Source organism: Anas platyrhynchos, chromosome 3, assembly GCF_047663525.1.
Source record: "Anas platyrhynchos isolate ZD024472 breed Pekin duck chromosome 3, IASCAAS_PekinDuck_T2T, whole genome shotgun sequence".
Classification (NCBI taxonomy): domain Eukaryota; kingdom Metazoa; phylum Chordata; class Aves; order Anseriformes; family Anatidae; genus Anas; species Anas platyrhynchos.
In genome coordinates, this window is record NC_092589.1 from 107,534,669 (window position 1) to 107,678,847 (window position 144,179).

Here is a 144,179-nt window from a genome sequence, read left to right on the forward strand (position 1 = left end):
AAAATGTGGAGTGACAAGAGACAAGTAATGTTATTTTGAAATACATGCATAAATTGTGTTTTGTTTTGTTTTGTTTTTTCTTGTTTGCTTGTTGTTGTTTGTTGTTGTTGTTGTTTTTAATTTTTAGGGCAGTACACCCTACCTGAGTGATGTAAGTAGCATATCTCTTCCTTCAACTCTATATTAATGTTATTCAGCCACTGGGGTTTGACACTGACCTTAAATTGACTTGTTTCTAGCAAGGTAAGAAATTCTTTTGGAATCACATACAGCTTATTTCTGCTGCCCTTTAAATCATTGGTAATTTTCTACTCAACATCAGCATAAAGAGCTTTTCCACTGTTGCTATGGCAATGTCATGTTTCTCTCCATTATGCGATCCCCCACATACACTGACTTACATGCATCCCTCAGCAATGCATTTGTACTTTTTTCGTGTACACAGTCATGACAACATGCGTACTGTAAAGAAAAGCATAAAATACATGCTGCATGTCAAAATGCTAAATCAGTTCAAGCAAGGCAATTGGAACTGTAAAAGATTCACTGAAAAGATTTTTCCTATGTCAAGACAACCAATCCTGCAGTCATGTAGAAATTAAGAAGAATCTGAAAACAAATCTCTTAAAGTAGTGGAAAATGGTGGAGTGTCACAGAGCCTTCTGACAAAGATCACTTCTTGTCATCCTTCAGAGATCACCAGGTTTTACTCATACTTTTTGGGGGTTTTAATCCCTCTAGATTGTTCTTCAGCTCCTCCTTTTGATCCTCTTAGACTATACAGTAAAAGGAGTCTTTCTACATTGCCAATCAGTCCAAACACATTTTCAGCTAATAAAATTGATATCTTATTGATATAATATTCAGCAAACTTTACAAAAATTATTGATTAACCTTCCAAAAACACCTTGAGACACATTAGAATTTCCCATCAATTTTAGTGTTGGGAAAATCATTGGTTAAATGTCTCACCCTAGGTCTGGGAGTAGGTCAGTGTCAGGAACATAAGATTACAGCTCCAGTCCTGAGCTCATAATGCTTGGCAATTTTGTTTCATGTATGCCATTAATTGTACCATCTATAAAGGGCTTTGGAGACAAGTGATAAAAATAAGCCACAATACATTGGAGTGCAAAGACTCTAGACACTTACAAATGTAAAGTGTTTTATAGCAGGCAAATCAAACTTAAAAGCTGCCACTTATAGTCACATTCATTTAGGTTTTAAGAATCATCCTTCCCTACTGATGCTGCTTAAAAAGTAACTGTTTCCATTACTCTCCCATGCAGCTATAATCATGTCATTGCTTTGTATGGCTGTCTCACTCCCAGAGGCTTTCCTAACCACCCTTAAATGATTTGGATACAGTTTCTCACACATTAATATTAATACTTAATTGTGAACATCAAACTCTTTAATTGCTTTCATAGTGAATACTTGATGTGTCTGAGTAAGCATTCCTTACTTAAAGTTGTAGCTCCATTAGTAATTGTAATTATTGTATATGCCACAAATAAAAGACTGAATTTAGTGTACTTAAAGAGTGCAAGATATGAGTAATATATTACCTGACACAGAAAGTAAGGAGAAACACAGGGAGAAAATGTGAATATACAGAAATGTACTGGGAAATAGCTGGTCTGTAAAATGCAAGTTCTTTTTAGAGGTCAGAGTACACATTACCTTTTTAAAATTTACATTTTCCTCTTACTTTTCTTTGGTTTCAAATCTCTCTAGCATGATTTTTGGGAAATAGCCAGAATTTTCTCTCAAATGCAAGCCTAACCGAAATCCATTTTTTTTATCATTTTCCATTAGAGTAGTTTTATTTCTTTTATGGCTTTCCAAACTCTGCACTGCAAGCTATACAGGCTTGCAAAACCATTGCACCTTCAGATGATGCCTCCCTTTTAAAGGCACCACCGTCATTTTTTTCTTTTTCAGAAGTAAATTCATAGAGAGGATCCAGGAATAATCTACATCTTTTCTAACTCTACTTTGCACAGTGTATGAATTGCTGTGTCATATGCTGGGGAGTACAGAAGCATCTCTTCTGGCTCATCCCTACTGTGGCAGCCTTCTACTCCACTGCTTTCTTATTACTGAAATTAATTTATGCAGATTTTCTGTGCACACTTGGTCTAACTGGTCTTATATCCAATAAATCCCAAATCCAAACAGAAAAATTGTGTAGAAACACAACTGTGAAAGAATTGTTTAAGTAGGTAAGAATAGCAGAGATACCAAGATACAGGACGACATGAAAGTAGAAAGTATTGCTAACTGTTCATCTGCCTTCACCACAAATGGTTATAACCACATGGCTATAAAAACATTAATTTCAGTAGCAAGGTAGTGAGATAATAGGGTATGAATTCAGCCTAGTAAAAGGAAGAAATGATTAGAAATTTATTTACCAAACTCGTATTTTTCTACAAAACTAGCTAAAAGAACTCTGATTTGATGGCGTACTTTGAGCACTACTAAATGATGTCTGATACTCTGGAAGACTGGAAAAAACAAATATGGTGCCCATCAAAAGAGAAATGAAGCATTATAGACCAGTTGGCTTGTGCTTAGAGAAAAATACTGTAAAACGTAATCAAACTATTCATAAATACCTTGAAGATAACACAGATATAAGTAATAATCTTCATAGACTTTCAAGAACAACTTGCAGTTACTGCTGCAAAGTGGTAACTTGTCTTGCGAAGATGGGATAAAAAGAGTGTCTATCATTTATCTTGACTGTGAAATGATGTCTTGCTAATGTCTCAGATGACCTTCTCATAAGCAGTTCAACCAAATAAATAAAGCTGAGGAGAAACACTAACATTTGTAAAGAACGGTAAAGAGAGAGAGAAAAAAAAAAAAAAAAAACTTATGCCAAGCACAAAGTTTGATGACAAAATTAGGGTTCAGACTGATCTTGACAAAGTGAAGGTATACTGATGTAGAAATAGGGTGCTATTCAACTGGGTAGGTACAAGATACAGTTTTTTAGGAATAAGCGTGGGCAGAAATGTAGAACAGATAGCTGGTGATTAGAGAGCAGCATCACAGGGTCTTGGAATCACTAGCATCATAAGGTGAACCTGAGTCAGAAAGGTTATAAAGTTGCAAGGAAGAAGATATGCCCACATGAACAAAGACTGCACCGTGTAGAATACGTCTACTCTACTCAGTACTGGTTACGCCTAGATTACACTACCTTGTACAATTTTTGAGAATCAAAATTCAAGAAATATGTCACCTACTGGAACAGACTTTGGAGAGAATTGAGAGACCATCATAACCCAACAATAATTTTATTAATGTGAAGCATTTAACTGGATATGTTCTATACTGGTTTTGCCATATGTTTATATTTTTTTATTAATTTCACCATTTTTTTCTAAGTCCAATATTCTTTTTATATGATTATATACAGCTCTTTCCACTATTGCACAAAGACAGAACTAGACTGAAGATGATGCAGAAGCATGCAGAGTAGGAGACTTAGTTATACAGCCCTGCATCATTCACTACAGAAGTTGGAAATATGTAGTACTTGGAGAAAGAAAAGCAGCGTTTTTTATGAAAAAGGAAGATAAATATTGCTTTGGGGAATTCAGTTCTGTCAATGTAATGGAAAAGTCACTCTATTCAGGCATTTCACAAGTGATCATTAATTGTATGTTCCTCATTTCCAGTATTTTAATTAAAGGCTATGATTTTTCATTTGAATGCTTTCAGCTGCAGTTGAAATCATAGGAGCTGTGCTATATTTAAATACAAAGCACTATATAATGCAGCATATTCTGAGATAAATCAGGTCGAGATATTTAATACTGGCATTCAAAAACGATAGATGTTTCTGTATGTCACATCTCTCTGACCATGTTCCCTCTATGTTAGATAAGAATAACAATTATTCATATCATGAAACTGCAGTATATATATAAGACTAGTGTTTGTGAAGCATTTGCACATCATAGTAAAGACTGCTATAGAAAACCCGTGGGGAACATTATCCCTTTTGTCTCCAGGGTAGTAAAGATAGAATGCAACCACATCAACATCCATTCATTAGCTGTGAAATAAATGGGACTGAGCCCTGGAGGAAGGTTATGCTCTAATGTACACACAAAGGTCCAAAAGTACAAGCAAGCTTCACAATAACATTTCATGACATCATATTCCACAGTCAAAATCTCTCAAGCTTTTAATATGGCTTATTAAATTTAGTAAATTTCTATATAAATACGAAGTACCAAGGAGGATTATGGAAATTATAGTATTATGTAAATACTAATGATTCTGTAATGTATATGTATATAAACCAGAAAGATCGTATATTGCATACAAGTGTATTTCTGCCTTTTTGGCATGCCAGTGGGTTATCTGAGAGTAATACTTTGCGTATCTATGAGGTTATTCCTGTCAGTGAAGTAAACACAGCTAAGCTCCAGAGATTTAAATCTAAACCTGAAGAAAACTGAGACTGGGATAAGCTGTGGGCAATTCACAGCACTATTCAGTCTGAACCTGTTGCTCCCAATTTTGGAGAGAATGCCCTAAGGGGAAACAAAATATTCAAGGAAAGTGATCTTGGTTGTCACGCACTAAAGAATGCAAGAATGACATGAGAATAAGAGCAAATGTGGAGGAACTTGATGCTGTTGCTTATTGTTTAAACCCACCAGTAAAAGAGTCCCGAGAATCTAGTTTCTTTTCCACTGGCTGCTTAAAAACATCACGTTGTAAAACTGTGGTACAGAAATGTTCACAGACTTGGTCAGAAGGACACTTGGATACAACAGCCCAAACAACCAAAACAGATAGGTGTTTACATGTTCAGTCTATCCAGTACAATGGTGGTTCTGGGCATGATTCAAATTGTATTAGGTACTTCAATGTGTTCAGCAGTGGAGAAAAGGGTTTTATAAATCACTTCTTTAGTTTCAGTTATCTAAATCCTGCTGATCAAGCAGCCTCATCTCAGCTACTTGGTCATGCTAGTCTTCTTCAAAGTACTGTCATGGGCATCATGTCTCATTATTTCCTCAGGTACATTTTTTTAAATGTACCTGTATTTATATAAACACAGCTCTGTATTCCAACACCCTGTATTCTAACATGTCCAACATGATCCTGCACTCGTAATTCAACCAGAATACCATTCTATTTTTATCATAGAAAGAAAACATAAAATTTAGCCAAAAGCATTTTTGTGTCATAGACTATGACATCAGAAAATTTGTCAGTCTGCTTTTACTGCTTCCTAAGAATTTAAAATCCTGTTTGCCTAAATGATACAATTTTATGCCTTCAAAATCTTCTGTGTGTATTGGGTCTGTCTGGGATGGAGTCACTTTTTCCTGCAGCAGCCCACACAGTGCTGTGCTCTACACTTGTAGCTGGAAAAGCACTGATATCACTCCATGTTGTGTCTATTGCTGTGTAGTGCTGGCACAGCACCAGGACACCTTCCAAGCCCCTAAGGCTGGGGGTGAGCAAGTGATGGGGAGGGGACATCACCAGGGCAGCTGACCTAAACCAACCATATATTCCATAACACCTGATGTCACACTCAGCAATAAAAAGGGGGGCTCTTGTGGGGGAGGGGGCTGTTCCTCCTGAACAACCACTACACGTTTTGAGGCCCTGCTTCCCAGGACATGGCCAAACATCGCTCATTGATGGGAAGTAGAGAATAATATTTTTTTTCCTTCCCTCTGTGTTTCCACACGGCCTTACTGTTTCTTTTGCTTCTTTTTTCTCCCCAGTCCCTTTCCCTTTAATTAAACCATTCTCCTCTCAAACCTCAAGCTCTTTGTGTTGTATTTTCTCCCCCTTCCTCTCTGAGGAGAGGGGGAGTGAAAAAGCGGTTGTGGTGGAGCTTGGCTGCCCACCCGACTAAAATCACCACATCTGTGTCAGCTGATTTAGGTTTTTATTTTATGTATTTTTCTATATTTTATTTTATCTATTTTATATTTATATGACTAATACTGCTATTAATACAATGTTAATAATAATGTGAATAATAATATAATTAATATTGTTTATATTTATTTTTTTTCTATGGTATAGTTACAATATTTATTTTATTTTATTTTATTTTATTTTATTTTATTTTATTTTATTTTATTTTATTTTATTTTATTATTTTATAGTCAGTAAAACAAACTGTGTCTAAATGTGAAAGACAGTGTATTTCTGGTTAATATTCATATATATTCATATATCAGACATTATGTCCTAGGCACTTTGAGGTGTTCTGATGTTTTATCTTGAACCTCTTCCACAATGATGCCCTTAATTTAAGTTCAGTGATCATATATACTGTCATACTGAATAAGTATCTTGTTATATGTCTATATGTTTTTTAAGTATTAACTTTATTTCTATATGTTTTTAAAGTATCAAAAAGTTTCTTTTTAATTCATAGAAAAATCCAGTCTTATGTAGACTAAAAGACCAAATAATTAAAGTACCGACTTATTGTAGACACCATTAAGTAAAAATGTCTTTTAAGTCTCACAGTAGTGTAACTTTGAGTTGAAAGAGACGAAAGAATAAAATGAGATCATTAATAAATTGTCAATGTTCTCTTTCTAAAGTGCCCTATTTTCCATTATAGCTTTCTGTTAGTCTCACCCTGTATATGATAAGATATACAATTGATTTCACATTCATTTACATTAATTAAAGCAGTATTATTTGGGTTTGGAACTGACAAGATGCTCAAAATACTTTTGATGCACTTCAGTGATCTATTATTAAAAATTATTTAATAGGATAATTGTAGTTTCTATTGGTTTGTTAGTTTTCTGATTCTCATCATGCATGAAAAATTTACTCTGCCAACAATATGCAATTTTGGCATAGAACAGGAAAATTGTATCCCCTGGTCTTTGAACTCTAGCACCTTGTCTGTCAATCACAGAGATTTCATCTCTCCTCTAAATCAAACACAATGTACTAGCCACAGCCATACACAGGCATGATATCAAAGAGAACTAATTAGCTAAAACCACTCCAAGTTGTTAAGAAGCTTAGCTCAAAATGAAGGAACTCGTGGTTTCTTATTCAAAATAACATTATCTTAGGTTGTTTTTTCTGCATTCACACCACTCTTAACATCTTAGTTTTCCACCAGTTCCCCACTCGGGGGGAGGAGGTAGAAGAGAATGGATGAGGAGAAGCTGTTTTCAGCTTGGTTTTTTTTTGTTTTGTTTTTGTTTTGTTTTGTTTTGTTTATTTCTCACTTCTCTAGCTTGTTAATGATACGCAATAAATTTTACTAATCTCCCTATGCTGACTGGTTTTTGCCTGTCACAATAATTGTTGAGTGATCTCCATGTCCTTATCTCAACTCTGGAGCACTTTTCACCATATTTTCTCCCCCTTTCCCTTTAAGGAGGGGGAGTGAGAGATCAGTTGTGGTGGATCTCTGCTGCCCACCTGAATAAAACCAACTACAACTTAATATCCAATTCGTGTCAGTTAAACAGAATTTGTAGACCAGGAAAATACTTTATTAAGAATGGCGAGGAAATATGAAAATGGCTTAGGAAGTACAGGGCTCTCACAGTACAGGTACTGTAGAGAATTTAGAGAATTTATTTCTACACATTATACCACAGTAATGTACTCTGAGTAAAACGGGATTTCAAGCTTGGGAAAACAGAGATGGAAGGCTGAGGGATGAAGGTGTGAAACACGTAGCAGGACAACAAAGGGGAAAAAAAGAGAAAAGAGATTAATTTAAGAAGCAGAGGAGTTGAATCTGACCCTCATCTCTCAGTTGAAATTGGACTGTATCTATGTGGTAGAGTTGAATTTCAATTTAAGAAAAATAATATTGATAAATATATTGAATAAAATGTAGGGTATTTCTTCAGTTGCTCATTAACATCTATTGCAATTTAAGTAACAGATGCATCTTGCCTTTGTGTGTAAAGAAGTTTTCATGGACCTAGTATGTAAGATATAAGTGCCATAGGAAGCCTGAATACTTCTGGATCATCAGATAAAAGCCTTACGTAAGATTTTGGTGGTGCACCTTAAATGGTACTAGATGTCTATGGAAGGACAATTAGCTGTATCTTAAATGTTGACTTTAAACTGAGTTCAAGCTTTTAGATTTATGTTGTTCACTACGGAGCCTGAAACATCTGCCAGTTTTGTAAACATTTGCATGTGGACACCTATTACTCAATTCAGTGAACCCTTTGCAATATCACCAGATCCCCAAATAACCCATATGGGTCTGGCAGATACTTGAGAACTGATCTTTCCAATAACAGCAGAACATCAGAAGGCACATCCATCCATATGTCAAACAGCGCTGGACACCTGGTTCAAAAACTGAATCAAGCCCCTGCTATTTAGCAGATTCTCATTTGGTTTCAGTGGGATTACCATGTGACTTTGTTATGCTGTCCTAAAGAAATTTCCATGATCCCATTTGTTGCAGCTATGGTTTAGAGGATTTATAAATACTTCTGTGAGGTTTCATTATTCAGTTTTTCTAGAGAAAAGGATATTGATGAGCAAACAATTTTTGGACAAGTAACCATTAATCTTGAATCTATCAGTCTTTCAGCATTTAAAAAAAAAAAAAAATCTGTTTATTATCCAAATTATCCAAAAAGGTTTAAAATGAATACCAGGCCATGGCTCAGAACAAATTATTAAAAAAAAAAAAAAAAAAAATACACAAAAATACTGTTTTGTTATTGGAGGCTTTGGGATTTTTTCATTCTCTTTGATCAGTTTTCAATTTATAATTAAATGCAAACTTGAAAGCCTGGAAAATTAGAAAAAAAAATGCATTTTTAACATTCAGATGAAATGGGAAAGAGGTGAATCATTGATTAGTGTTAAAAAGGACTACCAAAATGTATTATTATAATCAAAAAACAAAACTGATTCACCTACTTCATCTGAATCTCTCGGGTTCAGATAAATGTGAAGCTTTCATCTTTTAATATTGCATTAACAGCAGGACTCCTTTTATTGGGAAAATACCAAAAATGATGTAGTTTCTGATTTCAAATGTCAATTACTGTTGTTACAAAAATAATATTTACAGTATGGAAAATATTGCACCATGTTCAATTTCATGGTTGAAAATGACTCACATTAGCATATTTTAAGAAACTATGATTAATTATAGCATTTCAGTTGAAAAGATAAAAATTTGCATTTGAGAAGCAGTATCATCTATGCAAAGGCTGATAAGTTCTTAAAAGTCACTTTCAGTTGTGTGGAAGTGCCTTAATATTTAAAACATGGACAAATTAGATTGTTGAATGCCTAGTTAGGTAAATGAAAGCAACATTCTAAAAAAATAGCCATTTTAAATAAAAAGTGCAAATATTTTCCCCAAATCTACCATATATGAAAGAAAACTTCCCTAATAAGCAGCTTTTGTTGTTATTGTTTTCCTTAAGAAGATATCTAGCCAAAAAGTAGAAATTCACCCCCTCTGCTGAATGAAAAGGAAAGACACGTTGCAGAGTGGGGAGCTGAGTAAGACAGATTTGATCAGCTCTCTGAGTAACAACCAGTACAACTAAGAAAAGGCAACGGGTTATAGCAGCAGAAGACTCTCTTCTGAGAGGTACAGAGGCACTTATTTGCCAACCTGATCCTCTCTTCAGAGAAGTCTGCAGCTTACAAGAGGCTTATATTGAGGATGTCACCCAGAAACTGCCATGCCTCATACAGTTTAACAACTGTTATCCACTGCTGTTGTTTCACGTGGGCACTAGTGACACAGCCAGGAGCAGACTGAGGAGTATGAAGGAGTACAGAGCCCTGGGAGCAGCAGCAAAGGACCCAGGAGTGAAGGTAATTTTTTCATCAGTCCTTCTGGTCAAAGGGAAGGGGATTGAAAGCAACAGTCAAATCAGGCAAACCAACATATGGTTACAGGATGTGTGCCACAGATGGGATCTGCATATCTCCACGCTGCAGCCCATGGAGGAGCCCCCACAGGAGCAGGCCCCAGGCCAGAGCTGCAGCCCATGGAGAGGAGCCCACGCAGAAGCATGGGGCCTGAGGGGAGCTGCTGCCCGTGGGCGACCTGTGCTGGAGCAGTTTGCTCCTGGGGGATGGATGGACCCTCTGGTATGGAGCCATGTGGGAGCAGTTCTTGAAGAGCTGCTGCCTGTGGGCAGTCCCCTCAGGATCAGTTCGGGAAGGCTGGCATCCCGTGGGAGGGACCCCACATGGAGCAGGGGCAGAGAGTGACCATGAAGGTGCAGCAGGGACAAAATGTTAGGGACTAGTCACAGCCCCCACTCCCCATTCCCCTACGCTGCCTGGGGGGGCGGAATTGGAAGAGGGTGGATGGGGGGGGGGGCAGGGGAGGTGTTTTTAGTTTTTCTTTGTTTCTCGCTCCTCTAGCTGTTAGTAATAGGTAATATTTTTTTTCTAATCTCCCTATGCTGAGTCTGTTTTGTCTGTGACAATAATTGCTGAGTGATCTCCCTGTTCTTATCTCAACCCTTGAGCCCTTTTCATTGTATTTTCTCCCACTTTCCATTTGAGGGGGTGGAGTGAGAGAGCATTTGTGGTGGAGCTCAGCTGCCCAGCAGGGTAAAACCAAACTTGTTACTGTATGAGTACTTCTGTTTCCACAAACAACTCTGCATTTTCCAGTAAGAAACTAAAATCAAATTTACCAATCCTGGATGTGTTCTGTATTTCAAAGGAAAATGAGAGTAGGTTTATTATTATAATTTATTTTGAGAGTCTGTGAAGGTAAGAGCTACCTAACTCAAAGGTTTTTGTTTTCTAAATGTGATGTGTATTTGTAGTCCTATTAGCATAGCACTTTCCACAAAATTGCACCATGCAGTCATAATCCAAGCTGGTATGTCTACAGAGCCTTGGGCAAATGGGTATGGGGAAAGTATCAGATGGGTTTTGTTTGTGATAAACTATGTTTGAGAATAGTGCAAATAGTGTCATGCACTTCACATAGTTTTCTGTTCAGGATCACGTTATAAATCAGTGTGTGAGTGAGGAATAGATAGCACGGGGCAGATCTTTTTATTTATGTGGCTTGTAGCTGCTTTATTATGTGAAGACCAGGTTAGGAACTCTGTAGGCTATTGATATACATGTATGATGACAGAAATTCTTAGGTGATTTTTCTGGGTGATATGAAATCCCTTATGCCTCCTGTTGTCCTGATGTTGAGGGATATCTGTGATACAATGATTATAATAAGATTATGACTTTCCTCATTTCTTGTTATCTTTGTATATATATATATGTATTTATTATTATTTGGTATGTACTGAACAGGAATAAATGAGGCTTTTTAAATTTTTTCACTTGTTTAAATTTTCTTCTGTTTTTTCCCCCAGTAATTATGAACTTTCTGCAGCAACTAAACTGATGTGTAATAGTGCAACAGAGATGTACAAATATATTTTGAGTGATAAATGACTGAAAGGCAATTATAATGCAGGACTGCTGTTATGCTTACTTCACTATGTTTTGATTTTATTTCTTTTTTAATCTAATCGCTCTCAGAATTCTACTTCACAGAGAGGGGGAACATATTACATATTAAAAGATGCCTTTTTTCATTTCATTTTTCACCTCTCATGTTCACAATTGTGTAAATTCATAAGCTGGAAAGGAGATATGTGTTGGTTTTGATGTCCTTGAGCAGTCAGTCATGATTTCTGCTTACAAATCTGCACTGATGTTTACCCCAGCAAATTGACCATGCAGTTTCTCAGTTTCATTAGATTAATATGATGACTCTTCATACCTTAGAGTTTAGGGCATTAGAAATCCCAGAACACTTTTTTTTTTTGTTTATTTGTTTCAAAATGATATGACTTAGTCACAGGGTCTGAACTTGGGTAGACCTGTGCGGTGTCAAGAGTTGGACTTGATGATCCTTAAGGGTCCCTTCCAACTCAGGATATTCTATGATTCTATGATTCTTTTCTTTTTTTTTTTTTTCCTTTGTTTACCCAGTGTTTCATTGCTATCTACTCTCATATTCATTACTATCTGCTGCTTCTTTTCTTCTGTGGTGTTACCTAGTGCTTCACTTTGCCAGCACAGACATAAATTCCAGCTTGCCTTTCACCACATACCATATTCCTCTCCTGTCACTCTCATGGCTCATCTATCCAATGAACACAATGAAATGAAGTAAAAGGTGCAAGTTGTCACATCTCTATTCTCTTAATACAGCTATTATTATGAATTATACAGGCACCTAAATATAAATTGTGCTTGGAGGTCATTGATCAATTGATCATCTGCATCCAGACAGAATCAACAATGCCTAAACCTTTCCTATCAGATAGTAGGTCTAGCCTACTTTAATATAATAAAAGAAAAAAAAAAATAAACAATGATCTTGCTAGCTGCTGCACTGGCAATCTACTCCTTGCACAGGTATCTACTCCTTGCACACCCCTGAAACAGCTGATCTAAGTCCCTTTTGTTTCAATTACGCTCACCATTTTGGGAGAATCAATGAAGTGAAATACACATTTAGGTGCAGTTAGTATACATGGGTATTTGAATTGTTTTGAGCCCTTCTAAAATCCAAACAGAAACATACAGTGTGGATCTTTCATGTACAGGAAAATTTTCATCATTTTATTCAGTTTATGAATAAAGGAACCATTGATAGGATTGCCCTCTACTTCTGATTCATAACTTAGTAGATATTACAGTTTCTTATCTTCTAAAATTGTCTCTTTTTTTTTTCCTTTTTTTTTTTTTTTTTTTCTTCCCTGTCTTCAGACCTCTGTTTGCTGTTACTGGACCTTCCCAGATTGCATAAAATAGTTCCTCTCTATTCATGGCATATGCATATAACTGAGGAAGTCTCTTGGCCAAAGCATACATATTTAGTCCCTTGTTCTTTAATTCAATTTCCTAAGCAAAGTTGATATTCTCTAAGAACTTCAGCTAACAATAAGTGACAAACTTCAACCTCCAAAAACATTTACTTTTTTTTTTTTTTAATTTCATGCCATCAATCCAGATTAAGAATTTCAGAAACTGAAGACTACTGATCTGCCAAGAAGTTAATTTGGAGGATAATAGTATATAAAGTCCAAAATTGTATTATATTGTTTTGCACCATCTGAAGGGTTTCTTTACCACTCTAATATATATATCAAGTTTCATGGCTGCTACATACCAGTTGTTGTGAATATTGTTCACTAGGCTATTATTTGTATGAAGTAGTGAGTAGAATAGGAAAAATGTTACAGAAACACTAGATATTGTTTTAGCCACCAAAGTAAGACATCTTGACATCATCATGTTATCTCTACTGCTTTTTAACCCCCCTTTTGAAAAATGGGAGGCTCAATAGCACACTGCACATCCCATTGAGAGCCATCCATTTCTATTAGTCCAACCTTTTGCTAAAAAATTAGTACACAGTGTTACAGAGATGAAAGAGTAATTTTTTTCCTAGTATTAGTTTTTGCCCAGAGGCTAAACAGATCCTGTGTGAATTTCAAAACATTTCTCAAACGTGTAAGTTGACATTATTTTTAAAAACTCATTTTTCTTTCTTTTGCCCTTTTTTTTTTTTCAAACTTTTATAGTATAGGCAGAGATGTTAAGGTTGACTGACATTTTCTATCATAACACTTTGTTTTCAATGGCTTTTAATTTTGACAAAGTATAACCATAGGGACTAAAAATGTACTTGCCGAATGACTGCACAAGGTTGATTTCCTACTTACTTGCTTCAAACAAATCAATTCATGCATTTCCTAAGAAAGGGACATAGAGAAATATTGTTTCCATATACTAAAAAAAAATATTGAAAATGTTTTTTGAAGAAGGCCTAAAACCTTCTTTCTCAGAAGAGGAAATTGAAATTTAGGAAGAGTTGCTTTTCTGTGAAAAAAAAAAAAAGTGATTTATCATTTTTATGAGAAACCTCTAAATGGGATCAAGCCTACAAAACTTAATGAAAGAGTAAACAATTCTTCCTTGTATGCTCAGTAAAGAAGGTTTTAAAAATTTATATCTAAATTTGCTACTCAAATCCATCTAAACCTAACCATCCAGAAGAAAATGTTGAAGCAATGAACTGTGAGTTGGATGAACACTCAGCTATCATAAGTAACTAATGTCTATGCTAAATTCTGCTTCAGAGATCTGGGTATTAGATCACCTAATATCATGAGGAATCATTTAGAATAATTGTTTTTGAAAATCCAGATAACTGACTAAAACTAAATAAAGACACAGCTTTATATTAATTTCTCTTTTTTCCCTCCATTCAGTAAAATAGGTGCTTTAGTGTTAGGGAATTCAGAGTTTCTTAGGGAAACAAAGATCAAAGGGAAACAAAATCAAGTATCTTATCCTTCTAGGAAATATTTTGGAAAAGGATCTGTGAAGCTGTGTTCAGTGAATAACATCTACTAGCCACAGTTGCCTTAAGACTTTTCTTCTACCTGCAATGCAAGAGGTGCTGGAGCTCCCATTTCCTCCACTGAGCATAAAAGAACTCCAGCTCCAGGTTCCTGGTTCCTGAAACTTGTTTTTATATGCTCTGCTGGGGCTGTTTTATAGAGAAAGGGAAGGTAGAGCAGCAGTGAATTAAAGTTTCATGGTGAGCTTTGTCACTGTCCTATGAATCTATGCTGATGTGGAATTGAATGGAGAATGATCACTTTAGTGAAGTTCACTGACACTAAAAGAATTTCATCTTGATATGGAAGACCAAACCAGAGGGCTACACTTTTAAAGTAAACAGTCAGAGCATCAATTCAGGCATTTTTTTTATAATTATTGTAGCTGATAAATTGTTAACACATCCTCTAGAACTGTTTTTGCCTAAGTTAGAAAGCACTCCCTAGAAAATTCCCAAGCATAGGGAATTATCATTAGCCACAGAACTGCCCCAAAGTACAGTATGGATGCAAAGAGTGTTTAACTGTGTGGATGAAAGCTGCACTGTCATCTTGCCTGAGGGCTAAAAGTGCTCCCCAGAAAATATTGTTTTCTAGTATAGTAATAGCCTTTAAATCACATTTACACAATGTCTTGATCTGAGAGAACAGCAGAGGCCCGGAAATATTTAAATGAATGTGGCATAATATTATAGCTTTCTATAATCCGAGAATATACACTCCTGGTGTGCATACCCATCTCTCAGAGATTAAGAACATTAAGAACTACCAGGCCTGTAAAACACTGATGGATATGAGCACAGACTTGGCTGTCATCATAGAAAACACCATAGTCAGTGGAAAAGCCACTTAGAAAATTCTTGCCCTCCTTTCATATGCCACTTTTTCTGTCTTTATTCTTCAATTTAGTGTCCCTGCCACCGTGTCTATATGGTTGTCTGTAAAGTCATATTGTAAATCGTTCCATTGAGCCAATCTGGATCAAAAGTGACAGGATTTACTTTAGGGGATTATTTTCATCAGAGTTCTTTCTTTGTCATTCAGTTTTGGACAGATAGTGCTCAGCTCTGACTTTCAGTTGACGTTTTAAACTTCCCTATGTTTTGAGTTAAATGAGGCATTCCTTCACAATGCAGCATGACTGTAGGTTACTGAGGAGTGTCACGGCAGAGATGATTGCATCCCAGTGGCAGATATGATTTGTGACATTGATGTCTTTGGAGAGCTGAATGGTGAATATTAGATGGTTATTAATAGATGTCATCAATAAAGACAGCAATGCAGTTTCTCTTTTTTTCTAAAGAAACGGTGAATAAAATTAAGACATTAAATCAAGATAAAAACTCTCAAAGATCAACAGAGAATCAATTTTGTAATTAGTATATGGATGTTATTTCCATGATTATGGTTTATCTTATTCTCTCTTTTAAATTATGTTAAGCTGACATGGAATTCAGAAATCTGAAGATATAGACAGCATATTTACAGGTATTTTGAAAGTTACGCATCTTTGAAAAATAACCCTATATATGGTATATTTGTATTGCTCACTCCTAATGCATAATGAATATGAGACAGTTTACAACTGTTTCATGTATACATTACCTAAAATGTATTATATAGAAAGAACATTGGCTCAGGTCTTATCATAAACTAACAGAAACAGAAACTGGCAATCATAAATATTGAAGTCTAGTAATACTCTAGCTCCTCCAAAGGTAGCTAACAAATGTAACATTAGCCAGCCATCAGTGGTGTATCCAATGCTGTTTTTGGGGGGCAGAAGCCAACCAAACCCTCCGCTGCACTATCTATTAACACTTCCTAAACACATTGTCTGTAGCACTTCATTTTTTACAAGAAAATTTTCCAAACTGTTCTGGGAAAGATTTTTTTATGAGCAGCAGGAGGGAATCAGCTTGCTCCTAGAAACACATCAGCACAACCTGGTGTGAACAGCAGGAGACTGGAAATTCTTATTTACACAACTCCATCCATTCAGCCCTTTTGAGCAAATGGTGATTTGTAGTAAAAGCTTGTGTCACAGACTCAGCAAGCTCTCTGCTGTGCCTCAACTCATCTGTGGAGCCAGAATAGAAGAAGGCAAATATTATAATAATGAAGATAATTATGATATCTCTTAGAAATAAAATATGGAACAGCTGGACTATGTAGACAGTTTACTGAAAAGGTTGATGTACTTCACCAGTTTCCTCTGGTACACTGGATACAGCCCATATCCTATGAACTGGCACAGCAAACTACTGCAGCTCTTTGTTTCCTAAGTGGATATCACAATCTGAGACACACAAGTTATTCTGGCATTAGTAGCATTTGTTTTTATGACCCCAAAGCTATACCTTGACAGCTTTGCCAGCATGAATAAAAAAATATTTCAGCACTACATTTTCTTTCTTTGTACACAGACATATCATGTGTAATGATGCTACTGAAATCTCTATGTTCTTTTAAGAACATATTATTAAATGACATTATTAGATAAGCAGCTTGAACATGAGGGGATATGGCCTATAACTTTTTTAGCTGAAATATGACCCTACTGCAATTAGTCACATTACATGTTACTCTGATGTATCATTCTGGTATTTTTTCTAATCAAGATCTCAAAATGTATTTTGGGGTTAACCACTCTAATCATCAGTTTTATCTATCCTCCCTCTCCCTGCTTTACAAAAGGAAGTATACATACTTCCTTTTTACTTTTTACTTTATACATACAGTATAAATAGACACTTCATAAGATATTGTACATGGAATCGCATTTTGGAACAGACTTAGGTAACAGTAAATTATCCTGGTACTCTCTGGATTACTGGATTCATACTCTGGCAGTAAATCAGCTCTCTGACAAAATCTGTGGGGTGACACAGAACTCAGATATGTGGCAGTAAGAAAACACTACTCTGAAGTTCAGCATTAACTTATTTAAAGAAAGAAATGCTTTCTGAGCATAAGCTTTGAGTAAAAAATCCTGTTTATTTTTGTTATTCTCCAGTTTTACAAATATCTTTCAAGGAATTTATATAGTTATTTTCTTCTCTGGTATGAGTGCAGCTTCATGTACACTTCCTGCTTGAACTGGTGGACATTGCAAGGTTAGCACAGGACAAGCAACATGCACCTTTCAACAGAGATGGTCAAGAGTGCTGCTTCACACAATGGACACAGCTGTGTGGGAGGAATATCATTAACCTGGCTTGCTCACTCCTCTCAGGTAGGTCTCTGTTGGGCAAAAGTCTCTTTTCAGAGATCATACACTAGTGCTATTCTGCAAGAAAATTCTTGCCCCTGCATTGAATGTGTGTGTGTGCTAAGAAATACAGAGACACTGTGTGGTTTTATTCTCTGCTGCTAAAGGTATGAGGGAAATGCCTGATCTGATATCAATATAGAGGAGAAGTAAACACCCATTGATTTCAGGGTTAAAAAAAAAAAAAAGGAAAATGCTCATCAGACTGCTGTCTGTTACTTCTGCATGCTTGTTTAAGTAAGGGCCAGCAGTACTAGAAAAGTGATGAGGCCTGCAGATATATTATTAATTTTAAATTTTCAGAATACAGTGAAGGTTGTTCTTCCTTGTCACAGCCTTTCCACTGATGTTTTTGAAAACTGATACTGTGGCAGGCACAATGGCAAGCAGTTTACTTTTGGTCTTTACCCTGACCTGTTAAAACTTATTTGTCATTACAGAGCCCACACAGGGTAGCATCAGATGATCATAATCAAACCTGTTGAAACAGAGTTATACGGTATTGCTGTGATATCTATGTCCAGTTTTATGGCTGAAGAGAGTACTATTCAAGACTGAAGTAGCATGCACTAATATGTGAAGGATATTCAAGGAAAACAGATAAATCCTGAACATTATGGAAGAACTCTATTTACAACAAATCTGTGTGAAAAAATAAATAATTCATTACAATTAGATACTTACAGACATTATTGCCCAATATGTATTGCCCATAGCATTCTAACCCAGGGCCCTGCTATTTAAGACACTGTCTTCTGTGCTTTAATTTTAGAGAACTGCAGAATGGTTGAGGATGGTAGGGACTTCTAGGGACTTCTCTAGTCTAACCCCCTGCTCAAAATAGGGTCAGCCAGATCAGGTTGCACAATCAAGTTTTGAATATCACCAGGGATGGGAACTCCACAATCCGTTTGAGCAACCTGTTCCAATGTTTGACCACCTTCACAGTATTTTATTATTATCATTAAATGGAATTTATTATTATCATTAAATGGAATTTCCAGTATTTCTATTTGAGCTCATTGCTTCTTGTATTTGCAATGGGCACCACTGAAAAGAGCCTGGTGTTGTCTTCCTTACTCCCCCTATCAACTTGTTTTTCTAATTCCCCCATGGATAAGACCCTTGTTTTCTCTTTGATGAGCAGTCCCATTACTTCATACATGGCATCACAAATTCAGAACTGAGGGGAATTCCTTGACCTTCCTTGACCTGCTGGTACTGTTTCTCCTCACACAGCCCAGGGTGCTTTTGATCTCCTTTGCTTCAAATTTGCATTGCTGTTTCATGGTCAACTTTTGGCAGCCCTCAAACCCGAAACCAGATAATTTTACAGAATTACTTGGAATTAAATATCTACTGAATGTCACTTTTCTTCATCTTTCCTTAGGCAGACATCCTGGATATGTCTCCAGTTAAGAATTATTTATAGAATGTGTTTTATTTATTTATTTATTTATAGTAGCTTCATGAGGATAACTTGAGATTTATTATAGCGTGTAGCTTTTTGATAGTCTGTGATATGGGCATTAGGACCTGCTGAACTATAAGAAAGCAGATTTCTTAACTTTGAAATGAATTTGTTGACTTGAAATCCCATAGAAAATGTTTGTTTGCTTGTTTGTTTTCCCAGCCGGAAAACTCTTGTTTTCAACTATCTTTTTATTGAAGATGTATTCAGATGCTGTGTTTTGATAAAGCCTATCTCTTTGGGAGACAAGTGAAATTAAGATTTTGACAGTTATATACACACCTATAAGCAGGAAATATTTGACATAACTTTTTTCTGAAGGCTAAATATCTAGGGTTTTCAGAAATGTAAAAGATCAAAGAGGCACCATGGGAAGTCTCAGCAACTTTTCATTACCTAAATATGAATTATTTTGTTGTAATACTCTAAAACTGAACAAATAAATAACAATAATAAACACTTGTTAAGGTTTGTGTATGTGTGTATATATACATATATTTGGTCAAATTATTTATAATTTCATAGAATCATTGAATATCCTGAGTTAGAAAGGACCCACAAGAATCATCTAGTCCAGCTCCCAGCTCCACACAGAGCCACATACACACACATAGAGACACACACACAGAGACACACACACACACACACACACACAAAGTATATATATGTTGGAGGAAGAACGGCCGAAAACATGACAGACACTAGTATGGTCAGATCATGCAACCCTTTATTACCCGAATAGCCTGACTTTTACAGTAAACTTAACAGGGGCGGATAGTGTCTCACACAAGATTATTGGTCAAAAGCACTCAGACAAACAACTGCATGAAAACAACCCCACCTGCAAGAAAACAACCCCCTTGTGATTAGCAGTCACGTAGATCCCGTCCTTTTAGCCAGCTGCTGGCAACAATATTTTTCTAAATTCCTCAACTGGTGTGATAAATTAGTAGGGGGTTGTTCATTGTCCTTGAGAATTTAAAGAATCTACTGAGGAGATAAGGTTTCACAACTCACGGCATTGTAACATGGGGACAAATGGGGAAGGGGGGTTGGGTAAACATCCTTGTTAAAACAAAGATTCTGTAAGATACCACCCATCCACCGCAAGACATCTTGTTTTGCCCCCACCTGAACACAAGCACAACGCGTGATCACCGGAGGAAGAATAACAACCCCCAACAACAGACTGCACAGCCTCAGAACAAGTCTTGACAAGTCGACAAGGCGACAGGTCTCGACAAGGCGACTTGTCTCGACAAGTCGACAGGTCCCGACAAGTCGACAGGTCTCGACAGATCAACAAGTCTCGACAAGCCGGAACTTCAATGCTATAAAACAGCAACACTGGAAAGGGGAAGTTGTGTGTCGTGGTGGAGCGGAGGCTCCCCGGCCGCCCAGCGCTGTTTTGCTTGTGTCTGCTTACTTGATTAATAAAATAATTTCAATAGACCAGTAAATTGTGTGGTCTAACTTATAACAACTGGGCAATGTGGGAACTTTTCATGGCGTCCTGGTAGCTTGGTTTGCTCAGCTGCAGCAAGCCATGGGATCTTTGCTGTTTCAAAAATCCCTCAACATATATCTAAGAGCATTGTCCAAATGCTTCTTGAGCTCCAGCAGGCTCAGTGCCATGACCATTTACCTGGGGAGCTTTTTCAAGTGCCCAGCCACCCTCTCAGTGAAGAACCTTTTCCTAATATCCAACCTGAACTTCCCCTGATGCAGCTTCATGTTGTTCCCTCAGGTCCTGTTGCTGGTCAACAGAGAGAAGATTTAATGCTGCTGGTGTTGATTGCTTCACTTTTGAACTAGTCTGTGTTTGTAGTGATTCTAAGAAGAAACTGATCTGTTCAAGTACAGGCAGGTATGTGTTGGTGATTTATTTCATACCGTCTCCGCTCTTTGGATTTGAAATAAGTATCAATGAACTCCTTCTAATTCTACTCTAAGCGTAGGTCAGGGCTTTACTGTTCTACAGCCTACTCATCACACATGGTATGGGGTGATTATGTGATATAGCTTGCTGCCCAGAAAGAACAATAGGGACAATATTCACATTTTATTTTTGATTCTCAGGCTAAATTTAAATTGTATACAAGGAAAGTTCCTCCTGGTATGATTCTTAATGATTATAATAGCTTCTGGAATTCATGCCAGAGTACTTAAATGTGGTAAAACTGATTACATTATAAATATCTCCTTAGCATGTTCATTGCTCCTGCTACTTAAATACACTTCTGTTTTCACAGAAAACAATGTTTATGGTTAGTGTTCTGTAGTACTCCTGAGGTATGTTTTGTCATTTTCTTTCAGTGGTGTACTTGCATGGCATGTACAACCCAGAAAAATTAGAAGATGCGGAAAAAGGGATGTTGAAAATCCAAACAAATATGTCAAGGTCCATGGAATGATTTTGTTGTTGTTGTTGCCCATTACTATTTTATTTTAAGAACAGAAGAGTAGAAAGGCATCTGCAATCTTCACATTGTTAAAGCGAGCATCCCTGGAAAGTACCATTCATATGCAAGACTCACAATGAGACTACACTGTGAATGCTTATGCTGCCCATCTCTTAACTTGCCTCTATGGAAGCCATGTTATATACACAGTGTGTAGAGGTTAGGGGAAGGTTAAGGATGCCAGCCATCTCACGCTTTATGCCTACAGGTTCTTATGTCATTGTTAGATATGTCAGCCTTGTAGCCTGCAGAGGTCTGCGTGTACCAAGGTTCCCCATTGTACTGTCTCAGCAGTTCTATGTTTGATGGCTGAATACATAAGTAGGACCTTGATTTGTCTGTCACTTCCAGAGACTTCCAGCTTTCGTAGTGTCTGTTGTGCCAGCCTCTGTTGCTATGACACTGAACTACATTTAGTCTTGATTGTCAGCTCAGTAGTTTCATTCCTTGCTACTTAAACAACAACAAAACATTGAGCCACACTTGCTGAAGAATGCTTTTCTGGTTGGCTTGAATGGGAGATTGTTTTTCTCCTGTAGAGTTCTTTGTTCTTTATTTTACTTCTCTATAAGGAAATCAGACTCTGAAGAACACATTCTGAGAAATGGACTTTTTTTAGTCCATGTTCCCTGAGCATTGTTTTCCTTCCACCTAAGGCTATGGAACAACATAGTATTTTAAAAGGGAGAAGTGGCTAGCGTTAAGTTCTCTGTGTTCTTCCCCACCATGTCCTCAGGGACTATCCAGATACGTATCAAATTGCAAAAGCCTTCTCCCCAAGGCCTTTTCATCCTCTCCAAATCTGTTGCTCACTTTATCTTCCCAATGACTCCACAACTGATTCACACTTTTACTTTTCTTAACATTAGTTTTCATCTAGATAGCCTTTCCTTTAAAGAATATAATGATTTATCCAGGCAGCAGCAGGTGTCCTTCATTATTCAGGAAGCAGAAGGGACTTTGTACTTGCATGTCACTCATTGGAAAGGGTGTATATAAAAGAAAGGCTATGACTAAAATCAAAGGTGCTCCAGAAGTACAGTGAATTATGAGTCATTTTGTCAAATGCTTTTTTTTTTTTTTTTTTTTTTTTACTAAATTTTCACAAAAGTAGTGGTTTTAAGATATGTGACATATGAGTGGGCCAAAAATAAAGCTCAAAATAATGCTCAGGGCTTTTTTGACCTTATGTTCCTCAAAGATCTCGTGTTTCTATCCAGATTCTTACAGACTCTTTCCCTTGCTTCCAAAAGGTCTTATTTAAACTAGCCTGAGCATTCTTAGTCTGTTTCAGTCAAAAGTGGATGGGCAAGTCTTGAAGGGATCTGACAAGGTGATTGTTGAAGACAGTCATATCAAGGAAACCTCTCCAATAAAGAAATGTATTTTTTATGCAAAAACATTTTTTTTCAGTCATTCTAAACATGCTTATCATTATTTCACAACATTTCAAATTTTCTGAGAAGAAAGTAAAATTCACAGTTGTGCAAACACTCCTGTCTGTTTCACTAAAACCAATTTATATTCCAGCTTCTCAATGACATTTTCATTAGTTGTGAGATTAAGGATCATATTTAGGATATGTGTAAGTGCATATAGATGCATGGAATTTTGGATATTTCTATCCAAAAACTGTGCAACTTACAGCTGGATAGACTGTGAGATGGAATGTGATCAAAACATTTCCCAAGCACCAAGTAATAAGACAAAGGGAAATGCCTCAAGTTGCACCAAGCGAGGTTTAGGTTGGATATTAGGAGAAAATTCTTCTCTGAAAGGGTTGTACAACACTGGTACAGTCTGCCCACGGAAGTGGTTGAGTCACCATCCATGGAGGTCTTCAATAAACGTGTTGATGTAGAACGCAGTAGCATGGTTTAGCGGTGAATTTCAGCATTAAGTTAAAGGTTGAACTTAGATCATCTGTTCTATGATAATCTATGATGATCTTAGATAATCTTAGATGAACCTGAATGATTCTGTGATTCTATTTTATATAAAAAGAGACAATACAAAAGTCCTGGTAAGCTACAAAAGCTTGAAGGTAGCTGAAGGTAGTTTTATAAGGAGGTTTCATGAAGATTTGACAGATTAAAAGCTAACAGTACTACTGTCACAGTCTCAATGGAAATCCATCTTGATCTTATTAACAATAAAGAGCAAGAGACACAAGAAGAACAATGAACAGAAATGATTCAGAATGCAATGGAAACTATTATTTAGATTCCAGGTCTTCTCCTATATGCACAGGTCACAGGCAGACACAGAACAGGAGAAAAAGCTGCTAGAATGTAAAAGATGAATGACTTAATGTAAGTCAGAGCTAAGCCTTTCTTGTTTGAAGTGTTAAGAAGCAGACTTCTGCAGTAAATCTGTATCTACAAGGGAGTTTGTGTCATAATAAACTGTATCAAAATCATGAGAATAAAATCACAGAAGACAAGATGATTCAATTTAAAGTGTTTTCAAATTTTAAATCATTTCCACTCCTGTCCATCCAGCTCAGGCTCAAAGTGAATGCATTTTAAACTTATTGGTCGGTATAGGTGAGATAACTTCTTAATAAGCCAATCATTTGAAATAGATATATATTTGAAAAAAGAATATAGTCTTTTAGATAATTATGCATGATGTAAACTGTAAATCTTAACCAGTTAATTTGAAAGCAACTCTGTAACCGTGTGCTGATGCTTCACATTTTAATTTAATAATCATTTTATGCTTTAAGAAGAAAAACATTACTAAAGAGTGATTCAAATTTCTTATTTTTTTTGTCTTGTGTCTGTGTGTGTGTTGTCTAATGTATCTTTGTGTTTTGTTTTGTTGTTTTTGTTTTGTTTTGTTTTGTTTTTCCTGAGATCATAATTTTTGTGATTATTAGGTTTTATTTCATTTACCAGTCCTAAATTGAGATTTTATGAGACAAATCAGAATCCAGTATGTGCTAAACATTATTTGAGACATGCAGCTTTAATGATGGCAACTGGTTGTCTCATTTTGTCACCAAGAAACATAAATGCTAAAATAATGATCCTAAGTAAAAGAGTTTCATGTAAAAATTAGAGACTGAAAGCTGAACTAGAGATCACAGTGACTTCTAGCATTTTAATGGTAAATAATCTTCCTTTTGTGATGCTTTATGATATCATGTGGATTTTCACCATTGCATTATGAAAATTTATAGTTTAAATAATAGCAATAGAAGATTTTATTCTGTTCATAAAATGTTTTTTTTTCTGATTTCATAGAGCAGCTCATTAAGCTTCTTAGCTGATTTTATTATTTTCTGTGTTTTTTTTTAAATCTTCATAGCTGTGCTCTTCCTGATGCAGTAAGATCATTGTCTCTTATCCTGATTAGTCCTGTGATTTTTTTTTACACTAACAAGCGTGTATATATTTTATTACAGTACTTGAATAGAACCTTTTCATCCTTTTTATTTTTTTTTCTCTACTGACTGGGTACTCTTATTACACAAAGAAAAATGATGTGGAAAATGTATAGATAGCTCTTCCTAGCACACCTATATGGCTTTTCCAGTTATATTGCACCAGATTGCTATGGTTCCATTTGTTTGCCTAAACAAAGGTGTGTAGTGTCAACTGGGAATCCATACCAGTGGTCTGGTAGCAATGGCAAGAGACCTATGAATGACCCATTGAGTGGACAGAAAAATGAATGAAGGCATTTGAAACTGTACTAGATGCAAACTTTTTGTCAGCTTGACAGCACTAGGCACCTGAATTCCTAGTACCTTTCATGGAACATGGTATTTTTCGATCTGTTTACACAAGATAGCTGAATTGCTATATTCATTGTTCTAATTCTAATGGATCCTAATTATTTGTTATTAGAATAAATCATAAAATAAATGGAGTTTTTATTCCCCAATCCAAAAGAAATTATATGTTGTTAAAGATCTCTATTTTAACAGTGAGATTTCAGGTCCAACAAGAGGGACCAATTGTATTCCATACCTGGGATGACAAGCTGTTGCTTCAGGCTTTTTAAATGAAGTTATACATTTTTACCTTACAGCATGTTTTATTGTGGGTGCATACATAAGGTAAGGAGAGGGTTGCCACTGGTGGTTTCACTCTGATGAGCACCTAAATTCCACCAACACTGCTCTCATGCTCTCCCAGCTGCTGTTGTGCAACAGTTTTTTTGTTTGTTGTTGGTGTTTTTTTTTGTTTGCTTGTTTTGTTTCGTTATTGTTTATTTTCCCTTTCTTCATTTCTGCACTCCCAGAGGCCCAATCAGCGTTGTTTACTGGCTCAGCTCTGGCCAGCGGCTGGTCCCTTTTGGAGCCAGCCAGCTAGAGCTGGCTCTGATCTGACATGGGGCAGCTGCTGGCCTCTGCTCACAAAGGCCACCCCTGCAGCCCCCCTTCTACCAAACCCTTGCCACATAAACCCAAAACAACGGGATCTTATAATAAGGATTAGTTTTAAATAGTTTAGGAATAGTTTAAAATAGGCAAGTCCTTCATGAAGATCATAGAGATCTACACAGAGGAAATTATCCCAGAGATTTGCACTGCCAATATTTTTGGTGTTCAACGTGCTGCTGCCCAATTTATCTGTGTGGGAGTTATTGATGACCTCATTTAGGTCTCCTGTATTTGCAAATGAAACCTTTCCAATATTTTTGAAACCCCTGTGGGCCAGAGTGGAAGATTCATGGGCTCCACAGTCTGACACAGAAGCGGTTTATATCATTACAGTGGGTGCATGATGCGTTCAACAGAGCATGACATGAAGTCAAGGTGTCATGTATGTATGCAGTCTAATAAACCAGTGTTGAAGAATAACACTGGTTAAAAGAAGCTAACTTTAACATTATTTCCTCTATACTATTTGTAGAGGTTAGACCCTAAAGAAATCTATTTCTTCAGATGCTGTTAAGGTTCCTTTATGGAGTGAAATAGTGTCTCCCAAAAGAAACCTGGAAATTGACTCATTGAGTGTAGGTGTAAATGGATTATAAACGAGTACCAGGTAGAGAAACAATTAACAGACCTATGTTTCTTAGCTTATGTAAACAAGCAACCCAACCGTGGCTCCCTATTCAGCTTCTGTGACATGTAAAACTAGAGTGAATAAAAGACTAGGAAAGAGGATATCTGTAATAAGAACAATGACATAATGTAGCACTAGATATGCAAGTATCTGCAAATCTTTACTGAATGTCAAAGCTTTTCAGTACCATCACCAGTAGGACAAAAATCCAAAAAGATAAGTTCTTCATTTCTTTAGCCATAATTTCTGTAATGACTTTAGGTCAACTCTAAAAATAAAATATATCTTCAATCTACCCAGGATTCCATTTTAATTGAGTTCAAACAACATTGGCAGAGATGGAAGAGATCAGATGGCACTGACCTCCTGTGGACCAATCAGGACCACTACAGCAGTTGGTTGAGCTAGTGTCAGCAGTGAGATAAGAGATCAGCTCACTATGAATCTTTAGCTCAAGTTATAAAGAAAATTTTCAAAGTACCTTTTAGTAAGAGCTGTCCTTTGTACACTAACCACAACAATACACACCAACATGCAAGACAATGATGCATTAATTAACCTCCAGTGGTAAGTTTTCTAGAATTAGCAGTGTGTGATAAACACTGAATCATAAACTGTTTCTAATGTTTTTGGTAAGTCTGATGTAATTGCTAGTCCAAATGTGTATTTTCTGAGTTATTTGTGCTGTATTGCAGAAATGTCATTGTGAATAGATATGAAAGGGGAACTGAATTTACAGCATATATTAAGGATTAGCACTCAACTTTACAAGTTTCCCTTATTCTGCATTAGCACTTATACATATGACCATGTTGCAGTTATAATTTAAAAGAATATTTTAAGGTACACTGCATTTTTTATTTTCAGTTGCTAAATTAAAATGTTAAGGGTCACCAACCTGCTAGTTTGCCTCTTGCTGCAACACAGTAGAATTTGCAATGCAAATGTGACAGGAAATTTGAAAATGGGAAAATCCTTTCTGTTAATGCGGAACACTGAAAAATGTCCATATCCTCTTTATGGACATATATATATATATTTAAACTTAGAGTATATAGACAGATAGATTGTGAAATATTCATAGATTCACACTGTCTGTGATATATAAAAAGCACCAGTTCTTGTTGGATATTGTTAGATATTGACTTTCCACTACATTTTTGAGAATATATTCCTTTTCAAAATACTTCAAGTCATATTTTCAATTACACCATGGTATTCCTTTATTATTATTGTCGTTTTTATTATTTGCTAATCGCAACAGAATATTAAAAGTACTTATTATATGGAAAGACAGCTTATCCCACAAGATTTGGCATGTTTTTTTTCATGCTCTTTAGAGTTTGCATAAGATTTGCCCTTTTGTGAGACCAAACCACCACACATTACTAGGGAAGACTCCACAGGGATTTGTTAGATACAGTCTGTCTTGGGACACTTTAAGTTAAAGCTGAAGTTTAATTGGGATACAAGTAGTCAGTTTCCCAGTCGGCAATACAAAATTTTGGATTCTAATTTCTTAGACCAAATTTTGATTCCAGCCTTCATGAACCATGTATTCATAATTATATGGATGCAGTTTTTCATATACAACTTACAGTACATGTAGGCACAATTTCCCGTCCATTAGGTTTTTGGAAGCCTTTCAGCCCTTGCACATTTATCTGTTAAATCTCAACTACTGGGAAAATTTCACAGCTTTAACCTGAGATCTTAACTTCCATGTATTTCAGTACACAATTCTAGTTCAATTTCTGGATCAAATTTTGACTAGGTTAGAAAAGGCTCAACATATGCTGAAAAAAAAAAAAAAAAAAAAAAAAAGATACTCCAAAAAAAAAATAGAATTATTGAAACAAACTGCAAGATTATTTCTTTTAGATCAGTTTAAATTAATCAATGAAAGATCCTATAAACATTTCAGGCTATATTGAATTATTAACATAATTCCATACAATTGCTTATAGGCTTGAAGTTGAGCATTCCTTTATGTGCATGCATGATCAAGTACTAAATGTTCTGAATTCATCCCATAAATTTAAAGGCAAGGCTAGTGTACAGAACTTGAAAAGTCAGTCCACCTAGCAATAATAGAAATGTATGTGCTGTATGCTTGTTTTTCTTCCTTATGTATGTGTGTATGAAACTCTCCCTTGTTACTAGTTACTTCACAGTATGAAATGTTTTTAATTTGTCAAAATAATAAAAAAATATAAATCAGAAGTACTGCAGGTGGTGATGAGCATTTGGGGAGTGGGAAAAGTCAAGAAAATGACAATCAATATTTCATCAACATATCTCAAAAGGTTTCTAAAAACCCATTTACAAAATATGAAATATTTTAAGACAGAAAAATGTTGCATATAAAGGGCTTTAAAAAGTGAGCATTTGCCAATTTTATTAAGAAAAAATATAGTATATATTTTCTGCTAAATAGCTGTATATTTTAATAATTTATTACACCCTCAGCACACAGAAGTAGTGGCTACTTTCCCTATTTTATCTTTGGCATGGAGATGTAGAAGAAAGGAAAAAAAAAAAAAAAAAAAAAAAACATGAAAAACATCCCTGGAAGACTCGATAGTCTACCAATGTGATACCAATAATCTGACAGCACTTTGTTGCCCATAGAAAAGTCAGAAGACAGAGTCAATATATCTACTTATACCACGGAGCTTGGCTTAACTGCCTTTGGTTATTTTTTTTCTGAAAGATGTAGTAAGTAAATTTCTCAGTGTGGGGTGAAGCTGAGAAGATGATGGATAAACTCTGGTCAACTGATGCTACTCTACCAAGTTTATTTTATACATATCACATAGTTCCTTATGTGCACATGTGAATTTTGGGTAACCTAAGAATGGCTTCTGTGTGTTCAAAGGTGGATGCTGCTTGTGTTGTCCTCTGTGTGGCTGTAGGAGAGTGATGATAATGCAGAAAAATGTTTTCATACAATTAACTAGATAGTTGTAAAATGCTTTTTCACCGGGGGGATCTGTAGCTGACTAATTGTGGTATCTTCTAGCTACATCTTTCAAAACAAAAATTGTGCTGGAGTCTGTTCTCTGCTTTTGATGCCAGCTAGCATAGTTTGGCTGCATCTTTACAAATAAAATATTTTAGAACTCAGGACAGGGTAACCACATCCAAACTGCTTACTGGGAATGGTATCTGTTCTAGACTTATTAAATCATTGCCAGAAATAGTTTGGGAAATCTTGTCTGCGATTCTAAAAACCTAATGATTCAGGTATTTATATTTCTATTATGGCAAGTATACTTGTGCATTGCATAATTTTCTAGTACATATGCATCCTTAAAAGGGAATTTCCCTCATCTGTTTTAGCAGCGAGATACAGCTTTGTATTAGAATGCCTAAATTAGTATGTTGATATATAAACATCCATGGAGTGCTGGTTGTCTACACTCCAATTATGGAGGGAAAAAATCAACTCAGTAGAGTTACTGGAGCTTATTCATCTTTTAGTGAAGGGTGATTCATAGTCATTGACCACAGAACAGGGACAATCAGTGCATTTTTGAATCATAGTGTACATAAGAAATCCAAATGGGCATGACAGGTATGAAAGGGCCTATATAGGGTGCTTGTGCCTTTGTGGAACAAGAGCTGGAGACTAGATAGGGTATTTTGAACAACACTAGGTGCCCTTGTTTAGGCAGCTGAACCTGACTTGGTCACTTTGAGAATACAGTTCATGCAAGATGCTTTACATTCCCATTTGAAGGTGGGATATATAAGTCCCTGGAAACTCTTAATTCTCTCCATAACTTTAAATAGAATCTGGCATGGTTCTACCATTATTGCCTGCTGGGTGACTGCAGGATCTACAAAAGTAGGTTTGATCGAATATTTGCCCATATATTTGAAGCTCACTACTATATTGAAAAGAAATATGTAGTTTAACAATATTTTGTTTTTTGTGTTGTTTTTTTTTTTTTTTCTAGAAAGAAATGAAAGATTCTCTGTAATGATTCTGCTTTCATTCTAACATATCAGTAGAGGAGATATGCTCTGATATGCAGGAGATGATGGGAAAATCAGGCCTGAACACACACAAAGGTAAGAATTCACTTATGATGTTTAACAATAGTATCAGCTTATACAATGTTCCTTGCAAAGATCTCCTATGTTATCATCAAAGGAAGATCTGAGCTTCTCTTATCACTGTTTATGAGAATATGAAAGCAAGACTTCTTAGCAGTATGGGAATGACTGCCTAGCTGATTAAATTCTATTCTCTTTATGTTTTGTGGTTAGTGGTGGTGGTTGTTTTTTGTTTTGTTCTGTTGTTGTTGTTGTTTTTTAATGGATTCACTGCTGAATCCAAATTAGAGGAACTATTTGAATGCAAATTATAGATTTTTTTTTCCTGTTTCATTTGTCTTCTGTATTGCATGTAGTTAGCAGCTGGAGTGCTGCAGAGTTGGCCTCTGTGAGAATATATCAGGGACTGCCCTGTGACGAACAGAGACATTTCTAGATGGTTCCAGCCAGCTCTGCTGTGGACCCAGCAGTTAGTGTCACCTCTGTAAAAACATAACTTAGAAAAGGCAAAAAGCAATGGACAGGCAGGAGGAAGGAAGCAAAAAGAATGAAAAACAGTTGCAGGAATATCAAGCTGAGAAGAGGAGAAGCAAGAGGAGGAGGAGGAGGAGAAGAAGGCGGTGGAGCACAAGGATGAAGAGGCACTCAGTGGTGCTGGAGCAGATATCCACTGCTGCTCATGCAATCATAGAATCATAGAAACATAGAATAGTTTGGGTTGGAAGGGAACTTAAATATCATCTAGTTCCAACTCCCCTGCAGGGACACGTCCCACTAGATCAAGTTGCTCAAAACCCTGTCCAACCTGGCCTTGAACATTTCCAGGGACTGGGCATCCACAACTTCTCTGGGCAACCTGTTCCAGTGTCTCACCACCTTCTGAGTAAATAATTTCCTCTTTATATCTATTCTAAACCTACCCTCTTTCAGTTTAATGCCATTATACTTTGTTCTATCACTACATTGTCTGACAAAGAGTCCCACCAATTTTCCTGTAAGACACTGGAAGGCCTCTATAAGGTCTCCCTGGGGTCTTCTCTTCTCCAGGCTGAACAACCTGAATTTCCTTGGTCTGCCCTTGTAGGAGAGGTGCTTTGGCCCCTTGATTGTCTTCATAGCCTTCCTCTGGACTTGTTCTAGTACTTCCACGTCCTTCTTGTGCTGGGAACCCCAGAGCTGAACACAGTACTCCAGACGGGGTCTCATGAGAGCAGAGCAGACAGGAAGAATCACCTTCCTCGACCTGCTGGCCACAATTCTGTTGATACAGCATAGGACGTGGTTGGTTTACTGGGCTGCAAGCATACATTGCCAGAGCATGTTGAGTTTCTTGTCAACCAACACCCCCAGGTACTTCTCATCATGGCTGCTTTCATAGAATCATAGAATATCATGAGTTGGAAGGGACCCGTAAGGATTATCAAGTCCAACTTTCAATCCATTCTCTGCTCAATCTGTGTCTGTGATTAGGATTGCCCCAACCCTGATGCAGGACCTTGCACTTGGCCTTGATGAATCTGATGAGGTTCACACAGGCACACCTCTCAAGCCTGTCCAGGTCCCTCTGGATGACATCCCTTCCCTCCAGCAAGTCGACTGCACCACACAGCTTGGTATCATCAGCAAACTTGCTGAGGGTGCACTCAATTTCACTGTCCATGTCACTGACAAAGATGTTAAACAATATCAGCACTGACCCTTGAAGAACACAACTCGTTACTGATCTCCACCTGGATATTGAGCCATTGACTGCAACTCCTTGTGTACAATCATCCAGCCAATTCCTTACCTACCAAGTGGTCTGGCCATCTACCACGGTAGAGCAGGTGAATATTTCCTGAAGGGGCTGTGGCCTATGGAGAGCCCACATTAGAGCAGTTTTACTGAGAGGTCTACAGCCCATGGGAGTACAGTACTGCTGGTAGAGCAGGGGAAAGTGTGAGAGAATAAGTGGGAGAGAGGGACTATTATGCAATGGCCACAATCTTCCAACCCACTTCCCCCCTGCACCATTTGGGACAGAGAGTAGAGGAGCTGGGAGTGAAGGAGTGAAATTGAGCCTGGGAGAGGGGGAAGGAAAGGTGTTGCAAAGGTTGTCGTAAAACAAACCCAATTTGTTTTATTTGGCAATAAATTAATTTTCCAAGCGGTTTTGCCTGTGACAGCTACTTGTAAGCAATCTTCCTGTCTTTATCTCACCCGCCAAGCCTTCTCATCCTACTTTTTCCCCCTGCCCCTCTCTCTTGGAGGAATGAATGAGCAGCTGGCTGGGTGTTTGGCTGTTTGCCAAGGCTAAACCAACACAGCTTCAAATACAGTTGAGATTAGCATATAATGCTAATGTAATGCATAGCCTTTACTAATGATTTTTAAGAAAACAACCTTAAAAAAATTAATTAGGAACTGAGTTTTTTTGTGATATTGTAACTAACATGTGTAGCATACATTTTTAATTAAGTTGCCTAAACTGGGGCTAAAGCAGAGGAACAGACACTAAGGGCTTGACTCATTTGCCAGTACACAAGAATCTTATGCCATATGAAGTAACCTGGGAGATAGCTGGCACTTCAGGACTTCCTGTAGGTCTTAGGTCTTTTCTGAGGATTGCATGTACATATTTTTCTTATGACATCTGAAGTTACACTAGATGCTAACAGCTAGTTATCTCTTTAGAGATAACCATATGTCTCTTTAGACTCTGCTAACTGAACAGACTACATTTCTTCAGACTAATGTAGCAAATCTGTAAACACCTAAGTATGGATACTTCCATTTAAGTGACAATGTCAAACTGAATTTTACCCTTCATAAACATTTTATTTATTTAATTTTTTTTTATTTAATTTTGTTTTATTTTATTTTTTATGGTTACTATTTGCAGATGTGAGATACGAGGTCTGCTCTTTCTTTAGCTTGACAATTAAATATTTCATCTCCACATTCACATGAGGTGCTTCCATACCAGGTTCCATTTATTGTGGTAACTGAAGAAATATATTTACAATTTGGATGAATCTGTATCTATTGGACAATCCAGAAAAAATAAATAAATACATAAAATTCTACATTAAAATAGATTCTGTCAAATTTGCTCCACCTTAAGCAGAATACTATGTACACAGAGGCCCTTTGTAGTTTTAAAGTTTGAGAAATATGCTATAAGTAAATTAAAACTAATCATCTTTCATTTAGGCTGTAGGTCTTCTCAGAATGACTCATACCCTCATCATTATCTTACCCTTCCAGCATTACTAAAATGGTACTGTAATTAAGATCAGTATCTTACAGAATTTATCCTGAGGAAGTTTACAACAGAAAAAGAGTATGTTTTAATTTTTGACAGTATGAGACATAACCTCCCTTTATGTTCATAAAATTGACAGTATATGACTCCACTATATGGTAAAGAAATCTTCTATATGATTAATGTATTTAAATACACTGCTTATGATTGCAGAATACCAAATAGGTAAAACTAATCTACCACTCTATTAGGAATAAAGTGACTTCAACAATCAGAATTAAAATGCTTAATAGAGTTGCTCCAATGTTCAGCTCTATTTTCAGTCATTTCAAGTATACATGATAAGCAAGGAACATTACCTGAATCAGTATTTTCAAAGACATAAAATACAGATAGAAGGATAGAGAAGTATGTACAAAGACACAAAAATTAAACAGTCTTTCCCCCAGGTTTTACAGAAATATTTAAGTATTGATATAATATATTAAATAATTCAGGTAAATATATGCATGAAATATTCTCTGTTAAAGACCTTTCTTAAAACAAAAAAATACAAATAAATAAACAAACAAGCATACAAAGTCCACAATCAACTTCAGAGGCAAAAAGCAATCATTTTTATCCAACTTCACGAAAAGTGTTCAACTTCATTATGTTAAGCAAGTTTTAAATCAACACCTGTGGACAGCTATGTAATCAACAGTGTGACCAGTTTGTTTTAACAGCTCAAGAGCAGAATTTTTACATTAAGATCTTCATTGTGATTGTAGTAGTGTACACATGGTGGGATTAGTGAAGATGATAAGAAAAGTTATGATTAGTTGTTTGGTTTTTTTGTGGCTGTTTTGTGTTTTTTGTCCACACTTAGGAGGTACTTTTATGGACCATGCTAAAGACTCAAGTACCTCAATCATCTCTATTACGCACACAAATAAAAAATATGAATTTAATTTATGATCCCTATTATTATGTCAGTTTATTTTGCAAGTAGACATTTATTAAGTAAATATGATTAGGAGTAACCTAATATAATAATAACTCTAATATTAGGAGTATTACAGTGTAAAAGTTACCCTCTGATGTTTGTGTTTTTATACCTAACCTATCATGCAGAGAATAAGGCAGACCAGGAACTGCTAGGTGAAAAAAAAAAAAATAGACTAAAAATTAATAAAATAAAAGCTAAAAGTCAAGTAGAAATTTCTGGTTTTAGAAAACCTTGTGTGTTTTACAGTTAATATTAAGGATATTCCTGACACTGTCTTCTTACAAATTTGTATGAGAAACATAACATCTTGACATCAACAGTCTAAAATACAGTAACTATCTTTGCTTCCCAGCATTTTATTTTTATATTACTTCATAGATAATTTCATATTACATGAGGGATCTAGAACTAAAAACACAGCTATTTTTATGACAGTTGGCACTTTTTATCCTATCCTGTCAGAAATGTCAAAGCAAGAAAATTTAAGAAATGCGTCTGTCCTGTAAAGATATTTGCAGTGTTTTAGTGGACTTTTAATCATTTTTAAATAAGCTAACTTCAGTTCTTGAAGTAACCTAGCAACAGAAATAGAGATTCATATGAGTTTCTTTGCTTCAGACTTGCTATCCTGATTTCAAAGAGATCCAAAGGACCAAATAGATGAAATTATATGAATAGATCAATTCAGGAAAAATTATTATTATTGTTGTTGCTGTTTTTATTATTATTATCATTATTATTATTATTATTATTATTATTATTATTATTATTATTATTATTATTATTATTATTATTATTATCTTTATTACAGGCCCTGATTTCCCACATAGAAAATTAGAAAAATAGTCCCTTAACATTTCACTTATAGAAAATTAGAGGAGGAGGAATACTCTTAACTCTAGGGATGCATATGAATAAAAGCATCTCATTACCTCTTTGGAAATGTGATTGAAAAATATCTTCATTGAAGACAATGAAATGGAACTGCATGTACCAATTTCACTGACTTTGCTATTCTGTGAAAGGACCTTGCTCTGTTCATCATTTCTTGGGGCCTTCTTAACTGTATGAAACTTTTAAATCATTCAGCTCTGCTGGTCGGTGTGATAGTAGATTACAGAGGCAGCACTTCAAAGCTGCAGGAGCATGATCCATTTTCACTTTCTTTTGAAGAGACATGCCAGAGTTATTCCAGCCAGTTCAAAAGGCAGGGAAACAGGGAAATCAAAGCGATAATAGAAAGTACAAACAAAGCCTAATGTCTGCTGGGCCTGATTCCCATACTTCAGCCCTTCCAAGCACAGAAGGTTGACACTTCTTGTCCTTTACATTTAAAGGCCAGTTCATCCTCCCCTGTAGATAACAGACAAAGGAGTCAGTAGCATACAAGCATCTTCTCTTTCTTCTTTATTTCTTCTTTCCTGAGTTGGTCCTACCTTTGTGTGCTAATAGATATCATTTACTTTTGTGTTGTCTATCATACTTTTATTTTTTAACTACATATATTATCTGCAGCCCTTTTCTGAAATAGAAACTGACCCCTCTGGCTGCTATTCCTTTTTAACTGGGCTGCAGTCCTCTATGCCAGCTACTGCTAATTGGTCCCTTAGTTGCAGCTAGAGAAATAATTGGTTTATATTGGTTTCTTTGAACCATGATAGTATCTTTATATCTTATTCACAATACTCCTGAATACCCATCATGCTGAAAGATTCAGAAGTTCAGAGCTTTAAAAATTCTAATACATTTAGTATTAAAAACTAGTTCTCAGAGTGTGTCTTTGGATTTAAGTAAAGTTGCCAGTCTTAAACCATATATTCTGGGGTAATTATAGATGGAGATTGTGCACAGAGTCATTCGTGGGGGTTCAGCAATCAAAGAATCTGCTGCTGTCTGACCTAGTAGAATACAGTTAACTTGTTTCCCCATAGAAATACATGTACACCCTTCACTGAAATCCTGCCAAATGAGGTAACATACATCTTTATAGTGGGCTGCAACCATACCAAGAGAATACTTAAAGGTCACAGTCAGAGCTCTAAAAGACACTGATAGATTATGATGCAGAGCGGTGACAGGATATATTATTTGCTGAAAAAGGTAACAGTGGCAACATGCCCACTTCCCCAGCTCCTGGAGCACAGCCAGGTACTGGCTATGGTATGGTATTATGACATAAATGAGTTTGTAAAGCACATTTAATGGTGTATCAACTTGTTTCATTTACCTGATAACAGCTTTTTATCATTCTTAAGAGTTTGCAATTTATTCTGTTTGCTTTTCATTTTTCTTTGCAGTGCATAAGCCATCCAATAAATTTTTGGCATGAATTTCAATGCTGTTTACATTATTAGACCAGCAAATGTGAGGTTATTGCACTTTATGGGATCATTTTGATTTGTTGTTTGTTCAGCTTCTCTTTTCATCAGTGTCCAGCAACAGTATTCTCTAATTGTTCCATTTATTTTGTTGAAATAGTAATCAACCGTGTATTGGAAGTAATCAGCTTTAGGAAAATGAATACTTTTTGATTATTTTTACCTATATACTCTTGTTGCAACTTCCAAGATGTGACTTTAAAGATGTTTAGTGCAATTTTTGGCATACTTCCACTAAAATTTTGTAACTCCATTTTAAATGAAAAAATATTTTGTTAAAGTGAAAGATTGGAATTCAGGTTAAGTGGTTTATTTCCTGAGTTCTCTTACAGCTCTCTGAGTACTTTGGATTCTGTGATTAGATGGGACAAAGTCACTTTGGACTCACATGTCAGTGTTTCTCATGCACCTTTAAATTTAAACGAGTAAAGCACAAGCACCCAAACAGTAGGTAGCTGGATTATTGAAGGCAGAACTTTATAATGAGATTTGTCTGAGTGCTTCATGAAACAGCATATTAGCTACAACAAACTGTAATGAGCTTTAAAGACTCATCTACCTATTCTTTCACAGCTACTGAAAGATCACGTCCCTGGAGAATTTACTATAAACGCAGGAATGCTACAATCAATTTTATAGTACAAGTGTATGAATAGGGATATGTGCACCTTCTATTAAGGTTTTGTCCACTTCTATTTTTGAAGTATAAAGATTTTAGGATTCACTGGCTTGCTATATATTAATGTTTTAACCTTGCATTGAGGATATTGATCTTAAATGTAAATTGCAGCATCTGCACTCTTCAGGTCCTAAGTTATCAACAAGTCAGATTGACCTGCACATATTATAGAGGTTATTGTGAAGCTTATTTCAATTGATTCATTTTATTCAGCAAATGAGTTAGAAAAGGATAGAATTTTAGATTTCGTGACCTGAAACTATGTGTACTGAATACTAAGGTCTCTGAGGTTGATTGAATATATTTTTAAATTGATTTTGTTTGTTTGCTTTTTATCTGTTGTGTAGAACTTCATTCTGTTAAATTACAAAACAATAATTACTGATACCCTAAAGGAGAAGTTGGAAACATTAGTGCAAGAACACTATTTCAAGATGTCTTTAAATTCAGTGCAGCAGAACAACATAGTCAATAGGCAAAGCAACCACCCTAAGTTGAATTGAAATCTGAGAACTCTCATGCAACAAATTAAATTAACCATTTAACACATAATAGCACAACCATGAATAAAGATGGTTACAAAGAAAAAATGATTGCAAACACTCAGATAGTACCTGTTTTATTGATCTATAATAATAATAATTTATGTCAGATGGAGCCATTATTGGAGAATGAGGTGTTTTAGATGTTAATTCCAAGGAACTTAAAATGAATAAAATAAAAGTTTAACATGCAAAAAATATTTTTAGTGGGAAAATGTTTTATCATTCATGCACACATACTTTCATGCTCTTTGAACAGAATTTCAGAAGGAAGATAATCTGTACCATATCTTTAAAAACACCTGAACAATTTAATTCAATTTCTTCAGTGCTGAGATATATTTAAAACAATTTCTCTTTAACCTACACAAGGGTTGCATGTTTTTCCTTTGTTTCCAACAGTTGAGTTATCTGGGTTATCCTGGGATGTGTCACCCAGTATACCTGCGTGGAAGATAGGCATTTTAGGATTGCAATGAATCATGTGCATGTAGGGTGTTCAAATTAAGTGAAGCCTATGGAATTTAGCTAAGTGCAGATTCAGCTCAAACAGATACAATTAGCATTGAAATAACATTTAATTATAATTTATAAGTTTATAAGTTTAACATATATAAACAACTTTTTTTTTTTACTTTGTGGTTAATTATTCTCCTATGTGATCTTAGCAATTATATTTTGGAGTGATATTTAACCAAATCCTCTGGTAGACGACAATATAATCAATGGTTTATTTAAATACATTTACCTTCAGCCTTTGCATAGTTTTTATAGTTTTAGCAAGATCTCTCTATCTCTGAAAGTAATTACTGCATTACAAGTTCTGTCACTGCATTACATAAACATACCTTTTTTTAGAAAGCAAGGAGGAATTACAGATCTCTGTAATTCAAAACATAAGATGATTAGTTTAAAATTATATCTACCAAAATAATGTATCTCTCAAATCTGTCTTTTCTGTAGGTGTTACAGAATTTGTGGCATATATTAGAGGATTAATTTGAAACATTTTTTCTCCCTGAGGTAAGCTCAGAATATCATCTGCTGATTATTTCTTTTGATGAAACTGTATTTATAAATTTGTTTCCAGAGTGCAGTGCATTCTCACTTATTGCACTGCTGCAAAATTTAAAAAGAATTTTCAAAAAAATTATTCTTGAGATGCTCCTTTTCTTTCCCCCTCTCTTTAATTTTTGTGAATTGTTGTAAACAGATTGATTTCATTTAAAAGATAATCAGGGACAAATCTTAGCAGATTCATACTTTTTTTTTTTTTTTTTTTTTTTTTTTTATATATGTGGGCAGAATTAGGAGTTGTTCCTATCACTTTTCTATCACCATAGCCTGAAATAAAAGAAAAACTTTACATACAACTATGCAGATTTTGGGTTAGTACCATATTGGCCATAAATATAAATTTGAGTGAAGCTGTCCTAAATCTTACTCTACTGCTTTCTTATCCTACTGGAAGCTTCAGCTGTGAAACTATACTGACTTGCACCCTTGAAGATGTTGTATCATGGATGTTGACCCATATGTCACCATTCCTGTGTGCAGACAAGGAATACACTCAGTGAAAGCTTGAAGAGGAAAATTCCTTCTTTCAAAATGATGATATGAAAACAATCAAACAACTTGAATGGATTTGAGTTAATGAAATCTCTGATAAAGAGGTAAAGTCTTTACAGATCCTTGAAACTAGTCTGCCTCCCTATGTGTATGTGAGAACAAGAAACAGAGAGATGGTAATGAACCACAGAGCAGGTGGGAATCCAGTTTCTCCCTTTATTTTGTTACCTGAGCTAAGTGGTTTCATAGTTGCTTGGGTATTTCTGCATGATGATGCAACCTATTGTATACCCTTAAGTCACTTTGTGCCTTCTGTATGATTCTATTTTCATAGTACTGGATTCATACGTACTGGATTTTTTTTCTTTATATCATTGAAAGTAACTTTTCTCTAGAGATGAAAATGTACAATTTAATTGATAATTTAATTGCCATGCTTTAAGAATAAGAAACAAAGAGATAAAGTATTATTAAGATCAAATCTTATCAGGAGATCAAATCTTAAAAGCTTTAAACTTACATTAAATTTCTAAGATAAATATTGACTGACTGTATTACTAAAGTTTTTTGTTTGGTGTTTGGTTTTGGGTTGGTTTGGTTTTTAGCACAAACAGCTCACAAACTTCTTGGTACAAATCTTCAGGTATTTTATGAACTGCTGAATTCAATAGCTTAGAGTCAAGTCTGCAAATTACAAGTTCATGCCATCCAGAGGGGACCAAATAATATATCACCAAAGTGGGAGTCAGGTTGATATGCTTGTGTAACTTAGGAGGGAACCACATAGCAATGAGAGGAGTTAAAACACACAGACTGTAACAATAAAGGGTAAATCAAGATTTAAAAAGTCACATGCCCATTTAGATCAAAATTGACCCCCCGATCAACAAACTGAATATAATGAAAATCAGGTTGGATTTGGAGACAGGGACAGGCAATATGAAGGACTGGGAGGTAAAGCAGAAACTCATGTAATTCATAGATTCACTACAAACCAGTTTACTAAAATGTACTTGACATTTAAAAATCCTATGGTGAAGTTTCTATTAAGAAAAGCTGCCATTTTTATAATCAACAGAATTATGTTAAAATCTATTATACCTCCATTTTTTCAAATGAAGGAATTAACACTATCTAAATCTAGGAAAAATCTACAAAGGATAATTTTTACTCATTTTTGTTGGTGGTGATTGCACCTATGAGATTCATTCACCAGATGAAAGGTGTCTACAGGGTAAATCTCTGTCTCATAGAATCATAGAATAGTCCAGGTTGGAAGAGAACTTAAAGACCATCTAGTTCCAAACCCCCTGCCATCGGCAGGGACACCTCCCACTACATCAGATTTCTCAAAGCCTCATCCAACCCAGCCTTGAAGACTTCCAGGGATTGGGCATCCACAGCTTCTCTGGACAACATGTTCTAGTGCCTCACCACCTTCCGAGTGAAGAATTTCCTCTTTAAGCTAAACCCATCCTCTTTGCATTTAAAGCTATTACCTCTTGTCCTATCACTACAGATCTAAGTTTGCCTCTTAAGTATTTTTCAATTTATTGAAAACAAAGTAATTCTATTATATGATCATTCTAATACTTCCATGCTCATCTTGTGCTGGGGGCCCCAGAGCTGAACATAGTACTCCAGGTGTTGTCTCATGAGAACAGAGCAGAGAGGAGAATCACCTACCTCTAACAGGATATGGTTGGCTTTCTGGGCTGCAAACACATTACTGAGTCATGCTGAGCTTCTCATTAACCAACACCCTTCTCATCAGGGATGCTCTCAATCCATTCATCACACAGCCTGTGTTTGTGGCTGGAATTGACCCAACCCAGGTGTAGGACCTTGTACTTGACCTTGTTGAATTTCATGAAGTTCGCACAGGCCCGCCTTTTAAGCCTGTTCAGTCCCTCTGGATGGCATCCCTTCCCTCCAGTGTGTCCATCCCACTACACAGCTTGGTGCCATCGACAAACTTGCTGAGGGTGCACTTGATCCCAATGTCCATGTCACCAGCAAAGATATCAAACAGCATCAGCTCCAATACCAAAACCTAAGGAACACCACTCGTTACTGATCTCTGCTTGGACACTGAGTCATTGACCACAACTCTTTGAGTGCAACCATCCAGCCAATTCCTAAACCAGAGTAATCCATCTGCCAAATCCATGTCTCTCCAATTTAGAGACAATATCATGAGGGACAGTGTCAAATACTTTGCACAAATCCAGGTAGAGCATGTCAGTTGCTCTTCCCCTATCCACCAATGCTGTAACCCCGTTGTAGAAGGCCACCAGAATTTTCAGGTACTATTGGTCCTTAGTGAAGCCAAGCTGACTGTCAATCACCTCGTTATTTTCCACGTGCCTTAGCAGAGTTTTCAAGAGAATCTGTTCCATGATCCTGACAGGCACAAAGGTGAGACTGACTGGCCTGTAGTTCCCAGGTATACCTTTTTTCACCTTTTTTTAAATGGGGGTTATATTTCCCCTCTTCCAGTCAGTGGGAGCTTCACCAGACTGCCACAACTGCCCATGAGGGGGTGATGCCCCTACCTCATCTCTTCCTAAAGAGCCTGTATCCTTCTATGCCAACTCTCCAGTCATGGGAGCTATCCCACCACAGGTCTATAGTGCTAATGAGGTCTCAGCCTTGTGGGCGTGCAAACATCTCTAACTCCTCTTTTTTATTCCCCATGCTACATGCATCAGCATAGAGACATTTAAGTTGGGCACCTGATGAAGCTGATTTACTGGCTGGAGGGGCTGGAATTCCTTTGTGCTGTTCTTCAGGTTCTCTCCTGCTGACCTGTGACCCTTCTCCAGGCTCATCTTCAGTTCAGATCCTCAAAAGACGTTTAGATGTAGAGCTTAGGGATATGGTTTAGTGGGGACTGTTAGTGTTAGGTTAGAGGTTGGACTCGATGATCTTGAGGTCTCTTCCAACCTAGAAATTCTGTGATTCTGTGATTCTGTGATCTATCACTGACACTGGCATCAAACTGGGAGGAGTGGGATGGATTAAGGTTCCTCTCCCATGGCAATTTTAGTTTAAACTTAATGTAAAGCCCTCTTCATCAAATTGGCAAGCATATGGCCAAAGATGATCTTCCCCTTCTCTGATGGATGGACCCCATCAGCTGCCAGTAGACCAGGTTTCTCAGAGTCCCATGGTCTAAGTAGCCCCTCATGGTCTAAGGATCCTTGATCCAAAGTACTGATTAGGCATTTGAGTAATAATAATTAATAATAATAAAAAAATTAGTTTAAACATCAAACAAAAAGATAGGTGGGGAATGGAATTAACTCCATGGCAATATGAGGATCTGAACTGAATGTTTCAAAACTGATTTTTAAATAGGGAAAAATAGCCAGAATATTATATTCCCAGAAGGAAAAACACCTAAGCATCTGGTGACTGCTTCACATGCTTATACTAATTAAGCATGTCCACAATGAGGTAACTGAGTAGCCAGGAAATTTTGAAGATTGTTGTCAGCAGCCTCATGAAAAAGCCAGTCTATAAAGATTGATTTTATATCAAACTTCCATACCATAATGAAAAGTTATATCCAGTATTGATAATGGAGTGTGAGACATCTTCATTTCTTTATTCCAGCAAGTGAATCACTTTGTTTCTCTCACTCCATGCCATATGTAAGGAGCCAAATTATAGCCAAAGGTTCTAGTTAAGTGAAACATTGTCTTAATCTTACTGGTACTCTATCATAATACATTTGTTAATAGGAAACTGGCATTTATCTCTGTGAGTGATAATTGATATATTGATCATTTAAGACTTCACCTTACCGCAAGCCATCACACCAAAATCTGTTCATTTGGAAATAACATGTCATACCATGTTACACAGTGTATTCATCCAGTCTTGGCAAGTGAGCAGGTGAAAAGATAAATTATTGACAGCATCTTAGAATTAGTTTGGTTTTCTCAGATAAAACAAAGGGAAAAATCCACATCTGTGTTCTTAACATACATATTTGCTCTCATACATCAAATGTATTTCTATTAACTGATGAGATTAGATGTAGACTGCTTTTAATCTGAAAGAGAAATCTTAGTGGTAAATATGATTCCAATGTGAGTAAAATTAAACACCACTACCTTTATTATCACTGGACATTTTACCTGATTTGGAGGGAATGGGAGGAGTGGGGAGAGCAAGTATTTGCCAAATTTACCAATAGTGGTGAAGAATTATTACGTAATAGGGAAAAAATATGTACGATATGTCCAGTGCCAAAGATGGTAAAAGATTTTATGCAAGAAAAATATGAAACCTGGTGTTTTCTTACTTATTTGATGGCCTTACCTGAAAATGATCATTTATGGTTTGTATCTTATATACTTGTGTGACATTATAGTCCTTCAATGCATTAGAAGTATGCAGAGCATAATGTCTGAAACTTTTTGAAATGTAATACGATTTTATATTTGAGATAATATTAAGCAATATTAAGCAAAAAACTTTTCTAAATTAAAGGGAAAAGTATGGCTTGGGTCAAATACTACACACTCAGGGTATAGTATGTAAATAACATTATTTTAAAAACTTTTTTTGTCTTTGTTGAAACAATCTGATATAAGTCAGACCACAGAACAGGTTACTCTAACTCATACCAGGTTTCTTTCCTGTGGGAGCAAATTATAGGTATGGGGTTCAGTTAAATAAGAATAAACAATGTTTTCCACTAGACATTGACCAGTTCTCATACAGCTCCCCACAGAAAATGACAAGAAAGGTTTGAGTGTCATCTACTTCTTCATGCATATCATATAAATCATAAATCTGGACCTTTCTATGTGCACTATAACTAACCATCTCCAGTGTTATCCTTGCATTCACCAGGTCTGGATTTCATTCATATGTTCTTGGAAATAGAGCAATATGTGAAAATAAGTTGTTCCAACTCTGTCATCAGCTTCTGGAAACTAAGCAGCAAATAAAGTTACCAAGCTAGCCTGTGTAATAATAACTCCTCATAAACATCAACAGAATGACATTCATACCTGGTCCTTTTCTTGCAGTCATATACTATACAACGGATCTGGCGTAATGGAATCATAGAATATATTTGTTTTTTCCTTCATGGAGATTATACCTACATCATTATTCCTACTGTCTGTCAGTTTTGATGTCACTTCAGAAAATATTTGAAAACAGAGAAACACAGCCCAAGTAAACAGCTGTAGATACACAGGCTTAGTTACCAAATGCCCCTTTCATTCCCTTAACAGCTGTTCCCACAACCTACTCATTTCACTACGGTGACTTAATAGCTTCCTTTCCAGGTGCAGCAGTAACAATGACAAATTTGGCAAGCCAAATTTCCCACAATTAACAAACGTGTCTCACCACCTCTGGCTATGGCTCAGGCCACTGAAGACTCCACCAGTGTACAATAAACAAGCAGAAATAAATGTGCCATTCTGGACCAATGCCTCCCACTTCTCAAATTTGGCTTTTACTGCAATATCTTGAAGACCAAATAGCAACATTTTATACCACATCTGAAATACATTTTATTTCAGCTGATATTAATTTGCTTTAACATTGAGTAGGTGGTGTACCTTGAAGAAAGTACAAAACCAAAGAATAAATAGTTCAATAAATATTTACCAGTACTTTTTTACCAGTACTAAATAAAACCAGTACTTTTTCTGTATCACTGCACAAATTCTTCTAATCAGTCTCTGATTTGTAAGACAAGACCAAAAAAATTTTAAATGCACTTTGTCAGGTCTTAGAGAACCGAGAGATACCTCTGACAAGAATGCAAGAATGCAGAGAATGATGGTCCTATACTATTCCTACAAACCACATGAAAGTGCATTATAGGCACTTTTTTTTTTCTCACTGCAAGCTTATTTCAGGTCACCTTATGCAATAACTTTCCGGCCTGATAGGGTGTCACACTGCTTTTCATACTTGGACAACTTCACTGACTTCAGGGAGTTCATTCTGATTTACACCCGTGTAATGGAGCACAAGATCAGGCAGCTGTTCTTTCCCAGGAGACAAGAATTAACATTCCAATTTCAGGGAAAATCTATTGCAGGCCAAGTAAAGACCTTGCAATGTCTTGATGTTAATGTGCTGTATCCTCTCCATGCTAATCATACCAGAACAGAGTTTCAGATGATGGAAATAGTTGTAGCTTCAAAATTTCACCTGAGTTATACCATTCTCACTAGCTGAAGATCCAGCCAGTCACTGTAGTATACTGTAGTACTACACAGTACTGTACAGTACACAGCACAACAGAAGGTGTCTAATCAATTTTTTACATAACTAAATGGGGAAAAATATATTAATGGAACATTATGGTGGTAGTGTCATGTACACAATAGACAACACACTTAAAATTATAGCCCCCCCCCCAAGCAATGTTAATTCAGCTGCTATTAAAGCATTAAAAATAATATAATGTGCTGCAAAACAGAATACAGCATATATGCCAGGGGACTGAGATATCATCACAGAGGGAACTGTAACTTTTAATTTGCTGATTCTGGTGAGCATAAAATCTAACCCTTGGCATTATTTTCCATGTCTTACTTTTATCATTTCACCTCTTTAGTTTTGCTGCAGTTAATTATTTGTAATTTAGGATGGAAAACATTATCTGTTGATCCCATACACTTTATCTCCAGCTCTTGAGAGAGAAATTTCTTTGATGTAAAAATAAGTTACACAATATGAACATGAACAAATTCGCAAATCAACAACACCAAACACTAGAATACAGTTCTGAGCAGAAAAGCTAAAGTTATATGGCCCTCCTCAAGTCAAGATCCTACCAGTAAAAAAAATTAATTCTTAGAGGCCAATGGTATGATTTTTTTTTTTTCTAAATTGTCATTAGTGACAATTCAAGGTCCAGGAAATTCACTGCCAAAATCAAAGTAATTTAAATTTAACCTTTACAGATTTCAGAAAATAGTCATAGAAGACATTAGATTCTATTACTAGTATGTAATAGAATCACACTTCTATACTATTTCCTCTAAGTCCCATTTGCACTGAAGATTGTACGAAAATATTTATGACTTAAAATGGTACGTAGTTATGTGGCTACCATTTATGTTGAAGAAAATTTCAATAAAATGTGTTTTTATTGTGGAAAGAAAAACATGGAAACTTATATGGAACATCGTGTGGTTTGCATGCACAAAAAACTCTCAGAGAATCAGCACTCCTTATATCTTTTATCCAAAGCAGCCTTAAGCAAAGATAAACAACCTTTTATAAGTTAAAAAAGAATTGATTCAGTTCAGTGAAGTGATGGATGATATAGGGCTACAAGGTAACTAATTATTAACTGTAACATTAAACAAGTAGTTAACAAAGATTAATCTTCAAGTCAGTTTACAACAAGCACAGATAACTCATTAGATGATTATTTTTTTTCTTTGTGCCGGAATAATAGGAATGATGCACAACTCTCATTAATGAGGATGTTATTTCCTCTCTGCGTGAAGACTTTTGAAATTTTTTTGTTTGAACATCATGTTTGATATGCACAGAAAAGGCTATGAAGCAGATGGATCTTAATTGGACAAGCAACTAGAATTTAGAGTTAAACATGAATTACTAATTAGTTTTCTTTTTTAAGATTAACCTTTTCTATATTGCTCTGCAGGACTGTAATTTCCTATTAAAATCATGATTTTGTCATGTTGATAAGATATTGACTCAATGTTTATTCAATAAAATTTGTTTTAAAATATTAAATATGGAAATCCATGTAATATTATAGACTCTTTCAAAGTTCTGCTGAAACATATGCTTGGCACGTGGAACAAAATATAGCTTTGAAAAATTATTGTCTTCTGAAATGTTGTATTTGTTTTGAACCATAAAATGGTTTTAAAATATCACTCAAATACTATATTTACAAAACTTTATTTTCCCAGAGGTTTTCCTTTACTACTTAAATCTAGATATGGAAATTCGTCTTTAAAAAAAATAAATTAAGAATCTTTCTTTCAAGAGAAATAATCACAACAGTATGATTCCATTAACAGGAAGGATAGATTGCTTTTTTTTCCAGTCTCAAAATGCAAATATAAATACATGATAATAAATAGGTTGTGTCTACGAACATCAAGAAATAACTCCACATCACAGCAACATCTTTCAGTAGTACTCTTCTGTCAAGAGAAGGCATTACAATAAATTTATCCAGTTTTAGATCCTTATTCAGAGTATTTTGCTGTTTTTCTTCTTTGTACATTTTCAAATGAACAGAAGAATCAATGACTCTCATTTTATTCTAAAGACAATTTGTCATGTCTGAATAATAAAAGTTTAGGAAACAGTTCCTATCAGTCCATTCTTTAATTAATTTTAAGTTAAAATAAAACTATAGAAAAATATTCTCTACAGATTTATGACCTAGACAATTCAGTTTTTCTCTTAGGTATATGGCCCCTCTCCAGATATGCTTCAAATTTATTCTCAGAAGCCACCTTTCATTTAAGATTATCTTGAATTTAGTCTTAACCTTGAGGTCAAGCTGAAAAACACATCAACTGAGAAAAATAAGCATGAATGAGTGATGTGCGTTTCAGTAAATCTGTTGTGTGCTCATCAGGTAGCTAAAATCTAGCAGGCTGAATCTGAAGTCATTCTTTCTACTTCTGAGTCTTCAGTGAGTGATCTAGAAAACTAGAATATTATTATATATCTGAAATGAAAATAAAATCACTCGTTTTTTGAGGTAAATCTGTATCCACAACTTTAACTTCACTTTTCAAAGGACACAGAACATTAAATGGTGTCATTATGTAGATGCAATATCCTTTACCCAACAGAGTGTGACCACTGATATCCTACAGAGTTTCAATCTTATGAGTCAAGAAAGAGTTATTTGGGCTTGTCTCGGAGTATTCAAGTAACTATCAACCATCTGTAGGACGTATAAAAGCATATGCATTTTCTTACAAGAAAAAACAAAGGTCTCTAGTTTAGTGTTCTCTGGCCAATAGACAAGGCCAATGGAAAGGAACCAAATTCTAGATATTTTTCCCATCCATCACAAGGATAGATGCCCCATCCCTGGAGGTGTTCAAAACCAGGCTGGAAGAGGCCATGGGCAACCTGATACAGGTGACATCCCTGTCTATGGCATGGGGGCTGGAAATAGATCATCTATAAGGTCCCTTCCAACCCAAGCCATTCTATGATTCTAGTAGGTGAACTTCCCAAACCTGATTTCAAATTTTAACATGATGTTCTTTGTTTTTATTCTCTGTGTACCTTACTTAGTTTTACTATCCAAAATATCCTGTGGCAAACCTCTCATTTTGACCACATACCATGCAAAACAATTACTATTACTTGTTGTTTTGAATAAGGTGAGAACTATTGTTCCTTGTTCACATTTTCCACAATCCTCACAATTCTACAGACTTCTGCTGTACTTCCCTCCCTCATCAGTCTTCTTTTTTCTTGCAGGGGATCCTTCATAAAGAAAAAACATACCATGCCTTTGATCAGCTTGTTAACCTTCTCTCTTTCCATTTTTAATTTTTTACATGGAGGACTCAGGAAGCACATATCATTCAGGAATGTTCACCATTGGTTTACACAGTTATTTTAATTATATTTTGGCTTTCAACTTTGGTTTTTGTCTTAATAATTTATAATATTTTTGTGGTACTGAGCACTAAGCTTATGTTTTACTGTTACAAATCTAGAATCCCATTCATGTATCACAGTAGTGGATGGCCAGTTCAATGTATATCTCTGTTTCTTGTTTCCTTTTTTGCCTCACTTTCTAACCAATTTATCTGCCACTTTGTCTCTCAGTCACTTAGCATCTTGAGGTCCTTCTGCAGTTCTTCACAGTCAGTTATACATTGTCTTTGCTTGCTTCAAGAGAAACCCAGTAGAATGACCTGAAGTATAGCTAGCTCAGTTTCAAGTAATAAGAAGAAAGAAGTGATAGAAAGGATTTTCTTGGAAGTTTCTGACTGCTGGAATTTACTTCAGCAACTCATAGAACCAATCATTCAAGTTCTGTTTTCATTATTTATTTTTAATGTAAAAAGAGGAATAAGTGTTTTGTTTTTCCTTCAGCCCCTTGCACTTTAGGTGGGTCAGAGGGTATGGGCTAATGTGTTTCCAAGTTGAGAGAGGTAAGCATGTTTTTTTGAGGTAACAGCTAGTAGGGTCTTTTAGAGTAAAGCAAGCTATATAGTAATAGATGTCTTTACTGCATGCAGCTCTTCTTCAGGTGACTAATTTTTAGAGCATGCTTATGGATAGGAAGATGATGTTACTTTGTATGTTTGCTTTGTGATTCTAGGTCTCTTATGATTTTTGCAGAATTATGGCGCTTATTGTGAATGTGACTTTATGCCTTCACCTGTATGTCAAGTGTTATCAAAGTTACATCCTTGATGTTAAAGCTATGGAGCAGGGTTTAGGGGAAATGTATCATTCAAGTTTTCTTTTTTACAAAATCTGTATTAATACTTTTCCTTTATCCATGTGCCCCATAATACTGTGATAGCTTTGGCTAATTTATATGACAGCTTTCCCTGTCTACAGTAGTTTGTAGGTAATATGGCTTCCCATGATCCCAATGTGTTTTTAGAAGTATTTTTTATTAGTTTAATGATTTCTCCATGGTTTTCTACAAATGTTTTTTGACTTGCCTTGCTAAGATTTTCACTTCATTTAATCTGTTAATTATTTTGGACTTTCCTTATTCAATACAGCTTCAGTTTCCTGAAATATGATTTTTAGTTTTAGAAATCTCTCTTGCCTTAGTGTTAGATCATAGCTTTTTTTTTTTTTTTTTTTTTTGGTGTACTGTTGAAGGTTTACCTCACCATTTAACTAGGTTTGAGGTATTTCTATCTTCTCTGTTTCCAAGACATATTTCCTTTCATTTGTGTCAATTTTCAATCTGTTGAAAAATACAGATAGGGTATTATCACATAGCAGTCTACATGTGACTTCTGGCCGTGCCTTCTAATTCTTGTTTAACATGCTTTCCCATTTTATGCATCTGTCCTTAAAATTAGGCATTGTCACTGTGGATGGATAACCTCTGTTCTGCTTTCTAGAACATACTCAAATTTTTATGCTCAGTAATTTGACTTTATACATGCTGTATTGTGTCCAGGACAGCTCTTCATCTCCCTCAGTTTTTCCAGCAGAATCTATCTCCTTTCCTGCCCTCTGTGACTAGCACCCACGTTAATCATGAGCAATTATCATGAACTTATGAAAACCAAGATAATGCCATAACACATTTTTCCCCTCTGTAGCACTGGAGTTTCTATCCCAGAGATGGAAATGATCAGTGATACCTTGAAGTTATCTTTGATCTTGCTGTTGCTCAGATCTTCCCATTAGCTTTCAGAGTTCAGCTTGTGTTTTGTTAGAGTAATTTATCTCTGAACACTTTGAGATGTCTTCTATGAACCATCATATACCTTCCCTGTGTCATTTGACATACACAGGAATTCCACTTCCATACATGCCAGTTCTGTTCATGGGTGGAAAAGAACTGGATGCTCAGCATTGAGCATGGCATCATGTCAGGGGCTGAGAAGAGACATGAAAATGCATTGAACTATTGTACTTAAAAACTGTGACATTGCTGTGTCTACTGTGCATCTTAAGCATTATCTTGGATTTTTCCCTATGTGAAAACTTATTGTCTTCTACTGTGTGTTCAGTCTAAAACAAACTCTTCACAACTTGAGGGAGAAAATTTAATTCATGCTGCAATTAGTTATGCATTTTGTCATATTAAGGCATAGTGTGACTGTCTCATGTCACATGGCTCTGTAGGAATTTAGTATATCCAGACGGATTACCCTGTAAAGATCCTGATAATGACTGTCATAAGGACAAAATGGAATCATAGAAAAAGTGCACTGGAAATGCTGTCACACAACTTTTAAATATGGTATAGAAATAAGTATACTGACTACCTAAGGTTAGTCCTAATTTGTCTTTAAGGAGGATACAATGCTATGAATCATTTCTGAGACTAGGCCAGCTTTCAGAAAGGATGAGTTTCAGGAAATGCAAACAAGTTTCTGCAAAGTAATTTCCATTCCAATCCCTATGTCAGTCAAGCTCATCACAGATGAAATGAGCCTATGATTTTGCTTTTTGACTATTTGAAGATCAGATTCCCCTACAATTTCCAATTTTCCACTCATATTTTGCTTGTGATTGTTTATGGTTCTGGTTTGTTTCTTTGTTTTCTGCCATTTTTCCTAGAACTAGTTTTTTTGTTGTTGTTGTTTGTTTGTTTGTTGTTTTTTTGTTTTGGTTTGTTTTTTTTTGTTGTTGTTTGTTTTGTTTTGTTTTGTTTTTCTGAAGGATGCTTTAGGAATCATTTGAGTTCTGCTTTATTATATGCAGGGTCTTCCATGTTTCCATGACTTTTTAATGATAGCTGTAGGAAGTCTCCATGTACTAGCATTTTAAGTAGGATTTGCCAAAAACTTGCACTTTCTTCTATTATGTTTTTGAAAAACATTATCTTGAATTGAGACAAAAACAAAGAGTTTAAATTTTTCACTGAAAGACAAATATAGGAAAATACAATTGGGGAATTAAATGTTTTCTGTTCTTCTTCAGCCTGTTCCACACTGTAGACAGTTGTCTCAAAAGCTGTCCAGTCCCTCAGGCAATTAACTATCTGGAAAATCAGGCTTCATGAGGGATCAAATACCTGCAGAGTTAGTCCTCTTGCTGTGGTTTTACAAAAAGTGACAGTATCTGGGAGCTGAACAACTGTGGAAGTCAATATCTCAGGATAGAGAAGCTCTGACAGACTTAACACATTATCATGAAACAGATCCTAAAATATCAGGAGGATTTTTTGATAAAGGAGTATGTACATTAATGGCTGAGTTTAAATCATATCTTCTGAAGTTGAATGTCATTTGATTACATTCAGCTGTCTTTTTTTCCAAATAATAAAATGTTTTTGTTTGTTTTGTCTGTTTGTCTTTTATGGTCAGAATTTGCAAAGGCTTTCACTTCAGTTGTTTCCTTTTTCCATCATTTTATGTGAATTGAAGAGAATAGCTTGAGACAAATTTCTTAACTTGTACACATGAGAAGTAATTGTTCTAAGATGAAATTGCTTGAATGCATTAGGAACTACTTCTAATATTGCTTTATTGTGACATTTGATCAGTTTGTGTGTGCACAGTTGAAATCATTCATTATTACTGCTCTATTAGTTTTAATTCTTTTAAATGTCTCAACACTGTTCTCCATTTGCTTTGATTATGAGGTCAACATACAAATCTATCACATTTTTAATGCACTTAAGGTTTAGTTCTACATGTCCATCTTTATTACCCACATTGTTTCTTTTAGGAATAGTTTACAGATAGATTACAATGTATCACTGGTTCTTTTTTCAGCTATGTTTCTGTGACACATACATTCCACATGGTAAGACTGCTCATTCAGCCAACCTTCCTTTTAAAAATTTCCCTATGTTCATACATACAATACATGCTGCACTAAATTTGGCTCCCATTACTGAAGATAACCCACTTGACAGTTTAAATCTCATTGGTTTTATATCCACCTATTAACTATAGCCTATTCCTTTTTCTTTCTCCACGGTGGAAGTAAAAAAAGATGCTGTATATCCTGATTAATTGTTTTCAGAATGGAATTAATCAACGTCAGAAACTCTTGCAGATCTGCTTTATAGTTCTGTACCAAGCTAGAATCACTGTAGAATTTAGCAGAACATGAACTAATGCTTAAAACAGCAACTATATATCTAAATAAAAAATTAGTTTGCTTCACTAGTCTTAGAACAGCACTTCTGCTTTTCAGTGTCTATTTCCAGGTGTAAAAGGAGCTATGACATTTTTGAGGAAATTAATCTCCAAAAATTCCAAAAATTCAACTTGAATTTCTAGTTATCTCTAAGTCCGTAATTTCTACCACAATGAGAAGGAAAAAAAAAAAAAAAAAAAGATACAGGCGATAATTTGCTGGCAGATTCAAAGCACATCTTAGAACACTTAAAGCAAGGACTATTCAACCACCCCTGTATAATAATGCCAAGTATTATTACGACTAATTAGGTTCCTAAAAACTTACTGATCATACTTCCACAGAGTCTGATCTCCCCTGTGCTGATTACACATTTATTTCTATTCATTTTCTATTTTTTAAAGCTACAAACTATTATCACCACTACCTGAATTTAGTGTTCTCATTTCACTTTACAATCATTGCTTTATTCTGGTATCTGGCTTATTTTCTTCATTACTTTTCACCTTCTGTGAATGCAGTTTGTGTGCTCAGCAAGAGGAATATGTTTATGGCATTTTAGTGCTCAGAAAGATGGCAGATTGACAGCCTTGGATGCAGAAGCCTTATTTGTATGGTTACAATATATGAGCAACCTGGACCAGTAGAAGATTTCATCAAGGTACCTCAGCTTTCCTGGAAAGGTCACTGATATGGTATTTAGTCCAAGTTCTCACTTCTAAATCTTCTCAGGAGCTTGCAAGTTGTAAAGGGATTTTTTGTTTGTTTGTTTGTTTTTTAATGGATCGCTGCCTACTGAACTTGGATAAATTGGCAATTTCTGCCTTAGGAACACACAAGTTCTCTCATAGGCCAGAAGACATCTATCAATTGCCTGGTTACAACTCTTGCATTCCATTATCAGTTCACAGTACCTGCTCACCCTCCACAGAAATAATCAAGAACATCATAGTATTTGTTCTAATCTAGCTCTTGTGAGATGGATAAATAATTCCATTCCCATTTAAGTGACAGGAACATAGGGTAAATGAGATTAAAAATGATATTCTGTGTAGTATTTAGCCACCCAAGTTTGTACAGCTAAATACATTTATTTGATTTGTGTTTACATGATTTGCCTAAGTCTATATGGACAGTCCATCTAAAAGCACAAGGTGTTTTAAGCCAGCTAAACCCACCACTCTAATGACTTAAGCATTTATTTTTCTTTATTGAGATCCAAACCACTGAATATAAAGATAGATTTTGTACCTTCAAGTAAAGATGGAAACATAGAAACAATCTACCTCTGGAGCCATTTTATCAAACCATTGTTTTGTTTGAATTATAAGAGTTTGAAATATTTGGTGAAGTGCACTGAAGTTGTCACAACTTAAGACGTTCTTAGTTACCATAGTTTCCCTCCTTAGAAAATCACTACTGGCATTACTTTGCATCTTTTATACTTGAATCATGGAGGAATAATGTACATCTTAACACTAGCGCCATGCTATTCCATGTCCAGTGACTTAGCAGAGAGACTGTGATTTTTAAAAATGCATAAGAACCATACAGTCCATTCACAAAGAGGGTCTGATATCAACTTAACATTATATTGTCAAAGCACAGATCATTCATCTACAAATAAATTGTCAACTGTTCAGATGACTGGATTAGTATATCAATGTCCTGGGCACTTTAAATGGACAGAAAGGATCAAAACATAGTGATCAAAACACAGATGAGAAAACAAATTCTAAAAGGAATTTGTTCCTTTCCTCTACTCTGATGCAAAGTTTAAACTGAGAGCTAAATTGCTTCTAGCTGGTCAGGACAGTGCATTGGTACTTGTATCTTGTTCTCAAGCTTGCTTTGCATGGAAAACAGTGAAAGAATAACAGTACATCTGTAGATAAATCACATAACATCGCTGCTTCAGATCTAAAATTACATGGGTGGGGGCACTTCTGAATCACCACCTTAAGAGTCGTCTCCATTACCATAACATAAGGTTATAGACCACAGCCACTTATCAGTTTTGTTTAGAATGCCTATAATCAACCTTCTCATTAGGAACTAATAGCCCTTGTTTAAATTAAAAGACAGGTAGTCAACCAGCTCAGATCATGCTAATTAACAGATCACCCTTCAGTTTGGGAAGGTAAGTCTTCTTGCTGATGTATTATGGTACAGAACAAGTTCTGAGATTCACATTAATATGTGAAATGTTTCTTTCTTAGTTAATAGGAAAGTGTTTTGATTGTTTTACCTGTTCTAATATTTAAATTATTTGAAAACTGCAAATTTCATAGAGTATACTTGTAGTAGAAGAGATGAAGTTCATTTTATCTACATCCATATTCACTGTCTTGTTACTGTAATGCCTAAAGGCTCATAAACGTCATCATTTTGGTGTGAATATTTGTAACTATTTGCACAAAGTATGGTGTGCTACTTTCTGACATGTTACGGGATCTAAGCATCTACAAACGTTGACATTTCTAAGTCAAAATCCCAGACAATGTATTCGGAAAAATATATATATATATAAATTATTCCTGAAGATGGAGTCATTCACTGTTTTCTTTTGAATTGGCTATTCATCAAAAAAGACAAGTTTTAAAATTGCACAGTGCCACTTTTCATTAAAATTTCAGCTAAACTTCATTGTCCACTGTATAGAAGTTTACATTTGAACTGATTGTCTAGATTCCTTTCATAGTAAATGGAGAGAGGCACATTTAGTAGCAATTCATTTGCAATATTTTCTAATTTCTGTCTGAGAATTAGATGAATTGTTGCTTGAGTATTTTTTTGTCCATATTTGTTTATATTAATCCTCTGCTTTACATATAAAAATATCAATAGGTTCCACCCAAGGGCTTGCGGAGGGTATAAGGGGGACAAAGAGTTCCAGAGTTTGGCTTTAAGGACACACTTTAAAGTGGTAAAAAGCTGGTCATAGCAACTGTCCATGGCAGGAACTTCTATGTGAAACATGTTGGCACATTTATCATTGATCACAGTGATCATTGACACATTTTAAAGACAGAGTTCCTCACACTTGTGCCTACCAAAGAACAACCCCTTCCTATAACAGATTCAGAACTTTGTTTGACAAGAGAATGCAGACAAAAGGAGAAATTCAAATCCTTAGCCAAATACGTACAACAGTCTTTCATCAGCTTGCACACCTTTGAATCTTCAGGGACTAATAAAAAGAATTGCAAGCAATACAAGGAAGAATACTCCTTATATTCACTTTTTCTTTGGGATGCCACTAACATACCAGTAAATGCTGATTATGGCCATATTTGAAACAAGTTTCTTCAGTGATACTACTTCAACACTTGCAAATGCATTGTTTTTTACTGAACCAAATGACACTTTTAAACCTGTCATTATAGAACAATTTGCTTTTAGATTTCCAGACAAAAATTCCCTCTCACTGGAACATTAACACTGAAATATTAGTCTTTTCTTCTTTTTTTAATTGAAAAGATGAAAAGATGGAATTCCTCAAATTAATTCAGTATGAGTTCTGTGTCCAGCTTATTCTGAAACATTTATTTTAATGAGTAACAAAAACTTCCAGGTGTTTAGGTCATTTTAAAAGAACATATCCCTATTAACAAATGTTGAAAAAAAAAATGACAATGAACCTGCTATCCCTTTCCATAATAAAACATGATTGCAGTCTGCCTTTGTTGAAAGCACTAAGACCATAAGGGGCCCTTCACAGTCCTCCTGCTGTAGAAGTAATGTCAAAGTGCTACTAGCAGTACAGTACTGTACTAAAAGTACAACAGACTAGCAGTCAACAGTTTAGCTCCTTATTTTTATTATAATTTGTGGAAAGTAAAAAGATAGCATAACATCTGTGACTGAATTAGAGATACATTCAATGGTGGGAAAACAAAGTTAATGTGGCAGAATGGTTTGCAGGAAGATATTTCTTGCTATATGAAGCTGTATTTTGGCAACTTATTCTAGCACTTTCTGTCATGCAAAATTAGTCCCAAGTGAAAAAGGAAACACAAATATATGAAACTTAAAAGCATAACACATTATGAGGTGCCGTGCTTTCAAATGACTGGCTCTGAAAACATATAACACTGACACTACAAGGGTTTTAGTGCAGTATCTACTCAGAAGGGTCTGCTATTTGAGCAGGCATTTTAAAAAGCCATAAGACAGAAATTATAGAAGACACAAATTACAACCAAAAGAAAGAAGATACAAGATCAAATTTAGAACTTCAAGTCATTTGTTTACTCAAGAAAGTAATTTGAAATGACATTAAATGTTGCATTAGTTTTCAGAGAAAAAAAGTAATTTAAATATATTGGTCATGTTTAATAATAATTAATATAAGTCTTCCAGAAGGATACTACACATTGTTATACTATCTAAAGTAAGCATATTTCAACCAGTTTATAGTACAAGCTCAAAGCTAGAAGAGTTGGTATAGCTGTTTCCATGTAAGTATCTAGTAGAAAAATTAAGAAGTCATCTGTCCTAACCAGGCCCATTTTCATAATTGTGTTGCATATCCAAAGTGCTACATGTGATATTTGTTCCTTGATCTTGCATTTGTCATAAATTTCAATATACATGATACTCATGGAGACTTTCAAGGGGTGCAAAATAGATCCAGGATTAAAAGATGTGTCTGTCCATTCATAGATGAGATATAACAGAATGTGATTATAGAGAATTCTCCTGAAGACTAGAAATTGCTTTCCTAGGAAGGAGGAGCATCATCGTCATTTCAAATTTGCTCTGGGTTTCTCACCTCAAGATTCTGTCCCCTTCGAAGCAATTTTGCAAGCCTACAGCAGACAGATAATGGTTCAAATTCTACTTTCTAGCAACTCCACAAGACTGAACCTTAACCAAGATAACAGACAGAATTGATAGCATGCCATGACCCAGATGGTTGTACCTGGAGAGGGTACATCTATGTGCCAAATTATTTAAATCCCCAGTTTTCTTTTGTATCCTGGTCCCTCTCAAATGAAACTAGAATACTGAGATAGTTTACTCCATGCACCACTGTCTCAAGTCACCATTGACAAGAGCAGAAGTATACATGTTTTCATTCTACATTGTCAACAGCACAACACACAATTCACATTACCCCAAAAACACTTGCCATGCCTTTCCAGGTAACTCAACATCAAAGAGTATAAAAATACTGTTTTGAAGAATTGTGGCACATCTTTGTGTTATTATACTAAACTGAACAGGAAACACTTTTTTCCCTGTCTGAAGAGAAACACCATTTTCCCTTTTTTTCACTGTCTGAAGTCCGAAGTAGCAATCACAGCAACCTAATTGCTATGCTAAGTGGGCAAAGCCTTTCTGCCTAGATAAGGCTGACTCTGAGCAATGTGGTAACAAGCTACTTTGTACCTAGAGGTACAAAGATGCTATCTAGGGATAATTTCTGAGGGCAAAAATTCCTTTAGCCATGGAGACATAACCAGTGAGTGATGTGAGAATGAGATTTTAGATAGGTAGGGGCTTTATCTAACAAATCTTGTTTTTATTAAGACACACCATGGATAGAGCTGCAATAATCAAAGCATTCAACAAAAGCCTAAGTGGGTTTTGTTCATGTTATTGAGTATACTGACTCCTTTTCCCTTTTGGCTGCATTTGCTATTCCTTCAAAAAACACTTACTTGTTTTTCTCTATCTCTGAGGACTCCTGAAGGCTTGCAAGTAAGAACCACTTTAAACTAAAGACTTCTTATGCTGATAAGTTGAGCTAGAAGGAAGAGAATGCCTGTGAATTTGAGGAAGAAGTAAAAGGCTGCAGTTAGGCTGCAGTTTTATTCACTTCAGAAAAATACTCTTGCTGCACCCTCTCCTTATTGATGCCACTAAGAAGAAGGTGGGGAGGGAAAGGGGGAACTGTGGTTTTGATCCATCTTTGCAAATTTTTTTGCTGATGTATTTTTGGTTTTCTTCAATAACTGTTCCCTGTAAGTGCAGTGACTGTGATGCCAGGACCCAGACTCTCAGCATTGCTCTAGGGCACTTGTCTGCTCATCATGCTCTTTTTATTGTTATTCTTTCTTTCTATTGCTTCTCCTTGTCTGTTCATCATGCTCTTTTTATTGTTTCTCCTTCATTTGTTGCAAGGTGGTGCAGACTCAGTAGGAAGTGCTGCAATAAAAGGGCCTATGGTTCTAACATGGTCCTAAGAAATAAAAACTCAGGGATCAGTCTCTCCCTGGGTGCATTTCCCAAGTAAGAGTACCCTGCAGCATAGCTCTCCTTGGGCGAGCTCTCCACCAACTAGGCTAAGGCTAAAAAGATAGATAACACCTTCAGCACTTGCTGTCAAGGAAAAGAGAATCAAACTAATTTGATACCTATTCCCAGAAAGAGAGCTTTCCTCTCTCGTTCTTGAGTGAACAGCAGCATTATTTTTTCAGTGTTATTCAGAGTGGAGCCAGACCTGTGACAGAGTCCTGGAAAGGTAATAGTTTTCTCTAGTAATACTCCTGCACAGCATGCTGGCTTTCTAAATAACCTTCAGAAAGCACATCTCACTATCAACTGAACAAAGAGTTTTCCTATCTATCTCAGTAGGTATAGATTGCCCTGCCAATGTGACTATTGTTTGTCTTAACAGGCAAACTGAATCTTGTCTTAGAAATAAAAGTTTACAGAATGTCCATATTAATTCAAACATGGTTAAAATTACACTATCTGAATATCAAGAAAAACTAACGGGGATCTGACTAGAATATTCATTAGTCGACTTTTCCCTCACAGTTCTCTATGCCAGGGCCTGGAGCACCCAAGGGTTTGACTGCCTGGACTCAGGGTCAGTTTCAATAGTAAAGCTGTGCAACCTTGAATGAGAGCTGTGTTGAAAGGGCTGTGTGAAAAAAAAAAAAAAAAAAATGCTCTGAGAAGCAGGGACCTGTCCGCTTCAGCAAGAGCTGCACTGAAGTCCAAGCTCTTGCCTTTGTTTCTGCTATCATGACCATGTCTGGCTGTGCACTTCACCGATCTGGACCAGACCCTGACCCTTTGCTTCCTGGCTTGACCTCAGGAATACCTTGTCAATATGGATGGACTTGCCCCACTTGCTTCACCACAGCTTTTGTCTGCTGGTTGATCTTCCCTTACCGAGGAGCTGTTGCACACTGACACTTTATTCTCCATTCATAACAGTACAAGCCAGGTCATGCTGTTAAAACTGCTGTCAGTCACACAGTTTTGTGCAGCACATTGGACCTGAAGCTAATAATGGAGCTCAAGAAAAGTCTTTAGCACATTACCAACCTTCTTAGCACAGTGAACCATAACAACATTGCTCCCTCTAATCTCCTTCTATCACCACCTGAATACTTCAGTCTGGTTTTCAACAGTCTGTGTTTGGAAATTCCAGGTATCTCAGCAACCATATTCTCATCTTTCTATGACACAGTAAGAACTTTTTGCTTTGGAATATAGCAGATGCCCAAACAATGAACCAAAGATTCATTTTAGTGGAGGAATTGAAACATGAACAATCTGAGGCAAGTCTGCTGTCCCCAAAAAGTCAGTTGGACTATTGACATGATTCAAAGTTATGCATAAGGCTTAAGCACCTTTTAAATCATGAACAAAATAGGGAAGATTTAGTGTTCATACTTGAGTTTGCTCAGCTGTGGAATGAGCTGACAATCTAAAATCTGACAGCTCTTAGAGTGCTCTACCTCCTTTTTTAAGGTTCTGTTACATCACTCAAGTGGCAACAGAAGGGCAAATTGTCAGAAGCAAAGAAGGGAAAAGGACAAAATTTGTTAAACATACCTAGTTGTTAAATAGCTACTACAACAGCAGAAATTTTAAAATAGAAAACTGATAAAAAATAAGAAGAAAGAAAAATCTCTATTGACTGATATCACTTTCAACAACTAACACTTTGTAGAAGCAGACAGACTAGGCCTGCATTTCATGGGGTCCTTGTAGAATGAGTAGGTGTACTGCATCCCACCAAGAGGTCAGTTTGTCAGGTGAGCGAGTTGCAAGAATGCAGCAAATAAAAACATGACATGCAGTTCCTAAATTTAAAACTTTTTTTTTTTTGTTTTGTTAAAATGTTTTCTTTTGATGCAGGATATAATAGCTTCTCATTTATTTTACACATTACCCTGTAGAAAATAAGTAAAGCATATCACTCAGGTAAATTTGTGTTTGTGTTAGTACTTAGGATAAGACTCTTATTACAGTAAATCTGCATTAGAATTTCATTAATACTAAAAACAAGACCATAAATGGGAACAGTAAAAATTGGTTACAGGCCCTATAAGAAATTAAACACTTTAATTGCAATGCCTTCTGGACACTTAGGCATATAAACAATATGCATAATGCTGGACTTCCCCAGTCAGCCCAGTCATATCCTTAGGAACCTGCAACATTTTGCAGGGGAACAACGTTGTCTCTGACCTCTCTCAAGACAACTGTTGATTGTCACTGTTGATTTCCTTTCTGGAACATTAAAGTACTCTTTACACAACTACACAGATTTATCAAGTCTTGCGTAAAGAAAGGGTTGTTAGGCATTGGAATGGGCTGCCCAGGGAAGTGGTTGAGTCACCATCCCTGGAGGTCTTTAAAAGACGTTTAGATGTAGAGTTTAGTGATATGGTTTAGTGGAGGACTTGTTAGTGTTAGGTCAGAGGTTGGACTAGGTGATCTTGGAGGTCTTTTCCAACCTAGATGATTCTGTGATCTTTAGACAGCTGATGTATTGTGTGTCCCTGACTTGTAGGCCTGCAGTGCTGAGCTATGACAGCTCAGCTCTGTATGTGCTCCTGCGAGGTCAAAACCAGTGGGTTGAGACAAGGACAGAAAGAAAAATAAATAAATTATTTAAAAAAAAAAAAAAAAGAGAGAGAGAGAGAGAGAGAAGCAAACTGAAAGAAATAAAGAAAAATAAAACCAATATCAACAACAACAAAAATAAATAAAGTAAGAATGCACAATGCAATTGACTGATGCCCGGACATTCCTCAAGAAGCACCCCACCCCCTCAGCTAGCCAGCTACCACAGTTTTTTTTTGCTGAGCATGATGCCACATGGCATGGGGCATCCCTTTGGTCAGCCTGGGTCACCTGTCTGTACTGGGTCTGTCTGGAATGTTAACTTTCCCTGCAGCAGCCCATACAGTGCTGTGTTCTGCACTTGTAGCTGGAACAGCAGTGGTATCACACCAGTGTTGTGTCTGCTGCTGAGCAGTGCTGGCACAGCATCAGGACTCTCTCTAACCTTCCTATGGGGTGGGCAAAAAGTGAGAAGAGAAACATCACCAGGGCAGCTGACCTAAACCAACCAAAGGGATATTCCATTCCATGTGATGTCACACTCAGCAATAAAAGGTGGAAACATGAAGAAGAAGGGAGGGGTAGGCTCTTGTTGTGAAAACATCGGTCCTCCTCCTGAACACCGGCTGCATGCGTTGAGGCCCTGCTTCAAGGACGTGGTCAAGCATCGCTCATTTGTAGGAAGTAGAGAGCAATTTCTTTCCTCTGCAATTTCACATAGCCTTCATTTGTTTTGTTTATTTTCCTCCCTTTTTTTTTTCCTTTTCCCCTCCCTTTTCCCCTTTCCATTTTTTTCCCTTTAGTTAAATTGTTTAGTTCATAATAATCTTTCTTTTATTTTTATTATTATTATTATTATTATTATTATTATTATTATTATTATTATTATTATTATTATTATTATTATTATTTCCTTTTAATTAAATTATCCTTATCTCAACCCATGAGTTGTTCTTTGCTTTACTTCTTCCCCTCCTCATCTGAGAAGGGGGAGTGAGAGAGCAGTTGTGGTGTTTAGCTGCCCAGCACAGTAAAACCACCACACTGTCCTCACTCTGCCCCCTCCCAACTTCTCATGACATCCCCAGCCTCCTTGCTGGCAGGGCAGAAAAAGGAGCAGAAAAGGCCTTGGCTCTGTGTAAGCACTGCTCTGCAGCAACTAAATATAGGTGTGTTATCAGCATTATTCTCATCCTAAATCCAAAGCACAGCACCTTACCAGCTACTAGGAAGAAAATTAACTCTGTCCCAGTTGAAAACAGGACACGCTTTAAGAGCTAAGCTGCTTTGCCATTTCACTCTGTTGACTGTAGTCAGCTCATTCTAATAAAGGGCAGTATTAGATCCGTTAGCTTCTTGTCATTCGGGCACTATAAGGCAAATTATTAATCATATCCCCAACACTGAGGGCACTAAATCTGTAGGTAAAAGGAAAGCTATGTAGGACAGTCTTTAAATATCACAAAAGAAAAGTGAAACTGAAAATATTTTCCATTTTGATTTTAAGAGATCCAGTTTCACACAGGTGAAATATTGGGGGAGGGAGGGGGGGGCAGAAAACATCTTGGAGGGGATTTGGAAATAGATTGGCAAGTGAACATGTCTGTATTACCCACAGAGCTGAAACAGATCTGTCTGAAACTAAGAGTATGTCGCTTAGGAGTCAGAACACAGTGGGACCAAAAGTACTGACACACTTCAGAGAATGCTTAATAGACATATTCATTAGAACAATAGGCTCATTAAGGCAGGAAAAGACCTTAAAGATCATCTGGTCCAACTGTCCCCCTATCACCACTATCACCCACTAAACCGTGTCCTTAAGTACAACATCCAACATTACTGTAAACACCCAAAACGGACAGTGACTCCACCACCTCCCTGGGCAACCCATCCCAATGTCTGACTACTCTTTCTGAGAAGAAATGTCTCCTCATTTCCAACCTAACCCCTCACCCCACCCCCGGTACAATTTGAGGCCATTCCCTCTAGTCCTATCACTAGTTACCTGTGAGAAGAGGCTGACCCCCAGCTCCCCACACCTTCCTTTCAGGTATTTGCAGAGAGCAATAAGGCTTCCTCCGAGCCTCCTCTTCTCCAGGCTAAACAACCGCAGTTCCCTCAGCTGCTCATCACAGGACTTGTGTTCACCAGCTTCATAGCCCTTCTCTGGACACACTCCAGGTCCTCAATGTCCTTCTTGCACTGGGAGGCCCAAAACTGAACACAGTCACAATTAAGGATTCCTTTTTTAAAGGATTCAAATATCACCATGCATACTCTGTACACCACTGCAGAAATCTGGGAATAGGAGTTAGTGCCAATACCCCAGACTGGACAGACCTGGAGAGCTAACCCTATTTCTTTGATAATACAAGCATATCATCAGGCTCTGTAGCTTATCATTGTACCATGTACTGTATCATGGTCCATAATATTTTGTTAGAATAGCCTTACACACTAGAACAGCAGTACCATTCAAGTAGGAAGAGCAGGACTGTGAGGTTAGACTATAGGGTAATCCTAAACAAGGGATTAACAGAGATCTTCCTCCTTCCAGCTGCATCTTTTTAAGGGAGGTACCTCCCACAAGTTGGCCTTTCTCACACCCTTCAGTGGATTTCTGGATTTTTATAAACTACAGAAAACTCCCACTAGTTTCTTAGGAATTCTTTGTATTTCAGTCATTTACAAGGCATTCTGTAGCTCTGCTTTCTTGATGCCAACTCTTTTCCCCTGCAAGGTATTTGCCAGTTTCTAGCAGTGCTGACAGTTCACTATTTCCTGTCCCTCTCCTACTTCTTGCCCATATTCTCCAGCTTTCTTTGTCCAGTTACTTTGCAGGAAAGCACAGTTTCCAGCTTCCTCCATCTGGCATTACCTGGCCCTCATCACAGGACAGGCAAAGCAGCAGCCTTCCATCCTAATGGGTGCGATATATAGAATTTACACAGTCACCTGTGAAATCAAATCATATGGTTCAGCCACTCACTACAGCTTGCCAAAGGCTGGAAGGTGTCACAAAGCCAACAGGCTTGTAGAAAGTCTCACCAACAATGATTAGAAAGGAAAAGCTCTGTCAAAGGATAACCTCTGTCAAAGGACAATCTCTGTTAAATATGTTGTACAGCACATGCATTGTCGTCTTCCATGAATACAGTCACAGCATCAGTACAGTGAAAAATAACTAAGCAGAATCTGAACACACATGACAGACTCTTAATTAAAACTGATGTAGTTAAAACTATATTACTGGAGTTACCCCAAGCATTCATCTACAACACGGCTATCATTCAGATTCCTAGGATAAGCGGGATCAGTTTCATTGTAGCCACTAGTTTTAACACAACTACATTAAGTTTCACCCTGCCTTTATCTGGCCTAGATATCTCACTGGCCATTCTTTGAACACAGGATTTGTTCAGTGACTCCCCACCTCTCCAGTTTGGAGATGGTGTCTCACATTTTAGGCCGCAGCGTGATCTTTCTCCCACACCGCAGGATCCCAAGTGACACCTAGTGTGTCAGGGAGATGACAGAAAACCATACTGCACTTAGGAAACGTGACACTCTGACAGTCCAGCACTAAAAGGAAATACTTTAGAATCCCAGTTCTCCAACTACCACATTTAAAGAACATGCTCATGTGTCTTAGTAAGCTATTCCTTATCACATGGACCAGCATATAAAAGCAGATGGGCCTTTAGATCATGGAGAAATCTACTGATTTTTTTTTTGTCAGCAGCAGCCTTTAAAATAAACTGTGAATGGGTAGATTAGACTCTACAAAGAGCCTGCATAGCTCTATGAATTCTATACCAGAAATGACTGTAGCCAAATAAATGTTAATGGCTATTTATACTACCTATTCACAGAGGAAATACATTTTTTCTGACTAGTCTGGAATACTTTTGGTGATGCAAAGCTTAAAAGTAATAGATTTTATTTTATATATATGTGTGTGTTTAACAAAATGAAGAAATTAATGGTCAGGCAGGAAAGTTTATCCTTCTTCAATAGCCTTTTAATACATTCACAGTGTTAAACTTATAGTTAACTTCATGAACGCAGATCTTGATCAAATGGTGACAATTCATATTGAATACTGAGGATTTACATAAAATGTTAAATTATATTTTCCTACTTTCTATTATGGACTATACTATCCTTTTCCTTGAAATACTTTTCTAAATAAAGCAGACACAAAATTAAACAAACTATTACTTGCATACATTTAATGTATGCAAGTCCAGCTTCATCACTGTTCAGAACTCTGGAGTTCAAACTAAGTCCCCAGTGCTGTAGCTTCAATAACTGCTCCTCTTCAGTGCCATAATCTGTGATAGCAAATGGGCTTTTTTAATGAATGAAATCATGCAGGTCATTGGTTTATAATTTCAATAAAGAATATTAAAGTTTAATTAAAGATTAATGTGGCAAAAGAAGCCTTTTTGTTGTAGCAGCGAATGCGTGATTTCAATGAATAGCACAGTCATGTAGCATATTCATCTCTTAGCAACATTCCCATTTTATCTTTCCTGGAGCTGTTTTTATACCTTTTACTCTGAGGGCATTTTTTGCCCTCACATCTCTTAACGCCATTTCAAATCTATGGATTCTTCCTGCATAACTTTCACTGGATGATAATATTGGTTTTATTTGCTTGTGGGTTTTGTTGTTGTTGTTTTGTTTTGTTTTCAGAATATTTGGCAACAATTTCAAAGTAAAAGAAAAATTATCTAATGTACACATTCAGGTCATACCTATTTTGGATTAAAATCTTATGATATAAATAATATAATTTATTATTTTTTTTAGAAATGCACTGTCAGTCTTGTCATTTGTCAACAACTTTATACTGCTGTTTTAAGGTTACAGACTAGAATTCATAAAGCTGGAAGTTTTGCTTTAAGTATTTCTCTCAATACAGGTTGTCAGAAATGATTTAAGAACGGAGTTTACCTCTGAATGCTTATCAAGAATCAGGCTCATTTTTCCATTGCCCTTTCTCTCTGTGATCCATGTGGTGTGTTCCTCAAACTCCTCTGGTGCTTCTCAACCCCTTATGTGATGTAACCTCACTTATGAAGCACGGGGCAGGGAAAAGAGCTAAAAAAAAATAAGATAATTTGCTACGTTCAGTGCAAATGAATAACTAAAATGGAAGAGATACTTGGGTGAAGGAAGAAGTAAGAAGTGGTATCTTGGTCTTTCAATTTCAGACTATCAAACTGCCTCAGTCATTTGTGATCTCATGTAAAAGACTCCTTTCTTTCCTTTCCTCTTTCCCACCATGAGAGTACTTAGGGTATGTGTAGGTCTGTGAACACCAATTGTTATACCAGCATAATATCTGCGGTACACAACTGTATTAGAGAACTCTTCTGCACAAGTGAAATCTGAACATATTCTATTAACATGTCATCAGCACTCTCTATTCTCTTCAAGGATTCCATTTTTCTAAGTGTCCTGGGATGTGCTTACTAAAGTGAAAACACTTATTTATTTATTTATTTATTTATTTTTCCCCAAAGCTTTCAATTTTTGAAAGAATAGTTATTCTGACTTCAGCAGCAAAACAACTTCAAGAAATTTCCACCCCCTTCAATTGCCTATCTTATCATTCCTGTACCACTGCTGTGATTTACCACCTCCTCAGGTCTGCCACCACCTTAGTAGTTTGTGTGCTGCAGTAGTGAGCTAGAAGACTGTGACAATCTAGATAAAAAGTAGACCTCTGAAAGAAACGGTCATTTTTAATTCAGGGCATTTCTGTCATCTGCTACTACAGACTCATAAACTATTGTCTCAGCATAACAGGGGAGACAGAGGACTGTGGCACTGGAGAATTTCTTATGGATGATTTCACCCCCAAAGTCAACACATTATATACACCCCAGGGGTAGATATAATCTAACAGACTTTCCTAAAGTAGGGCTGAGATTAAAATCTCTGAAAGTAGATATCTTCATGTGTATATTTACATGGATACTAGGTGTATAAACTCTAAAACAGTTAATAGAGGGAAAGTTGATACATGCACACATTGATTTAGATGGCTTAGTAGCTCACATCCAGGGCACTATGAGATATGGCAGATATGCCACAGGATCATACTGGAAAAATGGTGACCTCTGAACAAGCACCTGAAAAACAGAAGAAACACCCTAAGAAGCCTCAAATGGTGTGAGGTACCTACATTTAAGCAACTGAAGTGGGCTCTAGGAGCCAGCATTAGTGTGAACTACATTGGTGTCCAGCTCCACTGTGTCACTAGCTCTCTGTTGGCTAAATAGGTACTTAGACAGCTACCGTATATGTGGAGACATATATTACAGCCATACATGAAAGTTTCTTAAACTCAAACTGAATCCCAATTCTAAAATTTTATGTCCACACAGTAGATGTTAGATTCCCACATATTGATATCTCATATTATTTGAGACATCCTATGATGTATAATCTACCTGGTACTGGCAGACATGAGATATGGCCTGTGGCAGACTGATGCCTTCCAGAGATGCCAGACATGATATTCAAATTTATACGTCATTATATATATTTATATATAATTTATACGGCATTATACGTCAATATTCAGAAGCAAGGCCTAAGCCCTGAATGGGTAGACATTGCTCATATGTTCATAGACATTTCTCTTACAGCATTGCTAGTGTATGCAATCTTCCACCCCGTGTCACCTTTTAGTTCTGTCAGAAGCATATATCATAGACTTCCTTGCTGATACGGACCTTTAGGCAAGATATGATCTTTCTCTGAACTGGTTCCTTCATAACTTTAAAATCAATTATATTGAAATAAGTGATTTGATGATACAAGGAGGCACTCAGTAACTGGATGAGGAAGAGAAACAAACAGACACAGCAGAAACTTAAGCCACTATTACACTAGGGGAAAAAAAAAAATGGAAACAAGCAATTTCAGAGAAACATAGAATGGTTTTGGTTGGAACGAACCTTAAAGATCATCTAATTCCAACTCCCCTGCCATAGGCAGGGACACCTCCCACCAGACCAGATTGCTCAAACCCCGTCTAATCTGGCTTTGAACACTTCCAGGGATGGGACATCCACAGCTTCTCTGGGCAACATCTTCCAGTGTGTCAATACCCTCTGAGTAAAGAATTTCTTCCTAACATCTAACCTAAATCTATGCTTTTTTAATTTAAAACCATTACTCCTTGTCCTATTGCTACATTTCCTGACAGAGTCCCTCCCCAGGTTTCCTGTAGGCCCCCTTTATGCATTGAAAGGCCAAAAGGCTCCCTGGAGCCTTCTCTTCTCCAGGCTGGACAACCCCTGCTCTCTCAGCCTGTCCTCATAGGAGAGGTGCTGCAGCCCTCTGACCATCTTCACAACCCTCCTCTAATCCATTCTAATATGAAGGGAGAGGTTGGTCGCACACTGGAACAGGCTCCCCAGTGAAGTAGTCACTGCACCAAGCCTGTCTGAATTTAAAAAGCAATCACAGAATCACAGAACTGTAGGGGTTGGCAGGGACCTCGAAAGATCATTGGGTCCAACCCCCCTGCCAAAGCAGGTTCCTCAGAGCAGGCTGCCCAGGTAGGCGTCCAGACAGGCCTTGAATATCTCCAGAGGAGACTCCACAACCTCCCTAAGCAGCCTGTTCCAATGCTCCGAGTCCAATTGGACTGTGCACTTAGTCACATGGTCTAAAATTTTGGGTAGACCTGTGTAGTGCCAGGAGTTGGACTTGATGATCCTTATGTGTCCCTTCCAACTCGGGATATTCTATGATTCTGTGATTCTAACATGTCCGTGTCCTTCTTGTGCTGGGAACCCCAGAGCTGAACACAGTACTTCAAATGGTGTCTTAAGAGAGCAGAGAGAGAGGAAGTAAATTTGGAAGGGAATATGGATGGGAGGTCTCACCCAACAAGATTTCTGAAGAAGCATGAATGTGGCTGCCTCTCTTTGGAACTTCTTCCTGGACATTAATCATTCTCTTCCTTCCCAGTTCTTTAGGGAAGAACGTCTTCATATCAGTCTCTCATGTCCTGGGTGCTTACAGGTCATGACTCTCCACTTCTTCCTACTCTTCCTTTTCCTGTCCCTCCTACTATTTTCTTTGAATTTATTATAGGATTGAATTCTTGCACCAAAGAACTAAAAATAAAATCATTTGGTTATGGATGTCCTGGTATCTCTTGGGTCCAGGTGTCCCTGTAAATTGAATGGATGAGATCAGATGTGTATGTACTGTGCAGTGGAGCATGACAGATCTGTTCAAGATGGAATTATGAGCATTGTATGGACAGTAGTTTGGGTCTAAAAAACAGTCTGAATTAAAAATTACAGTTCTGCACCCAATATAATGGCTTCATATTTCAGGCTTATTTAAAGGTAACCTGGAAATGCTGTCCTGCAGTGCCGAGTTGTCCATAAATTCCTAGGAGCGTGGCACACATAAAAACAGCATAATCAGAGCTTTGTCTCACAAAATAACTGAAACACTTGAAATTTTAATGCATCAGCACCTCAAAACATCATTGATCTCAACATAGCTATGACTGTTTTCCTCCATCTCTTTCCTCCAGAGCTTTTACTGCTGAAGATACACCATTTGTCTTCATGAACAGGTATATTTTTCACAATGCTTCTACCTTCCTCACCTGAAGCCACTTTGGTAAAGCCTGAAAAGTGGGAAATAAAACCAAAGTGTACTTAGTCCTACCCAACCCTAAGTGCAAACCACTTGCTATTTCTCTGTAGCCACATCTTATCTTTTCTATCAAACTTCATTTGTGTTTTTAAATCTTGAGGAAATGGTTTGAGCGGGCTTTGAAACAGTTCTCAAGGGAACAGGGAGGAAAGGGTGTCTTTGGACAGAAAAGAAACTATTGAAGAAACTTGCACAAATAATAGACAAAAAAGCCAGCAGTTCTTTGGACAAAAGTACTCATCACACATTTATGTTATAAATCAATTCTCTCTGACACTGCCCGCTACCACTTCCCACTGACATCAACAGTCTCTACTGTGTACACAGTCTGACAAGTTCCTAATCCTTTTGCTTGAGAAACATCTTTGCATACTTATTACTCCAAGAAGTTAAGTGTTGGCTTTGCTGGTTCTTAGAGATATTTAATAGAGTGCACTGTGTAATAAGACTCCTAGGAAGAAACCTGGTGTGCATATCACACTTGAAAGTCTACTGCTATACACAGAATTTGTTTTTATGTACTTTGTAAGAAAGTATGCTATAAAGTCTTGCATTACTTGAGGCAGTACAGGCAAAATACGAGGGAGAACCAACTGGTGAATTCTTTTTGATGATAACTACATTGTCATGCACTAGTAGAGGGGTGTCAGGGATTTCTTTCAGATTCCAGGACAATCAAGAAATCACTCATGGGAAAAGTAAAACAAGTAGAAACAGGGAAGGGGTAAAAAGGGGGAAAATATTAAAAATGAAAGTGATAAAAAGTTTACTTACGTATTCTCCAGAAAACACAGGTGCACAATTTAGTGTTTTCACCCATATCCTGTGTCTGGTATGGGTTTTCCATGTAATGTCCTTACCACACTCGAGCTGTGATGGGTTTAATATCATCTTCCCTGGCAGTTGGCATCAGGGGCATTCCCACTGATGGGTGAGTTGTCAGTCCAAAGGCCAGCCGATAGTGATTTTGAGTCCATACAATGAGTAGGTGATTCCTTCATTTAGAACTTTTCTTATGCCCAGCTGGGGCATAAGGACTAATGCTCAGGTGAATATGATGTTGGTGATGAGCTCCTGCTCAGCTCATGCTCCAGGCTGTGTCTAATACCTAGCTGTCCTTCAGTTTATTCAATTTACATTACTTTCTTCCCTTTATCACTGTTTGTGTGAGTCTGTGATGTCAGTAGTGATTCATGATGGTGTGGAAATCCACCAGGCCTCGGCCTGTCACTTTGCTCAACCCACACAGTGCAGTGACTCAAGTCATAACATACCCAAGAATTCTTTGAGGACATCCCAAAGGTAGCTCCTTCCTGATGGGCTATGCCATCCCAAATCCTGCCCTTGCTTGTGCAATGCTTGCCACACGTTCACTGGATTTTGGGATAAGCATTAAGAGAAGGACTCATTTGGATAAATGACACTATAAATCGCCAACATCTGGGCTAGCCATGCTACACTCCCTTGACAGCCAGTGATGAATAGCGGTCATTTCCAGAACACAATCCATTGCATTGTAAAGTAGATATTTGAGATGTCTACTACAATTCAGATAAATTACATCCTGAAATTCTAAGAGTTAATGATATATTAGACTTGGCTTTGGTTACAAGGAAAGAAATTTCAGAAGAACTAGTTAGAAAAAATAGCCTTGGAAGCAGTAATCACAAATTTAAATTAAATAGTCTGTAATTAAGGCACTGTTTCAAGAGGGATGACTTTGAGCTATTAAGAAAGCTAGTTATTACATTCAGTGTGACAGGAAAATAAAGGATTAGAACACAGTGAAAGTCTGTAACTTCTTTTATGTGCTGTGGAACTTCTACAATTACAAGGAGAAACACTGTACAAAAGGATTTCAAACTGTCCACCCAATATTTCAGAAAAATATGGGGAAAAAAAAAAAAAGAAATTAAAGAACTGGGGATTCAACAGGAGCAAAATATGTATTTCTAAAAATAGAAAATAGAAAAAGAGTAAAATAGGTGTCAGAACTCAATTCATTTCTTACAAACTAAGTCAAAACAAACACTAAAATGTTATCCACTGGAAAGTGCAAAAGCAAGGCAAGTAAAAGCAGATATTAAGACAAGAATGATTTAAAATAATGTAAGTATGATTTACGGAACAGGTGACTGATAATGTGTTTCAGTTTTCAGTTTGATAATATTGGTTATGGAGACGATAGAATAGACTAGTGAGAGTTAGTAACTTAAACTAAGGAAGTGTGAAATTTGATAATTAAAGAATTATAAGAACATCGTGGAAGAGTGATTAAGACTGAAGCATAGATACTAGCATTTTCCAACTGTTTAGGAAAGACAGGAACAAAAGTATAAAGGAAATGCAAACAGTAGACATAGAAGCAAATTTTATTTTAAAAGAATAACTTTAACAGAGTAAAAGTAGGAAAACAGTAATGGTAGGAATATACCTGTGAGACTCTCAACTGTAGTTACATACATGTAATATGGTGCCCAGATTTTGGGTATGTGCCCAGACTGTATACCCACTCTCATGTTTCAGCTAATCTCCTTTTTTACCTTCTTCTGTTTCTCTTAATTTCTCCCAGCTACTCTTCTAGTCAGCAACATCAAGTGATTAGATTTTAAGTACAACTTTGTCCATGTTAGTGGTCTGATGATAGCCACGAAATAAAATCTATCAAACAAAAGGTGAATTGAACTTGATATCTTCATGCACTGAGAGTTTCAACCCCTGGGTTCCACTGTGCAGTTAAAGTATTTGAAAAACAAGTTCCTCTGCTGAGCTGTTTAGCCACCAAATCCTACCTAATCTACCCTCAACTATTTACACTCGACATCTGTACTTAGCACAGCATTAAACATCTTTGCCACTGCAGGTATTTAACCTTGAACTGACATGTTTCTCAGAAGTATAGTGTTTACAGAGAATCCTGCAATCCTCTTGACACAAAGTGCTGATTATCTTCCATTCCTTTCTTTTCCAAAGAAACTGTGGCAATTTGGCAAGAATTTTTAAGGAATGAGTGTTTGGTCCACTCTTACTCCTATTAAAGTCAACAACCAAACAATCTGCAATCAACTTTATAAATTCTTTATGACCTTTATATTTTTATTTAAATGTTTAATTATTATTATTTTTTTATTTTATAACAGTTTATTTAAAAGTTTTTAGAAATAAGTTCTGTTTGTTAGAAGAAATTGTTTATGATTATGAAAGGTGGCAGAACTGGGGACTACTTCCTCAAAGCTGTTCAAAGTAACTATTTCTTTTTCGCATTCTACTAAAAGCATTAAGAAGTTCGCTGGTGCAGATTAGCCACTAAGTGGCTAACAGGGAGGTTTTTATTTTAATGTGCAATCAAGCAGACAAATGAAATAAGTTACTTAGCAGGTGCCCAGTTGAAATCTGCCGGTTACTTTAAGAATTCTTTTAATACACTAAGCAATTCCATTTAGGAGGAGTCAAGGCATTATTATTAGCCATCAGCAGGTATGGATCAAAATATTATCATAAAGACAAGAACTAGAATTCTCTTCTCAAACTAGTATATCTGTTTGCAGTGTACCAGTACATTCCTTGAAGTTGTTTTAACTTAAGCTCTCAAGGAATGCAGATGACCTGACAATGGTCATGATTTATTCATATTTTCTTAGATATTTCTCTGAGTCATAAAAACAGAGTATAACATAGTTTATCTGTGACATGAGATCATTAAGACTAGAACGTAACAAATGATCTCTCTCCTGGGCAGAGTTCTTTAAAATGCTATTCCTAAAAATTTAGTGGCCTCAAAAAGTTCACCACTTTGTCATATCTACCACTTGTATCATATTAAAGCTATTAATGCACGTATTTTGCAGTCTGATAAATGGCTATGTACAGTATTGTAATGTGATATGTCAGATTGAAGCACAGATCATTGTAAACTTGTATTTTTACTTGGAATAATCCTAGATAAGGGAACTGATATTTAACAAATGTTTCCATAACAAATATTTCCAGTTTACACAGATTGAAATGTTTTGGCATCACTGCAATCAGTAAAATGTCTGAAAAGGATGGATCATGTATTATTCTTTCACCCAATGAGTACTGCTACAGAGACAGAAAAGAAGCTGAACTGAATGACTAGAGGAGTTAGTTGTCCTTTTATCAGCAAGGCATTTTCTTTAATATTGTGTTTATTTAAAGTGCAAATTAGCCAGATGTTCAAAATAGTTTTATCGATTTTTCTGGGGGAGGTGCTGGTTCTGTTCAATTTTTAAGGAAAAGTTCAAGCCCTGGATCTACTCAGACTTTGTCAGTCTGATAAATAGACTGAGAGGTGACTGATAGGCAATTGATAAAAGGATGCAAGGAATGCGTTGTTCCAGAAACAGTGTTCTTGGTGGCAATCAGCACATTATGAATAAGTGAGGTCTGTGCCCTTTAGGACCTGTATCAGTTACTGGAGTACAGTATTGACCTGTCAAGCCCGTCAATGGGACTCATCTTTAACTCCAACAACCTGAAAGTTTACCTTGAAACAAATTCTCTGGGTTACATATGTAGTCAATGAAGAGAGCAAGAGAAGACCACCTACAAAAGGTAATTAGACAATATGTTTTAGATACATATTTAAGATAGGTTTCCATTTCTCCACTGATAGCAAAGTGTAGGGATGAAATTAATCTCATTTAAATTTTGCTGTGAAAAACTTCAGGCTTATTTTTTTCTATTGGCAACAAAGACATCTAGAGTGACTAGCTTTAACTGAGATACCTGCAATGAAGACATGTGAGTTTAGGTGAGTTGAAAGCCACACTGATAGCACTATATCAGGAAACTGTTCGCACGTATAGCACTTAAAGCAGTGAAGTGTTCCCTCCTACCTGGCCTTGAAAAACTTCACAATTTTGAAGACACTTGCTGATACTAAACCCATCATAAAACAAAATTATCAAGATATCCCAAAGCAAGGATTGAATTTACCTATAGGAAATATATACCTATATATATCCTATATATATATATGTATGTATATATATATATAAATGTATATATATATATACGCACATCTACCTGTATGTGACTTGCAGTTCCCCGTCAGGCATGTAATAAAATAAGTGTATCATCTTTCTATTATTATGAGCAATTTGAGAGAATTTTTCTTTGGAGACAGTTTTCTTTTAGACAGCTTGCACAACTATTTAAGACTGGTTCACTAGACAGGGACTCCATCTTGTCTATTATTAGCTGTTTAAAAGTTAGTTACTTTAAGGGTTGTTTTTTTTGTTTTGTTTTGTTTTTTTTTTAGTCAGTGGAGAGAGATAGACTCCTAAAGGTTGGGTCACACAGTAGTTATTTTATCATTTCACCAGTGAAACAATTCCTAATTTAGATATTTAAATTTCAGATTCAAGTTAACTGAACTTGAGAGTCTTTCTCTGAATATCCTGGGTCTTTCATTACCTAATGTTAATGCTTCAACAGAGCAATGACATTCGTTTCTCCTTCCATGGAGAGCAATGTTTTACCTGTCTGCCTAAAGATATGAATCTAGCCCAAATGGCTTCAGTAAACTGGAATTATAGAGTTTACACACAAAATTACACAAAACAGAAACTTTGTCTAAATTTTAATTGCATGAGGGTGTTAATTTATTTATAAACCAGATGTAATTTATTTTTTTGAGGAAGTTGCTTAGATTTTTGCCTATAGAATTAAATTACACAAATTATTTATCAAATTTGTATCTGTGGAAAATGAGCTAACATAGTTTTCACCCATGTATTTTATTCTGTCCAAGTAAGCTATCCTTGATTTAAGCAAATATTTATGACTGAACTTGGCTTTTTTGAATCTTAGATGTGACTTCCACATGACTTCCACAATAACCCCTGTAATAAATTAAATATATATATATATTAAATGATGTTTCCATACCAGGGAACCAACTTTATACTTACAATAAAAAATAATTTCCATGGAAAACTACATGTGGAAACTCAGTATGACCTGCCTGAAGTAACAAGGTTCCTAGGAACCTATAAATTCAACCATGAGCAATAATAGCCTCCACAGCTGTAAGAGAGTTCAGTCAGGAATGGAAGTTCATCTTTCCCCAAACAATGTAGTATCGGCAGGAAGGTCTTCCTGCCAAGTGTCAGGAAGGTATTCAGTACTGCAACCTGATAGCTGTCAATAGAGCTGCATGCATTTCTGAAAAAAGCAGTTTCTGCATCTTAATGGGATAGTCTCTCGTCCTTAACCTAGCAGAATTGTAGAGGCCCCCAAAAGCATTATGCACAGATACTTATGCCTGCCAGAGATGAACTGAGAACTGAGGTTGAGCCCTCCATTTTTATTGGACTTACCTCTTTTATTCTCTAGAACTTAGTGCTGTGTACTTAGCCTTAGCTTTTTTTATCCTCAGTGAATAAAATAAATATAAGGGAATAAAATAAAATGAAATAAATAAAATAAAATATAAAATATAAAATAAATGAAATGAAATGAAATGAAATGAAATGAAATGAAATGAAATGAAATTAAATTAAATTAAAATAAAGTTTTACAGCTTTTTTGCTTGTTTTCATTCAAGGCTTCTTGTTCTAGCAATGGGAGTACATATGAGGGCTAACTACGTTTGAGGGGGTTGTAATTGAGAGTTACAGCAGAGCTGACTTGATGGGACCTTTTTCCTGTATTTTTTTGCTGACCTTTTTACTGTATAGGATTTTCCTGACTGGAAAATCTAGCTTAGACAGAAAAATATACCTGGGAAGAACTGGTGAGGTAGGCAAGGAAAAAAAGTCACATACACCTTATCAGAACCATATTTGCACAGTATGTCATCTTTCTAAGCTTTCCAAAGGAGGTAGAAAAATAATCACAGAATCATCTAGGTTGGAAGAGACCTCCAAGATCACCTAGTCCAGCCTCTGACTCAACACTAACACTAACAATCAGATATTATTCCCATTAAACATTGACTATCCTGTAACTTAAGTGAGAACCACTACAAAGAATGAGTCCTAACAAAGAATGTTAAAGATAAAGGAAACAGAGAATTTGGGTCATTTCTGTAATGAATATGCTCATTTCATATAGACTGTTGTACATGTATGACCAAGTTTTGCTGTTAGCTACCATTGTATGAACTTCCTTGTAAACAAGATAAACGATGCACAATAAACATAAATACCTCACACAAACCTTCTCAAAACTCATCTCCAACAACCTTACCCTTTAGCAGATATTTAGTACTTGCTAACTGAAATGTATTTTGTCAATAAATCTGTAGTGCCAATTTTTAATTTACACTGAATATATAACACTCTCAAGTTGGCAGTCCTCATCAGTGAGAGATGTTTCATACAGACTAAATCTAATCTAAATGACATAATGCTATTCATTTAATTTCAATTATTATAAAAGCTTGCTTAGCTAATTTACCTGCTAAGTCCTTTATGCACTGTGTTAGATAATCACAGAATCACAGAATTTCTAGGTTGGAAGAGACCTCAAGATCATCGAGTCCAACCTCTGATCTAACACTAACAGTCCCCACTAAACCATATCCCTAAGCTCTACATCTAAATGTCTTTTGAAGACTTCCAGGGATGGTGACTCCACCACTTCCCTGGGCAGCCCCTTCCAATGTCTAACAACCCTTTTGGTAAAGAAGTTCTTCCTAACATCCAACCTAAAACTCCCCTGGCGCAACTTTAGCCCATTCCCCCTCGTCCTGTCACCAGGCACGTGGGAGAGCAGACCAACCCCCACCTCGCCACAGCCTCCTTTAAGGTATCTGTAGAGAGCAATAAGGTCGCCCCTGAGCCTCCCCTTCTCCAGGCTGAACAAGCCCAGCTCCCTCAGCCGCACCTCGTAGGACTTCTTCTCCAGGCCCGTCACCAGCTTCGTCGCCCTTCTCTGGACCCGCTCAAGCACCTCGATGTCCTTCTTGTAGTGAGGGGCCCAAAACTGAACACAGTACTCGAGGTGTGGCCTCACCAGAGCCGAGTACAGGGGGACGATCACCTCCCTAGCCCTGCTGGCCACACTGTTTCTTATGCAAGCCAGGATGCTGTTGGCCTTCTTGGCCACCTGAGCACACTGCTGGCTCATATTCAGCCAACTATCAACCATCACTCCCAGGTCCTTCTCTGCCTGGCAGCTCTCCAACCACTCATCTCCCAGCCTGTAGCTCTGCTTGGGGTTATTGCGCCCCAGGTGCAGGACCCGGCACTTGGCCTTGTTGTACTTCATACAGTTGACCTCATCAGTGCAGCCTATCCAGATCCTCCTGCAGAGCTTTCCTACCCTCGAGCAGATCGACACACGCACCTAGCTTGGTGTCATCTGCAAACTTACTGAGGGTGCACTCAATGCCCTCGTCCAGATCATTGATGAAGATATTAAAGAGGACCGGCCCCAGCACCAAGCCCTGGGGGACACCACTAGTGACCGGCCTCCAACTGGACCTGACTCCATTTACCACGATTCTTTGGGCCCAGCTATCCAGCCAGTTTCTAACCCAATGAAGCGTGTGCCAGTCCAAGCCAATAAATTCATTCAGAAATGTCTGTATGAAGTGGTCTAAGTAGACAATGAATCAGAAAAGAAATCTTGTCCTATACCTCCAAGTCTCTCAAACTGTCAAACTGGCTAAAGCATGCAATGAGTCATTAACAGCAAATGGAAGATATTTTCTCACTACCATACCTTTGGGTAGACTTAGTAGATATTCAAGAAATCGTAATCTCTAACTTTTGCAAAAATGAAAATTCCTAGGAAATCATGATTTTTTGCAAGGAAATAATCTAGAATGTTTGAACTGCAGTTCATTTAAACACCTTAGGTGTTTAAATCTCTTGTAAGAATAACTTCAATACAGCAAAATTCAAAACAAAACAAAACAAAAACCACTATATTCAACCCCTCAAACAAAAAGATATGGATTAGAAGATCCCACTGTCATTACAGTATTAATATCTCCTGCCAATAGATAGTGCTATTAAATCCACAATAGTCCAGAGGTTAAATGCATTTAGCACCACCAAGGATCTTGCTAAAAATTATTCTTCATATTCAGAAGAATTCTTCATTCTTCTGAAGGGATATAAATTTCAATGTGCATTCATTAATTTTCATGCTTGGCAAATTATATGTTAAAACGTTTTAAAATAAAAAGAGGGAAAAAAAGGGATTTTGACTGCATAATTTTCTCCTCAATTTATATAATCTCAGTTTAAAACCTAGTAAACTGTTTATTTGAATTTAACTCTACCAGTAGGATAAGATGAAAATTCACTTTCCTACCTACAAATGCCATTTTGCAATCAGCTCCTTGGTATTTTCTTTCATTATTTAAAAATAATAATTCCTAGGCTAGTTACAGTTTAATTGAATTCATTGATCTGCAGCATTGCTCTGTTTTATTAGAATGAGATTTTTTAATTTTTTATTTTTTTTTAACTCTCTGAGGTCAGAAACTTCACCACTTCACAGTGATTACATAGATAGTGTTAAAATATGCTAATAGTCTCACTCTAAACTTAATTCACAAAGAATCTAAGTTTGTTACTGCCCAAGACCATGAAACCCAGCATGTTTTTTTACAGGTTAAGGTCCTCACTATTAAGGAGAACATCACAATCAGTTCTTCAAATATTTTAAATTTCTAAGCAATAAACTTCAGACCCTTTCCACTCTTTGTGTAATACTGCTCGCTGGTCTGGGAATTTGCTCCAATATTCATACCCATTTCTTGCTCTGCTGTAGTGATTAGAGTCATGATGAAAGATAAGTACTGGGAAACTGGACAGAAGCACTGTTTTTTTGGTAGGCAGATCTTTTAACAGCTCAGAACCTGCTGCAACTATCAGGTCACAGGCTAGAAAGGTCACAGAAAACTATCTATCTTCCCAAAGTATAATGATCACTACTATGACACACCTGGTGCATGATCACGATAAGGGGCATTCCTCATGAGGGTGAGCAGAGAGGGAGCCATTGATCTCTTTTCTCTGGTGACCAGTGCCAGGGCCTGAGGTAATGGCACGGAGCTGCATCAGGGAAGGTTCAGGCTGGATGTTAGGAAATAGTTCTTCACTGAGGGGGTGGTCAGGTACTGTAACAGCCTGACAGAGTACAAGTGTTTGGACAGTGCTTTCAGAAACATGACTTTTGGGTAGCCCTGTGCAGACCCAGGAGCTGGACTCAATGATCCCTGTAGATTCCTTTCTACTCAGGATATTCTATGACTCTATGATGGATAAAAATGCTTACACCAGAAGCAGTTGAGAAAGCACAGAGCACTGATGTATGCAAATGCTGTTTTTTAAAAATAGTCAGGAAAAGCTTAGTTTTGAAAGGTTAAAACAACCATCAGAGAGATTTCTTCAAAGTAAAATATAAATGTGTTAACTGTACACAATAAATATTAATTACTCCATTAGTAATTGCTGATTTGTTTTATGGTAGTTCCAAACCATTAAAAAAATCACTCCATTACGAGGTATTGTGGTAATGCAGTGTACTGGTTTTTGCTGAGATAGCCTACATTTTCTTCATCTATGCATCTATGGTACTGCACTTTCGATCTGTCACCAAAATGGTGCTAATAACACACTGATGTTTTAGTTGCTGCTGAGCAGTGCTTACACAGAGACAAGGATTTTTCTGCTTCTCATGCTGCCCTACCAGTGAGAAGGTTGGGGGTGCACAAAAAGTGGGTAGGGGACACAGCCAGGACAGCTAACCCAGATATCCAAAGGGATGTCCCATACCATGTGGCTTCATGCTCAGCAGTAAAAGTTGGGGTGAAGAAGGAGGAAGGGGTAGACATTTGGAATGATGGCATTTGTCTTACAAAGACGCCATGGCACACAATGAGTCGTGCTTTCCTGGGAGTGGCTGAACACCTGCCTGATGATGGGAAATAACAAATGAATTCCTTGGTTTGCTTTGAGTGCACACATGGATTTTGTTTTCCCTAGTAAACTGGCTAACTCAGTCCATGAGTTCTCACACTTTTACCTATCTAATTCTCTCCCCCATCCCACCTAGGGTAGACCAAGTGAGCAGGTGGGTGGTGCTGAGTAGCCTGCGGGCTTAAATCACAACAGAGGCTATATAAAACATTGTCATGTAGTAAGCTGATATATCCTAACTTACATATTTGGGAGTTATATTCCACAGATTACAAATTCCCCTAATTCATTATAAATAATAAATATTAATGTAGTTGAATTTAAAAAAATGGTGCTAGGATTTAATTTTTGTTTATAAAATGTTTTACTGTTTAGAAGATTATATGACACATTGCTCCCATGAAACACAGAATGGCTAAGGTTAGGATCAAAGGATATTGGATAAAAGATATTGGATATTGGATATAAAGGATTGTTTATAGAATTGTTTGCGTCAGACCCTAAGGACCATCTAGTTCCAACTCCCCTGCCATGGCTAGGGATAACTTTCACTAGACCAGGTTGCTCAAAGCCCCATCCAACCTGGCCTTGAACACTTCCAGGGATGGGACATCCATAGCTTCTCTGGTCAACATCTTCCTCAATATCCTCTGAGTAAAGAATTTCTTCCTAACATCTAGTTTAAATCTAACTTCTTTTAGTTTAAAACCACTGCCACTTGTATTATCACTACACTTCCTGACAAAGAGACCATTCCCATCTTTTCTTTAAACCTCCTCTAAGTACTAGAAGGCCACTACAAGGTCTCCCCAGAGCCTTCCCTTCTCCAGGCTGAACAACCCCAACTCCCTCAGCCAGTCTTCATAGGAAAAGGGCTCTGACCCTTGCTGCCTTACTCTTTATAATAGTTCCATGTCCTTCTTGTGCTGGCAGCCCCAGCACTGAATGCAGAACTCCAGGTGGGGTCTCAGAAGGGCAGAGCTGAGTGGGGAGAATCTCCTCTCTTGACCTGCTGACTACTTTTCTTTTGATGCATCCCAGGTTACTATTGGCCTTCTGGGCTGCAAGTGCACTTTGCTTGCTCATGTTCAGCTTTTCATCCATCAACAGACACAAGTCCTCTAGAAGGGACTAGAGGTCATCTAGTCCTACCCTCCTTCTCAAGCAGGGACACCTAGAGCATGTTGCACAACACCATGTGCAGATGGCTTTTGAAGATCTCCGTTAAGTGAGACTCCACAACCTCTCTGGGCAACCTGTGCCAGTGCTCAGTCACCTTGTACAGACGTAAGTGCTTCCTGACATTCAGACAGAACCTCCCATGTTTCAGTTTGTGCCCATTGCCTCTTGCCCTTACACTGAGCACCAATAAGCCTGGCTCTGAAAGTATTCTAGATATTCTTAAAGCTGAAATAATACAATTAGCCTCCAGGAATAAAATCACAATCGAGACAAAAGCAGAGCCTTTCTACATGGAAAAGAGCTTTTCACAGATGCTTCATATGATATGTATCATCTAAAAAGAAAAATGTTATAGCAGTGCTTCAGGCCATGTCAGAGTCGAGTTGGAGGAGGAGTCACTCTTCTATTAACTCTACAATAAAGTGGTTATTATCAAGAATCATGGGATTTTAGTCTTTGTTAAATTAGCTTGAAATTTATGTCAAGTGCTAGAAATGAGTAAGAATGGAGAAATAACATTTTAATTATTATAGACCAAAAATACAACACGGAACTGTAACAATACCGTTATCCACTTTGTTTCTCTAGGATGACTCATTCTAATAATGGAGAAATTTATTTTAGGGCCTGAAATGTAGTTCTTATGTATCTGTCCATGCAGTTCTACCTTAGAATATTCATACTCATTATTGTAATGTTTGAGAACTTTTCTTTTATGTACACCAGAAGGATTGTTAACGGTAATGGCAATGTGATGTTGTGAACACCTGCACTTCTGACATGGACAAAACCCAATTTATTTCTCAGAGATCATCATCAAAATGGTCTGTTAATAATACCTTACAGTCTCATAACAATGGGGATAGCGGAATTATTTTTAAAGTTGAAGATACAGAAATAATACAGTAGGATTAAAAACTAATTTTTGAAAAGCTAACATTTCTCACTACTCAGAAAAGAACAGCTGATATGCGATAAAACAGTAAAACTCTATTCATCGTGCCTTATGATTAGGTATGGTTTGATGATAAAATTAGTATTACTGTCTGTTGCTTTTACATGTCGTACCCACTAATTTTCATAGAATTTCATAAAGCAATTATGATGTTACAGATGAGTATGATTTATAATAATGATTTTATGATGAAGCCCTAATTAATTTTCAGTAAATAGAATAAAGTATGTTCCATAAAGAACACTGTTCAGAGTTTCCAATCTAGGCAATACAAGGAGTTATTTTTCTGCTGTATATTGTTGAGTCTGGAATCATTGTTTAGGCTTGAATGCCTTCGTAAATGTAAATGCAAACTGCATGTATGTTAAAAAATCCTGAGGATAATGAGTCTGCTAGAGAAAATACTTCTGGTATGATACAAAGTAAGACTTCAACCAATATACTATATTTTCCTGGTTTGGGTTGGGATAGAGCTATTTTCCTCTATGTAACTGCTATTATTTTATTTAGGATGAGAATAATGCTGATAACACAAGGATGTTTTAGTTGTTGCAAAGCAGTGGTTATGCCAAGTCAAGGACTTTTCAGCTTCTCATATCATCCTGCCAGCAAGGAGGCTGGGGGAGCACAAGAAGCTAGGAGGGGACTTAACCAGGACAGCTGACCCAAACTGTCCAAAGTGATATCCCATATCATATGACATCATACTCAGCTATAAAACTGGAGGAGTTGACTGCTGTTGTTTAGGGACTGGCTCGGCATCATTTGGCTAGTGGTGAGCATTTGAGTTGTGCAAAAATTGTTTTGTGTATTCTTTTATTTTTTTTCCTCCTTCCCTATCAAATTGCTCTTATCTCAACCCATGAGTCTCACTTTTTTTTTTTTTTTTTTTTTTTTCCCTCAATTCTCTCCCTCATCCCTTGGGCAAATGTAGTGAGCAAACATCTCATGCACATTTGCACACTGGGTTAAACCACGACATTTATGAAAAGTTAGCTTTCACAATGACTTAGAAAATAGAATCATGCCAAAAAAAAAAAAAAAAAAAAAAAAAAAAAAAAAGAGGGGGGAGATATTTAGTCCTTCCCAAACTGAGCCTGCAGGGGCTGCTTACAGGTGCTTACAGGCAGCATCTGTTCAAGAACTGCTCCCACACGGCTCTGTACCACAGAGTCCATCCAGGAGCAAACTGCTCCAGCACGGGTCCCCCACAGGAGGGCGGCAGCTCCCCCCAGACCCCCTGCTTCTGTGTGGGCTCCTCTCCACGGGCTGCAACTCCAGCCCGGGGCCTGCTCCTGCGGGGGCTCTCCATGGGCTGCAGCCTCCTCCAGGCCACATCCACCTGCTCCACCAGGGCTGCAGCGTGGAGATCTGCTCCATGTGGGACCCATGGGCTGCAGGGGGACAGCCTGCAACACCAGGGGCTTCTCCACAGGCTGCAGAGGAACTTGTGCTGCGTGCCTGGAGCACCTCCTGCCCTCCTGCTGCACTGACTTTGGGGGCTGCAGGGCTGCTTCTCGCTCCTCACTCTCCTGGCTGCTGTTTTGCAGCAGGTTTTTTGTTTGTTTGTTTTTCCCCTTTCTTTAAACTGCACTCACAGAGGCACAAAAAATATTGCTTATTAGCTTGGCTCAGGGCAGTGGCGGGTCTCTTTGGAGCCAGCTGAAACTGGCAGCTTCTCCATGCTTCTCAAAGAGGCAGGTCAAAAAAAAAAGAGGTAGGTCTCAAAGAAAACCAGTTGAGTATCCATGCAGAAGATTATTAGTTGTTCTGCAATTCCTAAATATATATATAAGATGCCTCCATGAACACGCTTCTGTGTTTATTAGAGAAGTTGAAATATCACAACCTTCCAAATAAAACCTTTATTATATATCTTATATATAATTCATGATTATCATATTGTATTATATTATATTATATAAATTATATTCATGAAGCATTCGGACAATGCTCTCAGACACAGTCAGATTTTTTGGGTGGTCCTTTGCGGACCCAGCAGTTGGACTTGATCCTTATGGTTCCCTTACAACTCGAGATATTCTATGATTCTATTATTATATTTGAATGATCATTTTACTGCCAGTTTTCTTGTAGGTATTGACTATATGAATGAATTATTGTTCGTTTCTAACAGGTCAGAAGCAGAAATAAACACAGGAGAACAAAGAAAATAATTACAGGGAGAGGTTTAATTTGCTGGTATATTTAGAAACAATGTATTGGTCACAATTCTCTACTGCAGCAAGCTGGTAGAAATACATCAAAAAACAGTGCTTCAGTTTGAGCTAGCCACAGATAAGTGGGGCTCTTGCAGAAAAATGTCTGTTTCAAAGTCCTTAAGGATATATGTAGATGATATCATTCAGTGCCAAACAGTTATCACATACCCTGAAATCACACAGTGTTGCACTCATTATCCTTGTGTATTAAAATGTATGCTAAAACAGTTAGTTCTCCACATCAATTGGATGATACAGTGCCAAGAATAGATAGCTAAAATACCTTTAAAAATCTGAGCTCTGCGTGATTTTGAAAACTCAACTCCACTTCTAATTAGCCAGGTATAATCAAAGTTCAGTTTCAATTCTCATGCATTCTACCTTTTTTTTTTCCTCTAACCAACAGTGAAATATTTGAGTTTCAAAATTTATCATAGTTAGGAATCCCTGAGGATTGTCAGAGAAGGTAATGATGCGTAATTCCCAGCAAAGACTTATGCTTTCCACATCTCAGATATGTGGAGAGACATTTCTAAGCCGTATAGCTACATATGAATACAGACATGATAGAATCAAAAATAATCATTTGTTTCCTTATGATTGATGGAAGAGGGCAGACAACAGAGAGTACCACTTTCACTGATGATGAATTGCCTTTTCTTTCACAAGCATTTAGGTTTTGGATCTATTGTGATATTAAAATGTAAAATCCTTCATCTGAATGGGCTCATTTAAAATAAGGTGCATGTAATCTATTCTGGGAATAAACAAGCTATTTAGTCTGAAAGGCCAGGTAGATATAAATGCAGGTATTGGAAAACTATATTCTCTTCAACTGACAATTTATTTCTAATTCTGTTTTTTTTTATTGTTATCCACAGCAAAAAGAGACTTAAAGACACTTTTTCACTTCACTGCCTAGTGTTTTGTTTATTTGTATTTTTTGTTTGTTTGTTTTGTGTATTTTGTTATTGTTGTATGTATGTTATAAATAAGACTTTGGGCTGTTACAGAATTTTATATATATATATATATATAGTACGTATTATATATATATATATATATATAGTACGTATTACCCTGAAAAAAAAAAAAAAAAAGTCATTTTGAAGTTCGTAAAGCAAGATCAAATGAATCTTTAAATGATCTGCCCAATCATATTGCTGAAGCTAGGCACTCTCTACTGATAAAATCATAAAAATAACAGGCCCAGAAGCAGCAATGGACATAATACCTAACTTGCTTGTTAAATTTGAAGACCTATGTTATTCAGGTCAGACTACTGGCTTTCAAAAGTGTACCAAATTAAAGTTAGAAACCAAATCCAGGGCATCTGTATTTTCTGTATTTGTTACTCTCTGTACAGTGCAGAAGCTTTTAACAATAGTTAAGAAAAAGGAAACCTAAGAAATTTTCTTGACCAAGAAACAGTCATTCTTTGGGATTCCACTTCACTTGCCAGAAAAGAAATTAGAATTAAATATTTAAAACCTGGAGACTGAAACAGCAACTGTCTTTTGAAATTGGCTGTTTTAAGTATATGCAGATACAACAATAAGCAGAGTTGGACATCTTGATTCAAAACTACTACTTAGAAATAATTGAAATTCCACAATACCTCACTTCAAACCTGGAATGTTCCCATAGGGGAGAAAAAAAAGAAGTAAGGAAACATCCCACCTCCCATCAAAGCTTTTTTAATATTTTTTCTTATATAAAGAAATATACGTTTGTGTTTAGAAAATAGGAAATTAAATATTTTCCTATTATTCCCTATATGTTTTGATATAACAATACAGACTGTGTTCTAGAGTAACTAATTTAAGCATCTAAAATATAAGTGACTTACCTAAGCAAAAAGTCAATATGAAGGCAAAGCAAGGCAAGGCAAGGAATACTAAACTAAAAGATCATTTTTTGCTAGGAATTGCTGTAATCAGTAAGGAAAGAATAAGAAAGGATATAAGGTAAACAACTTATAAAATGTAACATTCCCTTTATTTACATAAAGGATTTGTGTGTTGTAATGCAGAGCTGCTAGCTTGCACCCTCGTAGTCCACTGAGTCACAGCTATGCTGTCTGGAGCAGATGGTCAGATCCAAAGCTGCAAGGTTTAAACACTAATGTTGACCCAACCCTGCCTAAGGGTGAGTCAGACAAGAGCTGTTAGTACTATAGGTTAAAAATAAGGGGTTGATCAGCAGTCAATCTCAAATGCATCAAATCTCAAATGAATCAACTGGACACTCTCCCATGCCAGCTCAGGGAGTGCAGTGCCTATGACAGGCATGGGATGGAAATGCATCCCAGCACCTAGCAAGAGAGCTATCATCAGCTAGCTGTTAGAGAACTAACAGCAGCTAGCTGTTGATGATACTGCTTTGGTTGGGATTTCCAAAATAATGGCTCCCTGGGTCCTCCCTTGTTCTGTCAAGAGAAGAGCCATCTACCTACTCTGATAAAAATAAAAAATAAAATAAAATAAAATAAAATAAAATAAAATAAAATAAAATAAAATAAAATAAAATAAAATAAAATAAAATAAAATAAAATAAAATAATAAATAAAGTTATGCTCTGTTAGTACTTCTCCAAAAAGAGTTATTAAGTTGAGACCCTTACTTTGATTCTTCTTTTTTCCCCTCTTGTAATGTTTTTGGGATGATTGCTGCAGTGCTTAGTGTTTAATTCAGCAACTAAACCATCTGTTTTTAAGCTTGATGGCTGAAGATCTCTTATCCAGCAAAAATAAACAAAGCTGAAAAAGATTCATGTTCCTGAAGGAAGCAGCAAAACCTTTGAAGTAAATGCACCTTGGAGTAGAATTTTCTGTTACAAGACCTTATTCAAGTCCTTTTGAAGACATCTTTGCTGAGTTGACAAGTTTAGATAATTTTCTTTAGCCTAATATGCCATTAATATTACTTGAACTTAGGCAGTAAGGAGTTGTCCTCCTACATGTAATATAAAGTATTTTAAATTGATTAATTTTGGACTAAGTGAAATGTTCTAGCCTAGATACCTAATATGCTTTACATCTGTGCATTTATATTGGCATATTGACAAAGTGAGACCAATATGACTGAATTACAATCAGATCATATTGTGTTGAAATATGATTTGGAGGTGAAATCCACTGGTATTAGAAATAATAATAGGAATCTGTAGAGGTGTCATATTCAGCACATTTCAGATGTGCAGTGGAGCTAATCTCCAAGAATCCTCTCAATTGCAAACCAACATTCCACTTTCTTTATCTCACCACTTAAAAGCTCTCCTTTTGATTACACATGGAGATATTTTTCAATTTATTTGGAATGTCATTTTACTTATCCTTGTCTGACTTTCGTGGGAAAGCATAATATAGTTCTAAATTATTTGCTGAAGAGTGTTTGACTCCCAATTGACTCAGAGTTTGGAGGAAAGAGGGAAAGACAAGTTAATAGCTCTGTCTTTCTCTCTGCCTAATAAATCTTATTCAGTCTAGAAAAGGAGTTGGAGGTTGTTTGCTTACACAAGGCCTTTGAAAAACCTGCCTAATTTGAAGGCAGGGACAACAGAAGAAAGCAAATGAAGTTACACAACCAAAAGTAATTGACTTTAAATATTAAAAAGTCAATACTTTGAGAAGAGTTTATATACAAAAGCCACTTTAAGGAAGGTATAAAAGAGACAGAATACCTATAATTAACATGTAGCATATAATCATATGTCCTATATAAATATATCAAATATGTAAAACAATATTTAGCAACCTAAATCAGATTAATCTAACCTGGGAGTTACCCCTTTTGTCTCAAGTCATCATCTATGATAAAGTCAGGCACTTCCAAAGGCCACTTCATCCAACATATATTAAGTATCTATGCTACACTGCTTACTAATCTGTTTTGTCTGTATTCCTCCACAATGTTGAACCATATTCACCTCCTTCCACAGACTAGAAAGTTGTGTTAAATGTATCAGGTGTGTTAGAATAAATTCTAAGGATTAAATGTTGAGAGTGGTGAGATGATTATCCAAATCCTTGGTGATCATGTAACGTGAAACGTTCACAACATTAACTGTTAAGAACAGATGGCACTCAAAAGGAGGATAATGAATACATTCAACTATTTAAATATTGCATTTGGAAAGTTTCACTCAAGTGCAAATATGCTTTTGTTCTGGTTTCTCATACACTGCTGTTCTATACTAAAAATTGCTTCCGTAAAAAAAAAGACATAATTTAGTGCCAACAATCACAGTGATTTCCATATCAAGCAAGCAACAGTTAATAATCAAGTGTGTTATTTCTTAATCACAAGGCCTTCAGAGGAAATATGAAGCCTGAAAACCTAAAGGATTTTTATAGCTAACAGACCACAAAGAATAGGGGTTCAGCAATTCAGATTTACTATTTTCAATTCTGTTCAAGTAGGAAGCCAGCTAAAACTTCTCTATCTCATATTTTATTTCATCTATAAATGGAACGAGTAAACAAAGTTGAGAGTGCATGATTTATCAGTCCAAACAAAAACAAAAAAGTAATTGTCAATAGCTTTTTCAGCTTTAGCCACGTATTTGTGCTGTATTAGTTCTTTCCGCCCCCCAGAAAAAGAAAAAAAAAAATATATATATATATTATTATTATTATATTATATATATAATAATAATAATAAAAGCTTTACTCACCTTATCTAGATCTTATTGAAGAATTATAAAAAGGAGAAAATACAGGGAAAAAAAATGTAACTTCTAGAGCTTAAATCTAAAGACTGATGATTTTACCATCTGAAAATATTTATCTTATAACCACTGGGTCTGCTGAATAGATATCAGAAGTTAGAACTCATAGATAGTCACTCACTAGGAAATACTTCACAGTGGGTAATAATCTGTGATATAGTTTCAGTTTAACACAAATAAAATATACTCACTACCAGTAGCATAAATCAGTTTCTTGAAGGTCATAATATCATGGCTGTCCCATCTGCACAAATCCATATAATCCATATTAAATTGTGGCTTTAATAATATGTCAAATACACACCATATTTTTCATCTGAAAAAAAAAAATATATATATATACATATGTATTCTCAATAGGTCTGGTTTTGTATGAGTACATCTCATGCCATGAGATGCTGAATTTCTTTGGAGAGAAATCTTCCATTTATAGATGCAGCAGCAACTCCCACAAGCAAACTGATTCCCTTACAAAATTCATCAGATCAAGCTTTTAAACAATGTTTCCAGTGGCAGTCTAAATTTATACCCGTATAAAGATAAAGAGATAGCTGAATTTTTATTTTATTTTATTTTATTTTATTTTATTTTATTTTATTTTATTTTAAGGAGAGGCCTTAAAAGAAAGAGGATATGGACATAGAGAAAATAATTTAAGAAACAGTGGTGTGTGATACAAGATCTTTCAAAATAATAACAACACTCTACAGGCCATTGGTTGTCTTGTATTCTAAAGACCCTTGCAGTGCTCTAAAACTATAAAAAGTGTTACAAATGAGTATACTCATTAAATTTGCCCTAATCCGCTAAGCGCATTTACTTTATTGTTAACATAAAGCTCCCATAATTTTCCCATTTTAAGGTTAGCCACAGGAGTGTGCACAGGAAAATACATCAATCTCACTTGTCATAACTTGAAGCTGCTGGGGGGATTCAACATCTTAAATGGCTCCATTTTACATTTCAAGTAAAATCTTAAGAAGTGAGGCCACCTGCTTTTTAGCAAAGGTTTGTGGCTTTGCTATCGTTCTTGATATCATTTTAACATTTTCTATCACAATCTGTGGGAAATGTTGATTGTTAGATATTCCCCAAATCTCACTTCTGAGCATATTACAAGACTATTCTAACTCAGTAGGATTTCTTGAGAAGCAGTAGAGCAGGGAAAGATTGGGAATACTTGTAAACCTGGAAAGATTTTTTCGTCTTGCTGCAGTGCTCTACTTTTCTTGCATCTCCAGTTCCAGTTTTCCAATGATCTGGGGAGGGAGGAGGGGGGGGGCGGGGCGGGGGGGAGATACGTGTAGTCTGTTCTTGTTAATTCTGCAACTGTGGAAGAACAGCTTGAAAAGTAAAGTTAAGTTTCTGATCACCAATTTTGTTCTGCTAACATTGCAATTAAACTGTCAAATTAAACAATAGTCAAGTAAAGAAGAGTGAGGAGAATGATTTCTGTACAACTAAAAGTTTCCAAGGAAAATAATGTCTCCCTCCACACATACTATTTTTGAAATAAGATTAAAAAATATATACTGAAGTTCAAAGAGAGTGAACAGTCATAGAGAATAAAGAATCAGGCACAAGAATATAAAAACAAAGACCTAGGAGGATCTGCAGGAGATTATATACCACAGTTATCTTCATTGAATCAGGACTGAATATAGTTAGATCATTTCTTCATCTAGACAGACTGATGGTCATCTAGTAGGAAGCATTTCCAGTAAGGGGACCGCAGTGTCCTTGCACTGTTGTAGTGTTTGACTACCTGTGCAGTTAGAAACCTTTTAACAGAATTCATACTGAATCTTCTCTGAGGCTAATAAAACTTTCTTCATTACTGTGCACCAGACAAAGTGTACAGCCTTTTATGTAAGATATTTATCTTTCTCTATCCAAGACTAAGCAAGTCCTAGTCCTTCATTGCTTTCTCATGGGTCACATTTTCTCAATTTGTCATTTTTGTCTTGTACTCTTTTCATTCTTTTCACTTGCATTTTGTTTTAATGTGTTATGCAAAAATGGCAATATAGCTTCTATTGGGACTGCTGGAAAACAACTTAATTTTCAAGGATGTTAATTCCACGTAATTGCTGTTGAGAATGATTGAAAAGAGAATGATGAATTTCTAGGGTCTAACTTACATTCTAGGATTGGTTTTGGTTATTTCCTGAAGGAGAAAATAGAAAAAATATATATATATTTAACTGAACTAGAATTCTGCAAAACGATCACTGTTATTTCATTAACATTATAATGCAATGCAAACAAAAGCATGTAACCTTTTATTATAGTTCAGAGCAATGAATGTTTGTCAATACCACACAGTGAGGATATTAACAAAAGTTTTTCATTATGTGTATACTCAAGGATGGTCTTTTACTGTAATTCATCTCCCAGAACCTACTTGTTTAATATTTAAAGATGTTGGTCATCTTTTTTTTTTGGTTAGAATTTCTCCTGCAGTATCTAAGTACACACTAATGTGAACAGAAACAGCCTGATCCTACAAGCTTCTTTCTTTCAGAGATTTTTATTTTTTTATTTTTGTCATGGGCACCTTATTAGTATATTTTGTGGCTATTAAATGGTTAACAGGGCAATTAGTAATTCCTATTGCTCATTTACAAAGGAAAAACAAAATAAAACAAATTAAAAACAATAAAACAGCAGCAATAACAAAGCCCTGACTGTAACTGTAGCTATGACTTTCATTTGTCTGGACAGAGACTGTGAAGCTGTCATTAATCTGTTTAATTCAATTAAATCAGAGTGAACCTTCTTGGTTCAGTCATTTCTCTTGTTGGCTGCTGACAAGGACTGTATGGTTGGCTGCCATGTCCATCTGCAGGTACGGTGGTCTGTCTGCCTGCCTGTCTTCTGCTCTGTCAGCCTTTTTTCCCAGCCACCCATTGCAATTTTTGAACCTACTGGCTAATTTTAGTCAAACCTGAGAGATGTCTGGAGGCCTCAGCAATAACAACTGCCTGAATGGGCAACTGATCCCCCCCCCCAAAAAAAAAAAAAAAAAAAAAAAAAAAGAGAGAGAGAAAAAAAATCCAAATTATCTTTCTCCATCCTCCCTGTGGCTAAGGCTGAAATGTAAAAGTGGTTATCTAATTATGCACAGGAGAAATCAAATAGCAGAGAACTACAGGAAACTAAGCTGTAAGTGGTGGGGCAAGTGAAAGCACAGCCCTAGGTATGATTAGAGGAATATTTTGAAATCAGTAGGGTAAAAAAAAGTAAATTTCTGAAATAGTCTTTTTCCAGATATGGCTGGCTGAACATGAAGGGCATGCTGAACTTAGATGACTGAATCTTCTTTTAGGTATGCAAAAGCTTTTATGGCTCTGGTACTTTCTTCACCCTCTGTTCAGCTAACTGTCATTTCCAGTTCTTTCCTCTTTACTGAAGCAAAGTCACAGTGAAGGACTCACAAATCTCTATCAAAAATTACTATTTGGCACAAAAAGACCATTGAGTTATTCTCATCATTGGCATTTAAGCACTGTTTAAACTGTACTTACTTACTGGCTTGAAGAAAAAATGTTACACTGACTCAATCTAAAACTTCAGAAAGCTGGTGAATGAAGTTCACACTGGGTTCATATCAATAAGTGGCTCAAAAGTTGCAAGCACCAAAGACTTAGGTAGTGCTTAGGTAGTGGTAGAACAGTGGGGGGAAAGTGGTGGTAAGATATTGGTAAAATATTCACCTTTCTCTCTCTTTTTTTTTTTTTTTTTTTTTTTTAATTGGCCAGTTGCTGATGTCTAATAGCAAGGGAAACACAAATTTCTCAGAACTCTCACAGATTTCTTCTGAACCTGATTGAAAATGTCACTTAAAGTACACACTCAATTATGTGTTTGTTCATGCATTGTCATTGAAGCGAGTTAACTGTCTTTGAAAACTCATGAAATCACAACCCTTCCTCACCTGTATATGGAGAATAAGCAAATTAACATACCTGGACACTGAACAGGGAGCATCCCAGATTCATTCTGTATGTACCATGTCATGTCTGACTTGATGCTTCACAGTAATCATTTCCTACAACCTGCAATTGTAAAATGTAGGGTTCTCAATTTGGTTTTGCAACTCACTCACTTTCTGAGTGTAGTATCTACTCATGTTCACGCATCCTATCTCCCATCATTAGCTTTCTGGGGAAGTCACACACTCTGCAATAAATGCTTCTGGGCTGTGCTCAGTCATGGATGGAATTTAAGATCCAAAATGATGCATTCTATTTCTGTCTTTAAGGTGCCTCCAGAAGTGTTATCACTTAAGAACACTAAGATATATGTACATAGAATCTCAATTTATAAGACATGAATTTTCCAATAAAAGTCACATTTTGATCATTTATAAAATCTTGTTCAGATCTTGTACTGTAACAACATATTTCATCAGACTGGGAAATCCAGGATAAACAAAGTAGAACTTTGATTTTTATTTTTATTTTCCAGTTTTCTGAAAAGGAAGTGTGTCAAAAGTCAGAGGAAATGGTATATAGTGTCTAATAACTACTTATTGCTTCAGGAAGTAAATGCAAAACAATCTGTACCAAAGAAAAGACAAATGCCTTGACCCCAATAAATACAGCCAATGAACAAGCTTCTAGAAACATACTCACCCTAACAATAAAAAGATGTCAAAATCTATTAATTTAGCTTTTAATTCTGTAATTACCATTTTCCCAAAAGTCTTGTATTATAACTTTCTCTACAAATCCTGAGAAGAATTTAAAAAACAAACAAAACAAACAAACAAAAACAGAAAAATAAATTAATCTGCTTCAACTCTGGAGAGTGATTCAATTTGCTCAAGAGTATGTGCTTGCAATCATGCATATTTGAATATGTATGCTCATGGTGCCTGGTAACACAACCTGATTCTGTTATAACTTAACAGAAACTTGATACATGCAAACACTCACACTGCATTGCTATGCAGCTGGGACAGAAAAATAAGAGACATGTATTTTTCACAGAAAAAAAAAATATATATATATACAGGAAAAACAAAACAAAACAAAACTCTTTCCAGGTGGATAAATAACTCAGTGGCTGAGGAAGTTGGAAGGCATATATCCAATTCCCTTATCTCTGTCATCCAGGCTGGAACAGTAAATCTCATACAAGAGTTGTCAGGTCAAGGCTGCCTGTTTGTTGTGTTTTCTCAGACTTCACACTGGAACTGAGTGGTGCAGTTCCCTGGAGAAAGTTTCAATGAAACTGGTGGGTTCCCATGGAAAATTTCACTTTTTTGACACAGCACCAAAAAGTATTTTTTAACCAAAGCTCTGAGCACACCGTTAGAGTGTTTCTTACATGCTAAAATACTTCAATTTTCCTATGCGTGCAGAAATGATCCATCATCAGAAACTTTTGTACACACTTTGCACTACTCTGTATGTGACTAATAAACACTAAATAGTTTACCTGAATAGAAGAGAGAAGCAACTGGATTTCATTTCTATTCTGCAGCCAATATAATGAATCTTGATTGGAATCCTAGGTTATCATGCCTCCAACATTTTGGTCTCTTCTTTTTCATACCTCTTTTCTACTTCAGGATATTGATTGATGGCTGAAATTCCTTTGTCTAGCAGACATAAACAGAGCTCAGAAAGAAATATGACAAGATGAGCATTCCTAAATGAAGCAGCAAAACTTACGAAGTGCCATGCATGTAGCACCCTACTCAGTTGCACACAGTACCACTACAATTCTTTCCTGAAAGCATGAAAATTTCTTTCCATATCTCTTAGAGAGGTTTATAATAAAATGATTTCTCTATTCAATACAGCCACTGCTGCTCTCCAGAAATATATCATAAAAGAGGAACTATTAATTTCTTCCCACACAAGGTGGCATATGCTTATTACTAATTATAGAATTAAAAAATATATCAAGTTACAACAAAAGGACTCGGAACGTTGTTCCTATCTTGCAGTAAAGAGCAAATATCACTGCTAAAGTGGTGGTTAAAAAATCAACTACCAATTAGTAGTTGGTCAGAGACATAAATTTCCTGTCAGTGGAGACACTCACTAGCTATAGAAGCTCATACAGATGGGTTGAAAGGTGCATGTAGCACAGGCAATTGAGACATCTGATTTTCAAGGCATAATAAAAGGCTCATAAACACTTTCATGAAGGAGCAGATCCTAGAATCTGTGGATCTAGCCTGCAAAATTTAATGAAGTTACTGGAGCATATACAAAGCAACTGTAGAAGAAGAGACGAGGAACTCAATCTTTTTCTGCTATATAGACCTATAACTGAGTAACCCCTTCACAGAATCATAGAATGAATCATAGAATCACAGAATGGCTTGGATTGGAAGGGACCTTAAAGATCATATAGTTCTTGCCACCCATGAGATCAAGTTTCTCAGGGCCTCATCTAACCTGGCCTTGAACACTTCGAAGGATAGGACATCCACAACCTCTCTGGGCAAACCGTTCCAGTGTCTCACCACCCTCTGAGTCAATAATTTCCTCCTAACCTCTAATCTAAATCTCCCCTCTGTTAGTTCAAAACCATTCCCCCTCAATCTGTCAATATCCGACTGAGCGAAGAGTTGCTCTCCTCTATTTTATAAGTCCCTTTTAAGTATTGAAAAGCCGCAATGAAGTCACCCTGGAATCTTCTCTTCTCTAGGCTGAACAGCCCCAGCTCTCTCACCCTTTCTTCACAGGATATGTACTGCAGATCCTTGATCATCTTTGTGGCGCTCCTCTGGACCTGCTCTAACAGATCAACATCCTTCTTGTGCTGGGGGCCGCAGACCTGGATGCAGCACTCCAAGTGGGGCCTCACAAGGGCAGAGCAGAGGACAGCAATCACCTCTCTCCACCTGCTGACCACTCCTCTGTTGATGCAGCCCATGATGCAGTTGGTCTTCTGGGCTTCAAGCACACATGGCTGGCTCATGACAACCTTTTTTCCACCAGAACCCCCAAGTCCTTCTCTGAAGGCTGCTCTCAATCAAATATTCATCCATCAACTATTGCTGCTGTCCTGTTTTCAGCAAGGATAGAGTTAAATTTCCTCCTAGTAGCTTGTATGGTGCTGTGTTTGGGATTTAGGATGAGAATAATGATGATATCACCCTGATGCTTTAATTGTTGCAGAGCAGTGCTTACACTAAGCCAAAGACTTTTCAGCTTCTTGCTCTGTCCTGCCAGCAGGCAGGCTGTGGATGCAGCAGGAGCTGGGAGGTGACAGCTGACCCAAACTGGCCAAAGGGGTGTGCCATAGCATATGGCATCATGATGAACAATATGTAGGGGTGGCTGGCCGGGATGGGGGGTACCTGGGGGCTGGGCATCGGTCAGAGGGTGGTGAACAATTGCATTGTGCATAACTTGTTTGTACACATTATTATTAGTAGTACTATTATCATTATTATTTTCCTTTCTTTTCTGTCCTAATAAACTGTCTTTATCTCAACCCACAGGCTTAATTTTCCTGATTCTCTCCCCCATCCCAAAGAGGGAGGGGGGAGGGTGAGCAAACGCTGTGTGGTGCTTAGCTGCTGGTCATGTTAAACCTCAACAGCTGCAAACCACTGCCTTTGAGCAGGGTCACTACACAGAGGGATATTCAGAGAAAGTCATTGAGAATTTTAAGAATCTGAGTCTTCTTCTCTCTTTTCCTCTTCTTGAAGAAATAGTCACAGGAGGATACGGCTATTGGTGTTTGATGTGGGATATGTTGCTTTCCTGTTCCTGCTGTGCTCTGTCAGACAATAATCCTCTGAACACCATCTGACCTCTCAATATATTTCTGAATTATATCACACAGACAAGTTAAAACAGAAAGCATGGCATTGGTTCCCTTCCTTCTCCCCTGGAAGACTACCTACACTAAGCTAAACATTGACACAAGTTTTCGAAGGCTGTTCATAACATCTTCTAGTGATGGAGATCCTACAGTCTGCCTCAGCATTCCGTTTCATTGCTTATCTATTCCTGCAACTAGAAAAATATTTTTTTTAATCTCTAATTCTCTCTGAGATATGATCTCATTTTTTTTGTATTTATTTTATTTTATTTTATTTTATTTTATTTTATTTTATTTTATTTTATTTTATTTTATTTTATTTCTATTCTTTTATTTTTCTTTTATTATTTCTTTTCTCTGTAATTATGAAGACCATTTCAATCACTTTCTTTCTGCAGCCAGCTTTTATGCACTTGAAGTCCATAATCACTATTCACTCCTGCTATATTTTTTGGGTAACACAGTTATAATAGGTCACATCTCCCAGACCTGTAGATATTTTTATTATTCTCTGGTTTCTCTCCAAGAGGTCTGCAGTCCTAAAAACTGCAGAAAACTTAGGAAGTTCCTAAGTTTCAAATTATCCTCTAAATTTTATTCTCATCAGACATTAAACAACAACACTCAGAAGCCTGAACTGTTATTCCCAAGGCCTGATTAGTGTAGCTGTGATTAATCTATGGTAAAACATATTTTTTATTTATATCCAGAAGCTTTCCCTCCTACTGTAACAAGCAAATAATAAACTTTTGGGGTTATTAATCCTTAAGAAAGTATTCCTAAGAGCGTTATTCTATGGACACAGTATCTGAATTTTTTAAGTCCCTCATGATAATAGATTCTGGGATTCTAGAATAAATATTTCCTCATTCTGAAGAAAAGCAAAATAGCTGTGCTGTCTACATACTTGCAGCCATCTAGCTGAAGCTCCCCAGATTATTTTATCTTGTGTTTATTTAAATATTTACATCTTTTTTTTTTCATGAATAATATATTTTCATAATTGTTCAGCATTCACATTTCTTTCTGCATTCCTAAAATTTTAGACTAATGTTAAAAAGTGGAGAACCACACATGATATAAAGCTTGTCAGTCACCCATATGGATAGCATTAAATGATATAGCATCCCAATCAGCTGAAGATCATTCTGCATTTAGAAACATAAAGCTTCATTAAATTATAATGATTTCATTATTGAATCAAACCATGACTAAATTATTTTAGGAATAATTTATGAAAATATGCAGTTAGATTGGAAGCTAGATTGGGATAATAACTTAAACAGTATATAATTTTACTTGTTTTAATAGAGATGCTATTGTTCAATAATTAAACATTAATTATTGTTTAAGAAAATTAATTTTGCTATATGCAAATAAAGGATAATTGAGTTTCCTGTGTGATTTAGCAATAGTTATATATGAAATAGGGAATTATAATCTAATTTATGGAAGTATCATGAAACTTTTTGGACTGTGCAACTGCTAATTTGCAGAAGTTCTAAGAGTGTCTATGTCTAAGAGTGTCTATTATTAATCATCTATTAGAATAAAACTACTTCAAACAGAAGGTTGTAGCAGTATGTCCAGGACTTTTAAAGACCAGAGGCAAGGTCAATATCGTGGGCTTTAATCCATCTACAATGAAAACAAGGACCAAAGATTTGGCAGATGAAAAATATAGCTGCATGCGTCTTTTATGAGTTTTAACAGTTCTCCAAAAAATTAAAATGCACACATTTAAAAATAAGCTGACCCAGTACTATTTTGTTCAGATCGAATAAACTAATCATGCTTCTGTTGTGCTGAACCGCCTCTGAAGTTATTCTTCTACCACTGGCTACTGGACTTTTTGATACAAGATTACCAATGGGAACATACAGTTGTCTGAGAATTTGCTATTATTTACATAATCAATGCAGAATTATTTCAAAACATTTCCACAAGGACTCTTCTTTAAGTCCAAGACAAAGGAATTAGTTGAGTTATACTTTTTCTAAAAATAAAATAAATGATGCTGGTAATTTAAACACAAGACAATAACATTTAAATAACCAGATACTTTTAGTATTTTTCTTCCAGAAGGTGATATAAATATAAATATTTATATGCTTGAACACTTTTTTTTTCCCCTCAGCTTGGGCTACATATGAAAAAAGATGCTTTAATTAAGATAAAATTTCATGTATTATTTTCTGATGCATTTGTACTATTTCTTGCAGATGCTACAGCATCAAGACTTCCTTTGTCCACTAGATGTTAATACAATGCAAAATAATAAGTGACCAAATGCTTCAGCTTTTATTCAGGTGGATTTGTGTGAAAGATGGCTGACAGTGGAATATCTTGGAAAAGTTACACTATTCAACAGAGCAATAAGGTATTGTTGTAATATTTGTACTATTTGACTATGTATATTATGATTTTCTGAGGATGAGCTACAGGTGGGGACACTTTGTAAAACTATGGCTGTCAAAGCATTTTCTTTTTTTTTTTTTTTTTTTTTTTTTTAGCTTACAAAAACTATAGGGGGTTGTGTAAATTGGGGGTTGTGTAAAGGGATTTTTATTAGAATTAGAATTGGAGCATTTCAAGAACTCTGCAGAGAGCAGACTGTGTCATAATTCCTACTGAAAATTGTGAAAAATGAGCAGTGTGTTACAGAACTGGTGCTCTCTGTGTTATGTTAAGATACCTCCCAATTTCCAGTGACCAGGTCACTGAGGGATGGCTTAGCACAACATCTGAAGTGGCCATTCTCCAGCTTCGTCCACAGAGAAGCAGCCTGTTATGGGAGTCGGGAAAGAAGTCTTGAACATCATAAAAATGCTACGCCATGCTTCCGTTTCTGACACACACTGTGGATTTTCAGTGCATCTGTCACAAGACAATTATATTCCTTATTTATTGGAAGGGGGCAAGCTTCTTGTCTAACCACAGAAACAAATAGCTCTGTTGTCCCCTCTGATAAGATCCAAGCATGTATGGTGAGAGGATGTGTAACTGGCAAGCAAATAGGACTACTTCCTCACAATATACTCGCAGACACCAGGGAACTGGGAAACAATCACCTCTTGAATGGGAGTTAGAGACTCCATGTCTAATTGCCTCTGATGGATTTTTCTTTTTTTGTACTCCTTTGGGTATTAAAAAGTGTTAAAAAGGCTAGGCACTTCAAAAAACATAAATAATTTAGATCATTTGAAAGACTACTTCTTTTTAACATGGATAAGGCTTTGGCTTGCTGCTCCTTTTATATCTTTGGGAGGAAATTTCTCTAATGTATTTTCTTAATTAATTTAAAAGTCTTTCAGTGTCTTTGATAAGTGTTTGTTACTTGTGTCTTTTCCCTGGAGACTTCATGCCAAAAGGAAAATCTAGTTGAAGAACTGGGTGAGGGAAATAGAAAGAAAATAATCTTTTTTCATAATCTTTTCATCTTATTCATGAATAGCTGTCATTAAATGTAATAGGGAGTTATTCTCCCCACCCCAAAATCTCTGTGTCTGTGAACTTGTACTGTGTGAATCATTTTCATTGTTATCAAACACACCATGTGGCACAAAAAAAAGTATCCAGAGATTTTACCCAGGACAAACAAGTCAACGTAAGGCAGTCAGACTTCATTAGCATCATTTTCAAGCTACAGCCACACAGTACTGACTTTTTAAATGGAGGCTTTGCTGAATGCTAAGCCTAAACAGAGTATGAACAGAGCATCATGCTGTCAAGATGAGTCCTTTGCCTTTTGGAGCAGCATTCTAGTATCACAAAGCACATTTTTCAACTCTTTTTCCAAATCAAACAGTGGATCAGAACAATAAGACAAACCATAAACCTTTCTACCCTTTTTCCAGTTGTAGTAGGAGCAGTGCTAGCTGTCACTGCTCTGTATTAATTGTTTGTTGTTTTTTTTTTTTCAATTTTCAGTGGCTTTCCTAGGTAAAAGCTTTGTATATTAAAGGTAGGCTAGTCAGACAGTCCAAAGGGAAGTTAGCTACATCTCAGCTGTCTTTAATTTAGCTAGCTCAGGTACTGATCACAGTGCAACAACAGCAATACAGAGGTTAGATTTCTCAGCCCTTGAATCAATATCAGGACTGTTATTGACATGTGGGATTCTGAATGTAGATACGCCTATGTGCACTGCGGTCCCTGAGCTGTACTGCAGAGGACAATGTGGGTGGGAATGATTAAGATTAATTGTTTTAACCTATGTATATTTTAAAAGCTGTCATTTTTCCAGTATATAGTATCATGAGGTCTGTCATGTTTTTTAATCTCCTTACATTTATGTTTACACCTACAGACCTTAATCTAGCAAACATGTTATTTTAAAGTGAAGATAACCCCAATGCACAAGATTATCATGAGTCCTCATTCTCCTCTCAAAAGTATAGCTGAAAGGACTGAGTGTCTGACTTTTTCTCAGCTCAGGAAACCTGACATGGATACTAAACAAATGCACACAGATAGGGCTGGGCACAAAATGAAACAAACAAGGTTCTGTCTGAATAGCAGAAAACACTGTGAAGGTGACGAGGCACTACAACGGGTTGCCAGAGGAGTGGTGGAGACTCCCCCACGGTGATCTTCAAAAGTTGCCCGGATGTGGTCATGGGCAACCAGCTTGGTCAGGGTGTTAGATCAAATGGCCTCCAGAGGTCCCTTCAAACCTAAGCCATGTAATTCTATGACTGGAAAAGTCTTCATTTTCCATTACAAGCAAATTTTAATCTGATGATTTCTACTTCAGCCAGCTCAATCTGTGCTTCCTCAGAAGCTGAGCTGTACTTCAGCTGTCATTTAGCAATCAGAAACATAACAAGAGTGTTGTGGTTTAACCCAGCAGGCAGCTAAACACCACACAGACATTCACTCACTCCCCCACCACCACAGTGTGATAGAGGAGAGAACTGGGGAAAAAAAAAAAAAAAAAAAAAAAAAAAAGTAAAATCTCACGGACTGAGATCGAGACAGTTTAATATGACAGAAAAGGAAGGGATAATAATAGTAATAATAATAATGGCAAAAGAAAATACAAAGTAAGTTACGTACAATGGAATTTCTCACCACCTGCTGACTGATGCCCAATCAGACCCCAAACAACAACCCCCAATCCCCAGCCAAATCTGCCTTTTTTATCATGATACATGTCATGGTTTCGGCTAGGATAGAGTTAATTTTCTTCTAGTAGCTGGTATGTTTCTGTGTTTTAGGTTTAAGATGGGAATAATGTTGATACCATGCTGATGTTTTAATTGTTGTAGAGCAATGATTAGATTAAGTCAAGGACTGTTCTGCTTCTCATGCTGCCCTGCCAGAGAGGAGGCTGGGGCTGCACAAGGAGCTGTGAAGGGACACAGCCAGAACAGCTGGCCCAGACTGCCCAAAGGGATATCCCATACCATATGCTGAGCAATTATATGGGGTGGTTGGCTGGAGTGGACAGGGGAACTGCTGCTAAGGGACAGGATGGGCATCGGTCAGCAGGTGGTGAGCAATTGCATTGTGCATCACTTGTTTGTACATATTAATAATAATAACTTTATTATTATTATTATTATTACTTTCTGTTCTATTAAATAATCTTTGTCTCAACCCACAAACTTTTACTTTTTTTTAGACCAATTCTCTCCCTCATCCAACTGGGGGGGTGGGGGAATAAGAAAATGGCTGTGTGGTGCTGAACTGCTTGCCAGGTTAAACCACAACATCATATGGTATGGAATATCATACTTAGGTAAGTTTGGATCAGCTGTCCTGGTTCTGTGCCCTCCCAGCTCCTTGTGCACCCCCAGCCTCCTCACTGGCAGAGTGGTATGAGAAGCCGAAAAGTCCTTGACTTAATGTAAGCACTGCTCTGCAGCAACTAAAACATAGGTGTGTTATCAGCAAAATTCATATCCTAAAATAAAGAAACAGAACCATACCAGCTACTGGGAAGAAAATTACCTCTATCCCAGATGAAACCTGGACAAAGTGTCACTATATGTGCACTTCAGCATAGGTTGCTGAGGAAACTTTGTGTGAAAGCTCACCCCAGCATCATCCCTTAACAGGACCTTGAAAACAGCACTTGTCCTGGGAAAGACACAAACAGGAAGACCACTTGTCCCATCATTATGTGGTATCAGTACAATCCATTTAGTAGACCACAGGTTGGTATGAAGTTTGTGTCTTTTCATTTTTGTATAAGAACTGGAAGTTTACAAGCTGCTGATAGGAAATGGGACCTGCCCAGTTAGCCATAGAGAAAAATGACATACTCCGTTCATGATTCAATATTTTGTTCATGCTGTGAGTTACTACTTATATCATTGAGGATCCCAGGTTTGGTATGTATCATATTATTCACTAAAACACACAATCAAAGACTGTGAATGAATTACTGTACTCTTTATTTTTTTCCCCTCAGGCTTATGTTGTTGCCATATGGAGTAAGGAATATTAGAGGATATTGGATATTCAAAGCCAATTTTCATTTGTGCCATAAAAAGGCTGTTATGATAAATCAAATTTTCTATTGAAAAAAAAAAAAAAAGCTCCAAGGAGGTGTCCCTTGGATAACAGTACATGCCCTCTTATTAAAATGTTTCTGAAGCAGATTGTTTAGGTTGTGGGGTGTTTTTTGTATTTTTGTTTGTTTGTTTGTTTGTTTGTTTGTTTTAGTCATTTCTATAGCCATTAATGTAGTACTAACTGTGCCACACATCCATACAGATAACACTATAATTTATTGAGGTACATTATATTCTGAATCTTGATAAGCAATCTAAATAACCATGAATCAATATGTACTATGAAGGATCTCCTTTCCTAAGCAAACAAAACAGTACTAGATGGAATCCATTCCTCTGCCCCAGCACTCAGAAGTTTGTTACCATTGCTGAGGAAGTACATGAGCCTAAATGGAGAGCAAATAAATGACATTTTAAATCCTATACATGTGGAGGTGCATGTGATGATATCAATGATTTCTATTCATAGCAGTGCCTCATCTCATCTTTATGAAATACAGCTGTGAGAACTGGACCAGTACTGTGCTTCTCAACTGCAACACTATTTATCTTCATTGCTTGCACATCACGGGGATCCACGGGGCTAATCTCAGACATAGAGCCATTGTGGCTAATCCTGATCTACCCCATAATGAAATGAAATGAAATTTTCTGAATGAAAGCCATGACATTTTTCGTCATATATTTCCTGTACCATGTCTCAAAAAATCTGATGTCAACCATCTCCAATCATAACATGAATAAAACCACAAACTTTCTGTGAGGTTAAGAATAACAAACTTCTCACTATCAAGTCAGTGTAATCCTTAGTAGAATTCCAAAACTTCACCTGCAACATCTAGAAACGTGCTTCAAAGCAGCACAGACATATTCAGTTCCTATTCACCCTCTTTGGTTGTTCAGAGCAGAGAACTGTAGGACTTCAAGATAGAAAAACACTTCAGTTCTCCAGGGCTTGTTAGCATGCCTGAAAGGGTATAGTTTATTGCTATAAAAGGCATCAAAATTGGGTTATCTTTTAAAAATAAAAGCTTAAATACCAAGCACTAGTGAAGGGATATAGTAAAGGTCAACAATAGAATGCTGAATGCAGTCACTGACAAGATATTCTTCAGAGTGCATGGCCAGCTATGCAGCATAATGTTATTGGAATTTGGTGTGTTTTGTTCAGGCATCCCTAGAAAAAAAGAAGAGCATGGAGTACAAAATCCCTAAAGCAATATTTGTCTCTTTTATTATGATGGTAATAGACCTCTGCAATATTGTAATGTTCTTCATTTCCTTTCATCTCAATTAAGGAAGCCACACAAAACTCTTATGAGACTGGCTGACTATTTTAGGGCCCAGAAAGGGCCAAGTGAGATGCCTCAAGTAACACAGTAAGTGGAGAATCAAGAACTGAACCAAAGAGCTGCGACTCCAAGTGCCAGTCGCCTGCTGTAACCCAAAATACTAAAGTAAGTCATCAAACAATTATCTTACTTTTCAGTGAAGCTAACCAACTGCACTATTTATTAGCTTCATGGGAAATGAGCCTTGTAGAAAAGCAAAATATGTTAGATATTTTTTTTTGGTCAAAACAAAAATGGAAAGTCTTTAGCACTATTAGACAACTTCACATGGTAACAGGGCTTAAGACAAAAAAAGATCGGAAAACTCTGGATTTGCTGTGTAGAAGTGTAAGCTTCCACTGGGGAGAAAAAAAAAATAGAAAAATGTTCTCCTACACAAATTTAAATTTTAATGAGAGATCTCAAGCAACTAAGCAAAATATCTGGCCTTTTCATACTGCTTCAATACCAAAGCATATCTAAATTTATCTGATCAACATATCTGTTCTCTAAAGATTCAGGATATTTTCTTTTATCATTCAGCAGAAGCAATATCCTAATATCATTTATGTATCTTTGATTCTTTCAAATCATACATTATATTTTCATTAATTCAGAAACATGATCAAAATGTACTTCCCAAATTTATTTACACTTACTATAATTCAGGGAAGTCATTAAATAAATAAATACCTTAAGAAGATAATCATCTGAGATTTTCTACTGAATCTGTTCTTGAACATCCTTAGAAGTGCAAATACAAATGTTGGTAATCCTTTTCACTCATCACTCAGGCATAAATTATACCTTGCTAAAGTGAAAATAAACATGAAATATAATATAGAGTTATCAGCACTGTTTTTTTCACCTTTGTTTTTAAACTTCAAATTTTTATTTTTGTTCCAATTTCTGTCTGAATTAATTGCCTTGTAGAAGAAAGTTATAAGAACTGTCAGGTATGAGAAAGGTATCTTAGTTATTAAATCTTATCTAACTAGAATACCAAGGAGGGAAGAAGATAAAATGTTTCAGTACGATGTATCTGTCATCATCATGAATATGTAATTATTGTGCTTCAGTACTGAAACAACTGTGAGTCATTTTGTACATCTTGCCTTGTGACATTTCACAAGTGCATATATTTCATTTCTTTATATAATATCCGCACTAAGGCTTCTGAGAGTCTTGTGTTGACATAATACCTATGGGAACTTCACCATGTAGAGTACTCTAACATGGATCTCAGAAGACTAGTTTAATTTGCTGTCTAACACAGTTCTGAATTATTCTGTGTTCTTCAATTCACCATTTACCTCCTATAGCTCTAGCTGTAGCCCACCTCTAGCTATCTTTCAGCATGCTAGTCTGGCTTTTAGGTACAACTGATATCAGCTGAGATTCATCTCATCTATGTTAGGAATCTAAAGCTAAAGTGAGTGCTCTAGAGATGAAGTACTTGCAAAGCAGCATTCCACTTGGGTTTTGAGTGCCTACAAGAATGCACACTCTACAGGGAAGTCTGTGCCAGGGCTTGACCACCCTAAGAGTACAAAAAACTTATTTGTTTTCCTATCTTACCTGCTTCTAAAATGAGTCACTTGAAGTCACTCTTCAGGTACTTTAAAAAAAAAAAAAGTTGCCTACATTTTAAATTTATAAAGCTAAATGAGGTGAAATCTGCCCAAAGTTGCCACATGCAGTCAAATAGGTTAGCAGTCGGATAAATAACCTCCTGAGGTTATAAGTAACATAATTCAATCCCTTATTCTGGATAAGAAATTCGAATTTGCATTTCCATATTAGAATCATCTAGCCACTGGACTAATAGACTATTCTAAAGCAGTGAAGCAGTGGTGCTTTCTTTCTCTCACACACACAATTAGAAATTACCTGATATTAGCATTAGGTGCAGGTTCACATTTAGGATACCCATTGAAAGGGAGAGAAAGTAATAACTGTTCTGTTAGGCTAATATCTAGGCATCACATGAAACTCTTCTTGCATTGTTCCCTTCTGGATGGCTATGGTAATTCTCATCCAAACTGGCTACTGAAAATATGCATCTGTAGTGATCCATTCTCTCTCCGTGTATTATAGAAAAACTGGGCATCTATGAAGGTTTCTTCGTCTTCATGGAGAAGCATGTCACTTAAGAAGTACGAATAATATTTCAGACCTCAGTTCTAAACCTATGTGTATACTAGACACAGTGTTGTGACAATAAATACACTGAAAACTAGTTTTGGCCACAGATAATCTACAATGACATGTACATCCTTGCCCATCCCTTGCATTTTTTTAATGCAAAGTGTAGCGTGTTCAATTTTGCCTTTTCTACTACTTCAAAGCAATGTGTCATATCTGATAGATATGGCTTACTTGTCCTCATACTATCTTCCCAATGGAGAAAAAATGACTGTGTAACATGTTCTTTTGGTTTCTTTAATTTGCCTTTTTTTTTTTTTTTTTAATAACAAATGCATGCAGAGTCCCATGCCACTGTATTAGAAATGATAAGGTCAAAGAGATGTGGCGCATTCTTGAAACAGAAAACAATGCAGTCTGAGAATATGTCCCCTCAGTCCCTGGGGGACATATTCTATAGTTTTGAACTAAAGGCAGTTGGATAGTTAGAAGATTTTGCCATAACTGCCTTATCCATGAGGCATAAGCCATTTTCTGACACAAGCAGCAAAGTCACTGTTTAATTAGTTAAAGATAAAGAGCCTTACAAGATTACAAAGCTTTTTTGTGTACCCAGTGGTGTAAACATAGAATTTCCCTTAGAGTTATTAGAATGGACATGTTGTTTCTGCTCTGGGAATTATTAGAGATGCTATAAGCTCAAGTAATTAATGTGATCCATTTATAAAACTCAGGGAACTGTTTTCATTACTGTTGAGACTTCTGCTGAGTCCTCTCTTAATTATACAGTGGTCAGTATCAAGAAGCCAATATGGGCTAAAATTTGTTATGGGTAAATATTTGAATACAATACTGTTGTTCCCTCCGCTAAATGCTGCTCCAATTTAAGAGGATGTTTATTCATGTGCTTAACTTGAGAGCACATGATTAAATCAGCTACTTCTGGGTGTTACTGAGAAAAAAGAAAAAATCAGGTTGGGATGGAGAGCTCTCAGTTCTTCAGGAGGGATAGGCGGGTCAGGTGAGGTGGTTTTGCTGTATGTACAGCCTGTTCCATTATCAATGACACAGTAGAGAGTCTCTGGGTGAGAATTAAGGGGACAAAGAGCAAAGAAAATATCATCAGGGATGTCTACTATTTACTGCCCACATAGGATGATGGCATGGATGAGCTGCAGGCAATTAGGGGAAATCTGTAGATTAGTTATTCCTGTCCTTATGGGAGACTCCAACTTCCTATAAGCTGGGAATATCATACTACTATGACAAGTAAGTTTGGGAAATTCCTAAAAGATGTTGAAGATAACCTCCTATCGCAAGTACTAAGTGATCCAACTAGGAAAGGTGCCCTTCTAGATATGTTGTTTGAGAACAGGAAAGACCTTGTGGATGATGTGATGTGATGGTAGAACAAGTCTGTTAATCTAACCTCAGCCCTTGGAAGAGCTATGGAGATTTTCCTGGGTGATATTGAAAAGCACTTAAAGAACAAAGGTATTATCAGGCATAGTCAAAATAGGTTCTTCAAGGAAAAATCCTGCCTTAGTAATTTAATGTCTTTCTATGATAAGGTCACCCACTTGGTGGGTGAAGGGAAGGAAGTTAACATAATATTTCTGGATTCCAGTAAGGCCTTTGAGAAATCCTTCTGGACAAAATTGTTCCACTGCGAGATAAAGAGGTTCATGCTATGCTGAGTGACAAACTGGCTCAATGGTAGATCTCAAAGTGTTGTAGTGAATGGAGCTATGTCTGGCTGGTGCCCAGTCATTAGTGGTGATCCTCCTCAGGACTCAATTCTAGGACCAGTTCTGTTCAACATTTTTATCAATGATTGGTGGAATGCATCCTCAGTAAGTTTGCTTATGATACTAAACTGGGACGTGGTGTTTACTCTGGAGGTGTACACTGAAGCATTGTGTAATCATCAACAGCATGAAGTTCAGCAAAGGTAAATGATGAGTCCTGCACTTGGGACAATGCAGATTACACACTGGGACAGATTGAACATGGGTACAGATTGGGAGATGAGTGGCTAGAAAGGGATCAGGGGATGCCGGTCAACAGGAGGCTCAATATGAGTCAGCTACGCCCTGGCAGCCAGGAGGACAAACTTCATTTTAGAGTACATTAAAACCAGTGCATCATCAGCCGTTCCAAAGAGATGATTACTGACCTGTACTTAGCACTGGTGTGGCCTCACCTTGAATATTATGTACAGTTCTGGGCTCCACAATATAACAAGGGTCTTAGGCATCCTTGAAAGCATCCAGAAGAAGGAAAAAAGAAACAAACAAACAAAAAAAAAACTGATAAAAGGGCTGGAAGGCATGTTCTATCAGGAGCAGCTGAGGACAGTTGGGTTGTCTAGTCTGGAGAAAAGAAGACTCAGATGTGATCTCATTGCTCTCTACAACTTCTTGAGGAGGAGAAGCACAGAAGGAAGTAAGGAAGTTCAGGTTTCTTCTCCATGGTAGCCATTGATAGAACATCAGGGAATGGCACAAAGCTGTGCCAGGAGAAGTTTGGGCTGAACATTAGGAAAAATGTCTTTACCATGAGGGTGGTCAAACACTGGAACAGGCTTTCTAGAGAGGTGGCTGATGTCCCATGCCTTTCAGTGTCATTTGGACAATGCCCCCTAAACACTTAAATTTTTCGTTAGCCCTGAAGAGGTCAGGCAATTGGACTAGATGATCTTTGAAGGTTCCTTCCAACTGAACTATTCTATTCTAAACAGTCAAATAATGGAGAAGTACCTGCCACTAACATTCTTGAAAAGGTTATGATATGCCAGTGATTAAATGCAATTTGTCAAGATGATGTGTATTAAAGATGACCCATTATGTAGCATGAAGATGCAGTTTCATACTGCATACTTTGTAATCTTTCAATACAATTACAAGGAGAAAAAGAGAAAACAAATGATAGAGCCTAAGAAGGGTGGCATTTTCAATTTACTTTATGTTTCTACTATTGGCAAATGCATGCTAGAAGTTATTGTACCCCTTGATAATTTTCTCTGATAAGAGAAAACTTTCAAAGAGCTGTGGTAGAAAACATTTTCTGTATCTATGGGGAATCAAGCTGACTGAGTTTCCATACGCCCCTTCAGATATATGACAATTCAGCACCATTAGGAAACTGCTGACGTTGGTTCTGTTTTAAGAATTAACTTTCCCACTTTTGTTAAAATGATGGACAAAAACAATTGCATTGAGGCCAAATGGTCTGTACAAAAAGTACTGGAGGAATCAAGTAAATCAATGTTCTGCTAACCCATAAAGGACAACAGTACAAATAGTCTGTTCTCCACCTGGGAGTGTTCACACTCTGAATGACTCAGAAGCAGGGTTAAGCCTTAACTGCAAACTTGTCAGTCTCTATTTCCTTCCCTCACATTCACTCTAAGTCTTACCCTTTAAAATCCTTTTCAAATTAAATCAAAGCTAACAAAACATTATCTGTGTAGCTAGTCAGTGTCTTCTGTATTGCTCCCCTGTAGACACATAGAACAATAAATAGCACAAATCCAAACAATTGGATGATATACAACTGAAGACACCAGCCTCTACAACATGCTGGTTATAGTAACAGGAAAACAGTTGAACTGTACTAGATGCAGATAGAACTGAATGAGTCCACTCTAAACTCAAGGACTCTGGAGCAAAAAGCCTAAACTCCACTAGGGATTCTCATTAAAGGAGTAGGAAAGGAAAACTAAAGATGAGGCTGCTAAGCACAAGTCAGAATTTCTATTTCAACAGAAATTCTATTTCAATATTTCTTAGTATTTCAAGATTCTTCTCCTCTTTGTAAAGAAAGAAAAGAAACCACACTTCTAAGGCATTAAAAAAAAAAAAAAAAAAAAAAAAAAAAAGCAGAAAGAACCCCAGTGAAATAGAAAAATAGCAGCAACACCAGATATTTAGAACCTGTTTGATCAGATCAATAGCTTGGGGTAGCTGATTCACAGTCCTATACACATTTCTGGAAACCTTTCTCAGCTTTCTTGTCATGTATTGTCTTTTTTTTTTTTTCTTCCAGAAACTTTCCCTGTAAGGAGACTTTTTATTTAAGTGCTCAAAGGCTTGGAGAACTCTAAGTAGAACAGAAAGAGGGAGTGTGAAAACCAGCTAAAACATTTTCTAAGTAATTTTATCCCAAAATTGCTTGGTTTGGCCCAAGTTCTTAGCCATCTATTTTCATCCTGAAAGCAGCTCATCTTCAATGCTGGTGGCAAAATTGTTACAAAGAGGAATTTGCTTAGTGTGCCTAATGTTGAGAACACCTAATGTTCTGAAAAATGAATTTGGAAAACTTCCCAGATTGCACATCTGCCTCTAAAACTTGCAAATAATGGACTGAATAGGAGAAGGGAGGATTAAGTGAACTCTTGCTCTCCTCTGCTTTCCCTCACCTAAGCCTGTGTGGTACATCTGGGTGACCTTTATCTCAAACACCCTCTTACAGTATCTTGGCCACAAGATGTTTTACTACAAAAGTAAAACACCTACCTCACATGCAGACGTATGGATGTGCTATTGCAATCAGCTGGTTATATGAGTACCATATGTCTGTTGTTAGAAAGAAGGGGCCATTGGAAGAAAACCCACACTATGATTAATTAGCAGTATGAGAAGATTTTTTCTTGCTGCTGCTCTTTTTTTCCCTTGAGCTAGTACCTCTCATCCTGCCTTTATAGTGCAGAATTAGCACGATCACAGAATTTACAGATGAACAGAATTTTCAGATCATCACCCCCTTTTCCTGCTTTTCAGGGATGATTCAGAGAATATATTTTCTTGACCTTCATCTACTTGACAGCATGACCAAGAAGTTAGGCCTCTATTATTTGCCTTCTGGGACAATCCTGAAGCATAATGCATTTCAGTGTCCAAAGATGTATTTCTGATAACCAAACTACACATTCCAGGTTTTATATTTCTCTCATTAGCCTTTACAGAAGACATCAGATGAAATTATGTACTTCATCTTTTGTGTTCAAATCTAGGCATAGAAAAATAATGAATTTAAAACAGATCTCTAGAGGACTATACCCAGTACTAATACTATCTCTATCTAACTGCCAAAGCTATTGAAACTATAGCTGGTTACCCCTCGTTTCCAATTGCGAGTCATTGTTTCTGCCTGCTGATCTCCTTTGCTAATACAACTTTTAACCAGTAAAGGTGCAAGCAAGTACTTACGAATTCATTTAACATTAAAACTGGAACAATTAGACAGAGGGATGAAAGAGAATTACAAGTTTTTAAAGAAACGTTGGTACCTCTGATTTAGAGAACTGAAAATTTGTGAGTTGATTGAAGGATGTCTGAAACATTCCATTTTAACTTAAACTTTACTCTTTTGAGTTAACTTTGAGTTTACTTTTGAGTTAAGATTAACTCAAAATAAATCTTTCTTGTAAATTTTGCAGCATTCACTTTACAAAAAGGATCTGTCAAAGACAGTATCCTCCCTTAGCCATGTGTTACCACTTTATTGGTTTCCTATTCTGGTGAATAAGTATAATTATAGCATACTATTATTTTACACAAAATAAGCCAGGTAGGTACAAACAGACAGTGTGGTACAGCAACTTTAAAGAGCTCAAACAATCCTTCCATGGAAGGGGCCAGTAACCTCAAGCCAGCAAATATTATCTCAGAGCAGTAACCCTTCAGCTATTATACTTAGATCTATAATGCATTGTCTGAATTTCATCTTGACTTCTACATGCTCTGTAGATGCTTCCTGGAGCTTAGTTTCACATATTTTGTCTGTTGTTTATTATCTGGTTCAGATTTTCATGTCCTGAACTGGGTTTTCACTACAGCTATAGGAGCTCTATTGTGTGGAGAGCAGTATTTGTGACTAACATAATGATGCAATGTACTTGCATACAGGCTTGGTATGACAGCAAGTGACTTGAAAAGTCAGGCCACGGGGTGCATTGTAGCAGAGTACAGGCATGAGATGATAAGGAAATGGGACCAGGTTTACAAATGAGACCCCACAGCTATAAACAACTCCCCTGTGGTCAGTTAAAGAAATGCAGAGCTGTGCAAAACTGTTTCAGAAGTAAAAAGCAGAACAAAGAGCAGTGTCTAAGCTACATAAAACACACAATACACAGTAAATTTGGAAGTAACATGGACTTGAATTAGAGCAGGGAGGCATTAGAAGCAGTTGGTTGAAACTTTCTGGAAACACAAGTATTTGGGATAGTAGAAAGAGAACTGAGGCATGGACACACTAGAGGGACTGGGTAGACTGTGCAAAAAGGACTGACTATACAGGATAGAAACATTTCCCACTGAAACCTGCAAAGAAAATTGAGGTATCAGGGCAATTTTATGCAGTTTAACAGAGTCTTACTCTGTTCATATGTTATGTTACAACCTTTCATTTACTGATCAGTGCTAAATCAATAATGATACCACATTCTTGTTTGTAGACATGTTATAAATTGATCATTTAATTTCTCTGCTGGACATAGGTGAATGCAGCTGTTGCATCAAAGAGCAAGCAGTTTGGCAGGACCTAACCCCCCTTGTGTTCCAGTTTGTCCTCAGATATCAGAGGGACTGGGGGTGTCTGGGTTTGGATTCTGAGTGATGCCCAATTCAGCCATAAAGTCTGGTCACATTCAATATATTGAATTACCACAGTCACAGGAACACAAACAGTGCAATACACCTTCAGTCTAGTAGATTAATGACTGGTGTCATTTACTAAATCAACAGGAGTACATGTTCTTTGGGACTGCCAGTGGTAAATACATTGTCTGCAAAGCATGTGCAAATGCAAATAATATGACTAGCACAACCAACCACATATGAGTTAATTTATGAAATAGCCCTATGGATAATATTAGGTTTCCTGGAGAAGCACTCAGTATAACCAAGGGTTCAAATCTTACCTAATCGTCATCCTTAGGGGGGGGGGAGGGGGGGAGGAAGGGAGGTTCAGCCCATTGACTGACTGATCTCAGAAGTCATCGATGCCCTCCAGAGTTGTCTGCGATGGCATCTTCCCTAACATTTTTCCTCTCTTGAGACATTTTTATAGCATTTTCTTTCTTTTAGGTGGAGCCTGAGTAACTCTGGTCATACGTATCTTTGAGAAGTTCAGAGTGCATGCTCAAGGGGTGGCCACACCTTGGAGGCAGGTAGCCTTTGGGATGCAGGTGTGTTTCGGAATTATAATGAGATTGTAATGAGCAAAGTTCACCCAGAGGACATGATTTTGTTATCAGTTTGGCTCAGGGCTGGCCAAGCAGACTATCAGTTACATAATATCATCAAGTTTCCGATCCCTGAGGTGATATCACAGAGCCTGGCCAGTGTCTTCACTCCTCTCCATGCTCTCCATGCTATTTCTCTTAAGAGTCAGCACACCAAGCTCCCCTGGTTTTGCCAATATCTAATGCTGCAGTTTATGTTGCCAAGGGGACTATCATCTAACAGATTCTTTGCATATCTGCTGCTTCTCACCCTAGAATTTTCATCAACACAGTACCTTCTCTTAAGATGTGGACATACCTTCAGCCTCAGTAACTCACCTCCAGCAATTATTCCACAGCAATCTATAAAAAACAAAGTACACCATACTCTGATCAGAAAGCTGAATTCCTGCATCAATGTTGACATTGTTCTCATACTCTTAAAACCAAGTAATTCAGTTATGCAACCAAATTTAAGAATGTATCCAAACCTGTTAGTACCTTCATCATAAATGCTCAAATAAAAAAAAAAAAAGAAATGCTTAACTAAAAAAAAAGGAAAACCTTTCAAAGGAAATGGGTACCTAATTGATCTGTGCAGTTTGTACAAGCTCTCTCTGAACTGTTTATAGGCTGAATATGTTGTTCTATCTATCCTCTGTATTCAGGACAATACAGGTGGTTGGTCACATTTTTATTTGTACATGCTAAAGTGGATGACATAGTATTACTGATTTTCATTCCTGGAAAAAATAATAATAAAAAAATAATAATAAAAAGATTGAAATATTCTATCCAGCCATGAAGTTCAATTAATGACACGAGTCATTTTGTGTTACATAGAAGGTAAATATAGCAGAAGTAAACAGTGCACCAAAAGGAGGGGTAAGATGGATTTTGGATGCTAGATTGATCTCCATTAAACTGTTTGCAACAACTGACAGTTACTAGCCTCTGAGAGATGAGGTACTACAACCATTACTTTAAGAAAGTAAGAAAAATACCTGTTAGCTGATGTAAATTTTGTTAGCTTTTTTTTTTTTTTTTTAAGGGGATCACTATTTACAGTCCTAGTACATTGAAAGTTAAGTGACAACTATTGAAAAATACATTTAGCTTTTAGCAGAAAATATTAAGAAACTAAAAAGTATAAAACGTGGTGGTGTTTTTGTTTTTGTTTTGTTTTGGTGGTGGTGGTGGGTTTTTGTTTGTTTGTTTGTTTGTTTGTTTGTTTTATAAGGTAAGCAGAATTCACTTGTGAAATATTACTTTACTGCAAGCAAACCTACTGGCAGAAAAAGTCATGGTAAGATGAACAAATAAAGATGTTTTTCTCTTACATTCTAATTTTCTCTCAGGCCAATTTGCTCTTATGGGATTTTTGATAGCACTGTTCTTAGCAATATCTATCATACCTGAAGGACAAAAAAAATGGCCAGATGTCTGCCTATAGACTTTGCAAATACTTGTGAGCAGTTTTTATCTTAAACTTCTTCTAATAGTTCAGCTGTGTAATTTAATTCACTGCCTAACATTGAATTCTCCATCTTCATGAAACAGCCCCCAGACTGCTCTCTTTTCTCTACTTATAAGAGAGGAGGTGTTTAATATCAGATAAGATAATAAAACAGAATTCAGTTTATATTTGCTAAACACAGGGTTATTACAAAGGAAGGGTATGCCCAATTGTTTTAATAAAACAAAAACATCAATTATAATACTATACAACTATAATAACTGCTGCTACTTTGAAGTTAGAGATATACATTAGCTAATGTGAGACAGAAACTGTTATGACTAACTACTCAGTCATTATTCTGTACACAGTAATTCTGTACACACAGAACAATCCCCAGTGTATTAAATAAACTTGAGAGACAGGAAAGTCAGTCAAAGATCTCTGAACTGAGATACTTCTACTTAAATGGAATCTAACCATCTATCTGTATGTATATAATATACATACACAAATATGAATAAATAAAACATTTCATAGATGTATCCGAATATGGAATATTTTTGAACCATTTCCTATGAATGAGGCACTTTTACATGTTCCATTAAGAAATGAGCTACAACAAGATTACAGCCGTAACCGGAGACGAATAATGGACTACCCTGTGCAGTTGCATGAATGCCCATTGTAATACAGATACGGGCACATGCCCTAATGATATTTATATACATGGCACCATTGCATGAATTCTAAGTGTCAAAACAAAAAGCAAAACAAAACAAACAAACAAAAAAAAAGGCAGTGTTTGCAGTGAGTTTTCGCATCAGCTGTTTTGTGAGCCACTGATTGTTCATCAGGCAGTTTGACCCTCTCTTAAATGTATGTGTTGAGTCAACCTTGGTTAGCTGACAGGTTCCCACCAAGCCACTCTCTCACTCTTCCTCCTCAAAAAGATGGGAAAGAAAATACAGTGAAAATCTCATGGATCAAGATAAGTATAGGGAGATCACTCACTAGTTACTGTCACAGTCAGAACAGACACAAATTGGGGAAGGCTAATTATTTTATTGCCATTTATGACACAGTGGAATAGGGAGAACTAAAAACTAAAGCCACCTTCCTTTATGTGGTTTTACCAAAATACTCCTCCACTGAATAAATAAATAAATAAATAAATAAATAAATAAATAAATAAATAAATAAATAACATAAACATAAACATAAACATAAACATAAACATAAACATAAACATAAACATAAACATAAACATAAACATAAATAAAATAGAAATAAATAAAAATAAAAAATCGTTATTATCTAGAGATTTGACAAAGCTCTCCATGAAAACATTACCTGAATTTCTACTTTTGGTCCGCTGTATTTCCATTCATTTTTCCTCCTTCCACCTTCCCCCCCCCCAAAAAAAGTAATGTTGATCCCTTTTTTTTCAAAAAATCCTAAAGTGTTCCATAAAAACCTTCAAATGAATCATAAAATACTCCCATTTAAATACCATTTAAATATAAATATTTTAATATAATTTTTTTTTTTCTAAAACTCTGTAGAAGCTTGTCCAGCTGGAACAATTTAATTTATAAACTTGCTCACCTTTTGGCACTCTTTCTTTATCTTCTCTGGACTTATTTTTCATGATATATTGTCATGCTCAGATAGTTCTCTTTGCCACATGTACAGTTTTCATTCTTGCATGCTTCCAATCTAAGACATGTTGATGGCACTTAACTACTAGATAATAAGATTGGCTCCTAAAACTAGCTGTTATTCAGTCCAACAGTGAAGCAAGGCCATCATTCTGTTCATCAATAACAGACATTTAATCAAACAGAAATAGCACAGAGTTGGGTCAATCACTACCACCTATAATCAGCACTTTTCTGTGCCAAAGCCTTTTTGTTTGACAAGAGTTTCAAATACATGGTACACCTGTTATCGACAGAAATTCCCTAAAGAAAGAGCTCCTGCTTTCATAGTGAGTGGCTCTAGCAGATTGCCTTATCTGTATATCTTCAAAATCACTATTCTTTTTGCTACCTGTATTAAAGGCAAGTTATATGTTATAAGAAATTATATCTTATAAGAAATATACATTAATGTTAACATGAACAGTGCAGATTCAGTGCTATAATAACCCTACCTCTCCCCAAAGCCATTCCAAGGATTTAAATATGCCTTCAAACCAATCATATAACTGTAGAATAGTGATTTCCTTTTGCAACCATGGTATCCATTATGTCCCTCGGGAACTTAATAGTTTGGGAACAAAGGAAGAGTCAGACATTCTATCCTATATCTTTCTTTAATAAATAGGATCTAATGATCCTTAAAGAAAAATGAAGCCCATGGGTTAAAAAAAAAAAAAAAAAAAAAAAGTTAATGAACTATTAGTTAGTGACAGTAGATGTGTTGTGGTGCTAGAGTATTTATATAATACTTGAAAATTACTGATTTGTAATAGTCATATTGTTTCTTGTTCAGCAGCCAACACACCCAGAACATTTTATGTGCAATTATCATGAAATAATGCACCAAAATTGACCAACTGTTTGAAATATACTTAGACACAGATTTACAATTGAAGTTAATTTATTAAATATTTTTTTTCATAAATTGATTTCTAAGCCATGGCTCTATGATTATTTCATAATTATTAATAGAGAATTTATTAGGACAAAATGTGTTTCTTAATTAATTTTTTTTTTTAATTTACATTTCCAATCTCTGGAAATATTTATGTCCAATTTCCACTTCTGGAGCCAATCCTGCTGTGAAATTGCAGCCTTCTGAAACATTTGGCAACTCAAAAATATAGCTATGAAATTTTGCTCATCATTACCTTTTCCTCTTTTCCAATTTTACCCTTAATTATAGAGCATTAAATCAGTCCTCAGTAAATGTATAAGACTGTCAGTCTTACAAAGAGCAGTTCTTTATTTACCATCAGTGACAGAATGTTGGAACACTCAGAATGAATTTCTTTATACATTTATTTTTCATACCACTTACTGTAGAAAATGCAGAAATCGCTAAAATAGTTTTACAGTCACAATGCTTGGCAGTAACACTTAATCCAAATTTGCCAAGTCACCCGTATTTGATTCATGTTTTCTTCAGTCCTGTACAAAACACTTTTCCTCTCCCTTCTTAGAGTTCTACCACCCTTTCCCAGTTTCCCATCTTTTCAGCATAGAAAGAACTTTGGACTCATTTTAATAAGTTGGTTTTTTGTGTGTGTGTGGTTTTTTGTTTGTTTGTTTGTTTGTTTTTTCCCTCTCAATTCACTGATCTTGGGATGTATGACCCAAGGGTTATAGTTCTACCACAACTACTTACTGTGGTTTCAGTCAAGATGAAAAAGAAATGGATGAAAAACTGAAACATAAGAACAAGAAAGGGAAAAAAATTCCCATTTTCTCTGCTTACTAAAATACAAGGAACTTTAAGATTGTTACTCTGTCTAATGTTCTAATAATTCCCAGGCAAACATTTTATACACTCCTCTCTCTTCTAAACTTCTTTGTAACCTACAGACAATGGCAAGCATACTGGGGGAATACGAAATCACAAATGCAGCACTGAATCTATCAAAAAGCACTGCACTTTGCCACTACCATTCAGAAACAATATAGAGGGTACTTATTTTTATGAGTAATCCATTCATCAGCATAAGGGAATTCAAATCTAAACTCCCATTTTCCAGTGGAACATGGGTCTCTACCAGCAAGCCAGACAGTACTCTGAACAGAAGTGCCTTTCCTCATCCTATTCAAGCAGTACATGGTCCCAGTAACACATGAGCCATGGCATCAGAATATTTCATTAAATTTAGTGATTAGGCTATTCAAATCCAGACCAGGGACTAGGTATTTGAACTGGAGCTCTAGTTACCACATCTTTTTATACTTTTGAAATGAAACATTGATTAGATAAAACACAGAAATAATGGCTATGGGGCAGAAATTTGGTACTGCAATAGTGAACAGCACCTATATTTTCTTTAAGTAAGACACATACTCTTCCAGTATGTCAATCATAAGCCATTTATTTCTACAGGAATATATAGGCAAGATTTGAACCCATGTTCAGGAATGATTCTGAATACATGTTTAATTCACAGCAGAGAAGTAGCGCTGACAACTGTAGTAGTTAAAGCTAACACATAATAAAATGTGGTTATCGCATACGTTATTTGCTTTGGGAATCAGGCTTCCTGAATTTAAGAAAACTAAATCTTATTTCTCTTAACCCCTCCACTGTAGTACACAACAGCGATAGTAAAGCAGATTTTCTTCCACCTTGTCCATAACCAGAGGAACAGACATTGTGCCTAGGTCACTACTGTACAGCCACTACTGTACTATTGTGCAACACCACCTATATTGCTGGAAGTAGGTAGTTGTACAACATATGAAGATGATGTGATGATTCACCAGAAGCATCACTGTAGTTACAGGGATTTATTATATACTAATGAGCAAAGATGAAAGACTAGATCAAGCTTCCAGCTGTAACTTCAAATCTTTTTAAATGCATCAGGAAAGAGGAAAAAGGATATATATAAGTATATATATCCTATGTATATATTATTTTTTGATAAATTGAGTATAGTAAATGCTGTTGAAAGTTTACACAAACCTCATAGAGGACATCTTCCAAATACTTCTATAGAGTAGTGATTCAGTTAATGCTGTAGTATGCATGAAGAAAAAAAAATTACACATTGTAATGGCCTTGTAGTGTAATATGATTATATCTCTGTGGTTCAGGGGAGGTAGAATCACCTACCTGAATCACAGTATCCCTCCTCTCCATTTTGCTAAGACAGCACAATAACAACAGTTGAGGAGCACGAGTATTAGGATAACCATGGGAAATAAAAGAAAAAGAGACAAAAAATACAGCCACTGAGTTTTTTCTGTATTTCCCAGTTACCAGACCACTGGACTGGAAAGCAGATCCCACAGTAGTGATGATCACACTTTTGCTGAGGAGATGGTGCTGCTTATAGTGACTCAAAGTCACTATATCCTAAATTCCCACAAAACATATCCCAACAAACTGAGATTGCTTGAGTTTCAACAACTCAGAGAATGACAGTATTGGATGTTATTGGATAGTGCTGGATCATCGTTTTCGCTAAGTGCTGAGTGGTCCTCCAAACAATTGCTCAGGTAGCATAGTTTCCTCCATTCCATTCAGTGAGAATAAAAAGTCTTTATTGAACACATGGTGTCAAAAGACAACTGGTTTTCATTGTCTTGTTTTTCAGACATCCATGTTTTTTCATCCTTTTATTTTAAAAAATATATTATTTTGTCATATGGGAAGCAATTTTTCTCTATTTTAAATAACATCTTGAGAGGAGGCTGCTTACATTGTGTTTGCTGCTGTTATTTCTTTTCTTCTTAGGTTCTTGATCCCACAACTGTAGACAGTAGCAGAATTAACTGCCCAACATTTCTGATTAGTTGCTCAGAAGAATACCTATATATCAATGTTCATAAAATTCTCAAACTAAGCTAGTTAGTCCTCTTCAGTGACATTTTAATTCTTACTATATTTTTCTGAAACACAATCTTATTTTACATGTCTTAAATAAAAAAAAAAAAATCCTCATAAAATTAAAAAATGTTCCTTCCATAACTAGAAACTCCCCTAATGTTGCACAATGGAACACAAATCAATAAACTTCAATGTGCAGTATTGCACACATTAAGAAAAATGTGAATCTAAAGATTTCATTCTGATAATTTCCTTTTTATTGTTTTGTTTATTTGTGAGAAAACACAACACCCAAAACTTTATTTTCCAATTAAACACTATGATACTATTCTAATGATCATCCAAGAAACATACAGTACAGTTTTGAAAGTGCAGGGATTGATAGCCTTGCATTTAAGGAACTAGACTGAATGATTCTATTCTCAGATGTGCAAGAAGCAGTTCCTGTGATACTGAGCCTGGTTTTTTGCTTTCATATTTCATTTTTCATTTGTGAGATAGAAATTCCTATACCTCTTTTTTTTTTTTTCCCTCCATATTCCCCCTTGTCTACATAGTGCTATCTAGTTTGTGCAATAAAAACAATAACTCCATTTACTTTTTGGTGAAGTATCTGTCAGTGATCACAGAGGTAACCTGGCCAATAGGGAGAAGAAATATATTATTCATTCAACATATTTTAATCCTGATTTAATACTAAAAGATACTGATACAGTGTACCATGTGGATGTAAATTTATATATAATTTATATGCATACTTTATTCATATGTAAATATATATATATAAACCAATTTAAGTAATTTCAGCTCTATCATCAGTGTTTATTAAATACTGAATGTAATAATATTTTCTGAGAATGCCTGATTTTTATGAAAAGAATCATCATCCCTCAAACAGGAGAGTTTTAGACCCCAGCAGGAATCCAGTGCTGTAGCTTCTGCATAAACTCAAAAGAAGTAACAAGCTAAACAAACTCTAATTTTCAATATTCAGAGGGAATAGAGATATAACCCTCAAAAGTGCTTGTGAAGGTCATGAACAGCTCATAGCTGTCAAAACTGGAGCCAATATTTTATTTTAACAAGGGCCAGTTCTAAAAGTGAGGGAATGTAGCTGATCTGTGAATTACACTTTACTGAGTATCAGGAGCATTGATTAAAATAATCATTAAAAGTAGAAAGATTTCTAAATTAACATAGTATAACAGGCACAACCAGCCTGGTTTCTGAAATGAAAAATCTTGTCTTTTTTTTTTTTTTTTTTTTTTTTTAGGTATCAAATATAGGCACAAGGGGAATTGCTTCAACTTTCATTTATTACTTCGAGTGTTCAGTTAATCTTTGGCAATAATCCTCATTGCTAAAGAAAACAAATAGGTTAAGAATTCTTGTAATTAAATGTTTCCAGGACTGAAAGAAAGTATTAGAAAAAAAGTGGTCAAATATTAATGGTGAGGGGAGGAGAAAACAAGGTTCTGTATTAGAATCAATGCCACATTTAACATTTACCTAACAACTAACTTGTCCTCTTTCTTTTCCCCTCGAATTATAATGGTTTACAAATACCTGTGTCCTGAGCTGCAATGCTAAATGATTCTTACAACCTTTTCCAATATACCAGTCAATCAATACATCTCAGGGAAGTTGCAGAGTTGCATTCAATCCATGTAAAAAGCTGTTTGTGATGTGACTAATAGTAGATAAACAAGTTTTTGTTACCTTTGGAAAACAAACCAAGAACAAATCCAAAACCTTACAGACACAACTCCAGGTTTAAAAATAAATAAATAAATAGATAAAACCCTGGAGAAAAACTAATGGATGAGAAACAAGGCTGACATTCTTTTTCAACCAGATAGATAACCCATGCAAATATAATCACAGTTTCTTCAGAAATGAAAAAAAAATCCAATACAAAAAAATAAAAAAGTCTCCAGTTTCTATCTAACATGACATAACTCCACATTTTTGTTTTAGTTCAGATCAAAAGTGAGCTTTTACAAGCTAATTTCCAAGTTCTCACTACTTGCTTTATTTTTTTTTGTTAAGGTGTAGACCTGAGCAGGGAAACTTCATTCTTCTCAGATAAATCATAACTGGAAAATGTATTTTCAGGAGTGCTGACCATGCTCCTGTCATTAGGAGGCATATGGTCTCTGGATCAGAAGATAACTAATTAATCACAGAATCAGAGAATTCCTAGGTTGGAAGAGACCTCAAGATCATCGAGTCCAACCTCTGATCTAACACGAACAGTCCCCACTAAACCACATCCCTAAGCTCTACATCTAAACGTCTTTTGAAGACTTCCAGGGATGGTGACTCCACCACCTCCCTGGGCAGCCTGTTCCAATGCCTCACAACCCTTTTGGTAAAGAAGCTCTTCCTAACATCCAACCTAAAACTCCCCTGGCGCAACTTTAGCCCATTCCCCCTCGTCTTGTCACCAGGCACATGGGACAACAGACCAACCCCCACCTCTCTACAGCCTCCGTTAAGGTATCTGTAGAGAGCAATAAGGTCGCCCCTGAGCCTCCCCTTCTCCAGGCTGAACAATCCCAGCTCCCTCAGCCGCTCCTTGTAGGACTTCTTCTCCAGGCCCGTCACCAGCTTCGTCACCCTTCTCTGGACTCGCTCAAGCACCTCGATGTCCTTCTTGTAGTGAGGGGCCCAAAACTGAACACAGTACTCGAGGTGCGGCCTCACCAGAGCCGAGTACAGGGGGACGATCACCTCCCTAGCCCTGCTGGCCACACTGTTTCTTATGCAAGCCAGGATGCTGTTGGCCTTCTTGGCCACCTGAGCACACTGCTGGCTCATATTCAGCCAACTATCAACCATCACTCCCAGGTCCTTCTCTGCCTGGCAGCTCTCCAACTACTCATCTCCCAGCCTGTAGCTCTGCTTGGGGTTATTGCGCCCCAGGTGCAGGACCCGGCACTTGGCCTTGTTGTACTTCATACAGTTGACCTCATCAGTGCAGCCTATCCAGATCCTCCTGCAGAGCCTTCCTACCCTCGAGCAGATCGACACACGCACCTAACTTGGTGTCATCTGCAAACTTACCGAGGGTGCACTCAATGCCCTCGTCCAGATCATTGATGAAGATATTAAAGAGGACCGGCCCCAGCACCGAGCCCTGGGGAATGCCACTAGTGACTGGCCTCCAACTGGACCTGACTCCATTTACCACGACTCTTTGGGTCCAGCTATCCAGCCAGTTTCTAACCCAACGAAGCGTGCACCAGTCCAAGCCAAGAGCAGCCAGTTTCTTGAGGAGAATGCTGTGGGAAACAGTGTCAAAATCCTTGCTGAAGTCAAGGTAGACCACATCCACAGCCTTTCCCTCATCCACCCAGTGCATCACTTTGTCGTAGAAGGAGATCAGGTTCGTCAAGCAGGACCTGCCTTTCATAAACCCATGCTGATTGGGCCTGATCGCCTGCTTGCCCTGCAAGTGCCGTGTGATGACTCTCAAGAGGATCTGCTCCATGAGCTTCCCTGGCACTGAGGTCAAACTGACAGGCCTGTAGTTTCCTGGGTCTGCCCTCCGGCCCTTCTTGTAGATGGGCATCACATTTGCTAGTCACCAGCCAACTAGGACCTCCCCCTATAGCCAGGACTGTTGATAAATGATGGATAGTGGCTTGGCCAGCTCCTCTGCCAGTTCTCTCAGTACCCTCGGGTGGATCCCATCCGGCCCCATCGACTTGTGCACATCCAAGTGCCGTACCAGGTCACCAACCATTTCTTCGTGGATAGTGAGGGCCACATTCTGCTCCCCATCCCCTTCCACCAGCTCAGGGTACTGGGTATGTCCTAAAAGTGCATGGAGCACCTACTATTTCACCCTCTCCAGTACTCACCAGCCAGTCTTCCACCTACTTTACAGTCTATACACCCAAATTATATCTCACCAATGTGGCTGCAGAGATGACTTGAGAGATCACATTAAAAGCACCCTAGGCTGTCAGTTCATCAGAAAACAGATTAGCCAGGTAAATTTGCCCATGGAAAAGACATACTGGCCATTCCCAAACATCCTCTTGGGTCATTGAGGACCTCCTCTGATCATTATAGCATTAAATTAAAGATAAATTAAATTAAATGCATTAAAATGGCAAAATATATCAGTCAGTGAAATTAGATAGATACTAAAAATACAAATTACAGTGCCCAAATATGATGCTCAGAATACATTTGTAGAAACATCTGGAAATACTAGGAGGGAAATTGAACAGGTAAACTGGAAAGGAGAATGAACTTATTCTAGCCAAAGAAAACGTTATCCATATCTTTTGATAGAGAAGACTCATTAGCATTTTTCTAGAAAGCCCTTAATAGGGAAGTCAGCAACAGTAAAACTCCATTGTTAATGGTGTATAATGTCCTTGTCTGAAATGCTGACGTTCTGGTGACAACACATTCTACATAAATAATCTTAGCAAAGTACTAAAGAGCACCAGACAAACAGCTGGAACTCAATTGCAGCTAAGAACCAGGTAGAAAGAGACTGAACAGACAAGCTAAGCGAGATGCTATTATAGGTCAGGATATTTATCCAGGAGGGATTTATAGATAGACAAAGCATCTAAGCACCTGTGGAGAATAGTCAGACTTGCTAGCATCACTGATAAGAACTGGTCTTGGGCAAAGGGGAGTTGAACAGCTTGTTCTTGTTTATCTCTTATACCAACTTTGTGGACGGAGGTCTGCAGGATTGGTATGAGAGGTTGCTGAAGGAGGGAGTCTTGTGTTAGCAGGACAGACCCGCTTTGGCAGCAGAACAGAATCTTGAAGTCCATGATGCCTGGAGTGAAACATTTTGCTTCATTATTTGTAAAATGAATATGAAAGTTAATATATCTGAATATGAGAATGAGCTTATGAGTACATGTTAAACATATATGATTATAGTATTCGACTCTTCACCCAGGTCATGCTAAACATTACCCCAGGGGAGGAACAGATAATGCTAGGATATAAAAGAGTGTTAGGAGTTAGTATAAAAAGTTAGTGTTAAAGAAAGAAAAAAAAAAAAGAGAGAGAGGAAAAAAGAAGAGCAGTGGGAAGAAGTTGGGAACCTAGAAGAGGCAGTCAATGGGCTGTGCTCCTTCTCCTCCACCAAGACAGGGACACCTTCTTGGTAAGCTCTGTGACTTCACCTTTTGGTGAGGAATACCCAAGATAGCATTTTGCTAGCACCATTATTATAACTTAGCTATCACAATACAATACAAAAATTTTTCAATGGCAATTCCAAATCTGTTATGTCTGTCACCTTATTAAATACCTTCAACTCTGTGAAACTGTCTCAGGAAAAGTCCTTAGCAGGACTCTGAAACAAGCAAATGTTTGACTCTGATAAGTACCCTTTAATGTGGCAGCACCTATTATAGTTAAAGAATATTTGGTCAGTACAACCCATGGTGCCTAAAGAGGACTCAGCTGATCAGCTACTGCATATACACTGGAGGATGAGCTGGTGGCTCAGTCCAGGGGTAAAGCAGTCTGTGAGGTTGCAGTGGTGTAATACGGTTGTGTGACTTGTGTTCAGCTTTGCTAAGAAAAAAAAAAAATTGCTAAGTTGTGGAAGTATGGGAGATGGAACTGTACAAAACAGAATATGTGAAAACACATAGGGTAGTTGCCGAGATGGTAAAAGCTGCTTCAAAGTGGGAAAATACTGATGTGAGGAGGGATGAATTCCTGAGGGAAAGAGGGCAGAGGAGAGGAGGGCAACCAAGCACTGTTCCAAGAAGCAGCACAAGGATGTGTTCTCTGTATTGGCAAATAAATAAATGCTTTGTACTCCTGTGCATGTTCTGATAACAAAGTGACTCTGGGCACAGTAAAAGACACCCAAACAGTCAAACAGTGAAGGAGCATTACCAGCTCCATGAGTATATCAAGAACTTACATATTCTGTGCACAGAAGGTGGTGAGGCACTGGCACAGGATGCCCATAGAAGCTCTGGATGGCCCATCCCTGAAGGTGAATGGAGTCAAGTCCAGTTGGAGGCCAGTCACTAGTGGTGTCCCCCAGGGCTCGGTGCTGGGGCCGGTCCTCTTTAATATCTTCATCAATGATCTGGACGAGGGCATTGAGTGCACCCTCAGTAAGTTTGCAGATGACACCAAGTTAGGTGCGTGTGTCGATCTGCTCGAGGGTAGGAAGGCTCTGCAGGAGGATCTGGATAGGCTGCACCGATGGGCTGAGGTCAACTGCGTGAAGTTTAACAAGGCCAAGTGCCGGGTCCTGCACCTGAGGCACAATAACCCCAAGCAGAGCTACAGGCTGGGAGATGAGTGGTTGGAAAGCTGCCAGGCAGAGAAGGACCTGGGAGTGATGGTTGATAGTCGGCTGAATATGAGCCAGCAGTGTGCTCAGGTGGCCAAGAAGGCCAACAGCATCCTGGCTTGCATAAGAAACAGTGTGGCCAGCAGGGCTAGGGAGGTGATCGTCCCCCTGTACTCGGCTCTGGTGAGGCCACACCTTGAGTACTGTGTTCAGTTTTGGGCCCCTCGCTACAAGAAGGACATCCAGGTGCTTGAGCAGGTCCAAAGAAGGGCAACGAAGCTGGTGAGGGGCCTGGAGAACAAGTCCTACGAGGAGCGGCTGAGGGAGCTGGGCTTGTTCAGCCTGGAGAAGAGGAGGCTCAGGGGCGACCTTATCGCTCTCTACAGATACCTTAAAGGAGGCTGTAGAGAGGTGGGGGTTGGCCTGTTCTCCCACGTGCCTGGTGACAGGACGAGGGGGAACGGGCTAAAGTTGCGCCAGGGGAGTTTTAGGTTAGATGTTAGGAAGAGCTTCTTTACCAAAAGGGTTGTGAGGCATTGGAACAGGCTGCCCAGGGAGGTGGTGGAGTCACCATCCCTGGAAGTCTTCAAAAGACGTTTAGATGTAGAGCTTAGGGATATGGTTTAGTGGGGACTGTTCGTGTTAGGTTAGAGGTTGGACTCGATGATCTTGAGGTCTCTTCCAACCTAGAAATTCTGTGATTCTGTGTGTGATTCTGTGATTCTGTGTTAAAGACCATGTTGCCCTGGGAAGCCTGATCTGGTGGGTGGCATCCCTGACGATGGCAGGGGGGATGGAACTAGGTGATCTCTATGGTGTTCTCTAAGCTGTTCTATGATTGTATGATTCTGTGATGATTCTGTGATTCTTTCCCAGATAAGTTTGTTACTGTGCTGTCCTTTCCCCTTCTTCCAGTGGAAAGAGGAGCACACAAAGATATGACCCCCTCTCTGTATCTTTGTAAACCAAAAAGACCTCCTTTTCCTCACTTTCCCCTCATGAAAATTTATTTTCTCCTTCCCTGTGCTTCTGCATTGTAATATGATTTTGTAAAGCAGATAGCTGAAGTATTCTCCTCCTTCTTAAGAAACTATTTTGTGTCTTTACTAGCACCAGTCCTGGCCCCTGCCTGCTTAATATAGTCTGCTCAAGATGCAAAGGTTAAATTAGTTTTGAGAGACAGTACATACAATATTTTTAGATTTTTTCCAGCGAGCTTCCATATATTGACCAAATCTGATGCCACAGAAAATTAAATTAAAGTAAATTCAGTTTCATTTCTCACAGTCTGCAATAGCTTGGTTTTAGGAAACTTATGCCAGAAGATCCAGTCTTGACTCCTCCATGGGATAAACTTGCTGCATTTATCATAAACATTGATTAACAATCCCTGCCACTACCACCTTTTTAGTTTGCACACTTGCTACTCTTTCAGGATAATACACTGTTGTTGCCTGTGAGATGACTGAAAAATGCAATGTGATGAATTACTGTGATGAATTCATCCTTACATCTAGATTTTTATAAATTTTGAAAAATTGAAGGTTACCTAATGTTGAAAATTTACACACATAATTGCAAGCAATTTATTTAAAAACAGAACAAAACAAAACTTTTTCCACATATTTTTATCTAGTGTTCAAATATAAAATTAGAAACATTAAGTATGAGCAAGCATTTTTGAAAAAAATTATCAAAGACTCCTAGTATATCTTCTGGAGTATCTGACATTTTCTGGGAAGGGCAGACTGAGACCAGGAACTGAAAAAGCATTTCTGCTGCTGAGATCTAAGCCAAATAAGTATAGTACTTTTCTAGGTTGGATTAGGTTTCTACTGACAGCTGAAATATTCCTGGCAGCCAAAAAAAAAAAATGATGGTTTCCTTTAAACTGTCTGGCCCTGAAATAGACAAAATTGTTATAATAAAAAGAAAATTAAAGGAATGATCCATTAAAGAAGTTTGGCTCATGAGCAGAGACTTGAGCTAAGTAATTCTGAATTGGCATTTATAGAAATATATTAGCAAATTGATTTGCTTGAGAAGCAAGCAGGAAAATGGGTTGTGAGAATAATACTATAACTATATATAAAATAATTGATGGCAGCATCTAATGTGAAGAAAGGGCAGAATTAGGATGAGCAAGGTTACATTATTCATTGCCAGCATCTAAGTTCGAGCTAACTGCATTTCAGATAAGTTTAAGTCAATGAGAAAGTAGTCAGAGAAATAAGAGTTTCTGCTATGGAACCATTTGAAACAACTTGACCTTAAAAAAACAGATGTGAAGGACTATACTGTTAAAGACTGAATATTTTTTTGAAGTGGAATTTGAGTGGATATGTTACAGGTATTATTGGTTATATGCCTTGCAGAAAGAAACCAGCTTGTTATAAATAAATAAATAAATAAAAAGTTATAGAAAATTGGAAACCCAGTACATTTTGTGTAGGAAACTGACACAAAAAGAATAAATAAAGTAACATCTTAAACACCTAATTTTTGAAATTTTGATGAAATTTTGTCAGCAAGACTCCTGACAAAATCCTATATCTATTCAGCTCATTTTTCTATCTGTGGCAAAAAAAAAAAAAAAAAAAAAAAAAAAAAAAAAAAGCAGCGAACTGAATATCAAAAGGTTCCTAACCAAGTCAGTCTTTCAGTCTTCAGACGTATCTTTAAATATTTTCTTAGCTTTATACATATCTATAGATTTCATTACATTCAGTGTGGCTTAAGCATGTGGGCTTAAGCAATAGGGATTCCCTTAAATACACGCTGTGTTTGGCTAAATTGGACTGTAAATATATCTGTTGCTTTCCCTGGTGGGAAACAGAGAACTTGGCAAGATTGTTAATTAAGGTCTAAATTAAACTAGTCATAGTTTCCTCATCAATGAGGAAATGATTGCTCTCTAGAGGTGTTTATTTTTTTTGACAGAACTGCAGAGTCCAGATGACAAGTTTAGACAGACACGTAACATTTAGATGGCTCCCACGAAGACAGTCCAGAGCCAAGCCTGCTTTAAATGGACCATCTCAAGTTCCAGTAGAATTCTGGTGATCACATCATGGCTAATGTCCCTGCTTCTAATGACTCTCTTTTCCTCCTAGCTAAGAAGAGAATATTTTGCATCTCTTTGCATACACAAAAATCTGAGCAGCACACTATTGTTATGCCTTCTGACATACATTCTTAATTGATTTACACATTCTTAATTGAAGACTGGTTCCCTGAAATATTTTTTAAAGAGATGAAGTCAGGCAGCAGTTCCCCACTGGAAAGAACCTGCCAGTACCAATGCCCAAGTCATCTGAATGCAAAAAGGAGCAGGCTTTGGGATTTATTCAGCAGCCCTCTGCAGGATGCTGCACATTCTGCCATATTTTGTGGAATGCAGTCTAAAACAGAAATTTTCTTACCACCTGTTGTTCAGGAAGCCAATGTTTTGGTGTTGATTAGGTTTGGATTACAGTGCAAGCAGAAGAAACCTAAGTTGTCATTCATCGTTTTTTTCATACCAAGAAAAAAAAAAAAAAAGCAACAGTGCCAGAGCAGAAAACCAGCTAGTGGCAGAATATCTCATGGAAAACACTAGCTCTGTCTATCTCTAGAGAGAAAACTCTATCTTTAGGCTGAATCATGAATTAGATAAATGTCAAAACCTACTTTATAGTTTTCAAAATAGAGGTGCCCTTGGAGAATAATGAATGTTGGGGATAAATACATTTCAAGTTTAGAAAAGTAGGATTTTGTGAGAGTAGAAGCTGTTTTGCATGGATTGGAGCTAGGAGTAAGAAAGTCAAAATCCTCTCTCTTGCATAGTCGGTACATTGAAGAGCTTGGGATTCTTTGGGGATACGAGGAGTGATCTTGGCCATATCTTCACCAGTAAATATAATTCACAATGGTTGTATTTTCATCCTGAGACCAAGCATAACAGTTTAGCTCATCCTATACAGCTCAGCTAACGTCTTCCTAAAATAAGATGCCATAATCCATTTTAGGATGGTCTTTTAGGAATGCTCTATCACTTACATTAACTCCAAAAATGGCATTGTTTAGGCTAGTGCTAATCAACAAGAATCAAAAATGTGCCAAGGACGTACAGTAATGATCAAAGTATGAGCCTGCCAATGCTTGGCCATTTTTCTGGCCTTGTTCAGCTTAACAATATAGATGTAGCTTCTATATTTGTAACAATATAAATAAATACATAAAATAGAGCTTTAAATTCACTGCATTAATATTTAACATTTATTTCCTTAGTAACACCGGTTTTTGGTTCTAAAGGTTCCTGTGATGACCTGGGTTTGACATTTAACCAATATTTCTTTTTATTATATAGGATTGTTGGCTTATTAGTCCATCTTTACTGTTAGGAGCCTCTGATACAATCAAGGATAGTTAGAAAAAAAATATGCTTTTTGTCATTAAGTCATCAGATTCACATGTACAATGCATGTACAATGCAGAAATCCCTTTAGTTTTGTGTTATCTTTATTGATTTTTTCATATATTAAATGTACGGATTTAAAAGTTTTCTAAATTATATTGGGTAGCTACAGATGTTTATTATTTTTTAACATTTATACATTGTATTTAATAGGTCTTATCCTTTAAATCAGGAAAGTATCTCAAATACCAATTAAAAGATTTTACCCTGGAATTTGTATTCAGCTACAAGCTTCTACTGCCATCCTTCCCCCCTCTGCTTTGAGTTATTTCAGTACAAATATTGAATTTTCAACTATAAAATTTTCAACTATAAAATTTTATCCTATTTGTACAGTCTACATGTCTTTGAAATGAGGGATCCATAGTCCACCATATATAAGACTGGAGTTGAAAGCTGGATTCTCCTCCCAGCACTGGCTTGACAGTTAGTGAAATCTGTGTAGGATTCACTGCAGCTTACTTTCTGCAAGTGTAAAAAGAAGAAAAATAACACCCATTATTTTCTCAAATGCTTTTGAGATTTAGAAATGTGAAAATTAAATGTTATTCTGTGACATCCACTATATTCTTGATATTTCTGTAATCTCTGTAGATAGACTTAATATGAAGTTACTTGTTACCAACAAGTATCAACAGACCAGAAACACCTTCTATTATATGCATATAATATTTTTTTTCAGACTGATAAATATTGAAGCCTTTGGAATTGTCTTTAAATTGGGACTAACCAGAAAGTTTAAAGTAATTTAATCACTAATTAAAATGAGAAAAAATATTTCTGTTCTAGATTTTAATCTTCTGTGACATTTTCATTCTGGCATGGACTTCATGGTTACAAACCAGACTACTGCAGTCTGGTAGGCTTCATGTCACGTCACCTTGTTTATTATTTGAGATAATTATCTCAAAAACACAAGTCACGTTCCAGACTTGACACATAGGAAAAGAAATATATTATGTCAGCAAAATTCACTCCCCTGTGAATGGGCTCTGTGTAGCTTGAACAGTCCTTCTGATTCTGCTAAGCTAGGAAAGGTTGCATCTAGGTAGATCATGTTTCCACAAGAATATTTCCAAGTTGTCAAAGGGGGAGGTGATTCTTCTCCAAACTGTGAGAAACCCCAAGAAAAATCCATCCAACAAGCACCTCTGTTGTTTTTTGTGTTGTCTCTGTCTCACTTGTTATTCCATTAACTGGAAGTTCTCTGCCTTGTGACTGCTCCAAGACCTCAATATTTACCTAGAACACCAGGAGAAAAGGATGCAGTTATGGACAAAGCAGCTCTGATTCATCACCAGCACCTCCCTCCAGCCTCTGCCATGGTGAAATGACAAGATATCAGAAAGGCTACTTCTCCTTTTCTGGTGTAGTGTGATGTAAGCAGTTCAGACTCACTGGTTAGGAAAAACAGTTTGGAAGCAAGACTTTAAGTGGCATCAGGATTCAGGGGAATTGCTGGAAGTGGCGCTGCAGAGGAAATGCGCGTAAGTGGAAGGAGAATGTTCATCTGCTCTTAACTTTTACTAGACGCATCATGGAAAAAGTTTGGGTGGCAAAGCAGTGAACATAATAGTGCACCAGCGGACATAACTCCAAAGTAGACAGGATGGCAGCACAAGTAGTGATAGGTTGCAGCAGCAAATAGTGATGGGTTGCAGCAGCAGTTCCTGGGAGGATCACACAAGTAATAACACAAAAAAGGGTCCCAACATTGAAAACAATAGCTCTTACAGATATTGTTAGAGCTGATGTTACCCTGTCAGAAAGATTAATTAAAATCCACTAAAAATTTTTCATTTAGCTCTGAATTTAATCAGTAACCTTTGCCACATTGTGGATATAATATTTCGATTCATCCATGAAGTCAGATTCTAGTGTGGTCCTAACCAAAGCAGACTGCCACTGGGCAGGAATACCACTGGGCAAATGTTGACAGATATTTTGATACACTTACACATCTTTAACAACTGGTATCCACTAAAATAAGTAAAATTAGAATGGAATGGAATGGAATGGAATGGAATGGAATGAAATGGAATGGAATGGAATGGAATGGAATGGAATGGAATGGAATGGAATGGAATGGAATAGAATAGAAAATAGAATAGAATAGAATAGAATAGAATAGAATAGAATAGAATAGAATAGAATAGAATAGAATAGAATAGAATAGAATAGAATAGAATAGAATAGAATAGAATAGAATAGAATAGAAAGAATAGAAAATAGAAGTTCACTTTTGAAAGAGATAAAAGCATCAAATAAAATACTGATTTCATAATCATTCAAATGGTTTGTGAATAGGTTTTCATCTACTTCTTGTCCAAAGTTTGTTGGGTACTAAGACGGCATTTTCAGAATATAAAGCTTCCTCCATCTGTCATATAATCAAATTTGTACCTGCTCCTCCTACTGGCCCTTAATAGGAAGTCATAATTTGTTTGTGACATCATAAAGCAATTACATGACACAAATTGCAGCCACTTGTAATGATACTGTTTGTTAGGAAACTAAAGCATTCAAGTATATGTGGAATTTACTTTAATTAATTAAACTTTGTCAAAAGAATAAATTTCCAATACACAAAGCCCACAGCATACAGGACAATGCAGTTGTGCTCTTCTAAACAAAGGCACTTCATGTCAAAATAATTTCCTCTTAAATATATTAATAACTTTCCCTGCTGTACCTCATTATATTTTTCAAACCAAGCCAGGGTGGGGGAAAAAAAAAAAAAAAAAGTGAACAAGGCTGACACCTACTCTCATGAAAATTAATGATTATAAAAACTAAGCAAAACTCCCATTGTGCCACAGAATAGATATAGTATAAGGAGATTAATGGGACATGAAACCTTTCTCTCTGATATAGCTGTTTTCAGAGCTGGACCATCTCATCAGCAACTAACGATCTTTATTAAAAAACTCTGATTCACTTATGTGAATAGAGCTGGAGTCTCAGTTCATTCCCAAATGGACTTTTAAAACATAACAAGTAGAAAATGCATGAAAAAGTCAGGTGGAATTCTCTCTCTCATCCAAAAGCATACCTCATCTTACAAAAATTTTGCTTTTTAAACAGACCCACTTCTCATATCAGTAGCTTACTGTGTTCAGTTTCATTCTTTCACATAGTTATGTGTGACATGTGCCAAACCCTAAGCTAGATCATTTATTAAACTCATAAATATTTATCTTTTGATTCACACAAGGTCCCCATTTTATCCTTTATGTTGTTCTTTTACACTGTATGTAAGACAGAAAAAAAATCAATCCCCAGAGCCACACAACCTAAAGGCAAAGAAATATGAGACACAAGTATAGTAGTTTTCTTTGATAGGAATAGGGTAAATAAACTAAGGAGCAGAAAAGATAAATGTGTTTCACTTTTGGGTCACCAACTCAAGGAGTCCCAGAGAAGTCTACAACAGCCGTCAAAGGTAACCATTAAATCCCTTGTACCTTAATGTCTTCTGCACAGACTTTTTATTGTACACAATTCCTGCTTAGGTTATGAGTAATGAGTAATGTTTGATTACAGACCTAAAATTAATGTCATTGAAAGTCAATATTATCTTGGTTTCCAAGTCAGTAAAAAGCAAATGTTAGATTTGTATCACCCTGCACAATTGCAGTTCTGTGCAAGTCCCTTGCCTTTCTGTTCTTTTCATTGAGTGAGGCAGAAATTCTGTGGGAAATAAATAAATAAATAAACATAAGTGCATATTTAGAGTCAATAGCACCATATATGCCCAAAGTTTCTGAACTGAAAGTGGGAAATGGCCATATAGATATGATTTTATTTTTTTTTTCTGATTTTAGACTATTTTTCTTTACAATTTGTATGCTTTTGATCTGTGGCAAGGAGGTTATAAACCTACAGAGAGGATGTGGTTCTGGTTCCACATTTAATTTGTGAAGCCAGATCCAGTTTCAAAGGTGTTCTGCTGTGAAGAAGAATATCACTCCCATGCTACCTCCAGAAGAGAAGCTAGACCCGCACATGAACTTAAGGAACAGATTCAAGAAGGTAAACTGACCTGTCTTGTCCTACCCTTGTCCTTTCCAAACTCAACCCCTTGCCAGCTATTCTGACAAGAATTATGACAGTAATTTTTGCATTTCAAGTTTACTTTTTTTTTTCTTTTTTTTTCTTGGTTCACTATTGTTTCATTAGGAAGCTAAAACTTTCCTGGGAAATGTAACTCAGCATGGAAACTGTTTTTTAAAGTGTGTAACCAAAAGCAATGAAAATACATATGACAAAAGTCATTTCTCAAGCTTGAGAGCTTTTTACTTTCTAAATGTCAAAGTTCAAATAATTCTTAACAGATAAAAGGCTCTAGAGAATCATCAAAAGTATATACAGAAAATAGAAATAAAAATGAATACAAAGTTAATATATAAATTGATAAATAAATAAACAGAGCTAAGTACTAAGTTTTCTTGTTGCTGCTCTGAAGATTGAAATTAGATTAAACTTCAAAACACAATTCAATTTCATTATGAAAATCAGGTTGTCTGCCTTGCATAATGACTTGATTGCATTGCCTGTAGTGAGATGCTGAGCAGCTCTATCTTCAACAGACAAAAAATAAATAAATTGGTTCCACATCTAGAAAACCTTTACGGGCAACTGAAGGACAAATAAAAGCACAGAAGAGAACCAGGGCTGAGCCCCTTCATGAAGGCCCCGTGAAAAATAAAACACATACTAAAACCACTCCAGTTATTTTTAACATAAAAAATAAACAAAACAAAACAAAACAACCATCCTGTTGCAACCTATATTAGAAGAGACAAGTAGACAAACTGTCTGTTATGGACATTCTTGATTTCAATAGATATCACCAGTATCCTATACTGGAACAAGGGTCTGTAGCCATGCAGAGGTTTGCCATGAAAGAATTACAAGGATGTGCCTGTGAGCAGATGAACACAGGCAGACGGTTCTATAAAAAACAGCTATAACTCTTTTAACAAATAGATCATTCTTATTCCATTAAATGTCTGCCAGGTATCATTTATTTTATTAATTTTGAGATGTATTTCTTCCATCCTGCATTCTTCATATTTCATTTTATTTAATCCTTGTGCTAGTGAAGCAGTCAAAAGTTTCTTAAGTCAAAAAATACTGAGTAATAGAAACATTTACTTTCTCTGAAGAAAACATTAAGCCATAGGTTATTTCCAGACTACAAGGAGCTGATAAAAAATACCATATTAGAGAAGATAGCAGGATGTAAGTGATGACACTGGAATTTAAAGTGAGGGAAGAGACTAGTAGCAGGTCAACCACCTGATACCTTGCATGCAACAAATAAGCATTGTCAAAAACCTGTGTGCTATTCAACTATTGGAAATCATTGGCTCGGATTAAGAAACATAAGGGCTTAATTGGAACTGCGTGTGATAGCATCACAATGTGTGTACTTGTAGTGGGTTTATGTGGCAAGGTTTTGGTAGCAGGGGGCCATAGGGGTGGTTTCTGTGAGAAGGGTCTAGAAGCTGCCCCATGTTTGGTAAGGGCCCCACTGTTGACCAGAGCCGAGCCCATAAGCGATGTTGTTTTGCACCTCTGTGAGAGCATATTTAAGACAGGGGAAAAAAAACGCTGCAACACACAGCAGCTGGGAGAGCGAGAGGAGTGAGGAACGGCCTTGCAGGTGCTAAGGTCAATGAAGAAGGAGGGGGAGAGGTGCTCCAGGCACCAGAGCAGAAGTCTCCTGCGGCCTGTGGTGAGGACCATGGTGAAGCAGGATGTCCCCCTGCAGCCCATGGAGTACCACGGTGGAGCAGGGTTCCACGCTGCAGCCCGTGGAGGAGACCACGGTGGAGCAGGTGGCCCTGCACCGACGGAGGCTGCCGCCTGTGGAAGACCCCTGCCGGAGCAGATTCCGGGCTGGACCTGTAGCCCGTGGAGAGGAGCCCACGCAGGAGCAGGTGACCTGGCAGGAGCTGCTGCCCGTGGAGGAGCCAGGTTGGAGCAGTTTGCTCCTGAGGGATGGACCCCGTGGTACGGGCCCATATCTGGAGCAGTTCTGGAAGAGCTGCTGCCTGTGGGAAGCCCACACTGGATCAGTTCATCAAGGACTGTATCCCGTGGGTGGGACTCCACAGCACAGGGGACGAGAGTGACCGAGAAGGAGCGGCAGAGAAGAAGTGCTGTAGACTGACCATAATCCACATTCCCGTTCCCCTGCACCACTCGGGGGGAGGAGGTGGAAGAGGGTGGTTGGGGGGGAAGGTGCTTTTGGTTTCTTTCCTTTGTTTCTCACTTCTCTAGCTTGTTAGTAATAAGCAATAAATCTTACTATCTCCCTATGCCGAGTCTGTTTTGGCCGTTACAATAATTATTGTGTGATTTTCTCGCCCTTATCTCAACCTTTGAGCCCTTTTCATCATATTTTCTTCCCATTCCTCTTTGAGGAGGGGGAGTGAGAGAGCGGCTGTGGTGGAGCTTGGCTGCCCACTCGAGCAGAACCACGACAGTTTATGTAATAATAAAAAAGAAAGATTAAATGCTTTTGGAGAAAGAGCATAGCTATTGCTGTCTCATCTCCTCTGTTTGCAAACACGACGAGAAAGTTGTCCAAAGGTTATTCTGAGTCAGTCATTAAGCCATACAATTCACATGCATATTCGGAAAATATTCAAGTTATGCTTCCCAAAAAGCACAACCCACATCCATTACAGGCTTTAGGAAAACTTGTGCAAACATAGAATCATCATAAAATCGTAGAATTTATTGAGTTGGAAGGAACCTTAAAGATCACCTGCTTCCAACTCCACCCATAGTCAGGGATGCCACCACTAGATCAGGTTGCCTAGAGCTTCATGCAACCTGGCCTTGAACACCTCCAGGGATGGGGCATCCACAGCTTCTCTGAGCAACTGGTTCCAGTGCTTCACCACCTGCTGAGTGAAGAACTGCCTCCTAACATCTAATCTAATTCTCCTTTTAGTTTAACAACGTTCCCCCTTTTCCTCTTATCTCACTGAGCAAAAAGTGGCTCTCCATCTTTTTTTTATAAGAAAAAATCTTTTTGGATACTAAAAGGCCACAATGAGGTGTCTCCAGAGCCTTCTCTGGACAGAGCCAAGCTGAACAGCTGCAGGTCTCTCAGCCTTTTTTCACAGGAGAGGTGCTCCAGCCCTCTGATCATCTTCATGGCCCTCCTCTGGACCCATTCTAACAGATCCACAACCTTCTTGTCCTGGGGGCACCAGACCTGGATGCAGCACTCCAAATGGGGCCTCACAAGGGCAAAGCAGAGAGCAACAATTACCTCCCTCCTCTGCTGGCCACTCCTCTGTTGAGGCAGCCCAGGATGAAGTTCTGTTCTTCTGGGCTGCAAGCACACACTGCTGGCTCGTGTCAAGCTTTTTGTCCACCAGAACCCCCAAGTCCTTCTCTGCAGGGCTACTCTCAATGAGTTCTTCTCCCAGTCTGGGAATGTCCTGACCTAGGTGCAGCACCTTGCACTCGGACACATTGAACCTCATATGGTTCACATGGGCCAAATTATCAAGTTCATTTAGGTCCCTTTGGATGACAAACCTTCCTTCTGTTGTATCAACTGCACAACTCAGCTTGGTGTCATCTGCAAACTTGCTGAGGGTGTACTCAGTCCCATTGGCTGTGTCACTGATAAAGACATTAAAGAGTACTAGTCCCAAGATGGACCTATGAGGAACAGCACTCATCCCCAACCTCCACCTGGACATAGAGCCATTGGCCAAAACTCTCTGGGTGCAGCCTTCAAGCCCATTCCTTATCCAATGAACGGTCCACCCTCCAAATCCATCTCTCCAATTTGGAGATCGGGATGTCACGTGGGATTGTGTCAAAGACCCTACAGAAGTCCAGGTAGGTGATACTGGTTAGTCTTCCTTTCTCAACTGATTCAGTCACTCAGTCATAGAAGGCAACCAGATTGGTCAGGCATGATTTGCCAGTGGTGATCTGCCTGTCTCAGATCACCTCCTTGTCCTGCATGTGCCTTGACATTGCTTTCAGGAAGACCTGTTCTATGTTATTCCCAGGCACAGAGGTCAGGCTCACTGGTTTGTAACTCCCTGTGTTTTCCTTTCTACGCTTTTTAAAAATGGGAGTGATTTTTTCCTTTTTTCAGTCACCAAGAACTTCATCTGATTGGGTGACTTTTCAAATAAGATGAAGAGAGGCTTGGCCACTACATCACCCAGTTCCCTCAGGGACCTCAGGTTGCAAACATGGACCTCAAAAATTATTTTCAGCTGATAACTCTCAGATACCTTCTCCTATTAATGTTAACCAGTGTTAAAGCCTCTACAGTGTTCCCAGGATATTTATTCCAACACAATATTTTGCTTACAGTTCAAATATTTTTCCAAATATTTCAGCGGATTTTTTTCTTTCCTTTTTTCTTCCCTTTTCTTTCCAAAATATATTACTTCTTGTCTTGCATACCATTAATCTGCTAGTAAAGCCACCTCTTCTTTACAACAAATTATGTGTAACTGTGATCAGTAATCACGTCTTATTAAATACCCTGTCATTCCACTAAACATTCACCAACTCAATCAATATTTTATGTCATCTCAAGCATCTTTTATTGGTCTGTATCATTCCTGAAGTTCATTCAGTGCCCAGAAAAGAACACAGCATTCCTGTGACAGACCGTCCAGTAGTATACAGTGAAACAGTATCACTTTACAGATCCCATATGAACATTTCATCATTTCTGCTAATCTACAGGAACTACTCCCTTGTTCCGTGTTGAAGAGCTCTGTATTATTTTCATATTGTATCCCCAATCTGTTATGACATGCTTAATTCTAATCCTTTCTCCAAAATAACTTTCCTGGATCCAGGTAGTCTGAAATATCAATAGCGTGCACTGGTCCATATTTCAAATAATTAATAAAAGTTTTTAACAATACAAGATCAGGATGCTTACACATTTCCATTTTGGAAAAAAAAAATGCTGAAAACTACCATCTGTATATTTGTCTAATCACTTTTGAATCCATATATAGTACTTTACTCAAGCACATGTTTCAGTAACATATGTAAGCTGAGTGAAAAGGTACTAAAAGCCTTTTGATGCTAAGATAACTACAGTTAATCTCTGCAGAAGAATCACTTTCCTTCCAGAATTTTTAAAGAAATTGAAGATAAGCATCTGGTTTATAATCCCCACCTCCTTTTCCCTTTTTTACCTCTTAAAAGATGGACACAGTATTTGCCTTTTTCTAACCTTCTGGTATTTTATATACCTTTCATAACTTATCAATGAGAACATATCAATGAGAACCCTGAAATTGCCTCAGCCAGTGCATTAAAAATCCTAAAATGAAAGAGTTCTATAAAGTCCTAATTGTTATGTTATGGGCAGTATGAGAAATTATAAGAAGGAGGAGAAGGGGAAGGGGAAGGGGAAGGGGAAGGGGAAGGGGAAGGGGAAGGGGAAGGGGAAGGGGAAGGGGAAGGGGAAGGGGAAGGGGAAGGGGAAGGGGAAGGGGAAGGGGAAGGGGAAGGGGAAGGGGAAGGGGAAGGGGAAGGGGAAGGGGAAGGGGAGGGGGAAGGGGAGGGGGAAGGGGAAGGGGACCCTGTGCTTTTTGTTCACAGACTTTGCTACATAAAACAAATTGTTCCACAATCACATGAGCTGATGATGCCAGGTTTCTCTGGATTCACGTCTTTAGTTAACTAATGCTATGATTGCATCTTTTCTCAAAGTTGGAACTACATAAAAGGGTTGTCTCACATGTGAATGCTCTACTGCCCATTGTCAAAGTCCACGTTACAGCCCCAGCAGTGGGCAAGATTCTTGGCATTTTATTCCTCCTCCTGCTCACAGTTTTCACAGGATTTTTGTGACCAGAAATTCTTTTCCCACTAAAAAACTAATCAGACCATTCTCATTAACTAAAAAGAGAGCTAAGAGAGAGTGAATTCTCCAGTAAAGACAGGTGATCCAACCACTAAAATATATTTACAATGGATCAAGATGGTTTGATATTTTTCTGAA

At 37.0% G+C, this 144,179-nt stretch overlaps 1 long non-coding RNA gene across 5 annotated transcripts; it reads left to right on the top strand.

Annotated features, from left to right (window-relative positions):
* Positions 1-17,316: 17,316 nt before the first annotated feature.
* Positions 17,317-107,181, top strand: LOC106019471 (uncharacterized). 5 transcript variants are annotated; one of them, XR_011808577.1, is made up of 7 exons: positions 17,317-17,652; positions 20,907-21,026; positions 30,605-30,719; positions 39,499-39,558; positions 40,007-40,208; positions 101,426-101,583; positions 107,023-107,181. It is a non-coding gene; the product is annotated as an uncharacterized lncRNA (long non-coding RNA). The 5 variants fall into 5 exon arrangements; XR_011808578.1 differs by lacking the exon at positions 107,023-107,181 and adding an exon at positions 105,622-106,999; XR_011808579.1 differs by lacking the exons at positions 101,426-101,583; positions 107,023-107,181 and adding an exon at positions 49,582-50,024.
* The last annotated feature ends 36,998 nt before the right edge of the window (positions 107,182-144,179 follow it).